Here is a 144179-nt window from a genome sequence, read left to right on the forward strand (position 1 = left end):
GTCCCAATAAAAAGTCTTAACCTTTGTTGTCGCCTTCATGATTATAGCAGGATATACATTTTTAGTTGTAATAGTCATTCCTGCGCCTTTATTTAATAAACAGCTCAAATGAGTAAATAAGTTATATGATCAGAAAACAGCACAGCAAAGTTGTTTTTGTAATACAATTTATAAATTACAAGGCCGTAAGTAACAATTACTACTTTCTGTTTCTGATTACGGTTACATTGTATGCAAACCAGCTCAATCGTCAGGTGGGTTCCTTCTTCATTGGTCGTTTCGGCGCTTCCACGTCGGCCTCCGAAGGTGCGCCGGCTGAGGTTATCTGTCTCAACCTGGAACTGGTCAGCTTCGTCGACATGTTTGCGGGTGGTCTGCTGCAGTGAACACAGATTACACTGTCCATAACCTGCGATGTTAAAGTTCATTGTCACTGCTAAACACATCACTAACATGCCCTCTTCCACTCTCTCTCTTTAATCCTCCAAATCCACAGGGACGAGGTTTCTGCTTCCCTGCCTGCTTTTCCACATACCCGTCTTCTCTCCTTACCCGTTACACATTGCTCTCCACAACGAGTGCCCCGCAAACCCTCTGCAGCCAATTTCCACAGGCATGCACCATGTCCGCCAGCCCTTCTCGTGACAGGTCCTGACAAGATCTTCATATTTGTCAATCTAGTCTCACAAATTAACAATACACAATGAACGATGTATATCTCTTTTATTTATTATGTATGTCGCTAATTTCATCACCCATACAATTAATCAATTTTAGGTCAACAGATACAATGCACCGTTTAATAGTTAAAAAATGATCTGTTTACGAGTACATTCAATTCAAACTCATACACCACATGAACAATATAACAGGAATACTATATACCTTTTTAACCTTTTCAACATAAAACATTCTAGCTATCTGACAATACCGCTGTACATGTTATATGTATGAAAACTTAAGGATCCCTGTCCCATAGTACTTTTCGTATATACAGTACATATGTGTAATATCCTTTTAATTTTGTTATGGATATAATTGTAGAACAATTGGGCCAGAGCTATTCCGTTGAGGACACTTCAGACGGTTAGAGAAATAATACAACATTTTGAAGCTAAAGGTCACAATACCGATGTAGCCTTGCTTAATGTTTATACTCAGGACTCTGTTTCTGATTATTTCCTCTTTATTAATTGTTCATAAAAGTCCCAGAATGTATGGTTTTCTTTTCAGAAATGATTTATCAAACGTATAGTCCTGTCAGAAAAATGTGTCCGAAGCGTATAGTAAAAGTTGTTGGCATTGGTATGGGGATCCTTAAATATATCAGTTACTGAAAGCTCTCGTCTACTTCTCGTTTGAACAATGTTCAGGGCATATCTTACTTGTTCACATAGTTATATAACCAAGCACTACGAATCAATAAATTCTGGATACTAAAAATTAAAAGTTCAAGTTTCAAACTGTTTATTAGATGTCTTATACATATATATAAAACTTATTTTATGACATAGAAAAAACATTTGAAATAAAATATCACAAGTTAAAACAGTTTGGACATTTAATTATGTTGCAGCCACTATTTATGACGCTACAATATATAGACATTATTTCGTATATCTCGATTACATCAGAACCCCACCCATCCCTCTCCATAATAATGTATCGTAAAGTGGAGCCTAGGATGAAGTGTCAACCCCGTGTTGGCCATATACGACACCGATCCATGACTAACAAGCTTCCACTATGACGATCGTGACCTACAGCAACGGTGACCACACACGGAAAACATTTCTTCGTGTCGGGTCAGATCACATTCAGGGCAGTTTTAGGTCAAATCTGCAGATCACTTTGACATGAACCACCACAAAACATCGGTTGTAGGTGGAAATGTGCCCTGAATCTTGACATAATATTGACTTGAATTTGGCATGAAAAGTTACCTTAAATTAGAATGAACATCAGGTTAATTTTCATGAAATTGACCTAAACATATCTTCACGTAAATTTGACACGAATTTCAGGTCAATTTTAGGTCAGGAATTTTCAGGTCAAAACCTGAAGAAATGTTGCCTTTGTATACTTTGAATATACTAAACGGAAACCATGGAATATACCTTATCACTGTTTTATATAAATGATAATCCTGGTTTTAAAACAATGCCTATACACTTTGTTATAAACATTATACATCACTAACGTATGTTTTTACGAACAATAAAAATATTTTTGAAAAATGTTTAGTAAACAGGCACAATATTGATTTATTTTAATATGGAATGTGTCCAACCGACAATGGCTTTCTTCATACATAAAAGATCAGATGCACTGAGCTTTCTATGTAAACGTTATGATACTAATGACAAGACAAGCATACTTTGATGAGTATTTCATAAAAAAAACTTCTCAAAACCTTCCATATTTGCCAAGAATTTTGATATGGAATGTATATTCTGAAATTGAATGCATGACATTTATTATATGTTTGTTCTTCAAAGATTTATTAGCGAGTATTTGTATTCATAAAATGAATGATTTCGTCTCTTTATCTTTTGTAAAATGTGACTAAACAAAAACATTCACTGCCTATTCTTCAACCCTTCCTGTGGAATAACGGAAAAATAAAGTCATTTACGTTGTTATGCAGGGCGTTTCAATTACATTTCTGTTATATCACAATACTTAATATAAGTGTTTGATCTGGAAATGTTTCTTCGTGTAAATCTGCAACTCAAACATCAGGATTCCTCTTCTAGTTACAAATACGTACAGACATTCACTGCTCAAGTCGGATTAAAATAAACAGTGCATGTAAAAACACTCTCATGCCACTTAGCTTAATAATAACTGCTATTGTTTTGTATGGTCTGTTTAAACAGATTACAATACATTGGTCTAGTAAATAACTAGAATGAATTTTTGATAATTAATTGTAATGTAATTGTAACATTTGCGATGCCTATCATATTCTGGGTGTTTTTAATTTTTTTATTCCCCAACAGACAAAAGGTCATTTTTTGAATCCATCTCAAAGCAGTGTACCATGCCGTTTGTAATGTATGGAAAAACGTGATCATATCACGACAATGCCCTTTTATGGCAATAATTATAAATAGTATTCATTAAAAGAAATGTGTTGTTCCTAAAATGAAATGTTTTTACTGACCTCGGAGTGTACATAATTTCTCCTCAAAACAACTTAAAACGTGTAACCAATAAAGAAACCATGTCAGTTGCTTTACTATATGCTTCATAACTAAGCTTTGCGCCTTATTACTGACACTGTTACTTTCGCTGAAATTAAGATGTTCATCTATATCAGTCTTGCGAAATGTAATTGATTTATATTAACCTTTTTTGGTTTATAAGTCAGTTAGATTAACTTCAGCTGGTTTATCTGAGAGGTAATCGTGTCGAATGGTTATGTACGTAGGGCATGCTATGGCATAAACAATATGATATAATTACAACTTTATAAATAAACTTCCATGGAAATTAACTTAAGATGGATTCCTTCAGATTTTCTGCAATAATTTACTTTTATAGTTTTCAAAGAACTTCTGAATTTTCCTTGAGTACCAACAAATGAAAGAGAAATCTTAAAGCTATCGTGCCGCAATCTTTCGGAAAAAATGCGGTAAAAATTGAAATAATATAATTTTGTAAATATTATATGTATATTGGTATTAAAAGGTTTGAAATTACAATGGTATATTTTTGTCAAGTATTAGCTTGCAAGGTCTTCGCCGACTACTACTAATCTCACCAGGCGCATGGTTGAAGCAATGCTTACGTTATTACCATGTATAAGCGAATTCTACGGATGTAGTGTAAGTGTTAGACAGAGTCAGAGGTAATGTTTACACAATAAACGTATTTTCGTCTTCATTGATTAAGAACTATTACGTCACTTCGTTTTCTAAACGATTTTTCACAATTCAGTTAGTAAGAAGTATTAACAAAACATGATCGCAATAGCAGAAGAAGAGTGCCAAAATTTGACAAGAAATATCGTCATATAAATGGACATTGGGGCATGTGTGACATTATGTTTAACACCGAATTCTTTACGGCACGTAAGAAAATAATATTTAATTCATTTTTGTTTAATTTCTTTAACACATTTCATCCCTAAGTGTGGTATTAACGGAAAGTTGATAACATCTGCTTTGTTAGAAAAAGAAAAATGCCATTTTTTATCCTGAAGGTAACCAGCACGATATCTATAAAATAATGAAATTCAATTATGTAACTGCACAAAATCGAACCGCTTTTACATATCACGCCATTTATGTAGCGAATTCGATTGGCAGAAAAAGTAAGAGATATGATTGGGGATTTAAATATTGTCTGTTTTTGCCGAAGCAAGGTAAAAGCTGAGAATCCTTGGGTTTTAAAATAGAACCGTTCTTTACCACAAAGAGAAACCATATGCAACTGTTTATTACTTTACACCGACGGATAGGATTTGAAAGTTAGGAAAACCATCAAAATCAGATTATAATATCATACTGTTTGTGTGTCATAAATCTGTTATAGATATATAACCAAAAGGATGCATGCAAATAATGCTCAAAATACCGAAAATCGGAAGCAGGTCTCTTTGAAATCAAATAAACTCTCATGCGACTGAATAGGAATATTGGAACTTTGAATCCTTCATTTTGTTACGGTATACCGTGTCAAACTCCTCGCTCTGTGCCACAGTGAACCAGTTCTTCCAATCTCCAACTTTACCTGTTCAAAACCAACACAACATAGCGTTAAAAGCGGAAAGAGAGCATACAATAAAAGTGTCGGACATCAGCATGACACTTCCATAAGCGCACAGACTTTCGTGTCCTTGTTTCAGCAGTTTCACACTCTAACTGATGCCCGAAGTGTGCTAGTTTGTGATTACTCTGATAATGAATAAGTTTAAAGTAACGTATAGTTGATTAAACATTTACATGCCATATAGTCCGAATTATTCGGACGTTTTATCGACTTCTGTCGTCGATAAACGACGTTAATCGACGACAGACCGATATGAAAAAAGTCGATAAAACGTCAGAATAATTCGGACTACATGCCATAGTGATAAAAGGCAGCTAAACACTAAGTTTAATTTATACATCTTGAGTCGTGCACATAAGCACTTTATTTGAGTAAATAGCATAATTAGTATCGAAGAGTTGTCTCGCATGTATGCAAGCTAGGGATATGAAGAGTTACTCGCCTTGAATGGAAAGCAGAGGATTGTGGGTATTATGCATTGTATTGAGCGCGCCACTGAGAAAGTTTTGTAAACAAAAAGGTCAAACAGTACAAAGCATTTTTTTGTTAATCATTTAAAGTACAGACCTATTCTAGTATACCTTTTGAAGTTTTTAACCCACCCACGTCCTCCCTTTTTTGGAAGTAATGAAATGTAACACAAGATCTAAGTGGCGGAGTTTGGCAACCCCTACCCAGGCTTATGGCTACCAACTAATGTTTTTGTTTTACTTTATATATGATAATGCCATGATGTACTTGTCATATGTTTGCCATTTTCGTGTTTGTGTATTGTTTGTTTGACACTGTATTAAAAGTTACCATACGGTGACCTTTTTATGTTACAGGACGAAAAGTGCATAAAGATACGTAACTAACGTATAATCTACTTGGGAAAACAAATACAAATCTCTAAAATGTTATCAATAATATTTTTCTTTTGAAAAAGCATGTGCTACAAAAAAAAATGTGTTTTCGATAATACTAGCAGCCTCTTTAATCCGCGGACGCAAATCTCGGACGCTTATTTTCCGAATTGTAATAACATAAATGCGACAAATCAAAATCTCTTCCAAAAATAAAAAAGTGAGATTGGATTCACATAGTTGAACTCATACTCCCATAAACATATTACTTTATATTTATATCCCTTCTTCTAAGCGGGGATAAACGACGTATATGTATATATCTGGAAATGAATGACATAAGCATGCATTAACATATGATCTATAATTAATATACCTTTCCGAAACATGAGTCCTACGTCTATTTGTTGATTGTTACTGAAGGTATACTCCTTGGAAACGTTGGCAGTTTTTAGATTCTTAAAGCTGCATTTTTCAGCAATTGCAGCAACAAATTTATCGTCGAACTCAACATCCAGAAATGTTCCAATTTTCGCAATTTCACTCAAAGGATCCTGGTCATTGAAACAAAACAAAAAAAATATCTGATATCATATCAACACACTTACAAAACAACAGCATATCATTATACATTTTGGTACATTTGTGTGTATCTAAGATACATTGTATACAGCATTCACAATTGATGATGTGTATGTTTCCAAGTCATTAAACCAGCATTGTATACAGTACTCATTATTGATAAATACATTATACAATATGCTATTCATATCTTATTTTTTATGGGCATGGTGATGGAAAACCTACGAGCCTGACATAATTGTACACCGTTATCTTTCCGGGTACGTGTAATGTAATGTAAACAGATAATATTATGACTTTAAGAATGTATAAAGTGTAGGAATAGATAACGTTTAGGAATAGATAAAGTTTAAGAATAGATAAAGTTTAGGAATAGATAAAGTTTAAGAAAAAATGAAGTTTAAGAATAGATAAAGTTTAAGAATATATAAACTTTAGGAATAGACAAAGTGTAGGAATAGATAAAGTTTAGGAATAGATAAAGTTTAAGAATAGATAAATTTTAGGAATATGTAAAGTTTAACCTTGGTGAGGTCCTCGTAGTATAACTTGAGGAAGTCTATGTGAGAGTTATCAGTCATCACAGTCTCCCACTCCGACGTGTACTGGAACCAGCCTTGATAGAATACTGTAAATAGGTGATACGAGGGTTAAATACCTAGTAAAATACTGTAGCAGTACCTAACATAACAGTAGTGGATATAATAGGAATGCGGATCCCCGCTGACTGTTTTCATTAATAACGTTCAATAATATAAATTATAAATATTATCAATAATTTGAGTATCTTCACTCGGTATTCCTTTTCTTCAATAGAAATATAAAGGGGATATCCTTACTGTATTTTGAGATTGGCGGCGGCATATTGTTGTTATACCGTCGCAAATCATTTCGAATGACCAATCAAATGTTAAATTTCAAATGAAATAGAATAAAACATATCTAAGTTGAAAATAAGATCTTAGCGCTCCTATTTTACAATTGATTTTCAAATTATAATTCCAGATTTTTTCCCATTATTCAATATATCACAAAAAGAAGATGCATAGGATATAAGTCTCACTTTTTTCTGACAAAAACAGTTTAAGGTAATGGTCCCAATCGCCATTGTAGAAGAGGTAGTCGAAGTTTTTCGTGTGATTGTAGAAGGACACAGCTACATCTTTCGGATTTCTCTGTATGAATATCATTTTACACCTCTTCTTTACTATGCCTTTGGGTAAATGACGAAATGGCAAGTGTGTATTGAAAACTCTTGGTGATGGGATGGCTTCGAACTCCTCTGGTAGGTGAAATTCAGTTGTAACTGTTTCCTTTGATTCTTTTTCATATTCTGTGGTTCCTTTCACAAGCATACGAGTTATCTCCCATACCCAGTGCGTTCCTAGGAGTAGTATGAATTAAATCATAAAATTGGTTTGAAATTAATTGAAACGATCGAAAAAAATGGTATCCAAAAGATAGTTGAATATGAATCATTATTCGTTGTAAGAATAACTTTAAGATTGTTGTAAATGGAGATTTTTTCAGTATATTTCGCACTTTTGAATCCATAGCGAATGTTTCTAAATTTTTCATGATAAAAAGGTTTTGTATCAGTGCGGCTGACATCAATGATCACCGATACTGCAGGTTATACTGATACGATAATGTCACTGATGAAATATGTACTTTTTGTATTTATTTTTCATATTTATAATTTTGTACAAAATTGGTACTGTAGTACTGAAATTACATAAATCAAGCATATCTGACTCCCAATTGTGAGGATTTTTCGAAAGAAAAAATGACACACAGGTCATTCTTTCCTCAGAGTGTGCCATTCTTTCAAAAGAGCTTCCCATAAACCGGTTAATCATTCATAAAAGTATAGGTCAAAGTTTACATTACAGTATTATCAATTTTAATTACAATAGAAATAAATATGTACTGCGTTGCTCAATGTATAATATTCGAAATAACACCCGTATTACCTGCCTTCGGATATGCACATATAAACACATCACTTTCCCGACATGGCATTCCTTGTATCCTCTTGATGTTTGCGCGAAAGTCAGGAACAGCACCGATTTTTAACTCATAAAGGGGCTGATGTAAACCGTCATGTTCTACGTATTCTATTGTATTGCCTGCATCGTCAGTGTATCTTGTGACGTCACCGTCTTTTATTTCATCTACAACAATTTATAAAAAAAAAATGATTATATAAAAGAAACAAACCAAGAAGACAAAACGACTTATGCGTAAAACAATATCAACGAAATATTGATTTGTCAATATAAACTTAATTTATTATCTGGGCCTAGTTGTTCAAAAGGTCATTAGCTTAATCAGTGATTAGCGCAAATTTTCAGTTTTGTGTATCTTTAAAACACAACCATTGAATTAGTCAAAACTTTCCAGGTATCAAATATTAAGTAGAATTAATTTACATGCAAAATTATTAAAGGTTGAAATATGACGTTAAACAGTGATTAAGCTGGCCACCTTTTGAACAACTGGGCCCTGGTATAATGTCACCGAGATAAAGCTGAAGAAAGGACAAGATAACTGATGTATCTTCCTTCACGTCTAATAAGCTCTTATATAACATGCTAAAATAAATTACTTCGTTCCCATTTATACTCGATGTACGGACCTGACATTAATTGGATTTGTCTTATGCCACTTGCACCAATTCAAGGTTTTTCATGTGAAGCTTTCCTTTCATCATATTTTGCCCTAGTTTTATCGATTTTTGGTTCGGATTACGGTTTTGTTAAAACTTCTGTATTCTTTTGTTGTTCTATACAGCAAGGAATTCCTTTAAGTTTTTACTGGGCATATTAAAATTAGTATTTGTGGAGACAACACATGAAAATAAATGCATACACATCATCTGAAGTATCTTATTTTTTTCTATCTTCTTCGATGTACTCGATATATTGAGTATCTTGCACATACATAATACATAGAGTTGTTTATCACATCGCACTGGACGATGGGACATTTTCGTTGGACAAATTACAAAATATGGAACATACCTGCTTTGTACACATCGTCTTTGTCCGCCATCTTGTTTCATATACCGGTACACCTATGAAAAGAAGGACGATCCAATGTCAATATCACTGTAGTTCAACTGTGAATGCTCACGTGAAACGTTGGGGTTTGAGTTCTACTCCCTTAAAATTCGCCACTATATTGTTTGTTTATTGTTACCAAATTGCTTAACGCCGAGTTGAAAATATTAACATTTACATAGAATACTGATGTTTTAGCAATGATACTGTTTCAGTGCTTGTCGTCCCCACTGTATAACTTCATTTCAGATTATACATAAGTGTACTCCTGTGTAAATGAAACCTCCAGGTAAAAAATGACAAATCAAGATGTAAAATAATAACCAAAAATGTGGAATTACATCTCAGTAAATAACACTTGCCTACATACTGTAGAATCGGGGAAAAAATGGTGTGATTTTTGTTGGCATTTCTTATTATATTTACAATTGGCGTTGTGAACATTTCGCACTGGCAATGTTCCCATACTATATAGTTCGTGTTGTGATATTATGTTTACATGTGCATAACGTTAACGTGCTTATCTTAACGCTGAATTAATAGACACACAATTAGCGATAATACACAAACGACTGACAAAATAGTATCAGATCAGTTTTGTTCATCATGTTTGGCATGCTAAAAAAGTACTTTACTGGTTTTGATATTACATAAAAAGGATTTTGTAGACAGAATACATAAATATGGAAAGTTTTTAAATAAGTTTAAAATATAGACTACCATTGTAACTATATGTAGGCAAGTTGACAATGTTGGTTATAGCTTAAAATTTGTGAACATTTTGCATGTTTTTCTAATTAAAAGTATCACTACGCTTACTTCATGTATACCAATATGAAATATTTTTTATCAAAATAACGGTAATTTTATACACTGTACACTATCATAATTCATTTTCAAAATAACATTCGCCTTTAACATTTTTCTGTCATTTTGTTAGGATACCCCCGTCACTCAATCTGGTGTTATGCAAGGAGGTCCACTATCGTTATCAGGAGCAATTATGAATAAACATTTATGCAGTTATTGATCATTTTTATGTATCTACATATGACAAAAGAATAAAAGAAATCAAAGTCGGGGCAAAATGTTGACCCTTCCTTTACAGAAAATTATCTATCAGACCTGTTGCAGCAGTTTTTGTACTTTTTATAGCTATTTATTATATCCAGATTTTATTTAATCCATCCTATGAAGCTGAATGGCTTATGCTAAGCTGATTATATGGCAGGTATTCACCATAGTAATATCTGATTTAGCTGTCCGCCAGGCTACAGCTTAGTAGGCAATATCTGGTAAAACTCATTATGACGAATGAAACCGTGTTAGATAGTAGGGCAACGGAATTTACTGGGAAGAACTGAAGTTGATTACAGTTTTCCATACAATACAAAATATGAATGCACCATGGAAACGAATGTAATAAATGTTATTGCTGATGTAAACAGCGCCTGGTTCAGAACTCTAACACTTGCTGTTTCCTGGTTCCTTCCGTCACAAGGCTAGTAATGAATCACACTATTGTGTATTGATTCTATAATAAATTATACGCGAAACTGTTCCTAACACGTACGTCGGGGAGATTATTAAGTAATGACTGTTAAGGGACAGCAGACTTTCTTAAATTCCCTTAATTAATTGACGGACACTTAACTGTTTAGCAAGACGATCACAAATAATGTACTGTAACGCACAATAACGTCACATATTGAAACGAACAATAACGTCACATACTGAAACATACAATAACGTCACATACTGAAACGAACAATAACGTCACATACTGAAACGTACAATAACGTCACATAATGAAACGAACAATAACGTAACATATTGAAACGAACTATCACTTCACATATTGAAACGAACAATAACATCACGTACTGAAACGAACAATAACGTCACATACTGAAACGTACAATAACGTCACATACTGTAACGTTCAACAACGTCACATTCTGAAACGTAAAAAAAAGTCACATACTAAAACGAACAATAACGTCACATACTGAAACGTACAATAACGTCACATAATGAAACGAACAATAACGTAACATATTGAAACGAACTATCACGTCACATATTGAAACGAACAATAACATCACGTACTGAAACGAACAATAACGTCACATACTGAAACGAACAATAACGTCACATACTGTAACGTACAATAACGTCACATACTGTAACGTTCAACAACGTCACATTCTGAAACGTACAAAAAAGTCACATACTGAAACGAACAATAACGTCACATACTGAAACGTACAATAACGTCACATACTGGAACGAACAATAACGTCACATACTGTAACGTTCAACAACGTCACATTCTGAAACGCAAAAAAAAGTCACATACTAAAACGAACAATAACGTCACATACTTAAACGTACAATAACGTCACATACTGTAACGTTCAACAACGTCACATTCTGAAATGTAAAAAAAAGTCACATACTAAAACGAACAATAACGTCACATACTGAAACGCACAATAACGTCACATACTGGAACGAACAATCACGTCACATACTGTAACGTTCAACAACGTTACATTCTGAAACGTAAAAAAAAGTCACATACTAAAACGAACAATAACGTCACATACTGAAACGTACAATAACGTCACATACTGTAACATACAATAACGTCACATACTGAAACATACAATAACATCACATACTGTAACGTACAATAACGTCACATAATGTAACGTTCAACAACGTCACATTCTGAAATGTAAAAAAAAGTCACATACTAAAACGAACAATAACGTCACATACTGAAACGCACAATAACGTCACATACTGGAACGAACAATAACGTCACATACTGTAACGTACAATAACGTCACATACTGTAACGGTCAACAACGTCACATTCTGAAACGTAAAAAAAAGACACATACTAAAACGAACAATAACGTCACATACTGAAACGTAAAATAACGTCACATACTGTAACGTACAATAACGTCACTTAATGTAACGTTCAACAACGTCACATTCTGAAATGTAAAAAAAAGTCACATACTAAAACGAACAATAACGTCACATACTTAAACGTACAATAACGTCACATACTGTAACATACAATAACGTCACATACTGAAACATACAATAACATCACATACTGTAACGTACAATAACGTCACTTAATGTAACGTTCAACAACGTCACATTCTGAAACGAACAAAAAAGTCACATACTGAAACGAACAATAACGTCACATACTGGAACGTTCAATAACGTCACATACTGTAACGTACAATAACGTCAGATACTGTAACGTTCAACAACGTCACATTCTGAAACGTAAAAAAGTCACATACTAAAACGAACAATAACGTCACATACTGAAACGTACAATAACGTCACATAATGAAACGAACAATAACGTAGCATATTGAAACGAACTATCACGTCACATATTGAAACGAACAATGACGTCACATACTGAAACGAACAATAACGTCACATACTGGAACGTTCAATAACGTCACATACTGTAACGTACAATAACGTCACATACTGTAACGTTCAACAACGTCACATTCTGAAACGTAAAAAAAGTCACACACTAAAACGAACAATAACGTCACATACTGAAACGTACAATAACGTAAAATACTGTAGCGTCCAATAACATCACATACTGTAACGTACAATAACGTCACATAATGTAACGTTCAACAACGTCACATTCTGAAACGTAAAAAAAGTCACACACTAAAACGAACAATAACGTCACATACTGAAGCGAACGATAACGTCACATACTGTAACGTACAATAATGTCAAATACTGAAGCGTACAATAACGTCATATACTGTAACGTACAATAACGTCACATAATGTAACGTTCAACAACGTCACATTCTGAAACGTAAAAAAGTCACATACTAAAACGAACAATAACGTCACATACTGAAACAAACGATAACGTCACATACTGTAACGTACAATAAAGTCAAATACTGAAGCGTACAATAACGTCATATACTGTAACGTACAATAACGTCACATACTGTTACGTACGATAAAGTCACATACTGAAACGATCAATAACATCACATACTGAAACGAACAGTAACATCACATACTGACACGTACAGTAACGTAACATATTGAAATATAGTTATCCCAAACATTGAAATCGACAGTTACATCGTAAAATGAGATTAACACTCACATCACACATAGAGATTTACAGTGACACAATAATGTGTTTTGTAACATACATTTAAGAGTATAGATCTAGTCAACTTCTGATTGAAGGTTTGTTCAAAGCGTACAAAGGGCGATTTTCATTATGGCTTATCTGTATCATACTGTAACGTACGATAACGTCACATACTGTAACGTACAATAATGTCAAATACTGAAGCGTACAATAACGTCACATACTGGAACGTACAATAACGTCACATACTGTAACATACAATAACGTCACATACTGTAACTTACAATAACGTCAAATACTGTAACGTACAACAAAGTCACATACTGTAACGTACAATAACGTTACATACTGTTACGTACAATAACGTCATAATCTGTAACGTACAATAACGTCACATACTGTTACGTACAATTCACATATTGAAACGAACAATAACGTCACATACTAAAACGAACTATAACGTCACGTACTGAAACTGTACAATGACGTCACATACTGAAACGTACAATAACGTCATAATCTGTAACCTACAATAGTAACATATTGAAACGAACTATCACGTCACATACTGAAACGAACAATAACGCCACATACTGAAACGAACGATAACGTCACATACTGTAACGTACAATAATGTCAAATACTGAAGCGTACAATAACGTCATATACTGTAACGTACAATAACGTCACATACTGTAACGGTCAACAACGTCACATTCTGAAACGTAAAAAAAGTCACACACTAAAACGAACAATAACGTAACATACTGAAACGTACAATAACGTCACATCCTGTAACATACAATAACGTCACAGACTGTAACGTACAATAACGTCAAATACTGTAGCGTACAATAACGTCACATACTTTAACGTACAATAACGTCACATACTCTAACGTACAATAACGTCATATACTGAAACGTACAATAACGTCATAATCTGTCACCTACAATAACGTCAAATACTGAAACATACACTAACGTCACATACTGTTACGTACAATAACGTTATAATCCCTAACGTACAATATCGTCACATACTGAACGTACAATAACGTCAAATACTGAAGCGTGCAATAACGTCACATACTGTAACGTACAATAATGTCAAATACTGAAGCGTACAATAACGTCACATACTGGAACGTACAATAACGTCACATACTGTAACATACAATAACGTCACATACTGTAACGTAGATAACGTCCCATACTGAAACGTACAACAACGTCCCTGAAACTGTACAATGACGTCACATACTGAAACGTACAATAACGTCAAATACTGTAGCGTACAATAACGTCACATACTTTAACGTACAATAACGTCACATACTCTAACGTACAATAACGTCATATACTGAAACGTACAATAACGTCACATAATGAAACGAACAAAAACGTCACATACTGAAACGAACAATAATGTCACATACTGAAACGAACGATAACGTCGCATACTGTAGGGGACAATGGCGTCACTTAATGTAACGTTCAAGAACGTCACATTCTGAAACGTACAAAAACGTCACATACTGAAACGAACAATAACGCCACATACTGAAACGAACGATAACGTCAAATACTGTAACGTACAACAAAGTCACATACTGTAACGTACAATAACGTCACATAATGTAACGTTCAACAACGTCACATTCTGAAACGTAAAAAAAGTCACACACTAAAACGAACAATAACGTCACATACTGAAGCGAACGATAACGTCACATACTGTAACGTACAATAAAGTCACATACTGTAACATACAATAACGTCTCATACTGTAGCGTACAATAACGTCACATACTTTAACGTACAATAACGTCACATACTCTAACGTACAATAACGTCATATACTGAAACGTACAATAACGTCATAATCTGTCACCTACAATAACGTCAAATACTGAAACATACACTAACGTCACATACTGTTACGTACAATAACGTCATAATCTGTAACCTACAATAGTAACATATTGAAACGAACTATCACGTCACATATTGAAACGAACAATAACATCACGTACTGAAACGAACAATAACGTCACATACTGTAACGTACAATAACGTCACATACTGTAACGTACGATAAAGTCACATACTGAAACGAACAATAACATCACATACTGAAACGAACAATAACATCACATACTGAAACGTACAGTAACGTAACATATTGAAATATAGTTATCCCAAACATTGAAATCGACAGTTACATCGTAAAATGAGATTAACACTCACATCACACATAGAGATTTACAGTGACACAATAATGTGTTTTGTAACATACATTTAAGAGTATAGATCTAGTCAACTTCTGATTGAAGGTTTGTTCAAAGCGTACAAAGGGCGATTTTCATTATGGCTTATCTGTATCTGGCCAAGCGAAGTGACGTGGAGATTTTTTTTCCCCAAGTTTGACTATGTCAGAATTTTTTTATTTCAATCTTTGCAACGGAGCGAGGCAAATATGGTGTCTGAGATCACAGCACCACTTTCATCGCATGGCAGAGCAAACGAGAAGAGCTTTAATTGAGCGGAGAAAGGGAATAATGTGTTTTTCCTTGAAGACGTTTTACTTAGATATTTCAAGTTCTACTGAGTGGAGCAAAAAAAAGACTCTTTTGCAACCTGTTTCACTCTATCATTTCAACCGCCGAGTGGAGCTAGGCAAATATTGATGTTAAGTGTTCTCTGTGCCAAAAGTTAAGTCAATAGTCGAATTTCTACCCCCTCAACTCCGATCCACGTAAGAAAGTAGCACTTCATATTGAAACGTACTAATCAAGATACATAGTGCACATTGTACAGAAACAAACAGTATTTAGGATTTCAGAGGGACGGGAATACAACTTTAAAGCTTATATTACTTCCTATCACAAACACTGAAATGCACTGTAAATCGGACAGTTTTATATTAACTACCTCCTACTTAAAAGACACGGCACATTAGCTGTGTCACGATGAGAATCGTCAAACCTCCCTGTTAAAAGAAAGGTAAATGCTAGTAAATTGTGTGATTATAGATATAAGATAATAATGAAATATTTAATAATCCGAATAAGACATGGAACAATGTCATTTACCTAGTATACATTGAGAATAACATTGATGGTGTACAAAAATACTGAATGGATAACGCAAACGATGTCAAACATAAACAAAGTGATATAAATAGATATAACCTTGACCTTGCTCCAATATTAACTAAAAAAAGATCAAGCACCAACTTACTACAAGGCACAATTTTCAGTCATCAGGTTATAGAAGTATAAAAGCGTTTTAAACGTCAACTACGAGAAACTTACCCTGCTATCTCGAGGTCTGAATGCTTACACGGTATACATATGCCTCCGTCAGCTGTGTTTACGATCAATAGAGCTGATGAACCTTACAAGAGTCTAGTCTAAGGAAAAACACACATGTGATACATGTGTTTCTCACTACGTATACCTTAACAGGCCATGCCTACGTGGTTATTGGTAAGCCTCTCTTACTGCACCACTAACATAGATAGTACATCATCAGGTACTCGCACGTATCTCGTATATAGGTATTACAGTCTCTATAGTCTGAGTGTTCGAAGATTTGTTAGTTTAACGGTTCATTAAGTCATAAGACCGATCGTGTAACCCCGTGTAACATTAATTATGAATTTGTGAGATTTCGTTGATAATGATAGCTATTTTTTGAAAAAATAAATTTACCATTAAGGTGATCATGCTTTAAATAACGCGACCTCGTGATGTTTGTCATGTAGTACAGCCCGATGAACCCGATGACGGTGTGAAATTACTACGCAACACAGACAGATACTCGCATCTAACACAGAAAATGATATAACCAAACAGCTAGGTATACATTTAATCTGACACCAGTATAGACAGTAATGAAATAATTATCATATATATACAAATATAGAATAAAACCACACAGACACGAGCAATACTACGTAATACATACGGTATATATATAGATAAGAACTTATATATATATAATAATGAAACCACACAGGTATGTACTGCAATATTACTTAACTTAGATACAAACAATCAACACAGAAAACAATAGGACCACACAGGTATATATGTGTACATATTTTCCGACACAAGTAACTAGTAATACTATTAAATTAATTAGTATTGACAATAATAGAATAAAACCAGACAAACACAGACATATGGCTGTCAAACGTTGCAATATTCAATAATTTTATATGTATGCAACATGTGTGCAATCATTAAATACAACGCAGGTATATACCACGAAACTCCGATACAAACATGTAATAAGACGCAGGTATATACTACGAAACTCCGATACAAACAGTTTATACGACACAGTCAGGTATATACTACGAAACCCCGATACAAACAGTTAATACGACACAGGTATGTACTACGAAACTCCGATACAAACATTTAATACGACACAGGTATATACTACGAAACTCCGATACAAACAGTTAATACGACACAGGTATATACTACGAAATTCCGATACAAACAGTTAATACTTATTTAAGTAGGACTGCACTGGTATCTACTTGCATTAGGAAATATACTATGTAACATTAACAGGGGAAAATTTATTAACAAAGGAAAGACCTCATAAACAGGCACTATGGTAAATATCTAGAAAATGTCTGTAAGACATAAATGCCCCCGCTCATGGGACGGGACGCGATGGGACGGACTTGGGCAACACATCTTTCATCTTTTGACAAGCACAATTTCTATGCTGTCAAATATATATGAACGGCGGTTTTTTAATTGTCATGCCGGTATGAACGCAAATCGGTTACATTCATATTGCATGAAGCCCGCTAGGAAATTAAAAAAACGCTGATCAATCCGTATATTTACATTTTTACTATAGAACAATTGTTTAATTGTATTCATTGGTTGATTTGAAACAGGAAGAAAACGCAAGGACTTAGATCCGGTGAATAGGATGGTTGGTCAATCTGAACTATTTTCTCTTGCTTCAAAAACGCCTGTTCAATATTGCTTTTGTGGGATGAAGCATTATCGTGAATTTTCTTGATGACGTTCAATTCTTTATTTGGATGCTTTTTCATGTAGAATCTTTTGACAGGCTTTAGTACTTTATCCCTGTAACACCTGGCATTGGTAGTTTTCCCTTCCTCGCGCGGTATCTCTACCACACGCTCACTAGAATTGAACAACAAATGGCATACAAAACGTTCTTGGCGCTGTTTAAGGGTCTTGTAATCACTGGCCATTCTCCATTCTCGACAACCATTGCTTTCTATTTATGCGCTTCTGGCGTTCAAAGTAGTACGCCCAGGTCTCATCCGCACTGAGTGACTCGGATAGCTTTCTTGAGCCGCAATAACCATACTTTTTCAATATATTTTAGCACATATCATTTTTTTGTCCTTTTGTCTTTAATCTAAGCACTTGGTCAGAATATGATGCGTATTGACTTCTGAAATGCCACCCAAATGAGATTTCTCAGAAGCAGTATATCGACCATCACCCATCCTTAACTTCCTTGATGTCTGGCCGTGTGTTCTCTTTGATGTCAACTTTACCATCCTTGAATTTGTTCAACCAACTGCAAACACTGTGACGGCAGAGGTGCCTGTTATGCTGCCCAACTCTGCATATATCTGAGTTGGCGGTATCTGTAAAGCACACCTTGGTTTAGAATTGGAAAGTATTTCGGATGTGACCCAACCTTCATTTTAGCATTGAAAAGAAGCCTTTATTCACGAGTGCATACCATTTAACAACGAATAACGTGTTCACTTCTGTCGAATGATTTCAAAATTTTGCGCGTACATTGTCCTGTAAACACAGTAATACTGTAAGAGTAAAGACGCTTAACTATTCTATTGTCCGTTCGTACGGGAGCTGTGTGATGGCAGAATTTATTGAAAGGCCCTCGTACCTAAATAAAACACATTTCACAGAATAGCAAATACTGATGGATACAGTGTGTTTACTAGCAGTTTTAGGTGTGATTGTATTTTGAAAAGTGTTGAATAGGAAGTAAAACGGATATGGCGCGTGCCAGACGAATATTGTGCTTGTTGAGCGGATATAACGCGTGCCATTCGCACAGAATAAAGTCTATGCGCAGTAAGCAGCATCACACATGCAATACATCCCATATAACGGACAAGTATGTTATAAAATAAATTATATTATGGATATTTTGTTTGTATTTGTGTTTCCTTAAGGTTGTGTTTGCTATACACGACTCTTAACAAATGTTATAGTATATTGATAAATTACAGGGGTTACCTTCATGTACGTTCTCTACATCCCTGTTATATATATATACTCCTAACGAAATCAAACACACGTGGTTCTCTATTTAAAAGGTTTCAGATGTTAAACCCTGACCAATCGCAATGCTAACACATGACCGTTAAAGAATACAGGGGAGCGACACCCGATTTCACACCTAGTCAATGTTACCGTTACGGTGCCGCACGATTCTTTTTCAAACTAGTCTTTTTTATCATCCACAAGATTTGCGCGTACACAACCTTCGACTTAGTCATGACGCATTCCAGAGGTACGGAGAACGTAGGTGAGGGTAATCCTGTTGTATCAAGGATGTTTATCGTTTCAAATAATCATAACGTATTTTATATCAAAAAGTAACTTGTAGATTTGTTTGACATGTTTTAACTGGTTGTGTGATGATTTTGAATTTCCCGATCAAGTCCACTAAGGCTAAGCTTTAATTTAATAATGATGGAACATTCAATGAGTTAGACTCCATCGTAATTATCCTTGATTAAAAGCATGAACACCGTATAAATAATTTGTGGGTGTCCAAAAATATAATTAAGCCACTGTAGAACATATCATTCTGTGACAGTCATTGTCACTGACACTGCAGACATGGGGAAATTAAACACTCAAATAATAAAAACTTTACGGTTATTATATTTTTTTCGATGAAATTCTCTTGTTTTGATATGGAATTCGTTGGATTTCTATCGATTGTTATTCATGTTACTCCTTATACATAAACCAAAATGTTCCTGCTTTTTTAATGTCAAATAGTATTAACAATTTCCATGTCACTACTTTGTTTCTTTTGAATAGCTTTACTGGGTCTCTTCATTGTGGTCGTCTGGATGAAATATGTTATGATTATTAGGGGATAACCCTACTGTGTTTTGAAATTTGCGGCGGTATATCGTGATTATACTGTCGCAAATTGAGTCGCGTCGCCAGTAACACGGATTTTTGCCTAAGTATAATGACGATATAACGCCGCGAATTGCAAAATACAGTAGGGTTATCCCCATTCTAATTCATATAAACCAAAATCAGCGAAAGAAACAACGATTTTAAGATGTTTTTGAGTGTTTTCCTCAAATTCCGGGTGTCTCTGCTCTGGATTGGTGACGTCAGAAATATTCAAAGTGAGGCGAAATTACGTTGACCTTTAAGGGTCACGCTATTGTTCGTGACGTCATGAATAATCAATTTCATGACGTGTCAGGGTGATCCGGAGTCATTGACGTCAATAACAATCGTTGTAAAATATACATGTATATAGCCAGATGTTGTAATATTAATGTTCAATTATAATCAATATCATTATTATTATTAAAGAGAAGAATATTTAGCACTTAGTTTTCTTCACCATTCAACTCAAAATGACGTCATCTTTCATTTGTAATGTGTAAAGATTATTATACATTATACATCTCGTAATGTTGTAGCTTCTTGTAATCGGATGATAACATGGCATTATTATGACATGAAATTAGCATTTTTAAGTGGCGTCATCGCGTTTCCATCGAAAATGTCTGATTCGTTGTAAAATATACATGTATACAGCCAGATGTTGCAATATCAAAGCGAAGAATATTAAGCACTTATTTTTCTGAACCATTCAATACAAAGTGGCGTCATTTATGGTTTATAATATAAATATATTATACACTGAGTTATATAATAATTAAAATAATTCGTACGGAACAAGAGGATAGTAACGATAAGATGTCTATCCAGGGATACTGCGAAATCAAATAATAATGATATACAACATTTGATATAGCGCCCTATCTAGCTAACATAAGCCACTCTAATGCACTTTATAATACATAGATATACAATTAATACAAGTAGCATATACAGTTATCAATACAATTTTTGAGGAATTTGCAGAAGCTGCCTTAACAGAGGCTAACTAATAGTCTATGGCACCTGGCTGATATCTCCCTATGTGTGCATGCCTACGTGTGTGCTGGAGATGTAATGTATTCTGTTTGCCATTTATAGTCCCACCTCACTTGAATGCCACAGCACATATACCGAAACATCCATCCCAGACCAATGTATACTCCACATTGGTTGTTGGAGTTGTGTGGGCAGGAGAAAAACAGTTTCTCTGATTATCCATGCGTACGACGACTTCGGGGATCGAACCTCGGCCGGCAGCGTAGAAGGCCGGGGTGTTAACCACTCGACCAATCCGCCCAAAGAAACAATTATGATTATATCGTCAAATTAGTATATTCAACTTTATTTTTGTCGATGTCTTTGAGCACGTTATAATTGTATTGCACATACTAGAACTAAACCTTCTATTAACATTTGCTTGTCAAAATATCATGTTTCATTCAAGTTCAACATTCAATCATATACTCCAATTCAACTGAAAGTCAAATTGAAAACTTTTCGGAATATATTCAGAATTGTATATTTACATTTCTGCAAAAGGTTAATTGTTTTCTATATCATTTTTTCCTCTGAACGTTCAACAAAATATTAAAACATATGCTCCCTTGTTGTACTCAAAAGAAAAAAATCATAAGATGATAATTGGATAATTACAATCAAATGGCACATTAACATTAAGTAACAACAGACCTTAGGACTCTAAACGCACAGGGGATGTGAAACACAAATATGATATAATAGTATACAACTTATTCATGGTAATATATTCAAATTGCATACAGTATGGGATTAAAAATATAGTGAGTGTTGTTACATTTGTTATCATTCACTTTATTAAACGAGGGAGTAAATCAAGTGATGGTAATAAATATAGGCAAGCTTTGCATTTATCACTAAAACTTGATTTACTCACTTACCTAAGATTCCTTAATGATATTATCTAAATTCATTACAAAACAGTTTTGACAAATTGCACACGGAAGCTTTTCTTATAAAAAAAACACATTTTAAGTTGGTAACATGCAATAATGTCCTATTAATCAAATCAAATTTCAATGCAGGCGTTAACTTACCTTTAACACCAGTTGTTAATGAAATCCAAATAATGTTTTTCCCTGAGAAAAGCACATTGTAAGTGTACGGAGTCCAAATATTGTCTGTTGATAAAAAGAATGACTTTCTTTTTGGAAGCACGTTTGTTGCGTCGCTATAAAATAAAAAAATCCATATATTTTCCAGGAGTGATGGTCGAGTTTCTGTCTGTGGTTGTCAGCCTGAGTATCCCCAATCCATAGCCATGTTTCTCCAGTGTGAGGGAAAGTCGTCAATATTCAAATTGCCTTACTTAAAACCTTAGATTGTGTAAGCGGGAATCAAGAAACAACGTTGCTTGGCTCCAATCTAATGAATAAATTTGAATGTAAACAAGATGCTATGATGGCTGTAATTAGCCGGAGCGTCTTCGCCTGATGAAAGGACCCGTTCATATACCGTTCTTTATGGCAGATATCGGATGCTGTGTCTGCAGAGGAAATCGTTATATTTTATCTGTAAATCATATCATTGCTGCATAAACAGAACAGAACCATTTTACTGGCAGGCTGTTCGTTATCGCTACGGACGCTAACAAGATGACAATATTCCATAACCAAGACATGATTTTTGGACTTGCCAGCTTAGCTCGGTCAAGCAGTATGTCAAGTTATGTTATTGTTTGCAATACGATCGAAAATCATTATAGTTTGGATCGTCGTTTAAATATTGATAAATGACGTCAATTTATCTTAACGTGTCTATACTTTATCAGTAAATATTGAACGTACTGTCATAAACTATAAAACACAAAGCCAAGTTGGCAAGAGTATTTCCTCCGTAGCTGTTTAAATCTCGCTGCATCGACCCACCACACTGCAGAAGATGCAATGTCAATAGTTGAAACAAGAAACATGATAATCCTTTCATGCCTCTCAAATGAAATACGTTGGTATTTCAAAATTGGAACGCCAGAATATTGGACCTTTCAAGCGTTTATGTAATAAATTGAATAACACATAGAGAAGTTCTTTTCGTGAGAATGTCTAAATTGCATAACATAGCACGTTAATTGAAATAATTCCATGGATCAGTTTATATATAAATGCGAGTAATTTGATAACAAAGCAATTAACCGATGGCCAAATTATCTGTTACCAAGATTCAAGTTCCAAGATTTGTGTATTCACTTATGACGCACAAGGTGTATAACAAGAGATCAACATCTTACCAGAACGTAGATGTTGTTTGATTGTGTGTTGGTTTGTGACGTCTTCACAACACATGGCCTATATAAGTTCTGATGAGTCATCGTGACAAGGGAGGCATTAGAAAGTTACAGCATTGTCTCTTTTAAGTCCCGTAGAAACCCTACGAGTGAAATAATCCACCTGCTAGCATTGTGTCAATATTTACCTTCCACTTTTAAGGTACCTACGTCACATAAACTCTTGACAAAATAGTTAAGTCTAAAATTATGGTGCTACAATATGCAATACATGGGTAAATGATAAAATGCTCCACTCAAAAATACTTAAATCCAAGAACGTCGATATGTAATCAATATACAAATACACAAAAACAATATCCAAACTCAAGCTCGTCGATATGTATATCAATATACCACATCGTTAATAAACAAGAATAATATCCAAACTCAATAAAACCCAACAGAGAGAGAAACCAAGTGTGTAGTACCGGTCAATATGTCTCAATATTGGTATTTAGGTCCAACAATATCATCAGACAGTAAATAAGTCTCTCCCTATCATAGACACTATAGTATACATGTATTAAGTTGTTCATTTGACCAGTATTTGTGTTATGTAGACCAAAGTGCATTTCAATAAAAATATACCAAATATGATTGAATTCGTATATGTGCATGGTGAGTTGAGCGTGTTTAGCACCTTAACGTTTAATCTTCATTGATTGGTCTTTAACCCAGGGATCGTCATAAGGATGGCCTTGACCCACTAGGAGGTGTCAAAATAGGAGTTATCTGGCCCTACCACTAGACAATAGACAAATCATCCCACGTACATGTCTGGTAACGATTGATCAAAGCTGTGTTAACTCAGTTAGTTAAAATGTCATAACTTATGGTAATTTTATTTCTAAATGGCTTCATATGTATTGATAATATATCATTTACATCCCCATAAATTTTACATTTCAACAGCTTGAAATATCTACAAACACTGCGCAATCTCAATAAGTTCTATGTGGTTTTTTCTCCTGCATATGTACATGGTATGTCTGAAAAACAAATAATAACCCTCGATGTGCAAATTGTTTACGCAAATCTCTTTGAGAATTGTTTTAAATAGACAACTAGATTTATGTAAATTGTATCAGTATGGTTCTGGTATATTGATTATATTCTTTTGCTTGAATGTTTAGTATATACTATCAAACCGTACACTACAAAATTTTTAATAAAGTTGACTAGGCTCTGATAGCCGTCGTCTGTTGGTCAGCTACAAGTGTATATGACAATACACTAGAACAATACACCGGTCGATACATTTGTCTTTGTACAAGTGAGTGACTGTAGAATATCTCTCGTGTTTCCTCGGCAGACGACGTAGTATCCAGCCTGGTATAAAGTAATGATAGTATGTGTCATATCCCCGGTAGGTTTGCGGGAGAGATAAATGACGCCTTATGTATGCCATTGCATATTATTTTAATGGACATTAATGTAGAACCTCCTTTAAAATCGGTGGTTACCATTTTGTGTGTTGGGCATGACATATATTCGCCTCCTCTTTACAAATCCTTTCCTCATATCCCTTTAGACACCCACCGCTTACCTATTCGTAATGTATGATGCATGACTCCCATTAACAGATTTTGCAAAACACACCGCCTGTTTCACATGAAAATCTCCACATCTATGTCTTATAATTTTATCATTGTGTCATAGAGAATTACTGTGTTTTAAAAAGATACGTTCATTGTTGACAATCGATGACGACATATATCGAATTAGGTTTAAAAGAGAGTTATATGTATCGTATCAGTTATACTGAACGAAGGGTTGTGTTTGCGCCCTGAGCAGAAAGTGTAAGTCACACATTATACAGTTGACCGTATCAAGGGCGGGGCATAATACACGCAAGAAATTAAAATTTCGAAATTAAAACCGTCGAAAAATAACCAATTTACAGAATGTGATATAACAGTCTTGTTTTGTCGTAACCAGAGTTGGAGAATTTAAGGATCCCTGTCACGCTGCACTGTCTTAGTATATGTTGTCGATAGCATATAACTATAGCATAGTTAGACCAGGACTCTTGTTGACTAAGTATAGGTAATTCAGGGTTCGAATCCCGCTCGGGGATCGGGAAAAGAAAACACCTGCTGTTACCCACTGCATGTATCGTAGGAGGCGACTAACGTGTGAACTCCATTCCGAATTGGGGATTTGCGTTGGTGTCCTCTATTTGGGGACCAAAATTAATCTGCTGCACCCATTGCAATATTTGGGATCTTTATATTTCTTTCTATTTCTAACTACCCTTTATTTCCTAGCACCTTGTTTGGCAACACCTCACTTTTGGCTTGAATGTTGAGCGTTCGCCCAGATGAGGAAGGTAATACGTTCTGTCCCCAGGCCGGGACATACCAAAGTCCTTAAAAATGGTAGTTGTTAGGGAAATGGCAACAACTGGTTCACCCGTTGTCTGTATGATGTGACCGGGCGGAATGTTGTGCTGGGCGCCTTCGGCATGGCATTTAAGTGAGATAGCACTATAAAGTCGGTATCATATCCGGGCTATCACAAGGAGGCAAGCATACCAACATACCCTGTCTCCTGCATACACACACACAAGCAAGCATACACTCGCACATGGAGGCATGTCCTTAAATGACCTTAGCTGTTAATAGGACGTTAAACAAAACTAAACCAAACCAAAATATCATTTTTTTATGGTGTCACACAAAGTATGATTTTCTTTTCAGAAATTATTTTTCAAAGCTGCATCCATGCCTGAAAAAAAGGTTTCCAGTGAGTAATAACAGTTTTTGGCAATTGTACAAGGATATTCGTATTGTGTGCCTTTTCCTCCTGACCTGATCCTGTGGTAGCCCCATACGTCCGAAGTATCGTTGGTTGTTTTCTATCAGATCACGGAAAATATCTTATATTTGCTAATAGTACAGCTGGCTTCACAATCATTAATTTAAAAACAAACCAGAAAATCATTGATCCATTTGTCTTGTTGTCTGTTGTTTTGTTGACACCGGCATATGCATGCACGTGTCATGTACTAGGAACGTGCTAGTTTGTATGTACACGTTCACAGGATATATAACAGCTTAGCATGTTCAGCTGTTTAGTTGACACTCGACCTTAAAACAATTCTCCAGTCGAGCAGTAAAAATGATGCTATAACATATCGCAAGGATTATTCTAATCATCGATGCCCTCAAGATATTATCAACAAGGAACTCAATCATTTTCATAATTTCAATTACAGTATATTTCTTTTTTGCTTTTGTTGTGCCCCTCACAAAATATGGTACAAAATAATAAAACACAACATATTAACATATCTTTTCATCTCTCTTTAAAACCAAAACTCTCATAATGAGAGATCATCGGCGTTCCTCAGTTTGGTATGGAGTATATTAAATATTTGAAAAGTCAACAGTTTTTATATAAGAAATAGTCTATGTTTAACCATTTATACGCATTTATGATCATAATAAAAACGCGTCGACCTTCATACACTAACATCTACGAAATAGCGTATTTGTCTAAAAACTTCCGTGTGCTGTAAGTTTATTTTGTCGGTCGGTCAGTCAGCGTTCGACAGTTATCCCGGAAATCATAATATTCGAAGAAAGCTCTTGAATACGGAATCAGCGTCAACGGGAAAACACTGTAGATAGGGGGACAGGGATGTAACTATCAGGAAAGAGAAAGTTAACGATCGGAAAATCTAAATCGTTATGCTTTTTTATACATTTAGTAGTCACCCGTACCTGTTGGTTATGTTGTTGATAAAATAATCACTAAATAAAACACACTGTTAGGAAATGTTGATTGTAGATTGAGAAAGCCAATCAAAGTAAACCTGTTTACAGTACTATATGGCCATTTTGTCAAAAGAATGGAAAACAGCACTTCTAAAGTTTTCTGAAACCGGACCAGACCTCTACAGAAAGTCAAGAACACTCATACGATTCAAAGCAATACAGAGCTGGTAGGCATCGCAGTTCACATACACCACGAGCGGACAACAAGCGTAGGCCTAGTATAGAATCACGATGTCAAAGAGTGCCTTCATCAATCATTATGAATACTTCTTGTACATCTTAACATAAATGAAAGCCTTATTTAGATTTCAATACATGCATTAATATCAAGGTTTTACTTTATACACAAACAATGCACGTATTAAAGTGTCGTAACGTTTCCAGACCGACAGGTCCATTTGTTAAGCTATTACTGCCATAGCATGATAATACGTACATTGTTTATGTATAAAGTAAACTTCGATATTACACATTTCCAACTGATGAAACTCTTATTAAAAATACATGCATTGGTTAAGGCGAGGCAATCCTTGTTCATTATGCACCATTTCTTTTACAAAACCCATACATGAATGTGGAATGTCTTTGCTTTAATCTTTTTTTGTGTGTATATGGTGTAGAAATAATGCTGTAGAAACGTTTATGTACCGATATTTGTCTTTTTACCAAGAGTTGAATTGAAGCCCTATACTGTCTAAAATTTCTCTTTAAACATCAAGATAATTCCAACCTTACCTTCCAACTGTAACAAAATATTGGGTCACTTTGGGCAAAAGCTCTCCATCGACTCTAAATAGACAATATTTAAATTATAGTAACACAGTAAATCTCCTCTAGGTAGACCTATATCATATATTAATTGTATATTGATCTCCCTATCCATACTGCAACACCCTCTTGCGAGTATTATGTGCAGCGTGCGCGTCTGTGCATGTTAGAAGGTAGAATAATGCGCATGAAAAAAGTTTCATATTTAAGTTGGATGAAATAAAAAGCTATGAGAAATAGAGATATAGAAGTGTATTATTAGGAAACTGCTACCATCCCATGTAAATATAATGGAGCATTTGATACCATCTTTAAAAAGAAAATTCAGAAAAAAAAATGCATCGGAGTGTTGAGGCAAATGTCTTGCCAAATACGTTAATAAAAGAAACACCCATTATACAGGCATGTATTATCGTTGAACAAAAGTTTAAAATATCTTGGTATATTGACTAAATGTGTCTTATATCGTATATAAATCCGCCGACATATTTGTGGTTTTTCCGTCATTGCCGTAGAGATTTTTTGTTTAGAGCTTGCACGATAAAGCTGGTGTATAAAGTTGTTGAACAATGAATACTGAGTGCATGAGCTTAATGCTGACATAAAAAAGTTTCGTTTACCAGATACGTTGCGTGGGCCATTCAATAAATTATTTCACACTAAAGTGTCAGAAATCTTAATCCCCTTTATATTTCTGCCATTCTACGAAATTAGATTACTATATCTGCTGTCAGTATCGTATATCTAACCACGGAATTAGAATAAGTTATCTAAGTCCGTGATCTAACGTAACGAAACGGACATTGCATAAGTATTTAGTACTTGTTTCCGAATCGTTGTTAATTATATATTGTAAATATAATGTATTGTATATTACCAGAAATAAATACAGTTTAAACTAAATCATAAGTCTGCTGTATATAGCTTAATCTGTCTAAGTATCTTCCTTAGCAGAATCGCGCTATCCATGACGTAAACGCTGTGCGATTGTCTCCCCTTGGTCAGACTAGATTGCATTACCAACTTGAGCATTCCTAGAGGTAATTCTTAAAGTTTCCCAATGAGCATTTTCTTAAGTAACGGAAACATGAAGTTGTCACAGTACTTAGATAGATCTTGTGAATAAGGTGGGAGGTCAATTTGTACTTCCTTATACTTGCTTCAAATACACAACAATATCATTTTTGTGGTAGGAAGCATTGTCGTGAAGTAGCTTTGTGATGCCATTCAAGTCTTTACTTGTACTTTTTTTCATGTAGAATCTTCTGACAGGCTTCAGTAAAAATTGGAAGTGATAGTTTACTCTTCATTGCACGATACTAGTATCTGAACCACATGCCAACTAGAATCGAGAAAGTGGCGTAGATCTACACAACTTTCAATCCTTGTCGCTTTTCTTGCATCTTCCAACCACCATTGCTTTTCACGAATGCGTCTCTGGGGTTCAAAGTACTAGTAATACACCAAGGTCTCGTCCCCTTTAATTAAGTAACCCAGATAGCATTCTTGAGTCACAATAAACGTTACCATGCTTTATATATACATATATATATATCGTTAGCACATTTCAGCCATTTGGCCGTTTTTTCTTATTGTCAGCAATTTAAGGGGGTACATCGGGCACAAATTACAGCTTCTTTAATTTCAAGCACTTGGTCAAAGTGTGATGTGTAGTTGCATTCTGAAATGTCAGCCATATTCATGAGCAGAAACACGATGGAATCGGCATAAATATGACGTCATAAAGCATGCAATGTAAGATTTCCCCGCCAATTTTACGACTTTCTATGTGTTGCATGGATTTTCGGAAACTCTCCGGTTTCAATGGCTATTTCAAAAAATTGATTATTCGTTTATAACAGCATTACGAAAGTCGATGCTATAGGCTTATTGTATGTATACAATCATGTGAAGTTGACATTATGTAATACGTATGACATTTATAAATAAGTAGCCATTCAGATTACAGAAAGTTTGCAATACTACTGTTAGAAAGTGATGGGTTTTTTTCTACGCTCGAAAAAAAAGTAAATTTCTCCCTTTTATTAAAACTATTGAGTTTTCCTTGTCATTTTTTCGTGTGAGTGCCCCGCACAGCCAACTGAACTGCCAAAATACTCAAGTTGTGAATATTTGCTCAAGACTTAAAATATCAAGGGTGCCCGTGATTAAGCCATGCTAGCTGGTAGTCGATCCCCCATAAAGTGCGTATCCACACTTACAAAAAAAATTGTATACAGAATAAAACCAGAACATTTGTCTTTCGTTCCCATTGATACTGTTGATGTCTTCAAACATCACACCTGTATCTGTATATTTACTGGAATTTAGCTCACTCACTACTGAGCAAAGTGTATCCAGGGTGAGTGAGTGCGCTGTATCAATCTTAGTCAGTTTTGGTCACAATACTATAGTGGCCTTAGATTGTTCCGTTGTTTTACAGTTGATTATTATGTGCGATGGTAGTGCATTCCAGTCTTTTATGGTAGATGGTACAAATGAGTTCTTATATATGTCGGTGTTACAACTAAGCACTTTGATGGATTTACTGTGCTGTGTTCTAGATGGTCTGGTATTTACTGGAATAGCGAGTCAGCGGGTATGGCCACGAGGCCGTGAACTATTTTGTAGAGTAACACTAAACGTTGCTCTCTCAATTCTATTTAAAAAGCATCCCCTTTATTAATGTTTCAGTTATCATATAATAATATAACAAAACATTCGTGTTATCTTTTAAAACACGCTTAGTGAAAAATCATCAGAAATGACGGCATATTATAGTTTCCATAAGAAAAAGAATTATTTAGAATGACAGTTTGAATTTCTGATGAAACTATGTTGTTCTGGGCATGTTTCATGTCTGTAATTATATCTAGGCCTACATGTACTTAAACTAGAGACGTACTGTATAATAAGTTATATGATATAAGTTACGTCTCTGCTGAAACGTTAGTCAGCCCCGGCATAGTTCTATAAATACTGGTGTTTTTTGAAGACACGGCCTTCGCTCTTTCCAGACCATGCCTGTGTATTATATGGATCTAGCTAGCTGTTTGTATAATGAAGTGAAACTTGATCTATTTATGATGGGGAAGGTTGATAAAACTCCTATCAAATCTTGAGCCTTGAATGTTCAGTATCACAAAACTATTTTGATTGGCTAAGTGCAGCATATGTGAGCTAATCAAAACTTTCGTTACAAAAAGACTGCTCGAAGGGTGAGATTACTTCCGGTTTCTTACTTTGTTAATGAAGCAAGATAACCCGTACATTTAAGGAAAATGTCCGAGGAAAGAGGTCTTCAATGGGCTATACAAAATGGTGACATCAATTCTGTCAAAGAACAATTGAGCAAGGTAGGCCTGTGTACAGTTAAGTTCTCAATTATTCGCCAGTCGATGACAGAACCAATGAAGTCACGATGAATCATCACTGACTGCAGTCCACACCGCCACCGTTTTATAAGTTCTGATCACGATAGTTTTGCCAACTCATGAAAAAAGAAGCTAGATGGAAATCTAGGTTGTGATTTAAAATGAGTGTCATGAGACGTTAAGTAATTCCATAAGCTGAATGGAGGGGTGGGCATAATGATAAAAAGTTTGAGGCTCTATATTACAATACATAGTTATATCGTACTGTACTATCTAACATTTCAAAAGGATAAAAAAAAAATCATACAAAAATACCAACCAAACAATTGTGTTTATGTACATGACCAGTGTCTTCGAAATGTTATTTTATCTTCCAGAATAGGCCTCATCATAGCCCGAGTTTCCTCTTGACGCAAACTTTTTAAGTTTGTGTCAAGGTCTCGATGCTAGAAGAAACTCGGGCTAGACTCATTAGTCATTGAGAAAGTCACTAGCACACTAAATGTAACTTGTACACTTAAAAACGCTACAAAATTTTGAATCTGGCAAATGGGCTTTACTTACACCCTTATCACACTCATTCCCATTCCCAGTATGTCCTTAAAACACTGAGTGGATCAATGCTCTAAAGGTTTGTACAATGTGCTTTAGTAGGAGCACATTAAAAGCTATTCCAAAAATGTGAGATGGAATATGGTGAGATACTTTTGACAAGTGCCATTGCAATCAGCATAATCATAATTATCCAATAAAATATGTCTGACCAGCAGCTTCTTATGTTATAGTTATAGGAGTAAGCAGAAACCAATAAGGGTGTGACATGGTCTGTATTGGATGTGGATTGGAGGATGTGGTCAAACTTCTGACATGTTAAAAAGAAGTTAGTGTTCATGAGGATATAGTTGAATTAAATTCAACTACGTTCGTCTTCATGAATAGGTCTAGGATCCAGTAATAATTCAATTTATACTTGGTAACAACATTATTAATGCAATAGTGATGTAACTTACTTAACTGGCACTGATGGGAAATATTGCATGGGTTAACAGTGTCACTGTGTTGTTGCTACTTCAATGGAGTTCTCACTAAAATCTATCCACACTTATACTATATGACCATGATATGTCCATGTCAGCTATGTACTGTATACTACTGTGTATTCAGTTAGCAATTTCAGGTTTAAGAAAAACATGGATATTGGATACACAGTTTCAGTTTGAATAAGCGTCCAGTGTTAACAAGCAGGTGTTATTTTTTAATTTTCAGCCCAAATATCCAAATGAAAGTCATGTATATAAAAAAAAGCTTAGTTTCATGAAACATAAAAGTCACTCTTTAAATCTAACAGTGCAAGTTAAGAACCACCAACATACCATACAAGAAACATCAAACAGTTCTTGTCTAGGCATTCCCCTACAAATAGGAAGCATAAGTTTAGGTGTAGTGCAGTAATATCCAAGCTTTGACTTCTACTATAAAGAATTTTGGGATTTGAGATACAATTCATGTATGACAGAATGAAAATATTAATCGTGGCAATTTGCATTTTTTGTTCCTAGGGTGCCAGTGTAAACGAAATTGTAAAGAACAGAGCTCCCCTGCATTTTGCTGCAGACTATGGACAGGTGGAGGTTCTAAAATTATTACTGGAAAAGGGTGCAGATGTAAATGTAAGTAGTGTAGTAAGTCTAAAAAGAAAGAAAATGCTCCTCATAGTTGACTGTTATCCAGTTTTAAGCTTTATTCGAGTACAAAGAAAAAAAACATTCTGAAAAATTAAATGAAGATATAAAAGTATAATAAAACAAATTTAATGCTGTCAAAAACAAGAACAGCCGAAATTAGAAATCAAAATTGACACCAAAGAAATGCAAATCAACAAAAAAAAGGAACTGAGACAACAGGGATTAAGGAAACACTGAAGCGAAAGGGAAGACACCATATGAACCCTACAAAAAAAAGCAAGTAAAACCAGGTGTTTAGGAACGGTAAGAAGCGTACCACCAGTAGCTGCCATCCTATAAATGTTCCCTGTGAAATCCATGTAAAATTACCAACAAGGGAAAACGGGACATGTTAACATTGCTTTAAGCCTCAGTTCTGTGATGCCAACAATAAGAAATTAGTGGACATTTCATAAAGATAAGCACACACATTTATGGTATTATGTCACAAATCTGCTGCAACTAATGTTACATTCATTAATATCATACATCCAAACATTTGGTGTGTTGGCAACAACTGAAGTGATGCTTGGGTTTCTTTTTAGGTTAAAGATAAATACGATATAACTCCAATATTGGCAGCAATATATGAGGACCATGTGGAGTGTGTAAAAATTCTGTTAGAGAAGGTAAGTTGACATACAGAACCTGCAAAGGTAAGTTTATAAACAGAACCTGCAGAGATCATCTATATATATGTTGTTCATTTTATCAAGTGGAAAAATAATTTTACCACAGATAAAAGTATGATTTTATGAATACATGTATTTCCTTTTTTTAATTACGGGTATGTATATTCATCTTTTTAAATAACTGAAAATGACATTTTTAAAAAAAACAGCCTTCCTCGTAATTCTTATCAAAAACAAGACAGTAATAAAAAAAATGTAGTGTTAAACAGTATCATATTTAAATATTCATTAAAAAAATTACTTGTTATTGATAAATTTCTAAACACCAATTGTAACTACACTTAACTTTATTTCCAGGGCGCATCTCCAGATGGCAAAACTCTAGAAGGACAATCATACGATGAAGTTGCATCAGATTCTGTGAAGAAGTTATTGAAAGAGTTCAAGTGAAAATGCTAAATAATTTTCATTGGAAGTGAAACTGTGACAGATTGATAGTGCTATACAATTCAATAGAGTCTGGATGGAATTTCTTTAGAATATTTGATAGAATTGAGTTACTTTCACCAGCACCATAAAGGATGGTCATCATGCAGAGCTTCAGTTGACTTACAATCAGTTTATACACGTTTTTTTTTTCATTTTGTTATTTATATATACACATTATAATCTTTGATTGTTAAATAGTTTTAATCTAGTTCTATAATTGGTGTAACCATCTAGTTTAAATATTGTTGTCAAGAAGCATTTTTTTTCATATATTTATTGGAATTGGCTTATTTTATAAATCTTAGGCTTTACAAACATGCACATTCTTTCAACAAGTGAATGCATGAAAACCATTGTTCCTAATACACACAAAATGAATACACTGTGGCAACTCCTTAGTCGGAGATCAGCTAATGAAACAGTGTAAGGGAGATTATGTCCCAGCTGCTATGCCGTGTTTGGACACAAGCACAGGCCTGTGGCAACTGAAACTTCTACAGGTCGACTGCAATTGGCTAAAATTTGTATACATACTTGGTATCCAAAAAATATCTGTTGGTTAATGCCAATTCTTAGATTTTCAAAAGATCACAGTTTTGATGCCCACATGCTGATATTCTGCGAAGTTCAATTTCCTTGTGTATCTGAAAAATTTGCTCTCCTGACACTTCATGGTACATTCAGCTATGAACGAATCACATTTAACAAATGATAAATCATATTAAAACAGAGAATTAATTTTTGTGTTTCCATGTCCTAAAAATTCATGTGGTGCATTTTTTCAATTCAACAACAGATTTGTATTAAATGGCTATAGTCCTGTTGAAGTCAAATGTGTAATAAGTGCAAAGTCAAAGAAATGTCATACTTCGATGAAAGAATACAAAAATATATCACTACAGTATTCAAAGTATTATTTGATTGATTCTCGGTGCATATTTGCTGAGGTCAATATTGTGTATACTGGCATCAGTGTTTATCGCACCAGAGCATATTCTACTAGGGATCAGTATTGTTGGCTTTCATATTTATATGAAAATAGCACTTAATTCAGTTTTACCTACAAATTTTTTCCTCAATTGTAATTTGTGAGATCTACAAGGTAAGAACTAAAGGGATAGCTTTTGATAACAGAATCGATATTCAACAGCATTTCACGCAAACAATCCTGGTTGGGTTTTTTTACGTTGTTCATTTAGACATCACAAAAGAATTACATCAACAATGGAAATAAAAAGTTTATTGAAAAATAGTCAGATATCTACAGCTGGTTACAATATGCGTACAGTGCCTACACCTTTAATAGTTGTATAAACCACCTAGAGGTTATTAACTGCAAATTTTATTGGATGTATATTGACTAAATTCCAGTATTAGCTGTTGCATGAGAAAGTGGAATATACATTTGTAATTACTGTAGAAATGTCTATTCTGAGAAAAATATGAATTGACAGTTCTAAACCTTGATGTTAAACGATATCTGTATGGGTATCTATGATATGAAAAATTAAAGTGTTTAATTTTCAGTTCAGTGTGCAGTGCAATTTTCTTGATAGAAAATTTACTTTTACTTACCTATTCAACATGTACTGTGTGGAATTCAAAACTGAATTGACATTTGTTTGTTTTGTATTAAGGTACATGTATTATATAAAAAAAAATAACAGAATTCTGAACCGATAGTATCATTTCAGTTTTTTGGCATTTATGGTGTACTGTTCAATAATTTAAGAAAATAAACACCTTTAATTGTTTTTCCCAATCCCTAGTGCACATACAATGGTGTACATGTACATAATAAAAATCAGGGTGTAAGCCAAGGGACCAAATCTACGATGATTGAAAATATTATGGAATCTGAAATGTATCAACAAGGAAAGAAAATTAACATAATTGACCAGGAAATAGTTCTTACCAGGAATCAAGTGACCTTATGTACACCTAGAGACCAAGGTTGTATAATAAAACTTGGTTTCAAAACTTGACATTTAAAACCTTTAAAAATAGTGCAATGCAGATTAGAAAGATGCAAATCATAGCATAAATTTGAATCAGAATTTAATACTGAAACTAACAAAATAAATGAAATATATTGATTACTTTTCAGTCTTATTGTAATAAACGTGCTTAGGGGGTAGGCAGTTTAAATGCAGAAGAATGTGTTACTGTATGCGAGATGTAACCAGAGTGATGTATATTATTCTTAATGAAAATATTTATGTTGGACAAACTTTGGTGCTATGATGCATGTACAGTGGAACTTTGTTTGTCCAGACTTTGATCATATGGAAATATTTCTTGGATGCGTAAACCTAGAAGATGAAACTTAACATTCCTTGACACTTATTCTGAGTGCAAAAAGTAAGAACTGAGTTCCATAAAGTCCCATGTAATATGCATATTACAGAGTAGTCCACAGTAGTGGACAATAACTAACTAATGTCTTCTTAATAAGGTAGGTAGAACAACAATGCAAAACATCACAAACAAGACAGTGTCTCCTTAATATTACATAAAAGTTGAAGGTAGCACACCAGTGTTAGGTAAAACAAAAAACTTGCTCTAGCTTGTTGCACAACAGTAAAAAAAATATGAGTTTACCAGTGTCTCCCTTAATTAATTTAGTTGCATACTAGTAAGATATAAAACAATCTTAATGATGTGTTATTTAGATTTCATTCAACACCTGTATTACATTAAGTAAAGCATCTGTAAGGTTTTGTAAACACTATAAACTGGTGTGCAGTCTGTAAGATTTTTATACACACTATAAACTGGTGTGCAGTCTGTAAGATTGTATACACTATAAACTGGTGTGCAGTCTGTAAGATTTTTATACACTATAAACTGGTGTGCAGTCTGTAAGATTGTATACACTATAAACTGGGGTGCAGTCCGAAAGATTTAATACACACTAAACTGGTGTGCAGGCTGTAAGATTGTATACACACTATAAACTGGTGTGCAGTCTTTAAGATTTAATACACACTATAAACTGGTGTGCAGTCTGTAAGATTGTATACACTATAAACTGGTGTGCAGTCCGAAAGATTTAATACACACTAAACTGGTGTGCAGGCTGTAAGATTTTATACACTATAAACTGGTGTGCAGTCTGTAAGATTTAATACACACTATAAACTGATGTGCAGGCTGTAAGATTGTATACACACTATAAACTGGTGTGCAGGCTGTAAGATTTAATACACACTATAAACTGGTGTGCAGGCTGTAAGATTGTATACACACTATAAACTGGTGTGCAGGCTGTAAGATTGTATACACACTATAAACTGGTGTGCAGGCTGTAAGATTTAATACACACTATAAACTGGTGTGCAGGCTGTAAGATTTTATACACACTATAAACTGGTGTGCAGGCTGTAAGATTGTATACACACTATAAACTGGTGTGCAGGCTGTAAGATTTAATACACACTATAAACTGGTGTGCAGGCTGTAAGATTTTATACACACTATAATTTGGTGTGCAGGCTGTAAGATTTTATACACTATAAACTGGTGTGCAGGCTGTAAGATTGTATACACACTATAAACTGGTGTGCAGTCTGTTAGGTATAACCTCTTTTAAAGTAGATAGCACACCCCAAAGACATATCCACTAGTTAATGTGTGGATTGGAAAATCTGTCTACTTTTTACTTTATATTTCACCCAAACACAGGGGGTGTGACATGAACTTTTACATGTCATACAAGTAATATTGGCAAAAGTTAATTTACCCTAGGTTTGCTTTTTGGAAACTACAATGTCTGGACTAACTAAGTACCTCTGTGCAGCCTTGTGTAATATAGAGCCTCAAATTTACAAATCCTGTAGGAGGATTCTAGTAGTTATAACATCCATATATTTTATAAGTTAATTCTCCGTCATACATGTACTAGTTTGACTTGATGCATTGCTTTTATTGTTTTGTACCTGGAAGTTAGCTGGCAGCTTCACAGGCAAACATCAGAAAATGTCTCTTCGAAGACTTGTAGATGGAAGTGAATTGATCCCTCATTCTGAACAAGTTCAAGAGAAATGCATGTGTGTGGAATAGTTGATTGATGCAAATGTCTGCTATATATTTTTAGTTAGCTAGTTTCATCGGGATGAAATTGTTTGCTCAATCTTACTATCAATATCTGAAACAATAACAGATGTTTGTAATATGTACTTAAGATGTGAACTGTGACGGTGCAATTTTGATAATTTTTGTTGCATCCAAGATTTCTAATTTGATTATGGCCCTTTGTTGATTTCCACTGTTACATTAGGTACAACCCAATTTGACCAACTTTGCATTGTTTTATCACAATATGCCCAGTATTGACATCGAAAGAAATAAAATTTGATGGCTACTTTCTGTAATTTTTCACGAAATCTATGTTACAATGTAAATAATCATAGTTTCCCCGTTTCATACAAGATGGATGAACCTTGTTCCATTGCATTAATTTATTTTGCCAAAATGATCTATTTCAAGAATGTTGGTCATTTTAAGAAAGGCCGAGCCTTAGGTACCATATATATAGCTACAACAGCAGAGTGTAGATGGTTAGTTAGAAGGCTCAAGTTTTCTGCTTCATACCATACATTAGGTTACTTGTCAACTAGCTATTCCCCAAGGGTTTGTCTCCTCGAGTAAAAGTTATTGTTCAGATGAAACACGTACAACGCTTGATACATTGTATTAAAATGTCAACATTTACAATAAATGTTATTTATAAGATTTGAGAATTTTGTTGGTTTTTTCCAATAGACATTGATTTTAATCAATTTCTTCATTTTGGAAATTTTTCAGTTAATTTAATTGCAAGAGATGGTAGTGATATGGCCATCTTTTGGCTCATTGATTTCGAAATTCTATCTTTCCTTATGGGTGCAACAATGTCCGATATTCTGTGCGATAGAGCTAGTGCAAATGCATGATTGAAAATGGAGTCTGAGGCTCCATATGGAGTAGGGACTTTAGTTTTAGCCAACCATCAGATGATGGTGGGCTATTCAAATCACCCCAAGTCTGTGGTCTGTCCGTCATCCCGTCCTTAAACAATTCTTGTTATCGGTAATTCTCAAGAAGTACCAGAGGCATCTTTCTCAAATTTTATACGTAGGTTCCCCTTGGTCCTTAGCTGTGCAGGGCAACTTTTGAGACTGGTCGGATAAACAACATGGCCGACAGGCAGCCATCTTTGATTTTGATAGTGAAAGTTTGTTATCACTATTTCTCAAGAAGTACCAGAGGGATCTTTCTCAAATTTTATATGTAGGTTCCCCTTGGTCCTTAGCTGTGCAGGGCATTTTTTGAGACTGATTGGATAAACAACATGACCGAAAGGCAGCCATCTTTGATTTTGATATTTAGTTTTGATAGTGAAAGATTGTTATCGCTATTTCTGAAGAAGTACCAGAGGGATCTTTCTCAAATTTTATATGTAGGTTCCCCTTGATCTCTCGTTGCGCATGTTATATTTTGAGACTGATCATAATAACAAAATGGATTAAAAGATGAACTAAACAGATTTTTCTCATATTTCAATGATCGTTTCTATTTCTTTCACATCAAGTACTGTGCTAGTAAATATGTGAAATGACAAACTTACTTTGAAGGTTGGCTTTCATACACATCAGTATTAAGTTTAGATCGAAAGCTACCTCAAGGTGCATTTACTGTTAACATGACTCGATCAAACAGATCAGAGGTAAGAAGAGAAAGATCGAACTGACAAAGAACTAATGAAGATGGTACAAAGGTGGGCGCAAAGATCCCTCTGGGATCTCTTGTTAAAAACATGAAACTAAGGGTGAAGGTAATTAATTAAGAAGCCTTTTCCAAGAGCAATTAATCAGATTTAAATTTCCAGATTTCAGTATTACTTTTCAGTGTAAAAGCAATGATTCATTCCTTTAGTAACCTCGCATCCTTGTAAACATATGTATCAAACTAAATTTCACAGATCACTGGTCGATACAGAATTAATTGCCATGATTTCTTATGGTGTCATGTCGCTTCAATAAATTCTATTGGATAAATTGGAGGCTATTTTCTATCCCATGTGGGGTTTTTTTAGCCCAAGTACCATCAATAGGTGGTAGTTTCTGCTGTTGCTATTTCGGAAGAAAAACTGGACAGATCTCCAAGTTTCTCTTTGTCCTTAAATACGCATATTTAATTTTCAAACTAATCGGAAATAAACAAGCTGGCGGTCTACTTGGATTTTGACAGTTAAACTGCTTACCGATATATTTCTCTTAGTCCCAAGGGTTTCACAAATTCAATACATAGGTTTCCCTTGGCCCCCAGTTGTGCATGTTTCAATTTTGCATCAGACCGAAGGGAAAAGATAAAGCCATCTGACACTTGTCTTGGATTTTGCACCATTTCTAGAAGAAAATAATAGATAGTATTTTCTCATGTTAGGCTTACCTACATGGGAAGAAACTTGCCACCAGCTAGAAAAAAGATTCATGTCGAGTTGATTGACCAAAACATTTTTTATGGCACAATTTAACATGAATCAAAGTGTGATTGTTCAATGAAACTAAAAAATGTCAAAGTGCAAGACATGAATGCCCCGCTGCCATGTGAAATTAGTTTGTGTTCTTTAAAAAGTGACAACCACTTTGATCTCGATACCCTGAAACATGCACACACACAAGGTACTACACTTAAAGTTGATTTTAATATTCATGTTATTACTGTCTCCATAACATATTGAATGAAGTTGCCAAGTGTTTAAATTGAATCAGTTGATGATTTCCTATATATATAGCAACAGTGACCTTGACATTGGAACCCTGAAACACAACAATGTCCTAAGTATGCTCATACTGGACCTTTGCATAAAGTTTGACCAAAATCTATGAAAGAATGAAGTTTCTATATATAGCAAGTGACATTTTATGGCGGGTGCATAAAAAAGCCACATGTAATCTTATCAATATTTACAAAGAACCATTGGATAATTCCCGAACAGTAAATTAACATGGAATCTAATTGGAAAATAATGTAATGTGAAAGACTTGTGGTACATCACTTAGATAATAGATATCCAACGAGGACAATGTCTATATACTTGTTCTTTTTAGCATAACTTGCAAGGTTTAGCTACTTATAATCCAAAATAAACTTCCCAATTGAATATTTCGTTTCTCGCATTAGTTAACAGTTAAGACGATGTGATGTCACACTTCTGTGCTATTCCAAATTGAAATTATCCAAAAAGTAAATCATGTGCTCAAAGTAGCCAAACATACAGCATATAAGGGATGAACACATGGTTACCAGCTCATGTCAAAAGATAAAGATGGTGAAATTGTATTTAAAAGATGACAGGAGACAATAATGGTCGCTACATTTATTGGCCAATAATGTACAAAAAATTTAACGGTAAGACTTCTGGTAACGTGCACGTGCACCAGGTCCTCCAAACTTTTTGGGCTCGCATCGTCTTGGATCGGCGACCAGTAGCGTTCGATCATAGCTGATGAGGATGTCCTTAATCTCCTTCTTTGATGCTTCATCTACATCTGTAAAATACAGTTAACCAACAACATTAGAACACAAATTATTTAAGCTGTGTATTCAGTAATTAAACCATTATTCAGCCACATACATATATAACTCCTCATTTGGGAGTAATAGTAATTAAAGAAATGCAGTTAACCTTCCATATTGTTTTAGTTTCTTATATATCACTTTTATAGAATGAATAATTCTCAATATTTCGCTGGTAAAAATGGAATAAATACGCTATAGCTACCTGTCCACAAATCAGGAAAACACATGTTACCAATCATTCTGTATGTCAGAATTACGTCCCATTGTGATTCATCATAGGTATGGACAGTGACAAATCTATATATCCCAAGTCCTATTCATGTTTTTAAAATTAGATTTTATTTATTTAATAACAATTGTGAAACAATTTCTATCAACTTATACTAATCAAGAGGGGGTTCTACTGTCGAAGGAAACCAGAGTACCTGCAGAAGAGGGGGTTCTACTGTCGAAGGAAACCAGAGTACCTGCAGAAAACCAATGTAGTTGGGCAGGTCACCCCATAACATTTCACATCTGATCAGGGAATCAAGCCCACTAGCTTTTTGATGGACTTTCAATTGTAAACATTTTTGGAAATACTGGAATTTAACTTTTTGATGTCGATAGTTTTCTACTTTCAACAATATAACTGAGAAGGACCAATAAAATCTAACTGTAGATTGATAACTGTGTGGACACTTACCCATTGTGATTTATCATTTGCGACATTTAGAGATCTATACAGCAATTGATTTTAATAATAATGTTACTCTAGGATCTTTGTTTTTACAATAATACTGCAGCAGATTTTGTTGTTGTTGCAAAATTCTACTTGAAATATTTATCACAAATACAAAGTTCACAGTGTGCGAAATAAGAAACTAATTTTCTTTATTATACTACAGAAGCAATTCAAAATGGATTGATTAATCAGAGTGACACGGGGTTACTGGTCTGCTTATTTCACACACCGACTATCCAAGTGAAGACATGGAGGACATGTGGGAGTTTGAATAAGAACCATACATCAGCGAGTTACATTTGAGCAATCATTCTTTTGGTCAGAATTACGTCCCAAAGTGATTCATCATCTGTATGTGACAAGAGTCAGCCCGACCATAAACCCAAAAGGCTTAGTTTATCAAAAAGCAAAATGCAATCTTATGCCAAGGCCAAAACAATATACATGTTTTTACAAAGATACTGCAGCAGATTATGTACAAAATTTCACTTGAAATGTGTATGACGAATATAAAGCTCACAAATCCTATATTCCTGAAGCAATTTAAAATGTATTGATTTCATAGTGCTAGGACAACATTAATCAGAGTGACACAGGGCTACTGGTCTGCTTATTTCACACACCGACTATCCAAGTGAAGACATGGAGGACATGTGGGAGTTTGAATAAGAACCATACATCAGCGAGTTACATTTGAGCAATCATTCTTTTGGTCAGAATTACGTCCCAAAGTGATTCATCATCTGTATGTGACAAGAGTCGGCCTGACCATAAACCCAAAAGGCTTAGTTTATCAAAAAGTAAAATGCAATCTTATACCGAGGCCATGAAAATATACATGTTTCCGGTTTCCCTACCAATCGCTAGATTTTCGTGCTTACACTAAAGTGTGGTGTATTTTGCCTAATCACTTGTTTGCCCAGATGGTAGCTTGAAGGGGGCTTTAATGAGGGAGGAACCCAGTGTACCTGCATAAAAACATGTGGTTTATCCAATCAGGGAATCAAGCCCTGCTGTCTTGGTGAAAGGCAAGTGTGCTATCCACTGCACCACCCGACCACTAGCTTTTTGACCGACTCGTAAAATTTGGAAAATACTGGAATTTAACTGTGTGAAATCTATAGTTTTCAACAATATTATTTCCTTTGAAATATGTATGACGAATACAAAGCTCACAGTGTGAGAAATCCTATACTACTGAAGCAATTCAAAATGTATTGATTTCATAGAGCTAGGACAACATTAATCACAGTGACACGGGGCTACTGGTCTGCTTATTTCACACACCGACTATCCAAGTGAAGACATGGAGGACATGTGGGAGTTTGAATAAGACCATACATCAGCGAGTTACATTTGAGCAATCATTCTTTTGGTCAGAATTACGTCCCAAAGTGATTCATCATTTGTATGCGACAAGAGTCAGCCCGACTATAAACCAAAAAGGCTAAAAATAAAATACACAACTACATATGCATGCACAAGATGAAGTTATTTAATGTTTCCAAGACCAAGTTTGAATGAGAATGTGTAAATGGAGACGGATGAGCAAAATTAAAGCATTCCTTTGTGAAAATCCACTTTGAACTTTAAACCGTTTAGCTAATATTTGATATACATGGATAAGATTAATTCTTATTCCTGTTTTTCTTATATTTAAGAATTTACAGTGGTCATAAATATAGCTTAAAAGAACAAAGTAAACAGGAAATAAATCATAAAATCTAAAAAGATTCAACTACATACAATTTTCCCCATGTTTTCAGAATCACTATTTTGTTTCGCCTTCAATCTGTGCTGTTGCAAGTAACAAGTAAGCAGGAATATTTTATTTAACCATACATCAGGTAAAATACATGTAAGCAGTCATTCTGTTTGTCAGAATTACGTCCCATTGTGATTCATCATATGTATGGCATTCAATTTTAATTTGCAAATGAACTTGAGCACAGGTCAACACTTTGTCATATAGGTCAAACAATACACAGATCTTGATAGATTTCATTCTTACTAGATGGATAATACCTCGGTTTTCAATTTTATTTCTGAAAACAAACATCGAACTCTGCGAGTGTGTTTCATAACTTAACTTAACTTAGGGGGAGGGGATAAAATGTCTTTTTAACCGCTATTACTTGTAGATAGGGCTCATTATTAAAGGATAAAATGTTGTATCATATCACACTCATACTAGAGCCCCACCAACTCTCCTTCAATATATTAACGTTCTGAAATAGCCTTTCAGTTTCACAAGCCGTCAAAACTAATCTTAATAATTTCATTTCTATTGCTATCCGACACTTCCTTCATAACCAGAATAGTGAATAGTTAAGTATTTGTTAACAGAGACCATGATCCAACGGCCCAATAGGCTGGTTTACCACGTTACTTACATTTCTGGTAGTAGGCAACAAGAGACTTCGAGATGGACTGGCGGATGGCTGGGAACAAAATAAATAGCATTGTGAAACACAAGCAACTCTACTTATTGTGTGTATAATAAAAAGTTTCCCTACATCTGTCAAGATTTCGTATTAAATCAGAATTTTTACATCAAAGTGATTTAATTCTTCATGTAAGCATCTAGAATTGAGCAAGTAATGCATATATATTTTGACACTCAGAGCGCTGTGATGTCCATTTCATTAGTATCATATTTGATAAGCAGAACATTTTCACAAGTCATCATGTAGTCTTTATATCTGCAATCAAATGTACACAGTAGTTCAGAAGGATGCTATGTATAAGAAAGCAAAAATGAAATGTAGTGTTTTCTGTTGCCTGCTTGATAAAATTGGCTTGGTGTGTTAAGATCAGCTTGCCTGACCCACAGGGTTACCAAATTTCAGCAAGGGCAAACATTTTAACACCATTATATATTTATTTAACAACCCAAATCTTATTATGTCGGTTTCAATTCATGAAAAAAAACCCAGGAAGTAGAATTTCAGTTAGGACAAGAGCTTTTAAGTTATTTTTAAGCTCCTGTATTTTTTTTAAACAACTTAGATACTGACTTTCCTCACATGTGCAAAATAAAATGCACAATAAATTTTGGTTTAAAACATTCTGTTGATTCTCCACAGAACTCCAGGAGACAATTTTTAATGCAACTTATGAATAAAGAACATTTTAGAGCCAGGACATCCTACCGCTGAAACATATATATGTCAACCCTAAAAATACTCACCATAGATTTGTGCCACATGACCACCTCCACGACACCTCACCCTGATGTCAACACCAGCAAATTTCTCCTTTCCCAAAAGTAACAAGGGTTCCTGGAGCTAAAAGTAACAATACGATAAATTAGCGTATATTACAATGTAGTGCACGTGGGTGTCTACATTTACAGCTGTGACCTCAGAGCGCTGTGATATTGATTTCATTACTATCATATTTGATAAGCAGAACATTTTCACAAGTCATCATCTTGTCACATTTTCAGAAATTGAGAAGCAAAATTGACTGATAAATCTGAACCTAATGCTTCAAATTCAATAACATTTTCCCTTGAAAAAAATGCTACCCTACAAAACATTATCATCATTCACAGAGGTAACTATCCTTTATTTTTATCAAATAATAAATGTTCAAAATAATGTAACATTAAATTAAAATGTACTTCTTTTATACAGAAAAAATAGAGCTGCATTAATAATATCATACAAGAAAACATTTTTGTGACCTCAGAGCGCTGTGATATTGATTTCATTAATATCATATTTGATAAGCAGAACATTTTCACAAGTCATCATGTAGTCACATTTTCTGATAATATTAATTTAGGTTATAAATATCTCTAGTGCTTCAAATCCAAAAATTAATTCTTCTTGAAAAAATACTTGGTCTGTCAAAATTAACCTATATCCAACAACAGGTTAATAATGTAAAAAGTCAGTCGCCAACAACAGGTCAATAATGTAAAAAGTCAGTCTCCAACAACAGGTCAATAATGTAAAAAGTCAGTCGCCAACAACAGGTTAATAATGTAAAAAGTCAGTCTCCAACAACAGGTCAATAATGTAAAAAGTCAGTCTCCAACAACAGGTCAATAATGTAAAAAGTCAGTCTCCAACAACAGGTTAATAATGTAAAAAGTCAGTCTCCAACAACAGGTCAATAATGTAAAAAGTCAGTCTCCAACAACAGGTTAATAATGTAAAAAGTCAGTCTCCAACAACAGGTCAATAATGTAAAAAGTCAGTCTCCAACAACAGGTTAATAATGTAAAAAGTCAGTCTCCAACAACAGGTCAATAATGTAAAAAGTCAGTCTCCAACAACAGGTCAATAATGTAAAAAGTCAGTCTCCAACAACAGATTAATAATGTAAAAAGTCAAGTCTCCAACAACAGGTCAATAATGAAGTATATCATTGAATAATTTACAGCATTTATCGTTTATTTTTCTTTAATACAGGGTTTCTTACTAAACCACTATTATCTGTTGTAACTTATATGTATACTTGGGAAAATAATCTTCCGTTTTCAGGGTTCGAAATTTACTCTTATTTACACACAATTTGCGTCAGGATTTTGAGATTTGCGTTTTGATATGGGTTCCAAAACGAAAATGCTTGCGTCTGGTATTTTACTGCAACATGTGTGTATAAATTGTGTCAATATTTCCGGATCATCGATCTATTTGTAACAAGTGCCGGTCTATGGTCAGGACCCGTCGATGTGCCGATCAAAACATAATCTGTAAGTTGTACACATGTGTGCGTGTCTAAATATAGCACAAGTACCAAGTCTCGTTTAGTCTCGGCAATAATGAGAGTGTCGTTCGGAACATATATATCAGACAGCGTCAAATCACTCGGAACTTCTCGGCTGATACAGTCATCTAACATTAGCCGTGAACATACATTCCAGACTGTCAGATCAACAAAATGTTCTCTTTACACATTTCACATCCAGTATTTGTTGTTGTTAAAGATACATGATATCTACGTTGGAAGGAACTGGAATTGGGGCGAGGTGTTCCGAATGAGTGTCAAATGTCAAAGCTCAAACGATGATTACGGGTTTTTTTAAAAGAAAATTGGAACCTGACGGCACTGAAGGCACTAAAAAAGTGCATACACTAACAGAACCACCGGCGAAGACTGAAGCTCAGCCTCTCGTACAAATAAAAACAGTACAGAAATGGCAGCATGACCTACATGACATAGGCTACATTGCCGACAAGGATAACAACACTGTCAAAATATGGTGTGAGGTGTGCCGGGATTTCCCCAAACAGTCGGACAAAACTGTCCAAATATTTTGCTTCTTGATTTGTCAATCTGCTTCTAACTTTTGAAACCACATGCAACAGTTTGCTTGTGGATTTAAAAATTAAATTCAATCCTTGGTTTTGCCATCAGTATTCATGGCAATTGTGCAGGCCTGTTGTATTTCTAAGTTTTTTTTTTAGATAAAATATTGCCGCTATGGCAGAAAAAGGCACAAAAAACCTGTGATTGATGGTTATTATGTTGCTCTAACACTCATTAGTTAAAAAACCTCATATCTTCAGTCTGAAAATTAGGCCAAATAAAATTAATTACTTGGTTCTCAGGCCAATTCTTTTCAAAAGAGATGCGGCAGGGCAGTATTCTTGTTTTTTATTTTACATGGCAAAAAACGAGACGAGGGCAATTTTCTTTTTATTGTGTAATTTGTAAAATGTTCATTGTGGGCATTACCTAGTCTTTTTATAGTTGTGTAGAGACCCGTCATAGAGCAAGTCTCCGAAAATCACCCCACGATGTTCCGGACAAGAATCACGAACCCCCCATTCCTTATTTGTACCGAAATGAGCGCCATTTGTACACAAGACTAATAAGTCATAATCATTTTAACGCTTGCCTGTATATCAATCCTTATCTTTATTCAAACATTTTCCGGACTTGGTTGACTAACGAGTAAAAACGACATGCTGACTAATTTTTCCGGATTTTTTTTAAAGACGGCGGCTGGCACATTCACATTTTTTTTTTATTACTTCCACGATAAAATTGGCAATGTGGTGCCCTTAAATGAAATGCGCACGGGCCTAAGAACTAAGTAATCAATTTGTTTTGGCCTTACTTACTCGAGATAAACATGATCCCATACCATCACTCTATATTTTGAACCATGACAGTTCTGTAACCTCAGAGCGCTGTGATATCCATTTCATTACTATCATATTTGATAAGCAGAACATTTTCACAAGTCATCATCTAATCACAGAATGTCTTTGAGCATATCATTTATATATGCTTCAAACATGAAATATTTTTTGTCTTTAACATTTTACAGAACATATTTTAATTTAATCAATTTTGTAGCAAACATCCTGTTTTTATTTGTTATTTCAAAAAAAAAGAAACTCAAAAAATGTCCTACTCAAATGTATCGTCAAACTGTGAATAGGGACGAAGTCTAATTTCATGCTGATGCTTTCCCAAAGTTTAATTTGTAGGAGATTCGACAAGTTTGATATGTTTTATATTAAGTTTTTACCTTATATTAAATAAGTTCTTTTAAATATATAAACTTTGTACTAACTACTTTTCAATGTTTTAAATCAAGGAAAATTTTATGCATTTTTGAATTAGTGCAAATCTCCAAATTAACCTGTTTTAGTTGTGACCTCAGAGCGCTGTGATATCCATTTCATTACTATCATATTTGATAAGCAGAACATTTTCACAAGTCATCATCTTGTCATCATACTTACAGAAATTGAGAAATGAAACTGACAGTATTGATTATGTACCAAGTGCTTCAAATTCAATGACATGATTCCTTGAAAAAATTATGTCTTACAAAAAACTTTGTTTCACTACAATATTTATCAATTTTACTTTTCTTCAATAAACCTTCAAAATAATATGACATTAAATGAAAATTTACTTGTTGTATACCTAAAAGAAGAGCTGCATTAATAATACCCTAGATGGAAACAGTTCTGTGACCTCAGAGCGCTGTGATATCCATTTCATTACTATCATATTTGATAAGCAGAACATTTTCACAAGTCATCATCAAATCACAGAATGTCTTTGAGCATACCATTTAAATATGCTTCAAACATGAAATATATTTTGTCTTCACATTTTACAGAACACATTTTAATTTAATCAATTTTGTAGCAAACATCCTGTTTTTATTTATTATTCCAAAAAAAGTCCTACTGACATGCATCATCAAACTGAATAGGGACGAAGTCTAATTTCATGCTGATGCTTTCCCGAAAGTTTAATTTGTAGGAGAATCGACAAGTTTGATATATTTTATATTTCTATATTAAGTTTTTACCTAATATATTAAATAAGCTACTTTAAATATACAAACTTTGTATCAACTACTTTTCGATGTTTAAAATCATGGAAAAATGTATGCATTTTTGAATTGGTGCAAATCTCCAAATTAATCTGTTTTCGTTGTGACCTCAGAGCGCTGTGATATCCATTTCATTACTATCATATTTGATAAGCAGAACATTTTCACAAGTCATCATCTTGTCGTCATAGTTACAGAAATTGAGAAATGAAAATGACAGTCTTGATTATGTACCAAGTGCTTCAAATGCAATGACATGATTCCTTGAAAAAATTATGTCTAACAAAAAACTTTGTTTCACTTCAATATTTATCAATTTTACTTTTCTTCAATAAACATTCAAATAATATGACATTAAATGAAAATTCACTTGCTGTATACCGAAGAAAAAGAGCTGCATTAATAATACCCTAGATGGAAACAGTTCTGTGACCTCAGAGCGCTGTGATATTTATTTCATTACTATCATATTTGATAAGCAGAACATTTTCACAAGTCATCATCTTATCACAGAATGTCTTTGAGCATATCATTTATATATGCTTCAAACATGAAATAGATTTTGTCTTCATATATTTTACAGAACATTTTAATCAATTTTGTAGCAAACATCCTTTGTTTTTATTTGTAATTTCAAAAAAAAATAGAAACTCAAAAAATGTCCTACTCAAATGTATCTTCAAACTGTGAATAGGGACGAAGTCTAATTTCATGCTGATGCTTTCCCAAAGTTTAATTTGTAGGAGAATCGACAAGTTTGATATGGTTTATATTTCTATATTAAGTTTTTACCTTATATTAAATAAGCCATTTTACATATATATATAAACACTTTGTATCAAGGAAAATTTTATGCATTTTTGAATTGGTGCAAAATCTCCAAATTAATCTGTTTTAGTTGTGACCTCAGAGCGCTGTGATATCCATTTCATTACTATCATATTTGATAAGCAGAACATTTTCACAAGTCATCATCTAATCACAGAATGTCTTTCAGCATATCATTTACAAATGTATATGCTTCAAACATGAAATATATTTTGTCTTTACATTTTACAGAACATATTTTAATCAATTTTTGTAGCAAACATCCTGTTTTTATTTGTAATTTAAAAAAATAAATAACTCAAAACATGTCCTTGTATATATATATTTTAAGTTTTTACCTAATATATTAAATATTAAATAAGCTACTTAAAATATATAAACTTTGTATTAACTATTTTCAATGTTTTAAATCAAGGCAAATTTAATGCATTTTTGAATTAGTGCAAATCTCCAAATTAATCTGTATTAGTTGTGACCTCAGAGCGCTGTGATATCCATTTCATTACTATCATATTTGATAAGCAGAACATTTTCACAAGTCATCATCTAGTCACAGTGCTTTCAAATTTGCTGTTTGAATTCATATCAAATGCCAAGAAAAAGTTCCAACATGATTTATTGGTGCTACATTGATCCCACTTTTGTCAAACAGTAATGACAATGCATCATTATACCTTAGCCCTAAGGAGCTGGGGCTCAATGTTCTCCAGTGGGCGACCATTCACTTTGATCAGACCATTTCCTCTTTTGCAATGGGCTACAGCTGTGGCTGTTTTCTGAAAATTAAATGTCACATCATATAACACATTTGACACAAGGAGATCAATCGACTTGATATTAGAAATCAACAGAATTCAGTTATTCAATAATGTCCTTTTAAAGAAATTAAATGGCGATTCATCTATCTAGATGTTATCAGGTTGGGGAAAACCACCAACTTGCGTATAATATGCAAACTTGCCTATTATACGCCAGTTGGAGTATGGATTTGTTACTAAAAATAACCCAAACAGCTTTAACAGTAACTTTTGCAAGATATTATTAAAATCGCTTTAAGATGTTTACAGAAAGCGTTGGCTACTTAGAAACTTGATGCAACTTTACCGGAAGTATTGCATCTATTTTTGGTACTTTCCCACATGCAAATAAAGTTTATTTTTTGCATTTGTATCATGTTTCATGACTGAATAAATCGATTTGAACAAACAATTTGAAAAAGTTAAATTAAAATGATTTTTGGCCATTTTTAGTAACAAATCCTATTGGCGTATAGACAATTTGCATATTATACGCAAGTTAGTGGTTTTCCCCGATCTGGTTATACTCCAGAGACCAAAATGGCTGTAATGCGGAGGCAAGGAGAATTTCACATAATTTAGAAGTTTCCGATATCCAACTGAGATCACCTTGATACTGGATAGCTGCTGGACTTGTGAATATCACCAGGCAATAATGGTCAAGTCCAGTTATGCCTATTGAGTTATATAGCTGTAAAGACCTATAACAGCTGTATTGGCCCATCCGAAATAGGTATTTTGAGCTATTTTCATGGGTGTTTTTTTTAAAGGAAAATAAAACAAAGTCGCTGTTAAAATAAGATTTATCATTAGGTTTGATAACATAAGACATTAAATGTAAATATTCTTTTTAAAAAATAAATATGTAAAATAATCGGATTTTTTTTTACAATTTATGATATGCTTTGTAGTCAACATTATCATAACCTTATTTTTTATGCGACTTTGCTTTAATTTAGTGAAAATTGAAAGGCGAGAAAACAAAGCTCAATACATATAGGTCCAAACATCTATAAAACTCAATCGTCAGGGTGTACTTGACCTGGCGGTTCCTATGCAAGACTATAGCAACAGAATCATAACCAGGGATGAGGTATTACTATGCCTCGACATTTTTGGACACCTCCGGCTATCAATACTTCCCGAAGAATGAAAATAATTTGTGAAAGTTCATTATTTTTCGTCGACTTTGCGACCCCCCCCCCCCCCCCCCCCCCCCNGCAATTGGACAGTTCTCAACCGGTGATGTAACCAATTAACACATATACATGACATTTTATGTTTTTGAAATCCAATTCTTCATAACAATTTGTGTAGAGATATATATTATATGTGAATGTATATTACGTCTCTTCACAAATTTGTATACATAACATTTCAGTGATGACTATGAAGACATGTGCATGTTTTTACCTTGCGCCCGTAAACCTGCACTGATTGCAAAGGCCCTCCTTTCACTGGTGCCCTTTGAAAACAAACAGAATAGTTTTCATTAGACGTGAAAATTCTGGGTTTTATTCAAGACAATGTATGTGTGTATAATTCATATATAAACTATTGTTTTTTAAACGAAAACGGGAAAAATGTGTCAAGCAATGCCGTACTTTTCCATGGTTGGTTTCAAAAAGGAAGTAGAAAGGGTTCCCACGTGTTATGGCAGAGAGGAACTCTACTCTCTAACCAAAACTTTTACATTTGAAATACACATTAAATACTGTTAAAAACATATTTTATTTTAAATATGTAAAGAGTGATTGCATTTAAATAATAAAATCTGTTAAAAGCGATTAGTTGCTTAAAATATAAAAGAGTTTCTATTACAGTGGTGTGGAGAGTAAACGGACATTCTAATAGACAAAGCGTATGCCTTCTAGGGTTTAAATTATCCGGACAAATTTAATTACGGCAGGGGAAGGACACGGGGAAATAATAATTTTGGAAGATTCTTTCATTTCAAGGGAACATAATATTATTTGCATGTTAACACAGTATCACTCTGCCATCGATATGCATACGGTCACGGAATTAGATTAGATACGGGGAGGAAGAACAGCTGTCGGCGTATTTCATATATAACCGTGACTGATTATATCATTAGCAGTCAAAATTAATAAGTAACTCTACAAGATACAAGAAACTTGATTTAAAGTCGCATACATATAAATAAGAAACATCAGCTTTTGGGAGCTATTATTGCGACAAACATTAGGTGAAATAACAATATAACACATTATATTACAATAAAAGGGAGATAATCACATATATTAATAAAAAGCAGTAATAATTATCACAGAAAAAGAAAGTATCATATCCCAGGTTTTTAAGTGATTGGGAGTCACAATCAATATATTGAAATAGTGTTAATAATATGAAAAGCAATACATGTGATCACAGATAGATAGTATTCATAATAAGTTAATAAAGACATAGGTAATAGTAAAAATAATAGTGAATAAATACTTGTATATCACACAAGAATTACTTAGGACTTACGATTAAAACTCTGTGATCAAGTGGAATAAGTACAAATTGAGACATGCACTAATATAATGTGATATTAAAAACTGATACCGAAATAAATTAACAAATTTGTTATATTACTAGTAAAACCACAGACTTAGATAGCAAGTGATAAAAGCGTTAACATTTAGTTTCAATGTCGATGATGTGTTTTCACATAATTCTATATATAGAAACTTAGTGTGTCGATATTAATTGCGTTTATCGGTTTTGGTTTGTTTGTGTTTTACGTCCTATTAACAGCTACGGTCATTTAGGTCATGCCAGGTTTTGGTGGTGTAGGAAAGCCGGAGTTCCCGAAGAAAAACCACCGATCTACGGCCAGTACCTGGCGACTGCCCCACGTACGTTGTAGGTCTCGAACTAGTTCGAATTATTCTGACGTTTTATCGACTTTTTTCATATCGGTCTGTCGTCGATTAACGACAGACCGATATGAAAGACTAGTCTCGAACCCGCGACCCAGTGGTGGAGGTCTAGTGGTAGCAGAATGTCAGACGCCTTAACCTTTTGGCCACCGAGGCCCCTTCGTTTATAGGACGGTACCAGGGACTTACATAGTAGGAACTGGCAGCATGACTGTTGTGATTTTGCATGTGTATTGTCTACCTCTTATAATTGTACACCAAAGAGCGACGGGCTTATACAACATTCCGTGATATAATCCATGATATCTGATATATTATGTAATGTATAGTAAATTGTATTACAAAATCACAAAATGAGTATTGATATTATACAATATGATGTACTATATTATCCATCCTAGGTCCCAGTTGAGACCGATGCTCAATCAATGATAGTATCTTTCCAATATAAGATTTATCAGGTGTTACTTGGCAGTCCGAAAAAGACTATCTCCTTTTAATCAACCCCATCAAAGGAATTTTTTTTACATGGAGACATTTATTCCAGACTAGCATCCACGGACATAAATGTAATCTTATTCCGCTGTGTGTCGAAGAAATAGAATTTCAAAATTAGAATGATGTTCACTTTAGAAGGAGAATAAGTGGCTGGACGCCCAGCCTACAATATCTTTGTGGAAATAATTAATGTGACAGAGAAACAACAAGGGTCTTAGCACTGTACCCTGAGGTACATTGTGGGAGATTATTTATGTGACAGAAATAACAGGTCCTAGCACGGTGTCCTGAGGTACACTGTGAGAGATCATTAATGTGACAGAGAAACAACAGGGGTCTATAATTAGCACTGTGTCCTGAGGTACACTGTGGGAGATCATTAATTTGACAGAGAAACAACAGGGGTCTATAATTAGCACTGTGTCCTGAGGTACACTGTGAGAGATCATTACTGTGACAGAGCAACAACAGGGGTCTATAATTAGCACTGTGTCCTGAGGTACACTGTGAGAGATCATTAATGTGATAGAGCAACAACAGGGGTCTATAATTAACACTGTTTCCTGAGGTACACTGTGGGAGATCATTAATGTGACGGAGAAACGACAGGGTCTATAATTAGCACTGTGTCCTTAGGTACACTGTGAGAGATCATTAATATGACAGAGAAATAACAGGAGTCTATCATTAGCACTGTGTCCTGAGGTACACTGTGAGAGATCGTTAATATGACAGAGAAATAACAGGAGCCTATAATTAGCACTGTGTCCTGAGGCACACTGTGAGAGATCATTAATGTGATAGAGCAACAACAGGGGTCTATAATTAGCACTGTGTCCTGAGGTACACTGTGAGAGATCATTAATATGACAGAGAAATAACAGGAGTCTATAATTAGCACTGTGTCCTGAGGTACACTGTGAGAGATCATTAGTGTGACAGAAATAACGGGTCCTAGCACTGTGTCCTGGGGGACACTGTGAGAGATCATTAATGTGACAGAAATGATGGGTCCTAGCACTGTACGTTGAGGTACACTGTGAGAGATCATTTATGTGACAGAGCAACAACAGGGTTCTATAATTAGCACTGTGTCCTTAGGTACACTGTGAGAGATCATTTATGTGACAGAAATAATGGGGCCTAGCTAGCACTGTGGGAGACAATTAATGTGATAGAAATAACAAGGGTCTTAGCACTGTACCCTGAGGTACATTGTGGGAGATTATTTATGTGACAGAAATAACAGGTCCTAGCACGGGGTCCTGAGGTACACTGTGAGAGACCATTAATGTGACAGAGCAACAATAGGGGTCTATAATTAGCACTGTGTCCTTAGGTACACTGTGAGAGATCATTTATGTGACAGAGCAACAACAGGGGACTATAATTAGCACTGTGTCCTGAGGTACACTGTGAGAGATCATTAATGTGACAGAAATGATGGGTCCTAGCACTGTACCTTGAGGTACACTGTGAGAGATCATTAATGTGACAGAAATAACGGGTCCTAGCACTGTGTCCTGGGGTACATTGTGAGAGATCATTTATGTGACAGAAATAATGGGTCGTAGCTAGCACTGTGGGAGACAATTAATGTGATAGAAATAACAAGGGTCTTAGCACTGTACCCTGGGATACACTGTGAGAGATCATTAATGTGACAGAAATAAAGGGTCCTAGCACTGTGTCCTGGGGTACACTGTGAGAGATCATTAATGTGATAGAGAAACAACAGGGGTCTATAATTAGCACCGTGTCCTGGGGTACACTGTGGGAGATCATTAATGTGACAGAAATAACAAGGGTCTTAGCACTGTACCCTGGGAGACACTGTGAGAGATCATTAATGTGATAGAGAAACAACAGGGGTCTATAATTAGCACCGTGTCCTGGGGTACACTGTGAGAGATCATTAATGTGACAGAAATAATGGGTCCTAGTTAGCACTGTGGGAGACAATTAATGTGACAGAAATAACGGGTCCTAGCACTGTGTCCTGGGGTACACTGTGGGAGATCATTAATGTAACAGAAATAACAGGGGTCCTAGTACTGTGTCCGGGGGTACACTGTGAGAGATCATTAATGTGACAGAGAAACAACAGGGGCTATAATTAGCACTATTTCCTGAGGTACACTGTGAGAGATCATTAATGTGACAGAAATAACGGGTCCTAGCACTGTGTCCTGGGGTACACTGTGAGAGATCATTAATGTGACAGAGAAACAACAGGGTCTATAATTAGCACTATTTCCTGAGGTACACTGTGAGAGATCATTAATGTGACAGAAATAACAGGGGTCCTAGCACTGTGCCCTGGGGCACTCTGGAATCGACTTTACATGATGATGAGACTCTCCATTGACAACGGCTATCTTCTCCGTGTATGTGTGCTACCAGATTTTTCTTAATCAACATTGTTTATAATAATAGCAACTATACGGTACATCAAACACTTTACTGAAATCTTTAATGACCACGTACACGTTAGTTTAAATTTTCTGGTCATAAGATCTAGTGATATCGTTCATAGTGATGGTAAGTTGACTTTCGCGTGAATGACAACTTCTAAAATTTGTTGTAAAGTTGAGAGCATGTTGGAAAGTTCAAGTCAATCTGAATTTTTACGGACTGGTGCACAGCCACTTGACTTACAAGACTTGTCCATATTTTATTTATGTACACAGATGATATGGTTTTCAGAAAGTATACTTGCTTTACAGTCAGAGTTTGACTGAAAATTGGTTTTTGACGGTTAATGTACCGAAAACCAACATCATGACTTTAAAACAGATATAACAACACAAGATGAAAAATGTTAGTTTAATGGCACATTTTTTGAAAATAAAGATCTTGGCTTGTTAATTGTTTTACTATAATGGGAACTTTAACTTATCTTTAAAACAGTAAGCATCTCAGCGTAGAAAAGGATTTATTATTTCCCTTAAAAAGATTTGTGTAAACCCATGTTTCAAATACCCCCAAATTATATATATGTAATATATATCTTATCGAGTTTCTTTGACACGTAAGTTGGAAGTAACGTGTGGCGGGTTATGACAGTGAAATATCGGCTTCCATTCAGCCCCTGACATTGAGTTGGTGCAATTAGATTTCAAGTTGTAAACAATATTACGGTCGACCAAATGCCGTGGTGGTGTAGTTTGAGCTTGGGAGGTTCCAATTGTCCTTCTTACGTAAAATAAGGATATTTAAATACTGTAAGTTAACATCTACCAACTATTGCGTTTTAAGGGTGTTATAAGTATATATATGACAATGTACAATGTGTTGGCATTCCTCTAGTCTGTTGGTAGAGTACCGGTGATATGGTTTAACTTTTCTAAAGAATGTTACCGGTCAACTTGCAAATTACCAAGCAATATTTGTTAGTAGATTTGAAACCAGTTTTTAAGTTAATACTGAAATTTATATGTTTTCTGGCTAGTTTCGTACGGTAACTTCATAAACATATTGAGATCATCTAAAGATATTTTCAAAACTCTATTTAAACTTGACAGAGACGTAACTTGCTCTACGTCTCTGCTTTAACACTTGATTAATAAACCCAATATTAGCCTGAAGCTTTTAAATTTCTGTTTCTTTCTGAGGCTACACCACAAAACACATTTTAAAGGTATAAATAATCTAGTTGATGAAATCAACTTTTTCCGAATCATTCCTTGCTTAAAAATGTTCCGGCAAGGTTCCTGTCGGACTTCGTTTTCTTTATTAGATTCTCCTCAATGCGCGGGAATAAAAAAAACGCGCCAAAATATTGTAAACAACGAAAAAACTCAGGTAAGTTGCTGAAGTTTGTAAGCAGGGTTTAAGGTTTAAGGATTTATATATGAAAACAAATAAGATGAGTAACAATATGTTTAAAATTCAACTTTTCAGTGATTTTTCGTTTTGTAATACACCACGGAATTTGTTTAGATTCTAACGTGATGATTATTATAGTTGTGGTTTTATTACCGACATCAGCGTTATTACTGATACCCTAGCTGCGATAACGTAGCTTCTGACGACGAGTCAATTTATATATATTGCTTCGTCAGGGCAGAGGAGGCCGGGTATTTAATATTAGCAGCACTGAGATCACAAGCAACTTTTTTTTGGTAGAAGCTTATAACAAGGAAACCACGGAATTAGATTATCCAAGTCCGTGAGGAAACGCAGTGACATTAAATATTTTTATTCGTATATGTTCACAAAATGATTTAAGGAGTAGGCTAAACTGATAATTTGAGAAATAACACGTTTTATACTCTCAAAAAAAAAAGGCAATTGCATGATAATTAAGGTGGCTCGACACATCGTCATCAGCGTCCATTTTCGTGACATACTTCCGGAAAAAGTACAGCTAGGACTCAATTATCTTAATCGAAATGTGCATGTACACCGTGTCGTTATTTCCGTATTGCGTATCGGGCATTCAATATCGTAGCGCAAATTATAGTAACACCTGCTGGGCCGTTTTCGATTAAACGGTCAAACCGATCGGACCACTGTTGTTCGTTTATTAAATAAGGTCGGACCTAGTAATCTGATGCTGCTTTCAGGTGAGTCTTGAGAAAGCCTTGCAAGGCCTGCATACACATTTGCAGGTCCGCCTGGATTTACACCCGAAATTGTTACATTTATAAACGGTCAAACCGGTTGTTCCGCATAAACGAACAGGCCCATGGTAAACAATAGTACACGTGCGTGCCGATGATATGTCAACACCCGATATCAAGATTTTACTGGGAAATGTATACTCGCACGTACTTCAGGAATAAAGCTTTCCAATTCATAGACATAAACAGACTCACGGGAAGACAGTGACATGAGACCAGACGACCTCAAGAAGGTCATATAGGAAACACATGGAATGCGGACGTACCAACCTCACATGTGCATATCGCGTGTTTACACGAGTTCATAAGCTCGAGGTCGTTACGATTTTCGCTGTTGAGGGAGTTTCGCTCTGTCGATTAAATCGTGTTTACAAATGTAGTCTACTAGCTTACTCTGTGAAAATAATGTTTTGTAAAATATCAAGATACCTATGAAATGCATGTGTGAGTGCACGTGAGAACGGTATACCATGCGATAGCCTCTGGTCTGACATGTAATTATAAATATACCGTGAGTTAGCGGACTGTGGAATGATGTCCAAAGTGTACATGACTGAGGGTAATTTGGTTCCATTAAAGAACAATAAATTGATAATTTTGATATCATATTTTTGATTTATTTCCATCATTTTTGTTATATGTAAACAGAGACAACTGTCATTGTGTAAATGTCACCCCTCTGCAAAAAGTTCCGATTTTTTTCAAGGAAGATAACTCTCACCCGGATCAAAGTGATTGTAAAATGTAAAATAAATTAATTATAAAGCCATTGTGTATATTTTGTTCAATTTCCCACTCTATATGTATAGAACTTTGTGTCCTGGGTGCTTTTAGCTTGTAGATAATCACTTTTATCCGTACAAATTCAATAAAAAACACTTTGTGTAACATGTGTTACATATTTTGCGATAAATAAAATATTTGTAGGGTTAATTAGAAATGCTTCTTTTCATTTTATTATTGTTGTTATTGTTCCGAACAATGCCACACACAAAAAAAACCGGAAAATATTAGAATTGACGAAAATTCAATTTTTTGGTATTTTTTCCAAAAAATTCCCCAAACTATCGGAATGTTTAGATTTTCATAAAATCAACTCGACATAGTTGCATAACAATTATATGAAAGTTTCAACGAATTTTGCTGGTTAATTGCGAAAGTGTGGAGCCACCTTAAGTGATTATATTGTGGCGAATTTTGGGGAGAGTTTTCTCCCCTAGACCGCTAACCGCGCCGACAACATCGATGTGACATCTTGGCGCGGTCTCTTTATAATTACGCCCTGATCGACATTCTACTGATTACACGTGAGTGATTTTCTTCTGCATATTCTTATAGATTTTGGGACATGAGATCAGTTCTCAACTACATGTTGTGACGGTGTGTGACAACACACCAAATTCACGACACTAAAAAAACCGGGCTCAAAAACAGGTGCTCGGACCACGACAGACAATACAGTTTGAAAGTTGGTGGGTGTTTGATTTTCATCATCTTTATAATCTCAAAAGCGACAAAACAAAAGGGGAGTTTTCCCAACTTGTTTGTAGATTTTTTTTCTTTCTGTTTTCAATGTGAAAATAATCAATTTTGTTCAATGCTTCAGTTCTTGATCATTGTGGCATTTACTTTTTAAAGTCATAACGTAGGTACAGTAAAAACCCTTTATGCTGCCACATTTGGCCAGAGGAACTTTGATGTTGAAAGGGGTTTGGTTTATAAAGGAATTCTAAGAAAAAGCATAAAGGGGACCTCAAACTATGTTTGCATTAAGTGAGGTGGCAAATGGAATGAGGAGCATTAAACATACTGTATTAATTTATAAGTGTAACAGGAAAGAGAATAGTGTGCTTCCAGCCTTCCATCGGTTATTGAACCCTCAATCTCCAGGTTCCTAGTCCCTGTACCCTCTACCTCTGACCTAAAGGGAAATTCCCTTTAGCTCGAAGCTAGAAGGCGACCATAAACCTATGTACAATTATAACCTGCCACACTACTCCCCCCTTTTTAAATGTGTTCGCCCTCGAACACCACAACCAAGGTTCTAACTCCCTGTCATCACAGGGAGGGCAACGGACACCATTTGTAACAGGAAAGAGAAAAGTGTGCTTCCACCCGGATTGAACCCTCGATCTCCAGGTTCCTAGTCTGACGCTCTACCACTGAGCTAAAGGGAAATTCCTTCTAGCTAGAAGATGACCTTTATCCTATGTACAATTAAAATCTGCCACATAAGTAATAGTTAAATTTTCAAAGTAATCATTAAAATTGAAATTCTAATTCTAGCTGATGATTTTCACATGACCGCACAATGGCAGCTACAATGAGCGAAAACGGGACAAATCACAACACAAACGGCTGTAAAGGAGATGAGTGCAGTGGTGATGCACGAAAGAAAAGGTGAATACTTCAATAGTGTCCAAATAATACTGCTGCTTCAGTTTTAGATTGCTGGTGAGGAAGCTATTGACTTGAAGTTTTCTGGTAAATATCAAAAAGAAATATTTTAGATGAAGATGCAACAAATCAAGCAGAATCACAGAAGATCTTTAGAGCGATCACTTAGTTCCACTTGCGTGCATTTAATCTTGTACGTACAGTATAAAGTTTCGATGTCTCTGGCAACTGGCAAATGTATGTAAGGCAGATTGCGAATACAATTAATTATGTTTTGCATTTGCAAAACTTTCCCGTGATCAGGCCTTTTTCCCTGGCCTGTTTTGTGTAGCATGTTGTGTGAGTTGATGGGCTGTCAAGTTTGTTCAAATGAATCTGACCTTGATTTAAACATATATCCTTAAGCTGTAATGATATCTAGCCTTTAGTTTAGTGTAAACTGGTTTGAACCTTGACCCACTTTGAAGGTCACAGATGTGGAATGTATTTTGTAACATCATTGAATAATAGCTTGGTAAGTGGGCCTCCTTTTTTTCTGTCTTTTCTGATGTGCGTTATAGATTAACTATGAACATGTACTGTCCCTTTGGTAGGGCCCCTCAAAGAATGTTGGACATTTTAAGGTGATCATTTGATAATCCAGTCAATTTGCATTTTATCAATGTTCGAAATATTCTAACTTTCCTAGTTTGCGAAAGATTTTTCTCAACTTGGATCTTTTAGTGTCAGTTTCCCAAGATGTCAAATTTAAACATCCATTTAATTTACTTTTATAGACACGATGAGGAACATTACCTTGATGCCATTCAACAGATTTTTGACCATGGTACTCGTAAATCCAACAGAACCGGCATCGACACCCTCTCTATCTTTGGTATGCAGATGAGATACAATCTAAGAGAAGGTAAACATCCCATTCTTTGCTCAAACTACAAACACAGAATACTTTTTGTGCAAATCTGTTGTCAAGAGATCCTTGTGAATATATCTGGTATCGAACAGGTTGATATAATCTTTTACATGTTAATGATCAAAACTGATGTGAATTATTGAGGTCAAGAGGTTATATTTGCTACTAGGCCTGCATATCATTCACCAATAAAAATGTTGTAAAATAAATGATGTGACAGAATATGTATAAGAAAACTTTTATGAGCATCAGAAACATCAGCTGTTAAATTACTGTATTTAACCTAACAAAGGTGCATGCCCTAAAAAGTGGGCCCCTACCTTTTTGTGAAAAAAAGCAGGGTACTAGGGGTCCAGTTGCGACCTGTCATTTAAAATATTTTCAGGGATGCTTGGAAATATTTTGGAAAAAACATGTAGCATTAAGCTTAAAATTAATATCATAATTCTCAAATGCATAATCTATGTTTATAGTATTCAATCTGTAGAAGAAAAGTCCGACTCCCCTTAATTCTCTCAATTACCCGTGCCCTTATTAGGACAAATACAATATTATCTGCACCTCCATAATTAGATTAAAATAACAACTATTTAATATGAGCATAGTATCTTGTGCACTGTTGACATTAATTTAATTTAATATGATCAAATGCAGGAATAAATTATTTTCTTTGTGTGTTATAAAGATTTCCCCCTGCTGACTACCAAGCGTGTATTCTGGCGTGGCGTTGCGGAGGAGCTGATCTGGTTTATTCAAGGTTGTACCAATGGAAACAAACTGAAGGAGAAAAACATTCATATCTGGGATGCCAACGGTTCCAAAGAGTTTCTCAGTGGCCTTGGCCTTGGCGACCGTGAGGACGGTATGGTTATATTATGATACATTAAATTTAAGATATACCATCCATGTTTATCATAATAATAGAAATAGCTAGTTTTAAAGTTTGCGTTATATATGAATACGTAAATCTTTTTGTCAACCACAACCTTTCTGTTTTAGTCGACCTCAGCCTTACCGTATTACTTTCATAAATCTAGTGCTCTGTGTTGTATCTTAATGAAAAATATTTCCGATTTGTTTTGCATTTTGCTGTCTTGAAAGTTGCGTGCCCATTAATTACTATATCAAGGAAATTAAAATATGTTTCTTCCATATGTCTCATAAGGAAGAAACATATTTTAATTTTCTTTTTCACAAAAACATCTCCATCGGAGGATCTTGATCCCTGGACCTCTTAACCAGCCATGATACCTATTATTATTCTCTAAAACATAACTGAAAATAATTTTAAAATATTGCATCTCCCTATAAAGGTCTGTGCTGATATAGAGGAAATGACAAATTTAACAAAGGAAAAAATGATATTGTATGCAGTAGACCAAAATCAGCATTCTTTAGGTTAATTAAGAATCTTTATGATACTGGCTTGCAATATACTTTTACAATTGCAAATATGGGATTATGTCTTGAAATTAAGTATTTAAAGGTTTCAATTTCACTACACAGCAAGAAGAGTAAACTGACGTAAAACCTGTAAAGATTGGTTTGATGGCATCTTTAAACTCAGGTCTGAGAAAAAAACAAAGAATCAAGTGTTGTAGATTGAAATTTACCTGATCAAAGTTATCACTTCCAACTGTTAAATAAGATTGACATAGATTTTGATTCTTTTACTTTTGTTTACTAATACTGTTATCCTTAGGTGATCTTGGTCCTGTGTATGGTTTCCAATGGCGACACTTTGGAGCTGAATACAAGGACATGCACGCAGACTACACCGGAAAGGGCATAGACCAACTGAGAGATGTCATTGATAAAATAAAGAACAAACCTGATGATAGGCGCATTATCATGTCCGCCTGGAATCCTCCAGGTACCACAAATCTGTCATGTTACTGAGTGCTGCTGTGCTTAAGGTCAAGGTCACTATCTTCATGTCCCCAGTGGATGTCGCATTTTGTTTTTTGCTTAAGTCACCCACCTATTTCAAAACATAGTGACAACACTATACTTCAACCATAGTTTGTTAACATCAAATTCTACACCTTATTAGCTTTTGTCAAGCATCAGCCACGGTTAAGTCATCAAATTTTACCACTTTTGAAATAAAGAAGTTGTGTATCCTCTACAAATTAGTTTGTATTTACACCATCACACGGTAACACATGAACAAGTTCTACTCCTAATTAGATATTGGTGTTAATTGGTAAAGGGTCAAGGGTCACTTGACCAATGTTGGGAAGTTGAGGGTATTTATAAGCAGGACGTCACTTTATTTATAAATGCGTATATCATGGTTTCGATGTTTCAGATTTACCCAAAATGGCTCTTCCTCCCTGTCATGCCTTTGTCCAGTTCTATGTTGCCAACGGTGAGCTGTCGTGTCAGCTGTACCAGCGATCAGCAGATATGGTGAGCATTGGATTACAACGATTCTTATCCATTCAGTATGGTAATGGAAAATTGCTGAATTATTTGTCCTTTGCTGTGTTTTCATTTTCATGTTACTGCTATCCATCACACTTCAGGGTCATTGCTCTACCACTTTCCATTTTATTGCAAAATCTTCTGATTAGTAGGAAACTTTATTCAAGTATTTGCAACACAAATATCTCCAATGAGCTGACATTACAGGTGTCCAGACACCCATATTTGATGGGCAGAAGTTAATCAGCTGGTGTGGCTTTCTCTTTCTTGAAATATTTTGAAAATCCCAGTATCATATGAGATGTTTGAATCAACAAACATTGTTTTCATGAATTATGATTGGATGAAATCCTGGAAATTTTAATGTCAAATCAAATAATATCTTTTTTCATAAACCAAGCAACGTTTCATTTGTATATGATAGTACAGAAACATCCTTAGGAAATCACCTCATAGTTTTTGTTTCTGTTTGAGGGACTTGGTGTACAATTCAACACTGCCAGTAACTGATAAGTATGTGATTATATATTTTGGTCTTGTTTTAGGGACTTGGTGTACCATTCAACATTGCCAGTTACGCTCTGTTAACCTGCATGATCGCCCATGTGACAGATCTCAAGGTTTGTTATGTACTTGTTGATCACAGAGGATTCTATCCCATACACAATAAAGGCCCAGGGTATGGTCACTTTCCACCAATGACCCAATAATGATTTAACAAAAAAATTGAATGCACCTGAAACAAGATACCTGTATCCTTATCTCAGTGTCCATTGATCATGACTGAACTGTTTCTTTTAACAACTTTTTATCCCCCGCTGAAACTATTAAACGGGATATTAATTTGGGTTTGTCCATCTGTCTGTCTGTCACGCCTCGTTTCCCGTGCAATTACTACAACAAATGTTAACCCATTTTCTTCAAACTTGGTCACAGGGTTAAATGCCTTACGGGCTCTGCCAAGTTCGATGACCAGTTTCAGTGGCCCCCATTTGGCGGAGTTATGACCCCTTGAATAACAAAAAACGTCATTATCTGCTGCGTTTCGTTTCCGTGCAATAACTAAAACAAATGTTAACCCATTTTTTTCAAACTTTGTACCAGGGTTAAATGGTTAAAGGGCTCAACCAAGTTTGATGACCAAATAGTATCCAGGTGTCTTCAAACTTAGTAACAGGGTTCAACGCATTAAGGGCTCGGCCAAGTTTGACAACCACTTTCATCGGACTCCATTTGGCAGAGTCATTATCTGCAGTTTCCGCTTAATAACTCGAGCAAATATTAGATGAGGCTTTTTTTTCTTCGAGTTTCAAGCTATACATTATGTCTCAACATCACGATACTCATTTGTTTTAAGCTAACCTCAATAATGTTAACCTACAATATGTCTGCAATATCATTAAATATGGAGAGAAAGAATTTGATCATTAGACAAAGTATTTGAAATGTAATAGGATATAAAACTTAAATTAGAATTAAAGTCTTGGGGAACTTGACCTGGGTTGTTATAATAAAAGACATAATTTGACTGTTATTTTGTTTAACAGCCTGGTGACTTTGTACATACCTTGGGAGATGCTCATGTATATGTGAACCATGTTGAACCCTTGAAAATACAGGTATTATATTTTCACTCTCTTTCAAATATTGCATAAATAACTGCAAACAAAAGGTCTAAATAATAACATTTAATATAAACTTGACTATTATAGATTTAAAACAGGAAAATATTCCTTGGCAAAGCAATTATTCAAAATATTCATATTTGTGACATTTTCAAAGAGCTTGAAAAAACAGCTATGTGTTCTCGATTTTCAGATATTTGTTTTAGTTGAATATTAAGTAAGCATTATTGTATGACTAAGAAAAATTATATTGATAGAAAAATGAGAAGAATAGAAATTTCATTTAAATACATATCGCTAAATCCATGCGGAACAATGGAAAACTTGACACAACAAATGCTTTTCTTTCCAGCTTGCTAGAGAACCCAAGCCATTCCCGAAACTTCTGATCAAAAGGAAAGTGGAAGACATTGATGATTTCAAATTTGAAGACTTTGAAATTGTGGGCTATCAACCTCACCCCAAAATCGCTATGGAAATGGCAGTGTGATGGGGACAAAGTCTAGTGTGTGGAGGATGTGCAATTAGATCTGACAGTGATTCTGTTTTGAAAGTCTTTTTTCAACAAATCATGCAAATAACAAATTCTCACAAGAAACTGCACCTTATATGGTTCAAAATATAACCACTTATACTTATATATATTTTTACAAGATTTGTCTATATCTCAAAAAATTGAAGTTACACAAACCTTGTTCTACAATTTCCAGTGAGGAAGCTGAAGGAACAGATTTTTTTTGCTGCAATATCTGGGGACTGGATACATAATACAGATTACTGGAGTTGTGATTTCATGCATTTGCATTAATATTTTGCAATTGAGATTGTTGTAAAGCTGTGGAAAGTTTGTCTCTGAGTTAGGTGAGTTAGGTACAAAACCTGTTTTGGGAGGGTACTGTTGCTGTATACCTGTATGTGTAAGTTTTTGATGTTTTATTTGTGTTTATTTTTGTACTTGATATTGGTGCCATGTCTGCCTTATTGGACTTCACATTAAATACATTTTCTTGAAAACAGACATTTTTTGGAGTGATGTTTTATTTCAAAAACGAGCAAAATTGTCTTCATGAGGACAGCATGTTTCATGATATTTTTGTGACCATCATCTTTGACCTTGAATAAATGGGAGATTGTTCACTAAATGTGTATTAGATTGAAACATGGGAGAATGTTTACCAGAGACTTGTACATAAAAATATGCATTGAAGGACTCAAGTTTACTAAAATTAATTACCATAATTCTTTTTCAAGGTCAAATGTGATCTTTTAACTGTTTCTCCTGAGTAAACCAAGAGTCCAAAACTTCCGGTCTGTTGCATGCTAGAATGAAGGGTTATCAAGTTCATTCAAATGAATGACCTTGACCAGATTGAAAGGTCACCGAGTCAAATGTGTCAAACATTTCAACCAACTTTGCTGGGATAATGGACTTTGTTCAAATACCAGGTAGATCTTTGACCTGCTTTCAGTGTCATAGACTGTAGACCTACTGTATTTATTCAGCCTTAAGCTTTCTAGATTCAATTCTCTTGACTAACTTAGATGGCACATCAGTTAAGTAAGACAAAATCTTCCAATAATGTGGAGGATAATGATATTTAGCTTGCTTGTCATCAAGTTTGTTTAAATAGCTGAATTTAGATGACCTAAGAATATCTCCTCCTTCAGTCTTGCTAAGACTGACTTTTATAATAGGTATCTGACACTATTGTTGCAACCTATGCTACTGTAACCTTGACCTTTAAATAGGTACATTATATGCCATCTTGTCATAGGGGTCTTAGCACTGTGCCCTGAGGTACACTGGGAGATTATTAATGTGACAGAAATAACAGGTCCTAGCACGGTGTCCTGAGGTCCACTGTGGGAGATCATTAATGTGACAGAAATAACGGGTCCTAGCACTGTGTCCTGAGGTACACTGTGGGAGATTATTAATGTGACAGAAATAACAGGTCCTAGCACGGTGTCCTGAGGTACACTGTGGGAGATTATTAATGTGACAGAAATAACAGGTCCTGGCACGGTGTCCTGAGGTGCACTGTGGGAGATCATTAATGTGACAGAAATAACGGGTCCTAGCACGGTGTCCTGAGGTACACTATGGGAGATTATTAATGTGACAGAAATAACAGGTCCTAGCACTGTGCCCTGAGGTACACTGGGAGATTATTAATGTGACAGAAATAACAGGGCCTAGCACGGTGTCCTGAGGTACACTGTGGGAGATTATTAGTGTGACAGAAATAACAGGTCCTGGCACGGTGTCCTGAGGGGCACTGTGGGAGATCATTAATGTGACAGAAATAACGGGTCCTAGCACGGTGTCCTGAGGCACACTGTGAGAGATTATTAATGTGACAGAAATAACGGGTCCTAGCACGGTGTCCTGAGGTGCACTGTGGGAGATCATTAATGTGACAGAAATAACAGGTCCTAGCACGATGTCCTGAGGTACACTGGGAGATTATTAATGTGACAGAAATAACAGGGCCTAGCACGGTGTCCTGAGGTACACTGTGGGAGATCATTAATGTGACAGAAATAACAGGTCCTAGCACGGTGTCCTGAGGGACACTGTGGGAGATTATTAATGTGACAGAAATAACGGGTCCTAGCACGGTGTCCTGAGGTGCACTGTGAGAGATCATTAATGTGACAGAAATAACGGGTCCTAGCACGGTGTCCTGAGGCACACTGTGAGAGATTATTAATGTGACAGAAATAACGGGTCCTAGCACTGTGTCCTGGGGTACACTGTGAGATCATTAATGTGACAGAGAAACAATAGGGTCTATAATTAGCACTATTTCCTGAGGTACACAGTGAGAGATCATTAATGTGACGGAAATAACAGGGGTCTATAATTAGCACTATTTCCTGAGGTACACTGTGGGAGATCATTAATGTGACAGAGAAACAACAGGGTCTATAATTAGCACTATTTCCTGAGGTACACAGTGAGAGATCATTAATGTAACAGAAATAACAGGGGTCCTAGCACTGTGCCCTGAGAATTTGAGCTCTGGAATCGACTTTACATGATGATGAGACTCTTCATTGACAACGGCTACCTTATCCATGTATGTGTGCTACCGGATATTTCTTAATCAACGTAGTTATAATAATAGCAACTATACGGTACATCGAACACTTTACTAAAATCTTTAATGACCACGTGCACGTTATTTTAAATTTTCTGGTCATAAGATCTAGTGATATCATTCATAGTGATGGTAAGTTGACTTTCGCATGAATAACAACTTCTAAAATATGTTGTAAAGTTGAGAGTTTGTTGGAAAGTTCAAGTCAATCTGAATTTTTTTCCGACTGGTGCGAAGCCACTTGACTTACAAGACTTGTCCATATTTTATTTATGTACACAGATGATATGGTTTTGTTTTCCAAAGTATACTTGCTTTACAGTCAGAGTTTGACTGAAAATTGTTTTTTGACGGTTAATGTACCGAAGACCAACACCATGACTTTAAAACAGATATAATAACACAAGATGAAAAATGTTAGTTTAATGGCACATTTCTTGAAAATAAAGATCTTGGCTTGTTAATTGTTTTGCTATAATGGGACCTTTAACTTATCTTTAAAACAGTAAGCATCTCAGCGTAGAAAAGGATTTATTATTTCCCTTAAAAAGATTTGTGTAAACCCGTGTTTCAAATACCCCCAAATTATATATATGTAATATATATCTTATCGAGTTTCTTTGACACGTAAGTTGGAAGTAACGTGTGGCGGGTTATGACAGTGAAATATCGGCTTCCATTCAGCCCCTGACATTGAGTTGGTGCAATTAGATTTTCGTAAACAATATTAGGTCGACCAAATGTTGTGGTGGTGTATTTTGAGCTGGGGAGGTTCCCATTGTCCTTCTAACGTAAATTAAGGATATTTAAATACTGTAAGTTAACATCTACCAACTATTGCGTTTTAAGGGTGTTATAAGTATATATATGACAATGTACAATGTGTTGTCGTTCCGCTAGTCTGTTGGTAGAGTACCGGTAATATGGTGTTCTAAAGAATGTTATCCGGCCAACTTGCAATTACCAAGCAATATTTGTGAGTAGATTTAAAACCAGTTTTTAAGTTAATACTGATGTTTATATGTTTCTGGCTAGTTTTGTAGGGTAACTTAATAAACAAATTGAAATCATTTAAAGATATTTTCAAAACTCACTTTAAACTTGACAGAGACTTACTGGCTCTACATCACTGCTTTAAGGTGGGTGCATCCTTTTGGAAAAACTCATGTCATTTTTTTCTCATAAGACTTATTTTCTTGCATTTTTTACGTAGATTCCATATAAGAAAAGAAAAAAGGGGGTTATCGACTTACTTTTTGAGACATTTCAGCTCTAAGGTAGACACTTTTCTGCAATTTCCCCCCTTAAATATGAAAATTGTTTTCTACAATATTTACAAAATTTGAGTTACCACCAAGTTGAATATTTTCTTAACATTACGTGATATACTATCAAAAGCAAAAATAAAACAAAAATGATTATATTTGCTATATTTATGTATTTTTCGTGGCCATCTATTCTCTTCAAAATGCAATTTTTAACAAATTTACATCGAACAAATGCATTAAAAACAAGCAAAAATGCTATCAACACCCATGTCAATTTCATAAAACTTTCACAGAAGACCACCAAGTATATATATGCTTTTCGGTGATCATAAAAATATGGGGGGGGTTCTCGGTGAAAATTTTGCAATTTCGCTCACTTGAAGTTGGAACTTACGTACGTTCTCCAACCCCATTTTGCCTATTCTTATTTTAATACGTAAATTCACAAGAGACAAATTATGTCATATTATTATCCATACCGTCAAAAATATAATTCTTTCTGGTGTTCCGACACTTATATTTGATATACATTAAAAGCAAGTAGCATTAATGCTCGGGACTTAAATAAAAATCAATATTTCAAAGTTCCGATCCGTATTCCGGATCTTTGGACCGCCTCCGGGTCCGGTATTATAAACGAAATTATATTTCCGTACACATCGTCTGCTGGATAACCGATGGATAACCGAGCTAGGTACTCGGTAGCAAGGGAAGCGGACGTAAAACCTATCAAGCAATCGAGCAATCAATCCGTACACAATGCTAGCGCACCATTCCAAACGTGTGGGCTTGATTTATGCAGGTATATAAAGTCCATATTTAACAAATATTTTACCATTACCTAGTCTACAGTACATCTAATGTAACATTGTTATATTTATCGTAAGATACAATCGAGTTCAAAACCCGGTACAGTGTTACAGACTACGAGCGGAATATGTCGTTTCCACGATACAAGTTTCCGGAACTAAAAATTAGTTTCGCGAATTATTTTGGTCATATGTCTTACACTTTTTGTATACACTGAGCAATTTAATTTAAATACTTCTGTCATCAAAAATGTTTTAATAGCTGATTTTTAGACATGACAATTCAATGTACCATACTGTAAACAATTACACATGCTAGACATAAATGTTACATACTCCCTAGTCAACAGGTTGTACATATCATTAGAAGAAGGATGCCTTGGACATTCTACCAATTAAGTGTCTCTGCTCCAAATGCAGCGACTGGTTGGAAGTGCTCAAGGGAGTTCCTCAGGGCTCAATTTATTTAATGGGGCCCGTACTTTTTAACATATTTATTAATGATATGTTCTTTTAAATAATTTCAAATCATCCAAACTCTATATAAGTATACGGATGACAACACAGTGAGCTCATCCAACAAGGACCCTCTTGTTGAAACAGACTGTTCATTGAACTTGGTAAACTGATTTAACAAAAACCACATGAGGGCAAATCCTGATAAATTTAGGCCATATGTCTAGGTAGGAAATCTATTGAGACTTTTAATTCTTTTGAAATAGAAAATGTAACCATTAATCCTGAAAAAAACGAAGTTACTTGGTGTTAATTTTAACTCGTCCTTAAATTTTGATACGCATGTTTCAGAAATTTGCTCAAAGGCTTCTAGACAGCCTAATGTTCCTAAAAGAATTGGAGGTTTTTCAACAAAACAAGGTAGGAGAATCATATACAAATCTTTTATTATATCCAGTTTTCATTTCTGCCCACTGGTTTGGCACTTTACTAGCTTGAGAAGTGTGAGAAAGATTGAAAAGATTCAGGAGCGTGCACCGAGATTTGTGGAGAGTGATTATGTCTCATCTTTTAAAATCTACTAATCCTACTCTTTTACATGTTAAGAGGTTAAAAGATATGGGCTGTGAAGTTTTTAAAATACTACAAAAGATTTCTCCTGATTATATACTTGACTTGGTAAAACTTAAGGAATCTGCATATGATTTCAGAAGGGACTTCACAGTCAGCATCCGATCTGTAAAAACTACAAGGTATGGGCAGAAATCTTTCTCGTTTGAGGCAGCCCGGGTGTGGAACAGTCTTCCAAACGAAATTGTGGAGATGTGAATATTTCCCAGAATTCCGGAGGCTGGTCCACACCTGGGATGGTCCCATCTGTACAAAGATTAAAGATTGATTTTTGCGTTTGCCTTTTGTCCGGCATCATGCGTCCGTAAACAATTTACATTTTATGGTCCCAAGCCCCCAGGGGCCTGAGGGGCGGGGCCAAAAAGGGTCAAATTGATTAAAATTTCAAAAATCTTCTTCTCAAGACACAGATATTGTAGAATCAAATACTCTACATAGATGGAAGGGTCTTAAGGTGCTTTAGGCAAAATTTATTATGGTTTATATTGGCATGTTACATGTTGATAACTTGATTGGAATGATAACCCTGAGTTGACAGTTTGATACTTTGAACATTTTGAGCCAGCCCTACCTCCAAGGGCTGTAGGGCGGGGCCCAAAGGAGTCAGTGTTCTAAAAAAAATCCATTTTCCATGTTTAGAATCAGAGGTGCTAGTTTCAAATACTTTTCAGTTATAAATCTGTATGCTAGATATTATGTAAGGTGGTTTTATTAGCTCACCTGGCCCAAAGGTGGGACCCAATGTGGAAAATAAAGGTAAAACCTTTAAAAAAAAATCTTCTACTTTAGGAATTAAGGGATTTTTCATAATTTGGTCTGGAGCACCATTGGGCCAAGGGACTCAATATTGTATAAATGTTACCTTCATTCATTTTCAAGGTCACAGGGGTCAAATATGTTTAAAACCTTCAAGCAACTTCTTCTGAATACCCAATAGGCCTAGGGTGATGATATTTGGCCAGTAACATGCTGGAATAAAGGGCTACCAAGTTTGTTCAAATGAATGACCTTTGTCCATTTTCAAGGTCACATGGGGTCAAATATAATAAATGATTTCAACAACTTCTTCTGAATAACCAGAAGGCCCAGGGTGATGATATTTGGCCAGGGACATGCTGGGATAAAAGGCTACCAAGTTTGTTCAATTGAATGACCTTGACTTATATTCAAGGTCACAGGGGGTAAAATATGTTTATAACCTTCAAACAACTTCTTCTGAATAACCAAGAAGCCTGGGGTGATGATGTTTGGCCAGTAACATGCTGTGATAAAGGGCTACCAAGTTTGTTCAAATTAATTACCTTGACTTATATTCAAGACCACAGGGGGTCAAATATGTTTAAACCAACTTCTTCTGAATAACCTAGAGGTCTAGGGGGATGATATTTGGCGAGTTACATGCTGGGATGAAGGGCTACCAAGTTTGTTCAAATGAATCACCTTTACCCATTTACAAGGTCACAAGTGTTAAATATTTTGAAATCTTTAAACAATAATGGCAAGGTCCAGGGTAATGATATTTGGCCAGAAGCATGCTGGTATGAAAGGCTATAAAGTCTGTTCAACTTAATGTCCTTGTTTGACTTTCAAGGTCACATGTGTCACATGTTCAAATCTTTTAATAGATTATTTTGAATCAAACACTGGTATTTTGCCTGTAGCTTTATTTTAGTCCACTTTTAAGATAGCAAGTCTAAGATTAATACCAGGTGAGCGATTCAGGCCCATTGGGCCTCTTGTTCTGTATAACCAAAAGGTCCAGGGTAATGATATTTTGCCAAAAGCATGCTAGGTTGGAAGACTATAAACTCTGTTCAACCTAATGTCCTTGTTCGACGTTCAAGATCGCAGGCGTCATATGTTTAAATCTTTTAATAGGTTCTTATGAATCAAACACTGATATTCTGCCTGTAGCTGTATTTTAGTCCACTTTTAAGATAACAAGTGTGAGATTAGATCCAGGTGACACCGTGAGCGATTCAGGCCCATTGGGCCTCTAGTTGTTTATTGTCACTTTGAATAATATTTCTGTTCATGTTTTAAAAACAAAAATCATTTCTCTGTATAAATTCATCTGAACTCAGGTGACCATTAATTAAGGCCCGTAGGCCTCTTGTTTGGCTCTTATTTTTCGTTTTATTGCTCCAGAAATAGTTGTCATATATAAGTTTTAGTGTGTAATTTTTAGCTCACCTGCCCGAAGTGCAAGTGAGCTTATGCCATGGCGCAGCATCCGTCGTTCGTAGTCCATCCGTCTTGTCAACTTTTCCTTTAAAACACTACTTGTCCTGACCAGCCCAGTAGATTTGGACTAAATTTGGTCTGGAGCATCCTTGGTATTTTGTATTAACGGTTGGTGTGGCCCCCCTGGGGGCACAGGGGTGGGGCCGAAGAGGGGAAATAGGGGTAAAACCTTTGAAATCCTTCTCCTACTGTAGGGATGAAGGGATTTTATCCTAATTTGGTCTGGAGCATTGTTTGGTCAAGGGGACTCAATGTTGTATAAACGGTGGGTTTGGACCCCCTGGGGGCAGATATGTGGGGTCCAATAGGGGAAATAGAGGTAAAACCTTTAAAATCCCTCTTCTACCATAGGGATTAAGGGATTTTAACCTAATTTAGCCTGGAGCATCCTTGAGCCAAGGGGACTAAATTTTGTATAAACGGTGGGTGTGGCCCCCATGGGGGCAGAGAGGTGGGGCCCAATAGGGGAAATAGAGGTAAAAACTTTAAAATCCCTCTTCTACCATAGAGATCAAGGGATTTTATTCCAATTTAACCTGGAGCATTCTTGGGCCAATGGGACTACATTTTGTGTAAACCGTGGGTGTGGACCCCCTGGGGGCAGAGTTGCGGGGCCCAATAGGGAAAATATGCTGTAAATTCCTCATTATTGTTTTATAAAATTTATGTTTGTATTGTTGTTTTAGATTATGCTATATTAACATGTATTCTGTCAATTTTAGTTTTTGACATATTGGCATATATGTACATTAGACTGAAATGTCTCTTAAATTAATTTATATGCTGCATGAGCTTTATGTTTGCATGACCTTTAATCTTTCCGTGCTATTTTACTTTTTATTCAACTATCTGTGAAGCATGCTATACCTTTGTGATATTTTGGTGTTTCATTTAATTCTGTTTGTTATATATAGTCGTAAGAATAGCTCTTCTGAGTTAAAGTTGCACTGTTACAAACACGACTCTAAATAAAAATTCTTGCATCTCGGCAAGATATTTTTGACCGGCGCCGTGTAGTCGGCAAAATCATATCCGATAGAAAAAAGGCCGACCAGCGGCCTCTTATGTTATAGTAGTAAACTGTTACACTGTATTTTTATACATTTGAGCACTTGTCTACCTTATTATTACTCTTTTGGTCACACCTCAGGCACTTGTATCTGGTATTTAATACCTGAGCTAAAATCCAAGATCCACTACTTGCATACTATGATTTGAGCTCAGGTATTAAATACCAGATACAAGCGCCTGTGGATTGACCCATCTTAACACTTTATTAATAAACCCTCGAAGCTTTTAAATTTCTGAGTCAAATTTTTCCAAATCATTCTTGGCTCGAAATTGCTTAAAAAATTTCCGGTAAGGTTTGTGTCAGACTTCAATTTCTTTATTAGATTCTCCTCAATGTGTGTACATCATAAAAAAATGCGCCAAAATATTGTAAACAACAAAAAATCAGGTAAGTTGCTGAAGTGTGTAAGCAGGGTTTAAGAATGAGTGTGTTAAAATATTGCGATGGATTTATGTATGAAAACAAATAAGATGAGTAACAATATGTTTAAAATTCTCATTTTTTTTTCATTGATTTTTCGTTTTGTAATAGCGTAATTACTGATACCCTAGCTGTGATAACGTAGCTTCGGACGACTAGTCAATTTATATATATTGCTTCGTCAGGGCAGAGGAGGCCAGGTATTTAATATTGGCACTGCTGAAATAACAGAAGCAATTTTTTTTTGTAGAAGCTGAACAATGAAACATAGTGACATTTATCTATTTTTTCATATATGTTCACAAAATGATTTAAGGAGTAACAGAAGTTAGTAATTGTGGAACTGATAATTTGAGAAGAAAGTTATCTATAACCTCAAAAAAGGCACTTGCATGATATCTAATCCAATAAAACAATAAAAGTAGAAAAGCTGATTTTTTTAAATAGGTTTAAAAGTTAATTTACTTGTTTTTGCTTCATTTTCTTCAACATCCTTGCAAACGTTACAACTTAGTCTTTAATTTCATTCACCTCAAAAAGTGATGATATTGTGGTGAATTTTGGGGAAAGTTATCTCCCTTAGACCGCTAACCGCATCAATGTAACCGGTCTCTTATCAACATGACAATCAACCTGATAACACGTGAAATTCTAATTTCAGCTCATTATTTTCACATGACCACACCGGCCATGGCAGCTACAATGAGCGAAAACGGGACAAGGCACAACACAAACGGCTGTAAAGGAGATGAGTGCAGTGGTGACGCACGAAAGAAAAGGTGAATACTTCAATAGTGTCCAAATAATACTGCTGCTTCAGTTTTAGATTGCTGGTGAGGAAGCCATTGACTTGAAGTTTTCTGGTAAGTATAGATTTTTATTTTTTTTAGATGAAGATGCAAAAATCAAGCAGAATCACAGAATATCTTTAGAGCGATCACTTAATTCCACTTGCATGCATTTAATCTCGTACGTACAGTATAAAGTTTTGATGTCTCTGGCAATTGACAAATGTATGTAAGGCCAGTTCAAAGTCACATGTGTTAAATGTGTTAAACTTTTTTAACAACATCTTCTAAATAAGCAAGAGGCCCGTAGTAATGATATTGGGCCTGTTATGTGTAGCATGTTGTGTTGATGGGCTGTTGAGTTTGTTCAAATGAATCTGACCTTGATTTACTTTGAAGGTTGCATGCATGAGTGAAATAAGTTAAAGTCTTAAATTTCAACATAAAACCTTAATTATAATATAAGCTGTAATGATATCTAGCCTTTAGTGTAAACTGGCTTGTTATCAAGTTTGTTTCAATACTTCAACCTTGACCCACTTTGAAGGTCACAGATGTTGGATGTATTATGTAACAACATTGAATAATAGCTTTAATAGCAATACAAGCTTGATAAGTGGGCCTCCTTTTTTTGTCTTTTCTGATGTGAGTTATAGATTAACTATGTACATGATCTATCCCTTTGGTAGGGCCCCTCAAAGAATATTGAACGTTTAAGGTGATCATTTGATAATCCAGTCAATTTGCATTTCATCAATGTTTGAAAATTTAAACATTCCATTTAATTTACTTTTATAGACACGATGAGGAACATTACCTTGATGCCGTTCAACAGATTTTGGACCATGGTACTCAAAAGCCCAACAGAACAGTCAAAGAAGCCATCTCCATCTTTGGTATGCAGATGAGATACAATCTAAGAGAAGGTAAACATCCCATTCTTCGCTCTACAATCTAAGAGAAGGTAAACATCCCATTCTTCGCTCTACAATCTAAGAGAAGGTAAACATCCCATTCTTCGCTCTACAATCTTAGAGAAGGTAAACATCCCATTCTACGATCAAATTACAAACACATAATTACTTTTTGTGCAAATCTGTTGTGAGATCCTTGTGAATATATTTATGAACAGGTATGAAACAGGTTGATATAATTTTTTACATGTTAATGATCAAAACTGATGAGAATCATTGAGATCAAGAGGTTATATTTGCCACTAGGCCTGCCTATCATTCACCAATAAAAATGATGTTAAATCAATGATGTGACAGAATATGTATAAGAAAACTTTTATAAGCATCAGAAACATCAGCTGTAAAATGACTGTATTTGACCTAACAAAGGTGCATGTCCTAAAAAGTGGGCTCCTACCCTTTTTCTGAGAAAAAAAACAGGGTACTAGGGGTCCAGTCGCGACCTGTCATTTTAAATATTTTCAGGGATGCTTGGAAATATTTTGAAAGGAACATGTAGCATTAAACTGAAAATTGATATCATAATTCTTAAATTTAAATGCATTATCTATGTTTATAGTATACAATCTGTAGCAGAAACGTCCACAAAATGTTACTTAATAAGGGCTCCCCTTAATTCTCTCAATTACCCACGCCCTTATTAGGTCAAATACAGTATTATCTGCACCTCTATAATTAGAGTAAAGTAACAACTTTTTAATATGAGCATAGTATCTTGTGCACTGTTGACATCAATTTAATTTTATATGATCAAATGCAGGGATAAATGTAATATTTTCTTTGTGTGTTATAAAGATTTCCCCCTGCTGACTACCAGGAAGTTATTCTGGCGTGGAATTGCGGAGGAGCTGCTCTGGTTTATTCAAGGTTGTACCAATGGAAACAAACTAAAGGAGAAAGGAATTAAAATCTGGGATAAACACGGGTCCAAAGAGTTTCTCAGTAAACGTGGCCTTGGCGACCGCGAGGAAGGTATAGTTATATTATAATACATTAAATTCAAGATATACTATCCATGTTTATCATAATAAAAGAAATAGCTAGTAAGCTCACCTGGCCCGAAGGACCATGGTAAACTTATGTCATACCGCAGCGTCCGTCGTTCGTCAACTTTTTCTTTAAAAAGCTACTTGTCCTGAACGGCCGAGTAGTTTTTGACTAAATATGGGCTGGAGCATCCTTTGGCTAAGGGGTCTCAATTTTGTATAAACGGTGGGTGTGGCCCCTCTGTGGGCAGAGAAGCAGTGCCCAAAAGGGAAAATAGAGGTAAAACGTTTAGAATCCTTCTTCTACCATAGGGAATGACAGGATTTTGTCCAAATTTGGTATGAAGCATCCTTGGGTGAAGGGGAAGCAATTTTGTACAAACGGTGGGTCTGACCCCCTTTTGGCAGAGAGGATGGCCCAATAAGGGATACAGAGGAATAGCTTTAATTTCCTTCCTCTTCTGTGGGGATAAAGATACTTTTATCGAATTTGAACAGAAGCATCATATTTGGCAGGGAAATCAATTTTGTATAAATGGTGGGTGTGGCCCCCCTTGGGGCAGAGGGGCGGGGCCATATAGGGAAAATAGAGATAAAACGTTAAAAATCCTTCTTCTACCATAGGGATTAAAGGATTTTATCCTTAGTTAGTCTGGAGCATCCTTGGGCCAAGGGGACTTAATTTTGTATGAACGGTGAGTGTGGCTCTCCTGGGGGCAGAGGGGCGGGGCCCAATAGAGGAAATAGAGGTAAAACATCCTTCTTCTAAAAATTTTAAAATCCTTCTTCTACCGTAGGGATTTATGGATTTTATTCTTATTTATTTTGAAGCATCATTGGAATCAATTTTGTATAAATTAACCATCCATGATACCTATTATTCTTCTCTGAAACATTACAGAAAATAATTTTAAAATATTGCATCTCCCAATAAAGGTCTGTGCTTTATTGGGGGAAATAACAAATTTAACAAAGGAGAAAATAATACTGTATGTAGCAGACCAAAATCCGCATTCTTTAGGTTAATTAAGAGTTTTTATGATACTGGCTTGCAATATACTTTTACAATTGCAAATATGGGATTATGTCTTGAAATTAAGTATTTAAAGGTTTCAATTTCACTACACAGCAAGGAGAGTAAACTGACATAAAACCTGTGAAGATTGGTTTGATGGCATGTTCAAACTCATGTCTGAGAAAAAAACAAAAAATCAAGTGTTGTAGATTGAAATTTACCTGATCAAAGTTATCACTTCCAACTGGTAAATAAGATTAACATAGATTTTGATTCTTTTACTTTTGTTTACCAATTCTGTTATCCTTAGGTGATCTTGGTCCTGTGTACGGTTTCCAATGGCGACACTTCGGAGCTGAATACAAGGACATGCACGCAGACTACACCGGAAAGGGCATAGACCAACTGAGAGATGTCATTGCTAAAATAAAGAACAACCCAAATGATAGGCGCATTATCATGTCCGCCTGGAATCCTCCAGGTACCACAATGTCATATTACTGAGTGCTGCTGTGCTTAAGGTCAAGGTCACTATCTTCATGTCCCCAGTGGATGTCGCATTTTGTTTTTAGCTCACCTGGTCCGAAGGAACATAGTGAGCTTATGTCATACCGCAGCATCCGTCGTCTGTCCGTCGAGCGTTGTCCATCTGGCAACTTTTCCATTAAAACGCTACTTTTCCTAACGGCCAGATAGATTTTATCCTAATTTAGTCTGGAGCATCCTTAGGCCAAGGAAACTTAATTTTGTATAAATGGGTGGTATGGCCCCCCCTGGTGGTAGAGGGGCGGGGCCCAAAAGGGAAAATAGAGGTGAATCTTTAAAATCCTCCTTCTACCATAGGGATTAAAGGATTTTATGCGAATTAAGTCTGGAACATCCTTGGGCCAAGGGGACTCAATTTTGTATAAGGAGTGGGTGTGGCTCCAAGAGGGCAGAAAGACGGGGCCCAATACAGGAAATAGAGGTAAACCTTTAAAATCTTTGGGCAAAAGGGACTCAATGTTGGTATAAACGGTGGGTTTGTCCCTGCTGGGGGCAGAGGGGCAGGGCCCAATAGGTGGAACATAGCAAATTCTTTAAAATCCTTCTTCTTCTGTAGGAATGCTAGGATTTTGTCACAGTTTGGTATGAAGCATCCTTGGGTGAAGGGAAACCAATTTTGTATAAACGATGGGTCTACCCCCCCTGGGGTAAGAGAAGTGGGGCCCAATAAAGAATATAGAGGAATAGCATTAATCTGTTAGGATGAAGTCATTTTGACCAAATTTGAACAGTTGCATCCTATTTGAACGGGCAATGAATTTTGTACAATTGGTGGGTTTGAACCCCCCCCCCCCCCCCCCGGGGCAGAGGGTCAAAGGGGCAGGACCAAATAGGGAAAATAGAAATAGCTTTAAAATCATTCTTTTCTGTAAGAATGACAGGATAATGTCCATATTTGGTCTAAAGCATCATTAGGTGAAGGCAACTTGATTTTGTATCGACGGTGGATCTGACCCCCGTGGGAGCAGAAGGGCGGGACCCAATAGGAGAAACATAGCAAATTCTTCAAAATCCTCTGTTTCCTGTAGAAATGACAGGATGTTTGTCCAATTGCATATAAATATAACCCCTGACTAACTATGCAATTCATGTACACTACCAGCAACATCTAGCTATTCCAACTTCATTTTTGCTAACATTTCCAGGTGAGCGATACAGTCCCTCTGGGCCTCTTGTTTGCTTAAGTCACCCACCTATTTCAAAATATAGTGACAACACTATACATCAACCATAGTTTGTTAACATCAAATTCTACACCTTATTAGCTTTTGTCAAGCATTAGCAAAGGTTAAGTTGTCAAATTTTACCACTTTTAAAATTAAAAAGTTGTGTTCAAGATATCTCATGAACCCTCTACAAATTAGTTTGTATCAACACCATCGCACGGTAACACATGAACAAGTTCTACTCCTAATTAGATATTGGTGTTAATTGGTAAAGGGTCAAAGGTCACTTGACCAATGTTGGGAAGATGAGGGTATTTATAAGTAGGACGTCACTTTATTTATAAATGCGTATATCATGGTTTCGATGTTTCAGATTTACCAAAAATGGCTCTTCCTCCCTGTCATGCCTTTGTCCAGTTCTATGTTGCCAACGGTGAGCTGTCGTGTCAGCTGTACCAGCGATCAGCAGATATGGTGAGCATTGGATTACAACGATTCTTATCCATTCAGTATGGTAATGGAAAATTGCTGAATTATTTGTCCTTTGCGGTGTTTTCATTTTCATGTTACTGCTATCTATCACACTTCGGGGTCATTGCTCTACCACCTTCCATTTTATTCCAAAATCTTCTGATTAGTAAAAAACTTTATTCAAGTATTTGGAACACAAATACCTCAAATGAGTTGACATTACAGGTGTCCGGACACCCGTATTTGATGGGCAGAAGTTAATCAGCTGGTGTGGCTTTCTCTTTCTTGAAATGTTTTGAAAATCCCAGTATCATACGAGATGTTTGAATCAATAAACATTGTTTTCATGAATTATTATTGTGTTCAATTCAACACTGCCAGTAACTGATAAGTATGTGATTATATATTTTGGTCTTGTTTTAGGGACTTGGTGTACCATTCAACATTGCCAGTTACGCTCTGTTAACCTGCATGATCGCCCATGTGACAGATCTCAAGGTTTGTTATGTACTTGTTGATCACAGAGGATTTTAACAACTTCTTCAGAATCTAAGATTGATGATGCCTTGAGCATTTATACCTAGCCTCTAAATGGATCAAATAAATTACCTTGACCTTATCTGAAGGGCAAATAGTTCACTGGGCGCTAGTTTCCCAGTAGACAGTTTACTACAAACACATCCAAGATCTTGTATTAATTGTCAGTTTGTCAAAGTTAAATGTTGATATTCTAACTTTGCAATATCATTAAATATGGAGAGAAAGAATTTGATCATTAGACAAAGTATTTGAAATGTAATAGGATATAAAACTTTTAAAATTAAAGTCTTGGTAAAATTGACTTGGGTTGTTATAAAAGACACCGTTTTACTGTTATTTTGTTTAACAGCCTGGTGACTTTGTACATACCTTGGGAGATGCTCATGTATATGTGAACCATGTTGACGACTTGAAAGGACAGGTATTATATTTTTACTCTCTTTCAAATATTGCATAAATAACTGCAAACGAAAGGTGTTCATAATAACTTTTAATATAAACTTGACTATTATAGATTTGATAGAGGAAAACATTACTTGGCAAAACGATATTCAAAATATTCATATTTGCGACATTTTCAAAGAGCTTAATAAACAAGAGGCCCAAGGGCCTTAGCGGTCACCTGAATTATATCATAGGTACTGGTAGCTTTATTTTACTCTTTAGATGTGATGTGGAAATCAGCATGCAAACTAAGTGAAATACAATACTTGTCATGTCATCAAAGGATAAGAGTTTTAAAATATTGGTAAATGCTCCCTTTGGGGCCCAACCCTAGCCCCTGGGGATGGGGCAGGAATCCCAATTTTACAATGTAGTACCCTCTACACCAAGATGATTCTGACTAAGATTGTGTAATTTTCTGCTGAAAATGGATAAAATATACCCAAAAGTGTTATTTCCCAATATAAACTATAGTAAACTTTACCCCCACCCCAAGGGTGAACGGATGGCTCGGGGGTCCTGAAATTTACAATTTAAATAATGCCCCTGATGATCTTTCTTTCCATGCAGAGAAAATGACTGACTGTAGTACCTTCGAGTCTGGAGAAGAAGATATTTGAAATATTGGTTGATTTTCCCTTTAGGGCCCCGCCCTGGCCCCAGGGGTTGGGGTAGGAATACCAATTTTACAATTTAAAACCATCTTCCTCCAAGGATAATTCTCACCAAGTAAACATAATTTCCTACCGAAAATTATCTAAATATACCCAAAAGTGTTATTTCTCTATATAAACTATAGTGAACTTTACCCCCTCCCCAAGGGAGAACGGATAGCTTGGGGGTTCTGAAATTTACAATTTAAATAATGCCCCTGTTCTCTTTCTGTCCATGCAGAGAAAATGACCGTAGTACCTTCAAGTCTGGAGGAGAAGATTTTTGAAATATTGGTTAATTTTCCCTTTGGGGCCCCGCCCTGGCCCCAGGGGTTGGGGTAGGAATACTTATTTTACAATTTAAAACCATCTTCCTCCAAGGATAATTCTCACCAAGTAAAAATAATTTCCTACAGAAAATTGTCAAAATATATCCAAAAGTGTTATTTCCCTATATAAACTATAGTAAACTTTACCCCCTCCCCAAGGGAGAATGGATAGCTTGGGGCTCCTGAAATTTACAATTTAAATAAAGCCCCTGATGATCTTTCTTTCCATGCTGAGAAAATGACTGTAGTCTTTCTTCCCATGCTGAGAAAATGACTGTAGTACCTTCGAGTCTGGAGAGGAAGGTTTTTGAAATATTGGTTAATTTTCCCTTTGCAGGCCGGCCCCGCCCTGGCCCGCCCTGGCCCCAGGGGTTGGGGTAGGAATTTCAATTTTACAATTTGAAACCATTTTCCTCCAAGGATAATTCTCACCATGTATAATTTCCTATCAAAAATTGTCAAAATATATCCAAAAGTGTTATTTCCCTATATAAACTATAGTAAACTTTACCCCCTCCCCAAGGGAGAACAGATAGCTTGGGGCTCCTGAAATTTACAATTTAAATAAAGCCCTTGATGATCTTTCTTTCCATGCAGTACTGCAGTACCTTCGAGTCTGGAGAAGAAGATTTTTGAAATATTGGTTAATTTTCCCTTTGGTAGGAATCCCAATTTTACAATTTTGTAGCCTCATCTACCAAGGATGATTCTGACCAAGTTTGAAAAAATTCCATCCACTCGTTCTTGAGAGGAAGTTGAAAATGTAAAAAAAATATGCACGACGGACGATGCACAACAACTGATGGAAAGCGATTAGAATAGGTCACTTGAGCGAATCAGATATTTGTTTTAGTTGAATATTAAGTAAGCATTATTGTAAGACTAAGAAAAGTTATATTGATATAAAAATGAGAAGAATAAAAATTTCATAGAAATACATATCACTTAATCAATGCGGAACAATGGAAAACTTGAACACAACAAATGCTTTTCTTTCCAGCTTGCTAGAGAACCCAAGCCATTCCCGAAACTTCTGATCAAAAGAACAGTGGAAGACATTGATGATTTCAAATATGAAGACTTTAAAATTGTGGGCTATCAATATCACCCAAAAATCGATTTTGAAATGGCAGTGTGATGGGGACAAAGTCTTGTGTGTGGAGGATGTGGAATTAGATCTGACAGTGATTCTGTTTGGAAAGTCTTTTTTCAACAAATCATGCAAATAACAAATTCTCACACGAATAATTAGATAAGATTAACGTTACACAAACCTTGTTCTACAATTTCCAGTGAGGAAGCTGAAGGAACAGAATTTTTTGCTGCAATATCTGGGGACTGGATACATAATACAGATTACTGGAGGTGTTATTTAATTTCATGCATGTGAATTAATATTTCGCAATTGAGATTGTTTACAGACTTACATATATTTCATCATGTAAAGCTGTGGAATGTTTGTCTCTGTGTTAGGTACAAAACCTGTTTTGGGAGGGTTCTGTCGCTGTATACCTGTATGTGTAAGTTTTTGATGTTTTATTTGTGTATATTTTCATACTTGATATTGGTGCCATGTCTGCTTTATTTGACTTGTATACATCACATTAAATACATTTTCTTAAAACAGACATTTTTTGGAGTGATGTTTTATTTCAAAAACGAGCAAAATTATCTTAATGGAAGAATTCCATTATGATTACGTCTTTTTACTTTACATGCCTTCATGAGGACAGCATTTTCATGATATTTTTGAGACCATCATCTTTGATCTTGAAAAAATTGGGAGAATCAGATTGTTCACTAAACGAGTATAAATTGAAACATGGACGAATGTTAACCAGAGACATGTAAAGAAAAATATGCATTGAAGGACTCAAGTTTACTAAAATTAATAACCATAATTCTTTTTCAAGGTCAAATGTGTGACGAACTGTGATCTTTTAATAAAACTGTTTCTCCTGAGTGACCAAGAGTCCAAAACTTCTGGTCTGTTGCATGCTAGAATGAAGGGCTATCAAATTCATTCAAATGAATGACCTTGACCAGTTTGAAAGGTCACAGGGTCAAATGTGTCAAACATTTCAACCAACTTCAAAAAAAATCCACAAGCTTTTATAATCCAATGTTTAGCTCACTGCCACCCAAAGCCTTTAAACAACTTCTGAATAACCACAAGGCCTAGGGTTATGATATTTGGCAAATAACATGCTGGCATGAAGGCTACCAAGTTTGTTTAAATGAATGACCTTGACAAATATTCAAGGTTACAATGTCGAAATATGTTTAAAACCTATAAACAACTTCTTCTCAATAACTGAAAGTCCTAGGATGGTGATACTTAAGTAGTAGCATGTTAGAATAAAGGGCTACCAAGTTTGTTCAATTGAATGACATTGACTCATATTCAAGGTCAAATATGTTTAAACCCTTTATACAACTTCTTCTGAATAACTAAGAGGCCTAGGGTTATGATATTTGGGCCAGTAGCATGTTTGGATGAAGGGCTACCAAGTTTGTTCAAATGAAAGGCCTTTACTAATATTCAAGGTCACAGGGGTCAAATATGTTGAAAACCTTTAAACAACTTCTTCTCAATAATCGAAAACCCTAGGATGATGCTATTTGGCCAGAAGCATGCAGCTGTAGCGTGCAACCCCTGGTAGCGTGTTTGCACCGTGTGAATCTCAATTATGACCGAGCTACCTGCTCTAGAAGCGATTGGGATCCTCGGCTACCTGGCCGAGCAGTTGAACAATAACACTTAACAATATCAACAATATTTATAAATGAATACACATGTGGGCCAGAACAGTACCTCTGTCCTATCAACCCGTGCTGTCGAACCACGACACACGTCGCCTGGACGTACACAATCTCTCCAACCAGCAGATCAGAATGCTGACACTCCCAGCTCCAGGTATGGCCTTGCTACCCGAGCTGATCACTGACAGTCCCCAGGTACCCTGTCACCGAGCTGATCACTGGCAGCTCCGAGGCAACCTGTCACTGTCCACACTACAGCACACAAGTACCAGATCAGCTGCGTTCACTTACCGTACTGGCCACAACGTACAATATAGCCACCAGAGTAGCCTTTGCAGGCGACCCCTTATGCAGGAGCTTCTGGTATAGTATATTGCAGAGGTGTTCTTACCTTGTTCTGCTGTCTAGAATGCCTCTTGATATCCTCTGTAGTTTTAACACAGCCAACCCTCAACCACTGGCATAAGCCTGCTTATATGTGGAAGCCATTTTCAGGAACTCAAGGTACCAGGTCATTCGCATAAAAATCACATTTATTCATTTATCAATAAGTATCCTACAACATACATGTATACAGAAATATGTCATATCCATTCCAAGTAATTAATGAAAGATTCTGGTAATATTGATTTTGATCAAACTTCGCTAATCGTCAGTAATAAAGAGAAATCAATACAAATTTAGATTCCAAGAACGTTTACTTAACGTTTGTTCAAAGGGGAATCACTCTACCGAAAATCACATAATCATCACACAGCGATGAAGGGCTACCAAGTTTGTTAAAAAAAATACCTTCACTTATATTCAAGGTCACAGGGGTCAAATATGTTAAAACTTTAAACAACTTCTTCTGAATAACAAAAATGCCCAGGGTGATGATATTTGACCAGTATCCTGTTGGGGTGAAGGGCTACCAAGTTTGTTCAAATGAACGAATTTCACTTATATTCAAGGTCACAGGGGTCAATTGTTTAAAAAAAAACAACCTTTAAACAAATTCTTCTGGATAACCAAAAGTCGCAGGATGATGATATTTGGCCTGGAACATGATGGGGTGAAGGGTTACCAAGTTTGTGTAAATGAATGACCTTGAATTATATTCAAAGTCACAGGGGTCAAATATGTTAAAATCTTTAAACAACTTCTTCTGCATAATCATAAGGCCTAGAATGTTGATATCTGTCAGTAGCATGCTGGGATTTAGAACTACCAAGTTTATGCAAGTGAATGACCCTGATTATATTCAAGGTCACAGGTGTCAAATTTGTTTAAAATCTTTAAATGACTTCTTCTGAATAACCATGAGGCCCAGAATGTTGATATTTAGCCAGTAGCATGCTTCAATAAAGGGCTATCAAGCTTTTTCATTTGAATGACCTTAACCCACTTTCGAGGTCACATTTACTCAAATATGTTTAAACATTTAAATGACCTAAATTTCAATAAACAAAAGGATAGGTAGGTGATGTTTTGCAAGTTGCATCGTGAGATAAAGGGCTATAAGATGTGTTCAACATAATGACCTTGTTCGACTCTCAAGGTCACAGGAGTGAAATGTTTTTAAATCTTTCAACAGGTTCTTATGAATTACTTTTAATCATAAATACTGATATTTTGCCTTTAGCTTTATTTAAGATAACTTTTAAGGTTACAAATGTATAGATGTATACCAGGTGAGCGATGCAGGCCCATTGGGCCTCTTGTTACAGTTTTATTATTGAGCTTATTTGCTGGGATAATGGACTTTGTTCAAATACCAGGTAGATGACCTTTGACCTGCTTTCAATGTCTTAGACCGTAAACCTACTGTATTATTATTCAGGCTTTAGCTTTCTAGATTCAATTCTCTTGACTAACTTAGATAGCACATCAGTAAAGTAAGATACAATCTTCCAACAAAGATCCAATAATGTGGAGGATAATGATATTTAGCTTGCTTGTAATCAAGTTTGTTTAAATAGCTGAATTTAGATGACCTAAGAATATCTCCTCCTTCAGTCTTGCTTAGACTTTGACTTTTATAATAGGTACCTGACACTTTATTGTTGCAACTTATGCTACTGTAACCTTGACCTTAAAATAGGTACATTATATATCATCTTGTCATATACAATTGTATTAAACAAATACAAAATGTAAATCAAACAAGCGTTTACAGTGATGTGACCTTTTTAACCTTTGTGCCAATGACCTTTGGTGTATGTGTGTGACACTTGTCACAACATTTGTATCCATATAAAGTTCCAGTTATTTAGCAGAGTAGTTATATCTGGAAAAGCTTGCCTTACATATAAGACTTCTTGACCCTGAAGGTTCGGACCTGTATATGGTACCTCACGCCATGTTGTAATACTGCTATGAGACAATGGACCTGTGTGCATCTGATGTAGTCGAGATCCATACAAGCATTGCAGTGATTGACCTTTGACCCCTGCTTTGACTTTGAACTTGAGGGTATAAACCTGTGATTGGCAGTAATAAACCATCTTGTTACACATATTTTTGATGTTTATCAATTGTGGAGGAGCTAGGGTGTTGATGATCATCAGAGTTAACACAATCAGTGGCATGGTATTGTGAAGTTATGATCCAACTTCCAATTAACACTATTACTTCTTGCATCTCAGAAATGGTCTTAACTTGCATAGCATGGTTATAATGACCAGGTTCCTGTTCTTATATGAGCACGTCATGACAAGCTACCTAAAACTTCACGGCAATATTTCAAAATCTGACTGATGCATAAAAATAACGTAAATCATTTGCTGTCCTTATGGTTTATTTTTCATTCTATATTTCTTGTCATTCATTCAGCATGCCACATTTCATCCGTCATAAATAAAGCTTCATGGCCAATATAAACTGTACAACAAAAGGCCATACAAATCATTAATTACTGCATGCCTCCTACATTGAAACTCTTATCTCAACATCAAATATACTGTACAATGCAAGGCTTAACAAATCTAACCTGCATTTTCTACTACACGCATGATATGTTGCAAGTCTTAACTTAACAATAGACTGTACAACTAGGGCTGAAACGATATATATCGTGTTGTATCGGGATACTTTCTAGTGTGTCTTATCAAATTGTTTAGTTTGCCTGTATCGCAATACACTAACAGTACTGAAATTATCATTTAAGTTTTATCTAATTCCAAAAATGTGCACTGATTGTTTTAGGCTGTCAGTAAAGATGTGGTTCACTGTACAGTCACACCGAAAAGTACTAGAAATTATACAAAAATATATTTCAATAGTATTTACTATTGAAGTCTGTGACAAAACTCAATAAAATCCTGCGCTCAATTGTTATGATGTTGACCTTTTAAGCAGACATTTGTATTGTGATATGTACCATATTGTACCGTGATATGTATTGTATCGTGAGTAAGGTGTATCGTTGCAGCCCTATGTACAACACATGGCCATAAAAACCCAACCTGCTGAACTATTCTCCATGTGTTGTCTGATATATTGTAAGTCTTTGTTATCAACAAACTGCACAACACATGGCCATAAAAACCCAACCTGCTGAACTATTCTCCATGTGTTACCTGATACATTGTAAGTCTTTGTTATCAACAAACTGTACAACACATGGCCGTACAAACCCAACCTGCTGAACTATTCTCCATGTGTTACCTGATACATTGTAAGTCTTTGTTATCAACAAACTGTACAACACATGGCCGTACAAATCCAACCTGCTGAACTATTCTCCATGTGTTACCTGATACATTGTAAGTCTTTGTTATCAACAAACTGTACAACACATGGCCGTACAAATCCAACCTGCTGAACTATTCTCCATGTGTTACCTGATACATTGTAAGTCTTTGTTATCAACAAACTGTACAACACATGGCCGTACAAATCCAACCTGCTGAACTATTCTCCATGTGTTACCTGATACATTGTAAGTCTTTGTTATCAACAAACTGTACAACACATGGCCGTACAAATCCAACCTGCTGAACTATTCTCCATGTGTTACCTGATACATTGTAAGTCTTTGTTATCAACAAACTGTACAACACATGGCCGTACAAATCCAACCTGCTGAACTATTCTCCATGTGTTACCTGATACATTGTAAGTCTTTGTTATCAACAAACTGTACAACACATGGCCGTACAAATCCAACCTGCTGAACTATTCTCCATGTGTTACCTGATACATTGTAAGTCTTTGTTATCAACAAACTGTACAACACATGGCCGTACAAATCCAACCTGCTGAACTATTCTCCATGTGTTACCTGATACATTGTAAGTCTTTGTTATCAACAAACTGTACAACACATGGCCGTACAAATCCAACCTGCTGAACTATTCTCCATGTGTTACCTGATACATTGTAAGTCTTTGTTATCAACAAACTGTACAACACATGGCCGTACAAATCCAACCTGCTGAACTATTCTCCATGTGTTACCTGATACATTGTAAGTCTTTGTTATCAACAAACTGTACAACACATGGCCGTACAAATCCAACCTGCTGAACTATTCTCCATGTGTTACCTGATACATTGTAAGTCTTTGTTATCAACAAACTGTACAACACATGGCCGTACAAATCCAACCTGCTGAACTATTCTCCATGTGTTACCTGATACATTGTAAGTCTTTGTTATCAACAAACTGTACAACACATGGCCATACAAATCCAACCTGCTGAATTATTCTTCATGTGTAACCTGATACATTGTAAGTATTTGTTATCATCAAACTGTACAACACCTGGCTATACAAGTCCAACCTGCTGAACTATTCTCCATGTGTTACCTGATACATTGCAAGTCTTTGTTATCAACAAACTGTACAACACATGGCCATACAAATCAAACCTGCTGAACTATTCTCCATGTGGTGTCTGATAGATTGTAAGTCTTTGTTATCAACAAACTTTACAACACATGGCCATACAAACCCAACCTGCTGAAATATTCTCCATGTGTTACCCGATACATTGTAAGTCTTTGTTATCAACAAACTGTATAACACATGGCCGTACAAATCCAACCTGCAGAACTATTCTACATGTGTTACCTGATACAGGGTAAGTCTTTGTTATCAACAAACTGTATAACACATGGCCGTACAAATCCAACCTGCTGAATTATTCTCCATGTGTTGTCTGATACATTGCAAGTCTTTGTTATCAACAAACTGTATAACACATGGCCGTACAAATCCAACCTGCAGAACTATTCTACATGTGTTACCTGATACATTGTAAGTCTCTGTTATCAACAAACTGTACAACACATGGGCGCACAAATCCAACCTGCTGAACTATTCTACATTTTTACCTGATACATTGTAAGTCTTTGTTATCAACAACCTGTACAACACATGGGCGTACAAATCCAACCTGCTGAACTATTCTACATGTGGTACCTGATACATTGTAAGTCTTTGTCATCAACAAACTGTAAAACACATGGCCGTACAAATCCAACCTGCAGAACTATTCTACATGTGTTACCTGATACAGTGTAAGTCTTTGTTATCAACAAACTGTAAAACACATGGCCGTACAAATCCAACCTGCTGAACTATTCTCCATCTGTTACCTGATACATTGCAAGTCTTTGTTATCAACAAACTGTACAACGCATGGGCGTACAAATCCAACCTGCTGAACTATTATCCATGTGTTGTCTAATACATTGTAAGTCTTTGTTATCAACAAACTGTACAACACATTGTAAGTCTTTGTTATCAACAACCTGTACAACACATGGGCGTACAAATCCAACCTGCTGAACTATTCTCCCTGTGTTGTCCGATACATTGTAAGTCTTTGTTATCAACAAACTTTACAACACATGGCCATACAAACCCAACCTGCTGAACTATTCTCCATGGGTTACCCGATACATTGTAAGTCTTTGTTATCAACAAACTGTAAAACACATGGCCATACAAACCCAACCTGCTGAACTATTCTCCATGGGTTACCCGATACATTGTAAGTCTTTGTTATCAACAACCTGTACAACACATGGGCGTACAAATCCAACCTGCTGAACTATTCTCCATCTGTTACCTGATACATTGCAAGTCTTTGTTATCAACAAACTGTACAACCCATGGGCGTACAAATCCAACCTGCTGAACTATTCTACATTTTTACCTGATACATTGTAAGTCTTTGTTATCAACAAACTTTACAACACATGGCCATACAAACCCAACCTGCTGAAATATTCTCCATGTGTTACCCGATACATTGTAAGTCTTTGTTATCAACAACCTGTACAACACATGGGCGTACAAATCCAACCTGCTGAACTATTCTACATGTGTTACCTGATACAGTGTAAGTCTTTGTTATCAACAAACTTTACAACACATGGCCATACAAACCCAACCTGCTGAAATATTCTCCATGTGTTACCCGATACATTGCAAGTCTTTGTTATCAACAAACTGTATAACACATGGCCGTACAAATCCAACCTGCAGAACTATTCTACATGTGTTACCTGATACAGTGTAAGTCTTTGTTATCAACAAACTTTACAACACATGGCCATACAAACCCAACCTGCTGAAATATTCTCCATGTGTTACCCGATACATTGTAAGTCTTTGTTATCAACAAACTGTACAACACATTGTAAGTCTTTGTTATCAACAAACTGTACAACCCATGGGCGTACAAATCCAACCTGCTGAACTATTATCCATGTGTTGTCTAATACATTGTAAGTCTTTGTTATCATACATTGTAAGTATTTGTTATCATCAAACTGTACAACACATGGCCGTACAAAACCAACCTGCTGAACTATTCTCCATGTGTTACCCGATACATTGTAAGTCTTTGTTATCAACAACCTGTACAACACATGGGCGTACAAATCCAACCTGCTGAACTATTCTCCCTGTGTTGTCCGATACATTGTAAGTCTTTGTTATCAACAACCTGTACAACACATGGGCGTACAAATCCAACCTGCTGAACTATTATCCATGTGTTGTCTAATACATTGTAAGTCTTTGTTATCATACATTGTAAGTATTTGTTATCATCAAACTGTACAACACATGGCCGTACAAAACCAACCTGCTGAACTATTCTCCATGGGTTACCCGATACATTGTAAGTCTTTGTTATCAACAACCTGTACAACACATGGGCGTACAAATCCAACCTGCTGAACTATTATCCATGTGTTGTCTAATACATTGTAAGTCTTTGTTATCAACAAACTTTACAACACATGGCCATACAAACCCAACCTGCTGAAATATTCTCCATGTGTTACCCGATACATTGCAAGTCTTTGTTATCAACAAACTGTACAACACCTGGCTATACGAGTCCAACCTGCTGAACTATTCTCCATGTGTCACCTGATACATTGCAAGTCTTTGTTATCAACAAACTGTACAACGCATGGGCGTACAAATCCAACCTGCTGAACTATTCTACATGTGGTACCTGATACATTGTAAGTCTTTGTTGAACTATTCTCCATGTGTTACCTGATACATTGTAAGTATTTGTTATCATCAAACTGTACAACACATGGCCATACAAACCCAACCTGCTGAACTATTCTCCATGTGTTACCCGATACATTGTAAGTCTTTGTTATCAACAAACTGTACAACACATGGCAATACAAATCCAACCTGCTGAACTATTCTCCATATGTTACCTGATACATTGTAAGTCTTTGTTATCAACAACCTGTACAACACATGGCCATACAAATCCAACCTGCTGAACTACTCTCCATGTGTTGTCTAATACATTGTAAGTCTTTGTTATCATACATTGTAAGTATTTGTTATCATCAAACTGTACAACACATGGCCATACAAATCCAACCTGCTGAACTACTCTCCATGTGTTGTCTAATACATTGTAAGTCTTTGTTATCATACATTGTAAGTATTTGTTATCATCAAACTGTACAACACATGGCCATACAAATCCAACCTGCTGACCTATTCTCCATGTGTTGTCTGATTCATTGTAAGTCTTTGTTATCAACAAACTGTAAAACACATGGCCGTACAAATCCAACCTGCTGAATTACTCTCCATGTGTTGTCTGATACATTGTAAGTCTTTGTTTTCAACAAACTGTACAACACATGGCTGTACAAATCCAACCTGCTGAACTATTCTCCATATGTTACCTGATACATTGTAAGTCTTTGTTATCAACAACCTGTACAACACATGGCCATACAAATCCAACCTGCTGAACTATTGTCCATGTGTTGTCTAATACATTGTAAGTCTTTGTTATCAACAAACTGTACGACACATGGCCATACAAATCCAACCTGCTGAACTACTCTCCATGTGTTGTCTAATACATTGTAAGTCTTTGTTATTAACAAACTGTACAACACATGGCCGTACAAATCCAACCTGCCGAACTATTCTCCATGTGTTACCTGATACATTGTAAGACTTTGTTATCAACAAACTGTACAACACATGGCAATACAAATCCAACCTGCTGAACTATTCTCCATGTGTTACCCGATACATTGTAAGTCTTTGTTATCAACAAACTGAACAACACATGGCCATACAAATCCAACCTGCTGAACTACTCTCCATGTGTTGTCTAATACATTGTAAGTCTTTGTTATTAACAAACTGTACAACACATGGCCGTACAAATCCAACCTGCTGAACTATTCTCCATGTTTTGTCTAATACATTGTAAGTCTTTGTTATCATACATTGTAAGTATTTGTTATCATCAAACTGTACAACACATGGCCATACAAACCCAACCTGCTGAAATATTCTCCATGTGTTACCCGATACATTGTAAGTCTTTGTTATCAACAACCTGTACAACACATGGCCATACAAATCCAACCTGCTGACCTATTCTCCATGTGTTGTCTGATTCATTGTAAGTCTTTGTTATCAACAAACTGTAAAACACATGGCCGTACAAATCCAACCTGCTGAACTATTCTCCATATGTTACCTGATACATTGTAAGTCTTTGTTATCAACAAACTGTACAACATATGGCCGTACAAATCCAACCTGCTGAACTATTCTCCATGTTTTGTCTAATACATTGTAAGTCTTTGTTATCATACATTGTAAGTATTTGTTATCATCAAACTGTACAACACATGGCCATACAAATCCAACCTGCTGAACTATTCTCCATGTGTTGTCTGATTCATTGTAAGTCTTTGTTAACATCAAACAGTACAACACAGGAACATTCAAATCCAACCTGCATCAACAGCAAACACATTCCTGATAGGTCCCATGTAACTTAAAGACTACAACAATCTGCATAATTACTACATGGCTGATAAATTGTAAGTCTGGTATTAACATTATAAAACTGTACAACACAAGATCATGCTTATCCAACTTACATTAACGAGAACTCATTAAGATTTACAATAAGGCCTACTGTACAAATAGTGTCTTTATATAAAAGATGGTATTACTATACAAATTTGGTGTATTTGAGCATCACATGCAAATCATCAAATTTGTACATTCATTTGAAATAATCGGGATCATCACGCCACTCAGAGTATCTGATATACAAAGGAATAATTAAACTGGTGATTTAGTCTTAAAATTTGGGATCTACACACCATAAAAAATAGGTATTTGAGATACAGATTTATTATTGACCTACTGAAATTTTGAAAGACCAGACCTTGACAAATAAAATTCAACTTAAATTTCATGAAATAAAGAAATTATGTGTAATAAGAAAGGCAGACAATTAATTTCACTTAGGACTTTTTCACTTGTTACGATTTTATCATTTAATTAAATTCATAAAAGGAAAAAAACTTAACCCTTTAACTACTGTAGACCATTATGGACTCATTCAGATGAATGTATGGTAGAGTCTTCTCCAGTTACCTAGGGGTGAAAGGGTTAAAAGACAAATTGATGTATGAAGTAATGATTCCCATAGACCTATAATATTTTTCATGGTGATTGTCTATGGGTCTACCATTAAGTTCCAACACTGCTGATATAGTAATTATTTTAAAAGTATGATATGCACAAACTGGGTTTTAAAGAAAATCTTTCTAGAAATACAATGAACGATTAAGTGAATATTTGTTTAAACCGGTTACACTCCAGAGCTAATATATCGGCCATAGGTTTGAAACCAGATGTATCTGGAATATTAATATAGCAATGTAGGCCAGGCATACATATGAATAGTCTTCTAGCCCTGACATACACAATCCAATGTGTTATTCCTGTTAAACTACCATTGTACATGTTGTATATAACAGTGATACCACACATGTTCATCTGATGTCTTGGATTACAAGAGTACATAATGTTTATCTTGCTTCCCAAAATCTTGAACTAGACAACATTGGTGGTGAAAATGAGGTTGAGGAGGAGGAGGTAATGACATGTTAACCTTACTGAAAAATGGTGTTCAAATGTTTGGAACTCATCCTTGTTTTAATTTGTCAATTTAATCAGTGATTATAACTTATGAGTACCAGCCGAAATGGAGTTCCGCTACTAGGGTCATCCAACATATCCTGCATTATCAGTGTGAAATACAGGACCTTGAATTGCAAGGTCAGAGAACTAGCTGGTAATGATGTAATAATTTGTTTACAGTATATTATTCAGGGTACTAGATGTCCTCTCACCTACAACATATGATAGATTCGGCGGGGGTGAATTGGAGTTGGAGCACCTACAATAGTGAATATTGTAACTTAAACAGCACATCAGGATCAACAATAGATTCACATGAAAATATACATGTACACAAGTTGGAGGCAAGTAATATAAATAAAGTGGCCTAGCACAAATAGAATCTACCACTTCCACTGTGGCCTTTTATATAAGCATGCCATCTAGGACATATTTTTTACCAGCTGATTTATTTGTTCTTTATATTTGTGTCACCAATTAAGATAACAAGTAATTGCTTTGCAAATAATTCCAAAATGTTCAGCAAAGTGAAGAGAAGGAACATGCTGTAATAGAAAGGAAACTTAATGTAACAAAATTTGATTCAAAAGTTCATAAATTATAATGCTTCATAGAAAAACAGTACAATGAATAACAAAATGTAGGGACACTGGATAGTTTTATATGTACTTTAGAAAGATGAATTCAGACTACAGAAATAAGAAATGTCCTGTTTTTGACTAATATAAATACAGTAAAACTGCAAACATCCTATCTGGTTTACATTTACAATAAAGCCGTTCAAAACCCAACACTGTAAGGATCAGTACTTCAATTCATATTCTAAAATAAAAACAAGATTCAATTTACACTTCACAGACATATATAGGCAGGATTAAATTTAATCAAATTGGCTAAACAGAATTAGTATTAGGTTTTAGGTTTTATTATGTCATTATCGACAAGTTTTTGCCAAGTACAGAGGGATGGTTTAGAAACGTTTCCTATTGTTTCATGGAGGATTCAATCAAGACTGGCCTTTTTTTAAAAATAGTAAGGATTTATTTTAGTAAGGTTTCAATCTTCAGAATAGGAATTTTAATGATGTATTCAGGAAAAGTTTGTTATACTAGTGTTTTTGTAGGAAGTTCGGGACTAATACCTAGGTTACAAGCTCCATATACATCTAAAATAACCACACTATATATCAGCTGATTTAATTGATGCTCCATTATAAACAACCAATTTACAAAGCGTTCGCTACGTTGACATTGGACACCATATATTGTTTATAAATTCATTAAGAGTGATAAAAATTTAATACGGTAATTCATCAACATTTTGGGATTTTGGTAACTTAGTCTTACAATATATAAAAAAGAAAATTCTCTGTCATGTAACCTAATGAAACACAACCTTAAACGTAATGATCTGGTATAGTATCGTGAAGCAATATGGACTTAATGAAATATACTACCTTATTTTTTAAGGTATCTCTGCACAAAAGAGTTTTACACAAAGAAAAAACAGTACAATATTTTCAGTGGATAGAAAATTGGACTTGTTGACCTATCATTAAATGAGGACACTTCTGATACATAAGAAAGCATGCAATAACTCTTGAGCACATTCAAAACAGGTAAAGGGAGATAACTTCAACACAAATAAACAGTAAAACATGTAAGGTAGCATTGCTCATTAAGTCCAAACAATGTTACTTGATTTTTCACTGTCATTTCAAAAATATTCACCTACATGTAAAGATGTACTAGTTCCATCAACTTTTTATTTTTACAGTGAAATATCCATTTCCCAACATTTATAATTGAGATTTCAGCCAGTGAGCATGGCCTGGATCAACTTGTGTAACTCTAACTGTACATCACTACAACCATCCCTTTATTACTCATATATTTATTAACTACACAAACCTTTATCAAACTTCCATAGAACTACATATGTAGAAAGTTACCCCAGGAGCATTAACCCCAGAAGTAGAGTTCACTGAAATTTCATACATGAATTTTTCTTACTAATTCTTTTTTCTAGCCTAACAGTAGCAGAAATAAATTGGTAAAAAATATTCGTAACTTCAGATCAGTTTGAATCTTACATGTCTCCATAACGTTATAATTCTTATTTTATGCAGCATTATCATTAAGCCATTTAGCAAACAAAGCGTGATACAACATAGTCTTGGTAAAAAGAATGCTATAATTCTTCAGTGCGGGCAGCTACCCACATACACAGGTTTCATTAGGGCTGGGACAATTCAGTTGCTGCATATTAAAATACATTTCTTATCATACAATTCCTATCCTGCTCCAATTTCTTTCTAAAGAAATTCTTTTCATGGTTTCTAACTCAGTTTTGTCATCGCCCTAGACAAATGTCTTTCTTGATGTAATTTCTAGTAACATACAGTGTATATTTATGGATGGAATGTCAATTAAGTCCACCGCTTATCAGAATATTTTAGCAGTCTCATGAAAAAAAATCATTTCATTAACAATAACAACAGCAGACATGTGATATTTTGCACTGCATATCAACACATGTATAATACTTGGGAGTATCACAATATACAATGATTAGATGTCCCAGCCCTAGTGTTTATACAGCTCATCAGATAGCAAAGTGATCAACATTTAATAGACTCGCACGTGTGCAGTTATATGCACTAATATAAGTGAAAAGTTTCTAAGAGATAGAGAAGAAAAAAGACCACTTTCTGAACCTGTTTATAAGTTTGTAAAAGTGGATTATTTTGTGCCGGGAATATTTCATATAACGTTTTTGGTCTCGGGGAAATCATTGGTTTCTTCCATTATACATTACACTGTTTACAAACCTTTGACATTGAAAGATTAATTAAGAAGATCAACTAATGAATTATTTACTGGTAGCTGAATTAGCTCACTATACATAAACGACAATGAGTCGTGATTATCTACTGTCAATCACATAATTCTGGAGCTTGTGGAAGTGATCTACTATAAACTTGTATCTACTCAAACGTACATACGTATCAGTCAAACAATTTAATGAACTTGAATTGACATATACAACGTCAACAAAACAATACCACAATACAGCGATCAGTTTGATGATAAAGAATACTAATGATGGCTGTACTGTATTTTTGATAGAAAGTGTATGTACCTCAGTGGCATTGTTACATAAATAAGTCAATTATTAAAACAACTTTCCTGATAGGAAATACCCATATCAAAAACAGGCTTGTTTGTCTTATTTATTTACTACTACGAGGTCTCAAATATGACATGGGTCAAAAATATCCAAGGCACAAAAAAGTCCACTGTTTCAGCTTGAGTCTCCTACATTATGACACTATAATTGACAGGATGATAAGTATGTATATCCTGTATAATTTATGATTTACACTGTACACGGTCACCCACACAGCCTTGCACCATCGCACTCCAAGTCTCTGGAACAGCCACTCTCTCACCCTCCCTGTGTTAGGACATATCATCCCCCATGTCTAACGAATCGCCGCCCTGCTCACCCTGCGTCTGAAACAATCACATTGCATAGGTATAAGCTGCATCAGTGAGATATCAGAGGAAAAGCAAACACAAACAGAATTCACAGTTACGTCAAACAATTAGTATATCAAAAATTACAAAAATACAAGATAAAAGTTTATGCAAACGCAATTCATGACCGAAAACTATGTGCCAGGATTTTTCATAATTCGACAGGTATATGTAATGTTGTTTTTTCACAGAAGATAAAGAGGAAGGGGTGCTTATTAATGGGTTCTAATTATTGTATATAGAGACGTTTGAAAATACAAAAACCCTTTGCCACCTTCAATGAAAACCTTACTTGGGAATGATGTCAGTGAAACATATAACAATTTCGAACATTTACAAACTAGTCAATGCCATGTTCGCTGTTGAAATAAGAAAGCATTTATAAAAAATTTTGACACTTAAACTTTAGGTTTTGAGGTATGGGAGGGAAGACGGTGGAGGCATTTATAATGGATAATAAAAATATGATATATAGGTGTTTGAGTCTAAAATACTGGTGACTGTTAACAGTTGTATACCAAGCCCAAGAAAAAAACATTGTTGGTTGAAGGGAGTCACAGATATGTGTCTCCCTTTTGGGTCTGCGGAAAGAGCCCCAAGTCTTTGGGCTAAGCGTAGTGACTTACCTGGAAAAGAGATCGAGCCATAGGGCTAGGTACCGGCCCCATGACTGGTCCAGACCATGTCCGGCCTGGAATTGGACTGGGACTAAACTGAGCCATGTCTGGGCTTCCCTGCTGTGCAATTATGGAGGAATTAGGAGAAGCCAAGGGGATGGGTGAACTTTCTGGTTTTTGTGGCGAAGCAAATGGGTTTTGTAGACAATCTTTCGCTGGACTTTGGGCAAATGCGCCATTACCAAAACTTGACAGCTGCTGAGTGACGGCAAGGACACCTCCTTTCTCTACTGTTATAATCACCCATATCATGTCTGGAAGGGGAGGTAAGCCATTTCAACAACATGATTACATTATAATTCAATATTGGTTTGTTTTGTTTTTTGCAGTACAAATACAGGAAAATTGACAAGACGCATCACTTTATTTCCCACATTTTGCTGTCTTGTTGTGTTGTCCATGAACTATTGCCTACATGCATATGAACCTGTGTAAACGACACTATAAAAACGCAAATTTATGAAACTCTTGAAAGTAATTATAATTTGAGTATCTCTGTGGCTCGCAAATCAAACTGTAATTTGGTTGTAACCATTGAAGTGTCATCATGTATGTACGTTACAATGAGCTACAAGCATCGATAGGAATATGCATGTCTTCCTAGGATATATAAACATGCAAGGAGTTGGTAAACATTTCATTTGACCAATTCCCACATGTAGGCAACAATCTGGAAGTGATTTTAATTGTGACAATGTACGAAACAATTCCAAGAAAAGCATATGGTTTCAGATACAATATGAATGTTAGAGGTTGCAATAGGTGTTTTTGTGTGTGAGTAGTCACACAAAGTTGAATCACTTCATCATGATTCTTTAGACTGTGTATCATGTCTTCCCAAAATGGTTTACAAAGCTGCAATCCACTATACCAGTTTTGGGGCAATTGACCAGTCCATAAACTCGCATCAGCCCTATGCAATTTGTTATATATTGTACTGTACTAATATTGGTCTCACCTCCAAAATACATGCCCGTAGGTGTTGACATTCTCCACTGACTAGGGAAGGTACCAGTTTCAGTAGGACTGTACATATGTATGCTAACATCAGCCACTTGTCCTGACTGTAGAGCCTCCACCATCACGCGGTCAGCTTTACTAAGGTTTTCCCCCGAACAGTGCATCAAGTTACAGCCAGGTGGCCACTGTTCATCTCCTATCACAGAAACGCACTCAGTCGTAAGTAAATCTCAAAATATCACCTGTTAGGAACATTTTACTGATCATGAATGGTCCATATAAAATATTTTGCAGTCTTTTGGATTTTTTTATACCTTGTATACACGGAATATAAATTTTGTATTGTAGATACATCGTGTAATATATACACAACTTCTATGTACACATACACCACTTAAATAATTGAAGGCGATCAACATGGAAAGGTCATATGTTCAGCCATGGAATTTGTACCTTCTTTGAAAAAAATATCATGGACTAGTGGAATTTCAAGATACCAGCTGGTAACAAAACTGGATTTGGCCATTCGAAAGTTTGTTTCCCTTGTCAAAACATCAGGAAAATGAGTTTCTGGATCAAAAGGGTCTGGATTAACTTCAGTTAATATAAGGTGTAAGTGTCTTACCTGTGTTTTGTATCCTCCAGGTTTTAATGAAGGTAGTGTCTGGTGGAACAGCCTCACCCTCACCAACAGTTACATCCATAATGAACGTCATTGAGGGAAGTTTAACATTGGGTTGATCATACTCAAAATAGGAACCAATGGCACCTTGAAGGTTCCTGTAAATATATGAATTAAAGATGCTTTTTTTATTGGAAACAATATGTGTATCTGTACTTACACCCAAAGAAGTTCATGGACTAAATTTAACAGTTCATTTCATTGAAATTTGGAGTTAGCAAATCCAAAGCATACAGGTATAAGTTAATTGTTTTCTTTTTTAATTCATAAATATGTGTTCTTTTATTCAGAATGGATGATTTTTCATTTAGATGCCAACTTTTTGTACAAAACTGAAATTCTGAATTTTTGTTCCTTACTATTATAAAATTATTATAAAACAATCAATTAACTCACTAAATCAGGAAAATGTATATTAAAGGGATTGGTTGTGAACTAGAAGGCTTGAAGTTAGCTATATCTACTAGGGCTGTCGCAATATATTGGAAAACAGGTATATCGCAATGCAGGGGTATACATCGTATCATACTACAATACAGAGATGAAATATTGCAGTATCGCAGTCTTTTTCAAAAGCATATTTTTATGTATCTGCTTGGTTAACTTGGGTAACTTTACAAATTACTACAAATTCTAACAGATATGCCAATAAGCATAAAGCAGGCTTTTAATAGTTCAAATTTTGTAATCGATGGTTTGTTTGACAAAAATCTTAAATCTATGTAATCCATATTATATATGATTAAGTTTGATAACATTCTGACGCCAACTTATAATAAAATTGAGCACATCCTTCCTATGACAAAATATCGGGATACGTATCGCAATATATTCATTCTGTAATGCACTATATCGTGATACACTCTTGGCGTATTGCGACACCACTAATATCTACCCATATCCCATATAGTTCAATTCACACATGTGCAAAAGTCTCGCAGGCAGATTGGGAAAAGTGAAGCTCATTTTTGAAAAACAAATAACACAAGTTAACCGAAACTACCTGCCATAAAAATTAGAAAAGATTACGTGAAGATCAATTTCATAGATATAGTGCTGTTGATTGAAAGATTATCCGAGTAATATGTGAGAAAAGTGATAACTTTCTGTCAGTTCTGCTTTTGTCCGACAATATTTCCGATGTTTTGCAACAACAAATTTGTAGTTTAAACAGTTAATACAAAAATAATGCAAGTTAACTAAATAAACCATCACACATTATGTGAAAATAACTTGTTTTTTTATGTTATGCCATTGCATTTCAAATGATTGGTTAACTACTTGGGGAGAAAGATGGTTAACACGACATCATGGATTTATTACGAGTTTTTTCATGTTTATGTGAAATACTGTCTTCAGAAAATAACAAAAAATACAACACTAAATTTTCACATTTAACCATGAGATAATAAAGCCATCAATGTAGCATGGTTTCCACTGAGCTAAAGGGAAATTGTCTAGACAAAGCCAGTAATTATACATGGGGACTTTGACACTAGTATAGCATGTAGTACACAATATCACAAAGTCAGTAGAAGAAAGACCAATAGCCCAAGTTTCCTCTGGCCGGGCCCCCCCCTAACACCAGACCTAGACATTTGTACATATAGGTGTCTGGTGGAATCTAGGTCAAAACGGCCTCACTGTAAAAACGGCCCTAGTGAAAACGGCCCTAGTTGAAACCGCCCTACTTATAAAATCTTGTTATACAATTTGATTTGATTTTTAATGAAGTTAGCAACCTGTAACAGATAAAGTTAAGAATAATGTAAGTACGTGTGACATGTACGTGTAGTTATTATTTACATAAGTTTAAATAAATTGCTAAGTATAACGGGACGTATATGTATATATGAACATTGATGTATATTTAAATATTTCAATACAGCCAATTTATTCAAATATACATCAATGTTCATATATATACATAAATACGTCCCGTTACACTTTGCTTTTTGATATGTATTCGATCGCAACATGTGGTTTTAAGTGTACCCATATCTCTGAAATTGTAGTATATTTATGTATATATATATATGGACATTGATGTTTATTTAAATAAATTGCTGAATATAATGGGACGTGTATATATATATGAACATTGATGTATATTTAAATAAATTGCTAAGTACAAGTGGGACGTATATACATGTATATAAACATTGATGTATATTTAGATAAGTTGCTAAATACAACGGGACGTATATATATATGAACATTGATGTATATTTGAATAAATTAGCTGTATTGAACTAAGAAGTCCAAAATAAAACACAAACATTCTGATTTTTGTTTGTTTTTTTGTCTTTTCGTCATTCTGTTTCTTATTTATTTCGTTTCATGGTATTTATCGTTGTTTCGTCTTTTCGTTATAGAATGTATCGTTTTTTCGTCTTTTCGTTATTTAGCTATGGCGTTATTTCGCTTTGGCGGGTTTTCGTCGTTACGTTTTTTCGCTTGGGGTTATTTCACGGGCGACAAAGCGAATAGACAAAAAGCCACCATAGATAACACTGCCGCACACTAACATGTCGTCGATGCTGGTCTCATGGTTGAAAGTCTCATTCAAATTCAAATGATATGTGAAGATTTGCTATACATCCGTCCAATTTATTACACCCTCTGACCAATCCCGTTAATTGTAGTTTTAATTGAGTCACTCCGAGGTACTCTTTTAAAACAACAAAGACCCTCATCCCATATTTAAATTATTATTAGTTATTATCATAACTTTTTTAAATATTTTTTTTCTCTAAATAATTAAATTGAATTAAATACTGAGGTAGAAAACACTGCCATTGCAAAGGTATATGAGACTGAGGAGGGTTAACGATCAAACATAATTATAATATTTTTATCTGTACATGTACATATCTTTATTTCTTGAAAGCGCATGTAACTTTATTAACATAATATCAAGTTATGTATTTGTATTATGCACTTGTAGTACTTGCAGTACTTTACAGTATATACTATATATAGGGTGGGTCCGTTTTCACTGGGGCCATTAATGCAGTGAGGCCGTTTTAACCGGATACGATCTGGTGTGGGCCCAGAGCGTACTGCTATATGAAAACGTGGGAGGAAACTCGGGCTAAAAGACCAAGGGACCAGTCATCCTATATACATTTCTGACTAAACATTGAAAGCATTTGTGCTTTTGAAAAGTTCAGTTTGGATTAAAATCTTATATATAAAAATTGCTGGCAGCCAAAGAAAAGTATTATCCTCTTGTTGTGGACACAGGACAGCTTTGCTTTGAACCACAAATTCAGGAATTCTTACAGGCAAAAGGAGAGTGACGTATGCATTATCTCAGTTTGTGTGAAAACAGCGTTTCGTGGGAAAGAACACTTTTTTTTCCTTTTCAACGACTTAGTAGTGGGCTGAACGTTTGGTATTTGATATAAAGACATGAGGGAGATTTTAAACCCATTTCAATATGTAATGCAGTCATCTTGTTTGAGACAAGAGCCTATAGCTAGGTCATATGGGAAATAGATTAACTACATGTATGCTCTACTTCTATATACTTCTGCATTAAATGAGTACGTGTCCCAAGTACAATATACCTATCAATGTAATTGTTGGTTGAAGTATTGGTACAATTTAGTAATGTAGTAGTGAAGACTCAGGGTTGGTAAGTTTTTGAATGAATATGCTATTTTCTTAAATCGATATTATGTTTTCGTTCATTTTTACTTTTAAAACCACTACTGTTCAATAAAAAACGTACCAATTATTCATATCTAAGAAAAAAGCACATCCTGCTGGTGTCAGCTGATTTGGACCCAGCAGCTTCTGAAAATCCGAAATCAACACTTCTCTGTCCGTTGTTCCCATGGAACTAAACTGCTGAAGCAGTTTTCCATCAATGTCATTATCTACATCCATTTTTGTTTCACACTAAATAAATCGTATTCTCTTGTCTTGAAAGCAAGACGTAAAAAATCTTATTTCATCATCACAACACCGAAAATTTTCAGACTCTTGCGTGTTGAGCTGCGTCAATGTTGAGCTTGTATCTTACTTTTACTATAATGATAAAAAGCCCGTAGCATGCAAACGCTCGTAAAACCCCACACGAAACGTCAACGTTAAATTGTAATAAAAAAGTGGAGAAGAATCCGGAAATTTTACGATTTATTATAAAAAATAGATATTGAACTATTTTATATGCAAAATAATCCAGTTCATTTTCCTCCTTTATTTTTTTTTAATATAATAATCATATAGTTCTCCTCCCCTTCGTTTTTTCGAATTACTTCAGACATTTCTGGTGGTTTGCAACATAGGTGCTGGACACACATATCTAAAATATGATGCGTATATACTATATAATAGTATAACACATCATATATTGTAGCACCTGTGATTTGCAACTTTGCCATGACAGCATGTACCACTGCCAGAAACTGGAACTATGTATGATTTTTTTTTTGCCGGGACTGTCTATATAGCTTTGATATATTTAAAGAAACGATAACTTGCAGCAATTAATATAAGCTCTACGGTTGTTTTCCCATATCCCTCTAAAATCACACAGAATCTACTGCAACAACTATACTTTTTATATGTGAAAAGTAATACTACATACTCAAATCAAATTTTGCAAACACGAAATAGTATTGGGTTTCGAAAAAATATTTTTGATATGCAATATTATTTCATAAAGTCATTTTTTTGGGGTATGCAAAATTCAGTTTTGGACTATGCGATTCAATTTTTACAAAGTAAAGAAAAACATTTTAATACTAATAGAAATAATTGTGATGCACTTCAAGAGCAACATGTTTTCACACCTGTGTTCATAAATTTTGTAATGACTCGTACGAACCAGTAAAGATGGATATATTTCATTAAATGGTGGAAGGGGAGAATTGTTCTTGACCCCATGACCTAGATATCGGGTAGAAAGCAGGAATTAAGTGCTATACAATACGTCATATATAACCATGATTCGATACTCACATCTTAGAAAATTCCTTACGAAATATTAACACCTCGGTGCTTATTATAAACATCACGTACATTCCTTCATCATGAATTGACCTTTGACCGATGCGGACGCGGGAGTTTTACATGACACATAATTAGGTTATTACATGCACAACTATGACGTTTCCTTCCGAAGTCATAAAGCAATCAGATGTTATAATGATACCGGTCAATATTCAACCTGTGGCCCTTGCCATGACCTTGACCTTTAGGACAGGAATCTGTATGAGAGCAAAACACCATGTATATCCTGACGCATACACATCTATGATGTTACGTTACAAAATCTTTGCCGATTGAAAGTTTACGGCGCTAATGTATAGCCGCTCACACCGCTTCTATGACTCTTAGTTGAGGGTTCAATATCGATGCTTTCTTTAGGTGCCTTCTCGGTGTACGTGCTTAAATTGCTATTTAAAACATATCTAATGGTTGACCTCCTGCTTCACACGTTACGTATGTGTGTCTGGGGTGAATACACATTTCTTGAGATCTTTATATTATTCACTTTGATTTTCAATAAAAAGGCAAGTCTAAAGACCAAAATTCTATTGGCAGAATTCGGCAAGTCTAGAGACCAAAATTCTATTGGCAGAATTCGGCAAGTCTAAAGACCGAGATTCTATTGGAAGAACTCGGCAAGTCTAAAGATCAAAATTCTATTGGCAGAACTCAGCAAGTCTAAAGACCAAGAGTCCATTGGGAGAATTCGGCAAGTCTAAAGACCAAAATTCTATTGACAGAATTCGACAAGTCTAAAGACCAAAATTCTATTGGCAGAACTCGACAAGTCTAAAAACCAAGAGTCCATTGGCAGAATTTGGCAAGTCTAGAAACCAAAATTCTATTGGCAGAATTCGACAAGTCTAAAGACCAAAATTCTATTGGCAGAACTCGACAAGTCTAAAGACCAAGAGTCCATTGTCAGAATTCGGCAAGTCTAGAAACCAAAATTCTATTGGCAGAATTCGGCAAGGCTAGAGACCAAAATTCTATTGGCAGAATTCGGCAAGGCTAGAGACCAAAATTCTATTGGCAGAATTCGGCAAGGCTAGAGACCAAAATTCTATTGGCAGAATTCGGCAAGGCTAGAGACCAAAATTCTATTGGCAGAATTCGGCAAGGCTAGAGACCAAAATTCTATTGGCAGAATTCGGCAAGGCTAGAGACCAAAATTCTATTGGCAGAATTCGGCAAGTCTAACGACCGAGATTCTATTGGCAGAATTCGGCAAGGCTAGAGACCAAAATTCTATTGGCAGAATTCGGCAAGTCTAGAGACCAAAATTATATTGACAGAATTCGGCAAGTCTAAAGACCAAAATTCTATTGGCAGAACTTGGCAAGTCTAAAGACCAAGAGTCCATTGGCAGAATTCGGCAAGTTTAGAAACCAAAATTCTATTGGCAGAATTCGGCAAGTCTAGAGACCAAAATTATATTGGCAGAATTCGGCAAGTCTAAAGACCGAGATTCTATTGGCAGAATTCGGCAAGTCTAAAGACCAAAATTCTATTGGCAGAACTCGGCAAGTCTAGAGACCAAAATTATATTGACAGAATTCGGCAAGTCTAAAGACCAAAATTCTATTGGCAGACCTCGGCAAGTCTAAAGATCAAGAGTCCATTGGCAGAATTCGGCAAGTTTAGAAACCAAAATTCTATTGGCAGAATTCGGCAAGTCTAGAGACCAAAGTTCTATTGGCAGAATTCGGCAAGTCTAAAGACCGATATTCTATTGGCAGAATTAGGCAAGTCTGACCAAAATTCTATTAGCAGAACTCGGCAAGTCTAAAGACCAAGAGCTAGTCCATTGGCAGAATTCGGCAAGTCTAGAGACCAAAATTCTATGGGCAGAATTCGGCAAGTCTAAAGACCGAGATTCTATTGGCAGAATTCGGCAAGTCTAAAGACCAAAATTCTATTGGCAGAACTCGGCAAGTCTGAAGACCAAGAGTCCATTGACAGAACTCGGCAAGTCTAAAGACCAAATTTCTATTGGCAGAACTCGGCAAGTCTAAAGACCAAGAGTCCATTGGCAGAATTCGGCAAGTCTAAAGACCGATATTCTATTGGCAGAATTAGGCAAGTCTGACCAAAATTCTATTGGCAGAACTCGGCAAGTCTAAAGACCAAGAGCTAGTCCATTGGCAGAATTCGGCAAGTCTAGAGACCAAAATTCTATTGGCAGAATTCGGCAAGTCTAAAGACCGAGATCCTATTGGCAGAATTCGGCAAGTCTAAAAACCAAGAGTCCATTGGCAGAATTCGGCAAGTCTAAAGACCAAAATTCTATTGGCAGAACTCGGCAAGTCCAAAGACCGAGATTGTTTTGGCAGAATTCGGCAAGTCAAGAGACCAACATTCTTTCGCAGAATTCGGCAAGTCTAGACCAAAATTCCATTGGCAGAATTCGGCAGGTCTAAGGACCAAGATTTTATTTATCTTGTTATTCCATTCTGTAACCAGAGCCGTATAAAACGTAGTGTGATTCACGTATCTTGCCACTCTCTCCTGTAAAAAGAGCCGTACAAAACGTAGTGTGGTTCACATATCTTGTCACTCCCTCCTGTAACAAGAGACGTATAAAACGTAGTGTGTTTCACATATCTTGTTACTCCCTCCTGTAACCAAAGCCGTAAAACGTAGTGTGCTTTACGTATCTTGTCACTTCTTCCCGTTACCAGAGACGTATGAAACGTGGTGTGGTTCACGTATCTTGTCACTCCCTCCTGTAACCAGAGACGTATAAAATGTAGTGTGCTTCACGTATCTTGTCACTCCCTCCTGTAACCAGAGACGTATAAAACGTAGTGTGATTCACGTATCTTGTCACTCCCTCCTGTAACCAGAGCCGTAGAAACATAGTGCGCTTCACGTATCTTGTCACTCCCTCCTGTAACCAGAGACGTATAAAACGTAGTGTGCTTTACGTATCTTGTCATGATCACTCCCTCCTGTAACCAGAGACGTATAAAACGTAGTGGGATTCACGTATCTTGTCACTCCCTCCTGTTACCAGAGCCGTAGAAACATAGTGTGCTTTACGTATCTTGTCACTCCCTCCTGTAACCAGAGCCGTAGAAAACGTAGTGCGCTTTACGTATCTTGTCACTCCCTCCTGTAACCAGAGACGTATAAAACGTAGTCTTAATATCATGTCACTCTTCTCAGTAACTGGCAACATATCTTTTCACTCTTGGTTACAGTAAATCTATTATGTCAGTCTGCTGTTGTAGGTAATATAGCCCTGTCATTTTACTAATATCAAAGAGTTATAGCCTCATTGTAGTCATCAAGGTGTCTGTTTGTAAGAAAAAGAGGTTCGAAAGCTTGCATTTAAGACAAGGTGCTAAGTACAAAGAGAGTATCATATGCCATTTCAAAAATCAACAAAAGGTCATGTCATTTTAAAGACCCCCTCAGATAAAAACACAAAACAAAATACCAAAAGTTAATGAGAGCAGACAACAGTTTTTGAAGCAATTCAAATTTATTGTTTACATCAAACTGATACTCAGGATGGTAATGGAATATCATTAGTAAAAACATTCAATAATTCAAAAACCATTTCATTTTATACATAATAAAAAATAATTTTGTCTTGTCTTTTTATTAGCAATTTCATGTCCTGAGCATATAGCTTTTTAAACAAAAGCAATGTTTTGATTGTACACAAATACAAACCATGATCATGAAGTAGATACCAAACCAAGGGCAAATATTAAAAGATTTCTTGTCCTCACTGAGTAGAACTTCTTTATAAAAAAATATTTGTATACAAAGGTCATTCCATGATACATTCTGTCTATTTTTTTACTGTGTTTTAAACAACTCTAAAATACATGGTAGATACGTAATGAAATGTATATTAACACTTTAATAAAACATAATGTATCAAATACTCAAGAGTGATTCTTAATCATTCAGAAAGATCAGCATTAAATATCACAAATCATGTTTCGAGTTTTCCCAGATTCAGCATTAAGCACCAACACATCTAGTTGTTATATGTCAAGCTGACCAAAAGTAGACCAGTAATTTCTGACGAATATCAAACACACACACACACACACACACACACACGCGCACACAGATTTTATTAGAGTGTTAATTATTCTAATTTGAAAAAAAACTGAAATAGTTACAATTAACTTGTAGACAGCACATTCTGTAACATTATTTCTTAAATGTCATCATAAAAATAGGTAAAATTTTGGATGTCAAAAACACTGCAATGTTTGCTGGGAGGTATAAATAGACCCACTAGAGACTTACACAAGTTCTGTGCAAAATATCACTGATAAATAGATAAATCATCTATAGATAAAATTCATTTAGATATTATAATTCATAATGGATTAAAATCCTAAACAGAAATATGATCGCTATGTATCACTCCACTCATATATGAATTAATATTTTGGAACTAAAACTTCATTGATATTTAATTCATGAGAAGTTCAAATAAACAAACAAATTATCAGAATATATCCCTCATAAATAAATGAATAACTAATAAACAAAATTCATAGCTATTGATATTACCCTGGTTACATTTCACAACGAGGTTAAAGTTATAGACTAAAAGACTACACATGTAGGTACCGGTACATACCAAAAAATTCAGTGAAGCCTGTATTAATTGACTCTCATTGAGATTCAATGCACTGCTTGATTAGACAAGGTGTATCAACATAGGTTTTCTGGGGATGTCCATACAAATTATAGCAGTATGTGGTGTGTACGTCGGAATATAGTAGGGTCAGATTACACAGGTTTCACTGTACACAAACAGTTTAAGAATTTTATTTGTAAACAATAATAAAGAAAATAATAAATTAAATCACAACTGAAATTAGATACATGTGTAACAGGTAAGAGAATAGTGTGCTTCCACCGGGGATTGAACCATCAATCTCCAGGTCCTAGTCCCACCCTCTACCTCTGAGCTAAAGGGAAATTCCCTCTAGCTTGAAGCTAGTAGGGGACCTTAATCCTATGTACAATTAAAACCTGCCACACTACTCCCCCAGTTTTAAATGTGTTCGCCCTCGAACACCACAACCCAGGTTCTAACTCCCTATCACCACAGAGAGGCCACAGACACCATTTGTAACAGGAAAGAGAATAGTGTGCTTCCACCGGGGATCAAACCCTCGATCTCCAGGTTCCTAGTCGGACACTCTAACACTGAGCTAAAGGGAAATTCCCTCTAGCTCGAAGCTAGAAGGCGACTGTAATCCTTTGTACAAACCTACCACACATGTAACAGGGAAACAGAACAAAGAGTTACCAGCACTTTTACATCATAAACCATTGTAAAAATATTAGTTGCAATAGTTAGTATAACTGTTGATATATACATTTTATCATCATAAACAATGTATGGTTAATTAGGATTAAAAGTGACAGCAAGGGGATGTTTAACAAAGGGTAACATTGACACCACTTAACACTAGTAAAAAACATTAACATGTAACATTCACTATTGAATATTCTTGGTAAATTTAAATTGGGGATAATTTAAAACATGCACACAAATGATTGTTATAATACAATTGTACCAGGTTACATTATATTTCCTCGACAAACCAGTTGTAAATTATTGCATGCAATTTGAAAAATTATCATATACAACAGTCTATCAACTGTGATTAATAACACCAAAACCAAAAATACTTATTACAACAAAACCTAACAAAGTACATGTACAGGTAAATAATCAATACCATACATGTAGTGTTGGTTAAAAAAGAGTCACTTTCCAAACTTGTGTATACATTTATAGAATGAATTAAAAAAATCATTAACGATTCATTAAACCAGATTATTTATCACTGAATGATAAACAAACGCTTTTCTGTAACTAGTCGACAAAAGTTTCTAAAGTGAAACAACTCCTTTTGGAAAAGATTTTTAACTTTTGCTTTTTTAAATGTTCACATCTTGTCATATATAAATTGACTATCCGCTACATCAGTATCTGCCAATGAATGGGAGAGGATGGAGTTCGTTGCCCAAGGTCTTCTCTATGAATTGCTCCCACTTGTACTGCCATCGGTAAATGGCACTCATCTTCTCCGAAGGTGACAAGGCGCTGTATCTGGAAAAGTGCAAAGGAATTCACAGTTAGATGAGGCTAATGAATAATTCTATTGAGAATAGACATGTCTTTCTCAGTTACTTACTGGAGTGTGAAATCAAAGTTTTCCTTTTTACACAAACAATGTACATGTACAAAACAAACAAATAAAAACTACATATTAACATACATTGTAATACGTACATTGTTTGTGTAGTAAGTAAAACTTTGATATCACAAACACATGTATTTCAAAACTGATGAATCTTATAGAAGATTTTACTGGAGTGTGATTCAGCTCATTTAAGGTAGAGCTATATGAACTAGCAATAGTTCCAGATTTCACTTAAATTGGATCAGTGTGTTAGTGACCTCTAATTTGTATGAGATGCTACCTCGATGCAAGCATCTGGAGGTCAGTCTTACCATATTACCATATTACTATATATCTTAATGTACTGTGTTATCCAGTGAATATACCCATGTCATATTTTTATGCGTATTAACCCATGTTATATGACCTGTCAGCCCTGTGATTGGTTGTAAGCTTCAATTGTTTCAATTGTGCCGTCACGCCTAGGACAATTAAGTTAAAACATGACGTCACAGACTTACGCACTGGAGTCAAAAAGGTGGCTTTTTACATTTCAAGGTTACATGAAAATTGTCGTTTTACACAAATAAATGCCACAAATCTTGATTATGTGATAAAAAGGATCTTACACTCGTTTCCATTTCATATGAAATTTATGAAACTCGTCAAAAAATTTTCATTTTAGCTCGTCAGAGGCTTGCTCAATTGAAAAGTTCTTAGACTCGTCTCATAAATCTCATATGAAATGGAAACTCATGTAAGATCCTATATATATAAGCCCAGGGGAGCCAACATATAATCTGTAACTCATGATCAAAGAAAGGGGTGGGCTTACTATCAGACAATTAGGTTTGTTGCATTTCTATTGAACTGTAAAATATGTGGGTGGGCTTATTACAGGTATGGGCTTATTGCTGGTTAAATTCTATAACACATAAACTTTTATCAGGATCTTACTCCTGTATTCTTTGCTAAAGGGGTTGTTAAGGTACCACAACTGACCTGCTGCCTCCATTAAAATACATATCATATTTTATCTTTCTCTCTCTCTCTGCTTTACTTTTATTCTTTTGATAATATTTCTATCGACCATCGAAATATCAAAAGGCCAAAGGGCCTTATTAGCTCACCTGAAAACAGGCAAATATTTTGTGATGAGAGTCTTTATATATATTTCCCTACTCGACAGGGCTCATTTTCTAAATATTTGTCATATCTTTTTATCTACCAGATATATACGTTTCCCTTGGTCTAGGAATCTTCTTTCAACCAAGTTCTGCAGTCACAAATCTCCATTTATACATGGTTGAGTCCCATGGGTCCAAGGATGCTCCAGACTAATCTTAGATAAAATCCCTTTTTCCGAACCCAAGAAGTAGGATTTTTAAAGATTTACACTATATCCCTATTGGGCCCCACTCCAGATCAGAGTTAGTCAAAAACCCTTTTATTTAGCTGTTCTGGACTAGTAGCATTTTAGAGGAAAGTTTACAAAGGATGGACAGTGAAAAGATGATGCGCTTCGTCATGACCTCACTTCAGACCAAGTGAGCTAACAATTCACACCATTTACAATGTCCATTAGACTACTAGACTCTTCCTTACCTTTGGGTTGAGACAGAAATAAATCTACCTAAGGGATAAGATTTTCAAGGTCTACCCCAAGGCTCTGCAGATAGCTGGATATTTAAAACTCTTACTGAGAGATGAGATTTGTGTTCAATCCAAAACCACGAAAAACTAATTTCTCCCACCCACTTTTCCTAGCGGTATTGCTGTCCCTGTTGACTCTACTACATGTACCATTGAATATCTGTGTTTACTTTCTCATCCTGTTCAGCATGTGTAGCTGATGTCTGCACCTTAGGACATGGACAGACAAATTCTGTCATGGGAAAACTGAAAGTAAATCTCTTTTAGGTAGGAGAAAAACAAATCCTCCTATGTACTCTGTCACTTACTCTAGTGAATTGATGGCTAGTTTTTTCAGCATTGCCAAATCAGCATCAGCACCAGCCAGACCCATAAACGCCATGTAGAAGTCGTACGACAGTCCACGGGCTCCCCACACTGAAGGATCATCAGCACTGATTACCACTGGAAAACCCTGGGCGATGAGGCTGGCTGCAGGGTGATTCCTTAGGTCATCCACTAGTTTTAAAACCTGGAGAAAAATGAAAGTTCATACGTTAAAGAGATACAGGTCAGAAATAAGCTTTTTTCAGATATGTTCTTCACAAACATATCTTAGCGATTTGCTGCCTTAATTCACTTCCATCTTTGTCAGATATTTGTTGTCTTATAACATGCTATGCTTTTTGAAATCTATTGAACTTGTTCTTTATTTTTTAACTATAATAATGCAATTTAGATGTTTTAAAACTACAAACTTGGTTATATATTTGTTGACTACTTACCTGGTTATAGACATATGTTAACTTTTAACCTGGTGATATGTCAATGTTAACCTCTTGCCTGGTTATATGTTTAACTACATGTATAACATACAGTACTAACCTGGTTAGATATGGGATTAACCTCTACAGCTATTCCTTTATTCTTGACAAGCCTCATCGTCTCGGGGTGTTTAGTTAATGCGTAGCCGTGGCCGATACGACTTGTGTTAAGGAGGACAGCATCTATGAGGTTGTTGTCAGTGGGTGTCCCCTCCCAGTCTGTAAAATATAAAGGTCAAGCAAAGGTCAATGCAATACAATACTGTTTCCCGGGAAATATTCGCTGCAGTTTGATTTTCGCCTTTTTCGCCCTCCTTAATAAATGGTAAATTTATGATAACAGCGAACATAGTAATATCGCATGCATTTGAAGGGCAAAATTCCCACTGGGTATATACATTTTTCTGGCAATGGGCGAAAGTTTGGCTGGGCGAAAATTCCTGGTATACAGAATGAAATGTTAAAACCACATCAAGGTCACATAGAGGTCATAGTAAAATGAGGTCATCGAAATGTTGTAAAACAAAAAAAAGGTCATCAAAAGTCATAGCGAAAGTATCTTGTAAAGTTCAGACATTAAACAAGGGTATGTAAAGAAGGATGCAATATAAAAAATAACAAAACAAATAGCACATAGATAAGCAACAAATCAAACTTTCCACAATTTATTAAGGGTACTTGATAAACACGTTCACACTGAAATAGGAATTCATTTCAACAGGGACAGTATATACGTCCCTGATTTCAATTATTGTCAATTCATAATGCACAGACTTAGGATCCTTGTCCCACTACAGTGGTTTTTGTATATACAGTAATCTCCCCTTAATATTGTCTTGGACAGACATAGCACAACTCGGCCAAAAAGTTTCCCTTGACTAGGTAGCTTTAAAGTCTTTTAGAGCGATAAGATAACAACCTGAAGTTCAGGGTTGGAATCCCGGTCTAACACTGCTTAACTTTTTACACTTACAAAAGTTCACTATAGCTGATTATATTTTGTTCATTTTGTCTTAGTTATTTTTCATAAAAGTCCTGCACCATGTGGTTTTCTTTTAAGAAATGATTTATAAATAGGTTAAGTCGTGCTAGAAAACAGTTGTACGAGGATCCTTATATAATTGGTTAATTTGATAGCATACTTGTCTCCCCTGCATGGAAGAAATAAGGTAATTTGATGTTTTGCTGTGACGGATAGAGTAGGGCACCGAGGTAGTCAATAAGAGGGGTCCCAGGGTCCTCCTGTCCCACCAGGTCATAGCCAGCAAAGACTTGTGGGTACTGTTGTAACATGGCTATAGACTCCTTAACCTGCTGTAGCACATCACTCGTTTTCACAAATCTGAAGGACAAAGTATTGGAAGTTATACAAATATGGGGCCAAAAATATCAGTTATTTGTATTGCAAGTCTGTGGGACAAAATATTACTTATATGTACCACAAATCCGTGGGACAAAATATTAGTTATTTGTATTGCAAGTATGTGGGACAAACTAGTGGATTAAGTACAGTTCAGACAGAGATGTAATATATACATCTCTGGTTGGATACATAAGTACTTCATCCAAAGTTCAACATCTGAAAATCTGCCTGAAATGGAGCAATATAATATTTTCAAATAAGGTTCATGTACATTTAATACTAGCCTAATTTATACTTCACTTACCATTTCTAGTGGTCTGAGCATAAAATATGGTGACATGGATGGAGCTAGTGGATTTTATACTCTTGGTCATAATCATCCTCGATATCCAGGGGTAAAGTTACGCTCACTTTCGCTCTCTACACCCCAGGAATATGTCCTAGCAAAATTGAAGGGTCGTTGTGCGCCACCTTGTTGATGAGACAAGAAGACTAGTTTGATCCTTTGATATACATCAAAAGAATCTTGTGGTAACATTACCAGAAAATTTGACAGGCTTTGAAGTCAGGCGTCTCTCCTTTGTAATCTTCAAAGGACAGGTATAAGCCTAGCGATTGGTCAGTGTTTTTTTACCTGAGATCAATCAAACAGCTATCTTCGTGCCTCAATTTTGCTATGACATATTCCAGGGGTGTAGAGAGTGTAAGTGAGCGTAACCCATGGATATCGAGGATGCAGATATCGAGGGGTCATACATACGGTAATGAGATTGTCAAATATAAATCAAGAGGCCTAGTGGGTTGTTATTGCTCATCTGGCATTCATTTCACATCTATGACCTTCAAGGTTAGTTATGTTCTATTGTATCCTTATAGGCTAGATATCATTGCTCAGCTTCACTAGACAACTTGTTCAGATCCCAAACGTATCACTTTACACCACTATCTGAAAACTGTTGGTCTGTTAAAACAAATTGTCACCATAGCCACTTTTAATATCCAACTTGATGCTTATATTTTCCCTTTCTCTTTGTTTAATGCCATTTTACCTTTTTTTTCATCTACCATTTAAAATTAGCACAAATGACCTCTCCTGTGTTGTTGGGTCTTTAAGCATGTAATATCAATAATAATACACCATTACCCTTCATGCCAAACATCATGATCTTAGGCTGGCGATTTTTTTCATTGAAAAATCATTAAAATTTCAAATTGCTCCTCTGTGACCTTGAAAGTAGGTCAAAGTCATTTAATTGAACGAAAACCCATCTCATCATGATAATGGTTAAATTTAGAAGGAGTCATTCATTTGAAATACCTCTTGGTATTAACAAATCATTTAGTTTTATCCTTCTGACCTTGAACGTGGGTCAAGGCAATTTATTTGAACAAACTTGATTGCCCTTCATCCCTCACAGCTTTTCGTCCCCAACTTGAGACCAGGCCCGATGATGTGACTCCCCATCAAGACAATGGACCTTACCTGTGACCAGACCTGATGATGCGTCTCCCTTTAGAGACAATTGACCTTACCTGTGACCAGATCTGATGATGTGACTCCTCATAAAGACAATGGACCTTACCTGTGACCAGACCTGATGATGCGTCTCCCTTTAGAGACAATGGACCTGACCTGTGACCAGACCTGATGATGCGTCTCCCTTTAGAGACAATTGACCTTACCTGTCACCAGATCTGATGATGTGACTCCTCATAAAGACAATGGACCTTACCTGTTACCAGACCTGATGATGCGTCTCCCTTTAGAGACAATGGACCTTACCTGTGACCAGATCTGATGATGTGACTCCTCATAAGGACAATGGACCTTACCTGTGACCAGACCTGATGATGCGACTCCCCATAAAGACAATGGACCTTACCTGTGACCAGATCTGATGATGTGACTCCCGATAAATACAATGGACCTTACCTGTGACCAGACCTGATGATGCGACTCCCCATAAAGACAATGGACCTTACCTGTGACCAGATCTGATGATGTGACTCACCATAAAGACAAAAGCCATTACCTGAGACCAGATCTGATGATGTGACTCCCCATAAAGACAAAAGACATTACCTGAGACCAGATCTGATGATGTGACTCCCCATAAAGACAATGGACCTTACCTGTGACCAGATCTGATGATGTGACTCACCATAAAGACAAAAGCCATTACCTGAGACCAGATCTGATGATGTGACTCCCCATAAAGACAAAAGACATTACCTGAGACCAGATCTGATGATGTGACTCCCCATAAAGCCAAAAGACATTACCTGAGACCAGATCTGATGATGTGACTCCCCATAAAGACAATGGACCTTACCTGAGACATGACCTGATTGTGACTCCCGATAAATACAATGGACCTTACCTGTGACCAGACCTGATGATGCGACTCCTCATAAAGACAATGGACATAACCCGAGACGACAACTGATGATGCGACTCCCTATAGAGACAATGAACCTTACCTGAGGCCAGACCTGATGATGTGACTCCCCATACAGACAATGGACCTTACCTGTGACCAGATCTGATGATGTGACTCCCCATAAAGACAAAAGACATTACCTGAGACCAGATCTGATGATGTGACTCCCCATAAAGACAATGGACCTTACCTGTGACCAGACCTGATGATGTGACTCCCTATTAAGACAATGGACCATTCCTGAGGCCAGACCTGATGATGTGACTCCCCATAAAGACAATTGACCTTACCTGAGGCCAGATCTGATGATGTGACTCCCCATAAAGACAATTTACCTTACCTGAGGCCAGATCTGATGATGTGACTCCCTATAAGACAATGGACCTTACCTGTGACCAGATCTGATGATGTGACTCCCCATAAAGACAACGGACCTTTCCTGTGACCACACCTGATGATGCAACTCCCTATTAAGACACTGGACCATTCCTGAGGCCAGACCTGATGATGTGACTCCCCATAAAGACAACGGACCTTTCCTGTGACCACACCTGATGATGCAACTCCCTATAAAGACAATGGACCATTCCTGAGGCCAGACCTGATGATGTGGCTCCCCATAAAGACAATGGACCTTACCTGTGACCGGACCTGATGATGTGACTCCCCATAAAGACTCTGGACCTTACCTGAGCCCACAACTGATGATGTAACTCCCTATAAAGAAAATGGACCTTACCTGTGACCAGACCTGATGATATGACTCCCTATAAGACAATGGACCTTACCTGTGACCAGAGCTGATGATGAAACTCCCTACAAAGACAATTGACCTTACCTGTGACCAGATCTGATGATGTGACTCCTCATAAAGACAATTGACCTTACCTGAGGCCAGACCTGATGATGTGACTCCCCATACAGACAATGGACCTTACCTGTGACCAGATCTGATGATGTGACTCCTCATAAAGACATTTGACCTTCCCTGTGACCAGACCTGATGATGTGACTCCACATAAAGACAATGGACATAACCCGAGACGACAACTGATGATGTAACTCCCTATAAAGAAAATGGACCTTACCTGTGACCAGACCTGATGATGCGTCTCCCTTTAGAGACAATGGCCCTTACCTGTGACCAGACCTGATGATATGACACCCCATAAAGACAATGGACCTTACCTGAGACATGACCTGATGATGTGACTCCCTATAAAGACAATGGACCTTACCTGGGACCACACCTGATGATGCAACTCCCTATAAAGACAATGGACCATTCCTGAGGCCAGACCTGATGATGTGACTCCCCATAAAGACAATGGACCTTACCTGTGACCAGAGCTGATGATGTAACTCCCTACAAAGACAATTGACCTTACCTGTGACCAGACCTGATGATGTGACTCCTCAAAATGACAATGGACCTTACCTGTGACCAGACCTGATGATGTGACTCCTCAAAATGACAATGGACCTTACCTGTGACCAGACCTGATGATATGACTCCCTATAAGACAATGGACCTTACCTGTGACCAGACCTGATGATGTGACTCCCCATAAAGACAATGGACCTTACCTGAGACATGACCTGATGATGTGACTCCCTATAAAGACAATGGACCTTACCTGTGACCAGACCTGATGATATGACTCCCTATAAGACAATTGACCTTACCTGTGACCAGATCTGATGATGTGACTCCTCATAAAGACAATTGACCTTACCTGAGGCCAGACCTGATGATGTGACTCTCTATAAAGACAATTGACCTTACCTGAGGCCAGACCTGATGATTCGAGCACCTGTAAAATCTGGGTAGTCTTTCAAAAACTGGTCCAGATTCTGTTTGTAAGTCTCCATCACCCATGTTCTGTTGTCAATAGTACTGCCATCTAAATTGTAGACCTAGTATGGGATACAAGGAGCATTGTGATTAGTCAATAATTGTTACATGTGTATATTTATACTTGTAAACAGTTGTTAAATTTAACACAGATGCATATCTATGATCATATTGTTGGTACAAAGTTATCCATGATCAAAGCAGTGCTATATATTAACGATAAGAAAGTTCTTACTTTTATGTTGATAAGATCGGCCTATTGTAATTGTCATAATAATTCAGTGCAACATGTTACATTCATAAAATTGTTATATAGATTTTATCAAACAAACTTACCACAGGAAGCAATGCCCTTGTTTCTAGATATTGAACATTATCCTCATGAAATTCTTTCAGGGACTCGTAAAAATATTTTCCAAACACGGGTGCATAGTTGATGAGTCCATTAGCCACATCCAAGATTCTAAGGAACTCCTTCCAAACAACGTCTATGGTGGGGTAAGTCTTTACAGGGTCAGGCACGATCAGGGACATACTGTTGTACAACCTACAAATACATTACAGAGTTTCAACGCAATATCTCGAATTACCTGAGCTTTGAATAAATTTAGACCTTAGAAGAAGATCTTTAAAATGATACATGATGACTTCATAATGATGATACATGTACCTATTGGAAGTTTAAGTTTTGTTGAAATATATATAACGTACTTAACATAATGGTCTTGAGAATTACACTATCTTGAGGTAACGGCCATGTTTTGTAATGTATTTACTATGGTAATTAAGTCAGAAGTTGGGAGCCTGATATGGTAATTCAAATAATTTGAATGTTTATCTGTATAATGACCTTCAGCATATAAAACGAAGATACACAACAGATGTTCTGGGAATGATAAATATCTTCTGAATGTGAACTGTACTTACATTTGGTCAAATTGCTCTGTATTTGGAGCGGTTTGTCTCTCTGTGGCAATCAATTTCCATGGGCAACCTGGTACAAAAAGGAAAAATTTGAAAGAATGCTCTTTTGAGTACATCCACCTGTGTATTTTCATACACAATTTGCAAAGAATTTTGTAAAATAGAAATCAATTGTTCTGATACATAAATTGTATGCATGAAATGTCATTTTCATCAGGAAGAAGCACTCACTTCAAGAATTGAATTTATAAAAAGTACAAAAAAAATGCAAAATAAAAGCTTTAATTGTTTTAGCTAAACCTGGAAAGTTTCCACTGTTTATAAATTTCTCAAAAAAACATTCGATTCACAAGTACATTTAGTTTCAATATTGAATTTTAAACTGATAAAATTAATGTTATTTGATGATTTTCACCTACCTAGATTTAAATTTTCACCTACCTGGATTTAAATTTTCACCTACCTAGATTTAAATTTTCACCTACCTAGATTTAAGTTTTCATCTACCTAGATTTAAATTTTCACCTACCTGGATTTAAATTTTCACCTACCTGGATTTGAAGGAGGAGTTTGAAAGAAGTGGAACTGAATATGATTGTTTTGATCTGTACACATGTAGCAATGATCCATGTAGGTGACTGTCTTCACAAGCCAGGTGATATCAGCCATGGAACAGTCATGTAGATGGAGGGCGCCACCTACAACACAGACAAAGTGTTAATGTAATTAACAACCAATGCATTAATGACTGGCAATAGCCAGGCTGTCAATAAACATGAACAACCATATTGTAGAATATTGACAATAGTCGTGACCTGCTATAGCATCATGGCCATTTGTGTGGGGCACACTCTGTTCCTTCAGTGGACATGAAAAAGGTGCATATTTTTGTAGGTCACCTGCCCGAACGGCTGAGTATTTAAACTGTAATTAAGTCATATTAACAAGTATCAGCTGGTTGTATATTAATCATTAGCATCATCAGCAAATGTCAAATACTGGTAATTTATACACAATAGTATTGTGATGTCCATTTTTTCTGCTCTTTTCAAAATATGTTCTTGGTTCATTTACATGTTACATAGAAAATCTTCTGTAATTTCAACATGGCATTCACTATGTCAAGGTCGTTATGTTTTCATTAAAATTGAACGTAAGAAGTGATAGATAAAGCAATTCTTTTCATCAGTGTTTTTGTTACCTAAATTTTACAACAGCCTGTTCCTTTATAAATTTGGAAAATATAACATTATTTGTATTGAAATTTGGAATATATTCCTCAGTTTGCCCGCTCTCTCTACTTTTGAGGGAGACTCACAAGTTTGGAACCTAAAAATGAACATTTTCAGCCAGTACATTTCCTTGCTATTCCTACATACAGAACAACTCGAAAGACGCTATTTAAAGTGTTATTTTTTAAAGGGTATATACAAACATTATATTTGTGTTATAGTTTTGAGAAGGGAAAATCTCCCCCATGGAAATATCTAGTGGTATAACAGCTGGACTACTATTAAGGTCAGAGGAGTGTATTGCTAAGCGCAAATAGGAAGTACATCCCTAGTTGAAAACCCAATGTAGGGAGACAGTATCACAATTTCCGCATATTCTAATGAATATTGTATGTTGTTTATTGACAGAACAGTGTGTTCTTTCAATATTAAAGTATTTCAAAGCAATCCAGGCATTAATTCAGTTGTTTTTTAATCAATGAGTTACATATGCATGTGTCCATTTTTCTGTACTTCAGGAAACCGGCTACCTATTTCACTACTGTGAAGTTTTTCAAGTACGATAACACTTACATGCAATTACTATGTGTATATGGTTTTATTATAAAATGTCAATTTTTTATCTTTTATAGATAATTAATTTTACACAATTTCAGAATTTATGAAATTGATATACATTAATGCAATACTAGTCTATGTCAGTATCATTTTTATTGACATTATTTTTCAAAAAATTGTGGTTCATTTTTTTTTCAAAATTAACTCTTTTTTACATAAATTTCTAATTAAAATCCTTAAAATTCTGACAACCTATATTTTTTTTGTGTGGCAGAACATTTTCTTTACTTCAAAGCAATATAACTACAAAATTTGAAGAAATTCTACTGAGAAATGGTGACACAATCCTATTACCTTAATATATATATCAAGACTACTAAGACTACGGATTAAGTCAGAATGTAAGTGCCTGTGTGATGAATTATCAAATGTACCAGGATGTGTTGATGAATAAAAGTACCTTCAAACATGTGTGTTAGAAACCACCTATGGAAAGTCCAAAAAATGGTCTCTTGATACAAGGTCAATTCACAATGAAACCACTTAAATAGGGAATTTTAAAGTGGTCTCTTAACACAGTTAGTCCCTTAACTCATTCACCCCTGAAGACACATTTGAACTCTTCTAATTCAAAGGTTGGAATAGTTCATTGTGAAATTTCAGGGGTGAATGAGTTAATGGAGGTGGTCTTATGAGCAAGTTTGACTTTATACAGATATGTACAATCGTCATGTTTGTACTCTGGCTGGCCTCTGTTACTTACACTAATTAAGTTACGCAAATCAATGGAGGTCAGTAATTTTATAACCAAAGATGAATGAAAGGACCTCGATAAGGCAATATTTGAGCAGGATGAACAAATGTGAAATATCAACACACGTCTACATATATCAACCCAACTGATTAGAACGTTCCTTCATGATGACTTTCCCGACACCAGATGGCAGGTTCCCACACTTTATGTCTACAGAGGTCATCTAGTGCTGACATAATGTAAGATAAGCAGATAACGATTTCCTGTATGCAAAGCAGGGGCGAAACAACAAACTTTGTTAAATTTTTAGGGTATGAACTTTAATGTAAATTCACCTGATGTTTCTTGTGGTATGTGATTAATATATACATGTCAGGCTTTGCCAGTTAATTTCTCTCATTTTTTTTTTTTTTTTTCTCTTTTACACTTTTTGTTTTACCTATGAATTGATGGGGTGGCATGACTCAACTCCTAGGACCAACCCCAAACCCTTGTTACTCCAAACTAGTCAACTAAGGCACACACTTAAAAAGCCTAATTCCGTGCCTAGGCACACACTTAGAAAGCCTAATTCCGTACCTATGTGCCATTATTTTCTGCTGTGTATATTCTTCCTTTGTCTTCTCTGCATCTAATATAGCTCTTATACCAACTTTTTAACAGAGATTGAAATTTAGCCACTGCCCAAGTTTCCTCTGGCCCTGACACAAGACTTAGACATCTATCTGTCAAAATATCAAAGTCTGGTATTAAGGCCAGAGGAAGCTTGGGCTAGGAGCCACTGTCATGACTCACAACAGGTATTGTGTGATATGACAACCTCATATTTGTATGGAAGCCTGTTTGATTTAAGAAAGTGGATGGCTCCTTTAAAACTGTCCCCCCCCCCCCCCCCCCTAATTCCTGGATTCATCACTAATATTACTAGGGCTATCACAATATGTTGGAAAACAGGTTTATCGCATAACGCAGGTATATCATATTGTACCACAATACAGAGATGAAATATTGCTGTATCACAATTTTTTCCAAAAGCATATTTTTATGTATCTGCTGACATAGTGTTTTAACTTTGTGAATTACTACAAATTCTAACAGATGTGCCAATAAGCATAAAACAGACTTTTTATCCATATTATATATGATTAAGTTTGATTACATTCTGACCTCAACTATAAAATTGAGCACATCCTTCCTATGACAATATATTGGGATACGTATCGCAATATATTCATTCTGTATTGCAATATATCATGATACACTCTTGGCGTATGACATCACTTTTATTTTTGTTTGCAGCTTTAATTAATTGTAGGAAGTTAGTTTATTTACTTCTTACATTTATATTATTTTGTTAAGTATAATTGTTGTTTATGATTTACAGACAGATCTGTTACTTTCTGTGTTATTCACCCTTGTTTAGGGTAAGGCTTTTCGTTCAGTGTAGGATTCCTGGCGATCAGCTGCTACGATACCGGTGCTGAAATCTGTGTGTTTACACTTTTGAGACGACCGGCTTAGGCATCGATACATTGTGGTTCGCTGTAGTTTGTAGTCTACTTGTAGTACTGTTAGGTAGGATAGGCCATTACTCTACATACGTAGGGATTAAGTTTCTTAACATTAGCTGTCATTGTTTGGCACTAATGCTATGCTTTGTATTTGTTTACTTGTACACATATTCATTCTGTCTTATTAATAAACAGTTACTTGTATTTTGAAACACTTTGTGGAGTTATTGAATCAATTGCTTGTATTACCACTACATCCAGTGTTTGAACTTGTAGTGAAAACAAGTCTGTAACCTGACGAAAGAGGTGAGGTCTAGAGAGGACTGCAGGGGAAGTTGTCGACCGACTCGTTAACATTACTAAAAACTATACGATCACGAAACAGATTTAACGGATTTAACGGAGTGACAACGAATGCAAACCCTCTCCGGACCTCCCCCTATTACATAATTAATAATTGTTAATTTCATGTGTAAACAAAAATAATATTAATTATCATAAAGAAGAAGAATTTACCTAAAACTACCTTTGAATAAAATGGATTTGCTGGATTTTTTTAAAAATTTAATTATATTTCTGTTTAGGCCTAGCGACATCCAATTTACAGTTTTGCAAGTCAATGCAACAGATAATCGATTATCTCCCCTACAACAACTCATTAAGACTGTAATTTAAGGTACCCGACCATATGGGCTGTGATCTACGATCCTATGAAAATTATCGATTTCTGATGTATACATGCGCAATATTGATTGCCAATCGACTTAATATGCCTTATATATATTGCTATATCACATGGTAGTAAATCACATATACGTACATGTATGTACTGTCACTTTTACTTGATAATTACCTTTTGGCATTGCCTTGATAATCCGGAAAACCTCGCTTTTTTCAATTAACCCTTTTCCATGGAAAAAGTGAATGGAAGGTAGAAATAATGGACCGTTTACTGTTCTAGAGCTGTTGATCTCTTTTGTTTTAGCAGCCATTAGTATTCGATTAACCTGTTGTTCTCGAGCAGATAATTGAATGCTCCCTCCCACTTTCATATTGGCTTCTCCGTTCACAATTTGAGCTCTTTGTTGTAAATAAGATGCAGTCGGCATTTCAACTGGAAGACAAAGCACATTTTCTATTGTAATCAAACAGATTGTGAATATTACAAGGAACTCCATTGCTGACGACTGACACAGCGACAATACCGAAACTAGAAATATTGACCTACTAAGATAGTCAATATATACAGTCTGTTTCAATTATCTTCACTATTTTATTTTGCGCTATTTAAATCTTTACCCGTGATACATTTTATTAGAACACGTGAAACAGATATGACACGTCCTGGACAGATATGGCGCGTGTCGGGCGGATATGACGCGTGCTTGGCAAATACGAGTCGGTCCATAACTGCAGTTACCCTTAGTGAAATGACATTGCTAGTACCATTTTGATATTTGTATAGGTATATATTAAAGCTTGAGTAATCCAACGAAACTACATATGTGCTATGTTTTAATTAATAACCAAGCACACCCCTTCGAATTGTTCTAGTTCTAAGTAGGGGAGAGGTGAGGTTTTTAGGTAGCATTATTTTTTATGCGTCCGTAAAGATTTCTAATCATTTTAAATCTTGTCCTAAAATCAATATTCAACATCGTCAGTGGTATAAACTTACACTGGTTTCCAGTTTTATTAATGAGATATCTAGCGAGCAACTTTTGTCCATTTGGTATCCATGTTGCAGAAAGCATTTCAATACTTATATTTACTATTTTGTCAATCTGTTTAATTAAGTTAAAATAACGTATTTATCGTATATACTTGTTCAATGAATAGATACCCCTGCAGATGGGGGATCGGGAAAAGAATACACCTGCTGGTATCGTAGGAGGCGACTAATGTGGAACCCTCTGTAGAATTGGGGATTTGCTTTGGTGTCCTCTAGTTGGGGACACAAAAGCGACAAAAATAAATCTGCTACACCCATTGCAATATTTGGGATCTTTATCTTTCTTTCTATTTCTAACTACCTTTTATTCTGTCCCCAGGCCGGGACATACCAAAGTCATTAAAAATGGTAGTTGTTATTACCTGCTTAACGTTCAGCATTTAGGGGAATGGCAACAAACGGTTCACCCGTTGCCAGTATAATGTGACCGGGCGGAATGCTGTGCTTGGAACCTTCGGCATGGTATTTCAGTGAGATAGCACTATAAAGTCGGCATCAGATCCACGCTATCACAAGGAGGCAAGCACACAAAAAGGCCATGTCTCCTGTATACATATGGTAGTTAGAAGTAGAGAGAAATATAAAGATTCCAAATATTGCAATTGGTGTAGCAGACTTATTTTGGTCACTTTTGTGTCCCCAAGTAGTGGACACAAAAGCAAACCTCCAATTATGCAGGGGTTCCCTCATTAGTCGCCTCCTACAATACATGCAAGTAACAGCGTGTGTATTCTTTTCTCGATCCCCAACATGCAGGGAATGAAAGTCATCTGAAAGTGGTATGGTTATATAGTAGCAATGACATACGATGGCAAATATAAAATATGGTTTGAAAAGGTTTACTAAATAACAGGCCTAGGTAATCATGTGATGAAGTTTGTCACCAATCAGTGGCCGTTTATGCTCCGCTACGTGGTACTCTTGTTGATGTTGTCAATGTGATGATATCTAACGCAGAAAATAACCCTTGAGACACGCTATTAACTGCAATTAAATGCAATACACCCTGATAATTGCTACATCCTGTTGACTCGGTTACGCCGGGGTAATATCTCAGACTCTTAATAGTTCACTCCATGAGTAAAACGTCCCTGGTAAACGAGAGGTCCCAGGTTCGAATCCGAACGCAGGTATTTTGCCTACTGATAATTGAGTCCACGTTAGAACCCGGAAATAGTGACAAAAATACGTATGTGAACTATCAGCGATACTTTCAAAATAATTACTATGCATAATTATGTGGTCCATTAATTGGAAAACTTGGGACGAGTTTGTTTCCTAGGCCTACCAACTCGGCGAGGTAGAACGTTCTCTAGAATATCCGGTATCTAGAGCGTTGGTAACTAGATAAGTGAACCAGAGGTCACGGGTTAGAACAATAGCGGCATTGATTTGAAAAATAATGACCTACGCAAACTGTAGACATTACCATGGGAACAAACTGCTTCTGTTTTCAGCTGATCAGGACTGGTAGCTGACAAAAGCCAAACAAAATGCTTTAATTTCGCATTCAGATATATCGACGATGTGCTGTCTTTAATACTTAGAAAATTATTGACCACATCTACGTACATGTATATATCCTAGCTCATACATGAAACCAAGGACATCACAGACACTTTCACTTAGCCACTTTCCTTATTTTTCTTCTTACAACATGACCAACAATTAAGGACCGCTTTAATTTTCTACTGAGCTGTACGATCAGCGGGACAACTTTGATTCTCCAATCGTGATCTTTCCCTTTCTTCATAGTAACACCCATGTTCCTCTACGCTTACAGTGTTAACATGTTGCAGTCGATCCTGTACTCAAATAAAATACCACGATTTCCTTGTTAGATGTAGACTGCTGGTGGACAAACTTATTACAACACATGGTTACCAAAGATGCAGATTAATTGATGACTGACGACTATGGACAAGTTTTATGGTCGCAATCAGGATCTCGCAGGGAATATGCTTTTTTCTGTGACATGAAGGTCGGTTTTTTTATTATGCTCGTGAGAGTGCCTTAAAGAGGGTTTGTTGTTTACATACGATATGATCTTACACTTCCGATACACCTTGACTAAACTGTTAATTATCCTAGTATTTGTTTCAATGGACTCTCCTTTGTTCATAGTTTGCCGTAGTCTTATCGATTTTGAGTTCGAATTATGGTTTTGTGGACACTTCGGTCTTGTAATTCAACATATGCATCACTAATTGTAAACGTAGTCATAGTAGTAATACGCGATCTGTCCGCATACCAAAAATATGTTTTTCGGAAATGGACTATAATTACACCATGACCAAAATCTATATTTAGAAATCGTACTGCAGTAGATGTAAGGCCAGAGCATAATTCCCTGAATATGGAATAAGCCAAGAACATCAACGGTAAACTAATAAAATGATTGTTAATGTATTAACAGAAGATAAATGCATTTTAACAAAAAGAAGAGTACATAAATTTCAAAAAGGAACCGTGTTGGATGCATTGCAGAATCGAAGGCAATCTTTGTTTTGCATACAGGTGAAGGTCATTCTCAATTTTGTTACGACTTAGACGATTGGTTTACAGAATCATCTGGAAGAGCTTTTGGCCAATCAAAATTTATTTTACATTTCATTTAAAATTAAAGGCTTTTGTGTCCAAAATAAACAACGTGGCACACTGCAGACGACGTAGTTGGCTTGAAATCTAACCTCTTCGACATTTGTACGAAATTGGCGATATTTAAATGAGTAATTATATCAGCGTGCTGAAAACGATTAATTCAAGTTGATGACAACCACAAATTGAGTCTGTGAAGTTGAAAGATTCGAAGTTTCCCGTCAAAATGGCGAGCATTTTGCAAACTGTCAAGAGTTGCGTTTGGAAGGTTTGTATCTAAGCTGTCGTTGACAGACGCTTACTGTACAGTACTCAACTTCAAATGTTTTAACGGAATAACTTATACACTAGCTAATCAATCAATCAATCAATCAACTGACCTGTCTTAGAATGCCTACAGTACTGCTAAAGGAACAATTAACAAGAAATAGTCCCACCGATAGACAAGGCAGATCACGACATCATATATACAGAAGCAGACATTAGACTACAAAAAACACGCAAACCACCTAGGAACATTAACCTATATAACAAAGCAAACTGGGACAACATCAGAAAAGACCTCACTAATCTAAATAACAACTTTCAGGACCTAGAACATCAAAACACACAAGACCTTTGGGTAAGTTTCAAAACCACACTTCATACATCTACAGAAAAAAAAAACATTCCAATAAAATCACTAACATACAAACACAGACTACCCTGGATGAACAACTCACTTCGCCGCCTCTCAAACAAGTCTAAACGCCTCCACCACAAATCAAAGACAAACCACAAACTTATCCACACATTCAAAACAGTAAAAGCTGAAGTACAAAAACAAACCTGCAATGCATACCTACAATACATTGAGAAGATGATTACAGATCTACCAATAGGCGAACCTGAAGACCCCAGCACAAGGAACAAATGCAACCCTAAAAAACTCTTCTCGTTCATCAAAACCACAAAAAAAGAAAACACAGACATCATAGCACTATGTAAAAACGGCACCTCACAACAGACCCAGAAACAAAGGCAAACATACTAAATGAACTGTTCCAAGGAGACTTCACACCAGAACAAAACACAACAATACCTGACAAAGAAATATCACCTCATCCACCCATGCGAGATTATATACACATAACATGCCAAGGAGTCGAAAAACTACTAAATAACATTAACCCACACAAATTAAGCAACATGAAGCTGCAGGCCCAGACCATATTCACGGCAGAATACTAAAAGAACCAAGGATATCACAGCACTAATACTAACAAAAATATTCCAAACATCACTCAATACAGGAACATTACCCAATGACTGGAAACATGCCAACGTAAACCCCATATACAAAAAAGGAGACAAATACAACCCAACAAACTACAGACCAATATCACTCACATGCATCGCATGCAAACTCCTAGAACACATCATCACAAGCGCAACCATGAAACACTTAGAAGACAACAAAATACTGCACGACCTACAACATGACTTCCGCACATCAAGATCTTGCGAAACACAACTCATTACATTCATGCAAGACCTCGCACAGAACCACAACAACAACAAACAAACAGACATTATCATAATGGACTTTGACAAAGTCCCACACAAACACATACAGTACAAACTCAATTATTACGGCATCACCGGAACCACACTAACATGGATAACAGACTTCCTATCACAACGCACCCGAACAGTAGTACTTGAGGGCAAACACTCCGACAAAATCCCAGTAACATCTGGAGTGCCTCAAGGAACCTGTTTGGGACCAGTCCTCTTCCTCATATACATCAACGACTTCCCCAAATACATATCACACAGTACACTAAGACTTTTTGCAGACGACAGCATACTGTACAAAACAATCAACAACAAAGACGACACGACAAAACTACAAGCAGATTTAGATGCAGCTTGTAAATGGGAAGAGAACTGGCTCATGAAATTCCACCCAGACAAATGCACCATACTCACTATATCACCAAAACGCACACAAATTAAACACCAATACACACTCCATGACCACACACTGGAATATGTATCTTCAAACAAATATCTAGGCATCACCATTCAGAACAACTTAAAATGGGACAAACACATTAACAACATCACATCAAATGCAAATAAATCACTACGCTTTCTGAAACGCAACCTAAAAATAAATTCACCACACATAAAAGAATATGCATACAAGGCCATTGTAGGACCAAAACTCGAATATTGCTCTTCAGTTTTGGACCCACATTATACAAATAACATAAACCAATTAGAAAAAGTACAACGAAGAGCAGCACGATATGTCCTAAACAAATACCATATCACAAGCTCAGTCACAGATATGATACACAACTTGCAATGGCCAACACTACACACATGCAGAACAAGAAAATACACCAACAAGTAGCAATAAATACTAACAATCTCATCCCCGCAGACACCAGAACACGTCAAGGACACGACCGTAGTTACAGACATATCTACACATCCAAACACGCATACAGACACTGATTATTTCCATACACCATAACACAGTGGAACCTCCTACCCAAAACAATGATCCAATCAGAAACACTAGCAGAATTCAGGACATGCACCACATATAACATAATCGAACATATACAAAACCTACACCATAACTAACACTCACTCACTGCTTTTAACCTGTTTTTATCCTATAGCAAATAACAAAAATATAATAAAAATCACTGTACGTAATAATTAATGCACAAACACAAGACTGACTTCTGAAATCGTCGGTATCGACGGAGGAAGATTACAAGATGAAAGATGCTAATTTAATAATTGCTGTCAAATGATAAATTAGTAACTACCCCAGAGGAACTAATTGGGGATTGAAAGACATATACATGCCGTAATACAAGCTGGCACGCAAAACATGTTTTTCTTTCAGTAACAAGATATACTATTTAATAATTACCAAAACCCATTCACAACAAGTTGCAGTGTCTGCATTTATCAACACAAGACTCTTCTCATATCTTATACAAGTGTAACATCATTTCTTTACACAAAACGTTTCTTTTCTTTCTCTCAGAAACCTGTATCTGAGCAAGTTGAGATTGTCACTGATGTCAATGATATGAAAGATGATGGAGATCAATCTAAACAGGAGGTAGTGCACAATGATGTCAAAGAAAATGAGTCCCCGAACTACGATGTAGACAAAAAGACAGATGAGATGTCGGGTAAATATACATGTACTAGGCCTAATGACTGGAAAATGGGGAAGAGTTCACAAAATTTGAAAAAGAAAGCAAAAGATTTTAATTCTTTTTGTTCGCACATTAAAAGGGGATGCATTTTGTTGTTAATTTTTATATTACCTTGTGACACTCAACTAGTCCCACTGTTTTTGTCCAAATTATTTTGTTCCTGATGAGAATAATATGGAGATGTGCAAAGCTTAAAGTTGGGATGCTGTATTTAAATTTACAATAGTAGAGACCATTTTAATCAACAAGTGCATTAACTTTGTGACTAAAACTAGTCCCTTAGTTTTTGAGCGAGTCTGGCATTTGTATGAATATGTGATGAAGATCAAATGAACATGTGCATATAGTAAGATGGGGATGCTGCATTTAATATTTAGCTCACCTGTACCCAAGTGACAGTTGAGTTTATGGTATGGTACGTGTGTTGTGTGTCGTCTGTCAACTTTTTCTTTGAACAACCTCTTCTGAGAACTTAAGGACCTAGGGCCATGATATTTGGCCAGTAGGTACCTGGGACAGAGTGATGTAAAGTTTCTTCAAATAAATAACCTTGACCTACTTTCAATGTCACAGGGTTTAAATTTGTAAAAACCAGGAGGCCCAGCATACTAATACTTGGCCAGTAGGTACCTGGGACAGAGTGATATAAAGTTTCTTCAAATAAATAACCTTGACCTACTTTCAATGTCACAGGGGTTAAATTTGTATAAACCAGGAGGCCCAGCATAATAATACTTGGCCAGTAGGTACCTGGCATGAAGTGCTTCAAATTTTCCTCAAACAAATGAACTTGACCTACTTTAAAGATCACAAAACTAAATGTGTTTAAAACATTTAAACATCTTTTGAATAACTGGGAGACCTAGAGTAATGATATTTGGCCAGCAGGTACCTGGTAAGTAGTGCTATAAAGTTTCCTCAACTAGATCACAAGAATCAAATGTGTTAAAAACATTTAAACATCTTCTGAATAACCAAGAAGCCTGGATCAATGATATTTGGCCAGTAGGTAACTGGGACAGATTGCTAAAAATTGCCTCAAATTCTTCAGAATAACCAGGAGGCCCAGAGTAATGATACTTGGCCAGTAGGTGCCTGACATGAAGCACTATAATGTTTCTTCAAATAAATGACCTTGGCCTACTTTCAAGATCACAAGGGTAAAATATGTTAAAAACTTTTAACAACTTCTACTGAATAACCAAGAGGACTAGAGCAATGATACTTTGCCAGTGGGTATCGGGGACAGAGTGATATAAGCTTTCCAAAAATAAATGACCTTGACCTACTTTAAAGGTCACAGGCATTAAATATATTAAAACTCTTTGAAAAAATTCTGAGGAATAACAAGAAGGCCCAAGTCGATAGTTTGCCAGTAGGTACCTGGCATGGAGTGCCAACAAGTTTCCTTAAATAAGTGACCTTGACCTACTTCCAAGGTCAAATATGTAAAACAAACTTAAAACAATGTCTTCTGCGTTATCAGGAGGCCCTGTGTGATTATAATTTGACCTGTAGCATGCTGGGAAAGAGTAGTTTCAGTTAGTCTGGGGCTCAATATATTTATTTGCATAATTTCTTTTATTGAAACTATATCCCAATAATTGCTCAAATATCCAGGTGAGCGATACAGGCCCTCTGGGCTTCTTATTGATTCCTAAATTTGTAGTTAGTGAAGTAGAGATTGTTTTTGCATTTCAACACATCCAAGAAGGAATAAGTTTCCCAGAGAAATAGAGTATTGAAGTAGCCTTTCTTGTTTCATTTCAATGTTTTGATACATTTTGTTTCAAGAAAGCACCAGGGGTCTAAGAAATTGGGCAATATATTGTTACACATCATGACATGGGTAGAGTCTTTAATGTATTTACAATTTACATCGCAATATTGGTAAAGCTGAATATCTTTTTCAGACCCAAAGGCTCAAGGAAATCTTATCTGGAGGATGTCCTCTGGTATTTACAGCACAGCTACAGGAGCAGTGGGCATGGGAATTGGGGGTGCCAAGTGGGTCGCTAACAAGAGTTACGACGTGGGATCCTCAGCAGCAGGCTACGTCAAAGTTCCCAAATTGGCAACGTTTAAGAAAAAAGATAAAAAGGAATGACAGGCAAGAGATCTACACTAGGTTGTGTTCAAACTTTACATACTGAACTTACAATACTAGGTTATTAATGTCATATTTTTCTTCAGGTTTTGTGATTGTCTCTATTTTGGACGCAAAATGATATTCAAATTTGTGTATTGTTGATTTCACCTAAAATATGCAATTAGTATTTGGATGCTTTTATGATTTGTTTGAGAAATCAATTACACTATTTTGAAAAATTTATGAAGTTGAGATAATGCCATCAGATTTCAACCATCAAAATGTATTGATAAAGATGACAGAAAGATTACCCCATGTTTTTATTATGGTCACTAGTTATTATGTAAATAATGTATGCAATAGAGTAGCTATCTTTGAGATTGTTTCATGAAATCAAACTTTATTCTTAAGTCATTAGATTATTTCTACAGGTACAGTTTGCTTTATGTTACATGTACTGGAAAATGTATCACCTTGGAAGTTGCACATTTAAATGTCCTCAAAGTTGACATTAGATTACTGTAACAACCTGTGTGATTTAATTTGCCTACCAATGTTATCTTTGCAGCAATGTCCAAAGGGCCTGAAAATTAACCTTAAAGCTTAAACATTCAAAATGTCATAATTCAATATGTCCTATCAAATGTTCATTGACACAAGTTGAAATTACGTGATTGGCATCTCCCACATACAGAGATTATTTGAAACACATACAGTGTTTTGTAAAATAAGACAGTGTTTTGTAAAATAAGAGGGAAAATGAACTTGTAGCAGCTGTCAAGTCTGAGGTCAAGGAAGGACTGTTATCAGGTTCCAAGGCAAATAAATAACAATGTGATAAATACTGTAGTTAAATTGCCTTAATTATTTATTATCACCATTGTTATTTATAACAATGCCTTAAAACAGTGTATAATAATTCTTTATTCTGCCAAGTTTGGAAAAAATAAATAATTTTCTTATGCCTAGTTTTTTATAGCTGAATACCAAAAATTGCTTGATTTTCCAAAAAATTAAGACATTACAATGAGTTCAATTCACTCAGAAAATAGTTCAGAATACATGGAACACATAAATGGAAAATCTCTTTCACATAATCTTAATCAGCCATCCAATTCATTTTAAGTCTGTTACTGTTGTTTTTTTTATCCAGAACTGGTTTGACTACTCCTTATGAGCAACAAAAAATGACACAGTGTTACTTTTAACATGTTTTGTTATATTTCTTCTAAATTTCAATATTTATCGATACTTGATAGAAATAATATTATATATCATTGACAAAAGATATTATGATGAAATCGGAGATTGTCGCGCACCACTAATATGTTGCATTTGGTTGCTACTATGCCAAAATAGTCTTCATTGTAGAAGGTTAACATTACCGGTATTGTTCATAGGGCAGTGCAATGAGTGCATTACCTAATGAAACCTGTCAAATTGCTTAACCTTGATTTATTGAATTTATTGGGCATTGTAGGTCTATTTTTATATGGCAAAAACTACTATAAAAGCAATGTTTATTTCTTACCTGTGTTGTGCCATATTATACTTTTTTGTTGGTATTCATTCTTTAATATAAAGCAATATGTTTAACAGGGAAAGTGAAATAAGGAATGTACTATATTACAATATACAGTCTCAGAGTGTGACCCATAAGATGTATCTTTACATAAGAAAATTGTATTTAAGGAAAAATTATTTCTATAATTTGATTATATTAATTATAGGATACGTTTTCCTACTGATTATTAACTTGCACCTTAGCACTCCTGCTAAATTAGAAAATGCCTGCAATTTAAAAAAAAACCACCATAAACATTTAAATCAATGCTACCTGTGTTTGCACACAATTTCTGTAAGGATGTTTGAATCGATTTTATCAAAAATTGATATGGAACAGTTTGGAAAAAAAGAATGTCCTTGTTATGTATACTTGTTGATAAAAATCACATTTGACAAATAAATTCAAAAATGTTTTATCTAACAGGGCAGGAAATATAAAATAATTCAATCAACTTCAGTTCTGTTGATATGACAATCGTTTGAAAATTGTTTCCTGTCACAGTTTAGTCCTTTCACCACTGTAGACTATCATGGACTCATCCAGATGAATGTATAGTAGAGTCTACTCAAGTTACCTAGGGGTGAAAGGTTTAGTTATGAATGTGAAGAAGACAGATGTTAATTTATGGGATTAACCACATGACTGGGAACAAGTACAGATGTGCTTTTAGATAGATTGCTACCACGATAGCTCACAATTTGTCATCATCAATGTTCTTAATCGTAAAGTTTTAGAAGTACCATATCGTAAAAATTCCCCATAGATGAGGATGTTTTATAGAGCAGACATATTTTTGTATTGCCACAATTGCCAAGCTTTCAAATTTTTCAGAAAATAGATGCCCAAATTATGTGGTAAATTCTATGTAAAAAATTACAAATAATGACACATATTTGACAAAATATTAGTGTTTAGGAATTTGTCAATAAACTTGTATATGGTAACCATTATTACAGTATTTTTTGTAAACATTCTAATTTCATTTCTCAAATAATTTATAAGACTTTATATAGCCATAACTACATTATTTACATCCATGAGCTATATTTTATATTAAAATTCAGAGCCTAAATGTACATATGCTGGGACCACAAATTGAAACACTGTATGTGGGCCAAAACATTCCTCATACATTTAGCAACATTGAAATTTCTTTAAATATTCATCAGACAATGCAAACAGCTCATTAGAATTTGGTTTGGGTACATAACATGCAATATATTATCTATACATATCCAAGACTTTCAAATTAAAAGAACCATATTTGTTCAAGTTAGAATTACATTTATTGTCGTTAATTGTAAATACAACTGTATAAGGATTTGTGGGGACATCACTGACCAGCTATTTTTATTGCATGATAATTAACTCAAAGTGAATGCATGTATACAAAATAAGATATCATAATTAAAAACTGTGTGAGTTTTTGAAGTATCAACTACATCATGCCAATTAATGTAACCACATTTTGTCAAACCATTTCCATCCAGAGCGACCTACACATTCATTACGATGACATGTAATTCAGTGTAAGACGGTGGATGTCTGTAGAAATTCATTACGATGACATGTAATTAAGTGTAAGACGGTGGATGTCTGTAGAAATTCATTACGATGACATGTAATTAAGTGTAAGACAGTGGATGTCTGTAGAAAATGTTTTGAACTTTTGCTTCCGGTGCTTTTTGTGTTTTAATAGAATTGTATTAAAGTTCACTTTGAATACTAGTACAGTAAGCGATGGATCAGTAACAGACATGTACAATGAAATAGTTTTATGAGAATTGACATATACAACATGTACACCAACAGATGTCTATTTAGTACCTTAAGTACACACAGTTCTATATTAACCTGCAATACATGTACCTGCATATGTATTGTACATGTGATTGTTTATCATGTCCTTGTAGATTTTGTAAATATTTCAAGATGGAATCAGGTGTCTCTGAGGATGGTCGTGTACAGGAACATGTGTATGTTAGTTCATGTTGGTTAGGCGCTGTATCTAATTCCATGCTGGCGTGTTTCTGTAATAGTATGGACATTATTGATATGTACTTGTGCACAGTGCTACGCAACTGATGAGATTAAACTGGGTTTAAGTAGTGCAACATATATACTTGTACCTGGTGTATATATGTAACTATAGGACGTTTTTTGGATGTTCTGCATAATTTCATGTATTTTTCTGATTTAAATGTCATTGTATATTGTTTTTGTGTAAATAACCATAACAAAGTACTGTACATGTATATTTTTTCAAATTTCATGTTGTGATACATGGCCTTACTATAAAGTGTATCTGTTTAACACGTGCATCTAGTCTTTGATTACTGCAAGCGCTAAGTTTTTTGAAATGTAACCTTTCATATTATCAGGTCAGCTATAAATAGCTTTAACTAACAGCTAGAACATTTGTTTTTTGAATTCACAATCCAACAAAAATTCTGTTTTATTATGTACAATTTGTATGAGTATCCATGCACATGAGTACTAGAGGTCTCTTAAGGTCATAGTACAACAAGCACTGACTACAGTCATTGACCTTATAAACACCCCATCCTTTATAAGGAACCCCTTATCTGTCGGAGGTTTATCTGGGTACTGTTTAGGTCCTGTGAAGGACCCATTCCTAATCAACAAGAGTTCTCATGGGCCTTAACGGTCACCTGAGTCCTACAGTATTTATTTTTGTTGTTGAAATATGAAGTGGAGATCATGATGTCAATCATCCCTACCAATTTGAGTAAAAAATAGTTAAGTATATTGTTAAGTTAAGTTTGTCAGGACCATGAGTTGATCATTCCTAGACAGAGTTTCAGTTAAATCGGCCTATTGAGGTAAAGCTCAGGTGACCTAAAAAAGTGTGATTTTTTTCTATTTATCCTTTTAAAAATTGCTCATTGGAAAATTTTAGGAAATAGATCCATTAATTTAAATCAATTCCTCACAATTGACTGATTTAGAAAGACATTGTGATCATGCTGTAATAAAGAAAGGCTGAAATAAAACTTGAACGCTTTAATTTCATGTACCAGGTATCTAGAGTATTATAATAATTGTTCAATTTCCCAAAATAGATTTATGTTGATGACTTTTTTCCCAGTTCCATCCGTCAGTTCGTTTCCCGGAACTCCATGATAAACCTGTCTTTTCTGGTCTGAACATCCCATCTTTTCATTATGATTTACTCGTTACTCGAAGACAAGTGTCTATACATAGCTAATCTTTGAGAATTTTGGAAGGTTCTACAATCATTCTCATTTTCCCAAATTTGTTAAGTGTCCCTGATGATAATTAGGTCAAATAGGGTCTGATAAGTGGATCCATATCAATAGTCTTGATGATAAGTTCATCTGCTACCTTTTACTTGGTTGTTTTATATAAGTTTGTTTAAATACTAATTTTACACCATGATGCAATATCTAAATATATTATGTCAGATATTTCTTGTGCAATTCTACTTAAAAAAGCTTGTATAGATATTTGCTTTTATTAAGGGAATGGTTCAATTTTAGTCTGTATGAGAGATTGCCATCAAAAGAGTATTTCCCCTGCAATAAGCCCAGGGACCAATACCAAAGTTGGAATTTCTACTAAGCTGATATAGATATATGGGTGGGCTTATTACCAGGCCAGAGTTTGTTGTCAGATAAATACTGTGATAAAATGATATCAATCCTTATAAGAGGCTACCATCGATAATAAATTCTACAGTCTGTATTAGAGCTAACAGTCATAATAAAATTCTACGCTCTGTATTAGAGCTAACAGTCATAATAAAATTCTACGCTCTGTATCAGATGGTTAAGCGCTTTAAGTTCTGCCTAGCCTTTAACTTTGGTGCTCAAATCTAAGCTTTTTGTCCATAAAACAAATTTGCAGAGTTAAAGTTTTGCACTACACTGTAATGGTCAATGGCCGTACTAACTATATCATATGGGCAATCATATTTATGACATAATTTTGCATGCCGCAAATCTACTGAAAATTTAATCTGCTTGAAATGTAGAAGAATCCGTCCATCTTAGCTTCCATAAGGTACAATGTGAAGATCCTGAATTATATCTGAGTATAATATTACCGGGGTAGCTTATAATTCTGGTGCTGAAGTTGATATGTAATGTGACACAATAAATAAATTTTTGAAAATAATGTTATCATATACATGTTATAACAATATTATAGTCAACTGTTTAAAAGAAAAGTTGTTAATTAGAAAAATATTAATATCAAATGTGTATTGTAAAATATGATGACTTTTCTGCTAATTGTATATATGTGGGTCTAATTAGGTAAGATGATTTGGGTGACAGCAGTAAGTCTTTCTGTATCAAGTGTATGTTTGTTAGTTTAGGTCACTAGTAGCTATATACTGAATGTTTTGTCTGATGCACATTCTCTGTCATCT

At 35.6% G+C, this 144179-nt stretch overlaps 8 protein-coding genes and 2 long non-coding RNA genes across 14 annotated transcripts; 4 read left to right on the plus strand and 6 right to left on the minus strand.

Moving 5' to 3' along the window:
* Positions 1-708: 708 nt before the first annotated feature.
* LOC110457662 (sulfotransferase family cytosolic 1B member 1-like) lies at positions 709-16940 on the minus strand. The gene is made up of 7 exons (XM_021509017.1): positions 16765-16940; positions 9227-9279; positions 8177-8377; positions 7267-7587; positions 6728-6831; positions 5998-6175; positions 709-4737 (listed from the first exon to the last, which is right to left on the minus strand). Exons 2-7 carry the CDS (start codon positions 9255-9257, stop codon positions 4622-4624), a joined length of 951 nt encoding a protein of 316 aa, XP_021364692.1. The 5' UTR covers positions 9258-9279; positions 16765-16940; the 3' UTR covers positions 709-4621.
* Positions 16941-31683: 14743 nt separating this feature from the next.
* Positions 31684-39435, plus strand: LOC110457645 (myotrophin-like). The gene is made up of 4 exons (XM_021508996.1): positions 31684-31838; positions 33416-33526; positions 34126-34209; positions 34570-39435. The coding sequence occupies exons 1-4, from the start codon at positions 31764-31766 to the stop codon at positions 34660-34662; spliced, it is 363 nt and encodes a 120-aa protein (XP_021364671.1). The 5' UTR covers positions 31684-31763; the 3' UTR covers positions 34663-39435.
* Positions 39436-42051: 2616 nt separating this feature from the next.
* On the minus strand, positions 42052-53582 carry LOC110457656 (40S ribosomal protein S16). The gene is made up of 6 exons (XM_021509010.1): positions 53536-53582; positions 53345-53396; positions 51809-51910; positions 46182-46278; positions 45385-45432; positions 42052-42236 (listed from the first exon to the last, which is right to left on the minus strand). The coding sequence occupies exons 1-6, from the start codon at positions 53541-53543 to the stop codon at positions 42091-42093; spliced, it is 453 nt and encodes a 150-aa protein (XP_021364685.1). The 5' UTR covers positions 53544-53582; the 3' UTR covers positions 42052-42090.
* Positions 49613-51357, minus strand: LOC110457657. Of its 2 annotated transcripts, XR_002463713.1 has the most exons (3): positions 51212-51357; positions 50415-50739; positions 49613-49939 (listed from the first exon to the last, which is right to left on the minus strand). It is a non-coding gene; the product is annotated as an uncharacterized LOC110457657 (long non-coding RNA). The 2 variants fall into 2 exon arrangements; XR_002463712.1 differs by having other exon boundaries at positions 50415-51357.
* Positions 53583-59043: 5461 nt separating the features above from the next.
* LOC110457650 (thymidylate synthase-like) lies at positions 59044-68321 on the plus strand. 3 transcript variants are annotated; one of them, XM_021509003.1, is made up of 9 exons: positions 59044-59121; positions 62229-62342; positions 63116-63243; positions 63935-64111; positions 64952-65122; positions 65561-65661; positions 66222-66296; positions 67224-67295; positions 67654-68321. In XM_021509003.1, exons 2-9 carry the CDS (start codon positions 62254-62256, stop codon positions 67789-67791), a joined length of 951 nt encoding a protein of 316 aa, XP_021364678.1. In that variant the 5' UTR covers positions 59044-59121; positions 62229-62253; the 3' UTR covers positions 67792-68321. The 3 variants fall into 3 exon arrangements, with proteins under 3 accessions (XP_021364678.1, XP_021364679.1, XP_021364680.1); XM_021509004.1 differs by lacking the exon at positions 59044-59121 and adding an exon at positions 61165-61249; XM_021509005.1 differs by lacking the exon at positions 59044-59121 and adding an exon at positions 61283-61414.
* A 389-nt stretch (positions 68322-68710) lies between these two features.
* LOC110457649 (thymidylate synthase-like) lies at positions 68711-86838 on the plus strand. Of its 2 annotated transcripts, none has more exons than XM_021509002.1 (10): positions 68711-68747; positions 73290-73358; positions 77966-78083; positions 78891-79018; positions 79862-80038; positions 81378-81548; positions 83153-83253; positions 83674-83748; positions 84140-84211; positions 86217-86838. In XM_021509002.1, exons 1-10 carry the CDS (start codon positions 68726-68728, stop codon positions 86352-86354), a joined length of 1071 nt encoding a protein of 356 aa, XP_021364677.1. In that variant the 5' UTR covers positions 68711-68725; the 3' UTR covers positions 86355-86838. The 2 variants fall into 2 exon arrangements, with proteins under 2 accessions (XP_021364677.1, XP_021364676.1); XM_021509001.1 differs by lacking the exon at positions 68711-68747 and adding an exon at positions 72293-72475.
* A 3902-nt stretch (positions 86839-90740) lies between these two features.
* LOC110457644 lies at positions 90741-93890 on the minus strand. Its single transcript, XR_002463711.1, has 2 exons — positions 93719-93890; positions 90741-92979 (listed from the first exon to the last, which is right to left on the minus strand). It is a non-coding gene; the product is annotated as an uncharacterized LOC110457644 (long non-coding RNA).
* A 4342-nt stretch (positions 93891-98232) lies between these two features.
* Positions 98233-108299, minus strand: LOC110457643 (uncharacterized protein C6orf106 homolog). The gene is made up of 5 exons (XM_021508995.1): positions 108018-108299; positions 104225-104379; positions 103598-103795; positions 102589-102893; positions 98233-101938 (listed from the first exon to the last, which is right to left on the minus strand). Exons 1-5 carry the CDS (start codon positions 108173-108175, stop codon positions 101885-101887), a joined length of 870 nt encoding a protein of 289 aa, XP_021364670.1. The 5' UTR covers positions 108176-108299; the 3' UTR covers positions 98233-101884.
* Positions 108300-114438: 6139 nt separating this feature from the next.
* On the minus strand, positions 114439-129887 carry LOC110457660 (adenosine deaminase CECR1-like). The gene is made up of 9 exons (XM_021509014.1): positions 129403-129887; positions 125046-125192; positions 124498-124564; positions 123907-124117; positions 123502-123632; positions 119054-119253; positions 117973-118130; positions 117417-117619; positions 114439-115382 (listed from the first exon to the last, which is right to left on the minus strand). Exons 1-9 carry the CDS (start codon positions 129725-129727, stop codon positions 115256-115258), a joined length of 1569 nt encoding a protein of 522 aa, XP_021364689.1. The 5' UTR covers positions 129728-129887; the 3' UTR covers positions 114439-115255.
* Positions 129888-132913: 3026 nt separating this feature from the next.
* On the plus strand, positions 132914-142492 carry LOC110457659. The gene is made up of 3 exons (XM_021509013.1): positions 132914-133147; positions 135932-136082; positions 138023-142492. Exons 1-3 carry the CDS (start codon positions 133106-133108, stop codon positions 138214-138216), a joined length of 387 nt encoding a protein of 128 aa, XP_021364688.1. The 5' UTR covers positions 132914-133105; the 3' UTR covers positions 138217-142492.
* The last annotated feature ends 1687 nt before the right edge of the window (positions 142493-144179 follow it).

Source organism: Mizuhopecten yessoensis, unplaced genomic scaffold (assembly GCF_002113885.1).
Source record: "Mizuhopecten yessoensis strain PY_sf001 unplaced genomic scaffold, ASM211388v2 scaffold9289, whole genome shotgun sequence".
NCBI classification, from domain to species: domain Eukaryota; kingdom Metazoa; phylum Mollusca; class Bivalvia; order Pectinida; family Pectinidae; genus Mizuhopecten; species Mizuhopecten yessoensis.

Bases quoted from the DNA above. Each gene is read 5' to 3' on its own strand.
- LOC110457645 (XM_021508996.1), top strand. From the start codon at position 31,764: ATGTCCGAGGAAAGAGGTCTTCAATGGGCTATACAAAATGGTGACATC. The intron at 33,527-34,125 runs GTAAGTAGTGTA...GTTTCTTTTTAG, and splicing joins AAAAGGGTGCAGATGTAAAT to GTTAAAGATAAATACGATAT. The intron at 34,210-34,569 runs GTAAGTTGACAT...CTTTATTTCCAG, and splicing joins TAAAAATTCTGTTAGAGAAG to GGCGCATCTCCAGATGGCAA.
- LOC110457656 (XM_021509010.1), bottom strand. The intron at 51,911-53,344 runs GTAAAAACATGC...TTTAATTTTCAG, and splicing joins TGCAGGTTTACGGGCGCAAG to AAAACAGCCACAGCTGTAGC. The intron at 46,279-51,808 runs GTATAATGATGC...TGTTACTTTTAG, and splicing joins CCCAGCTCCTTAGGGCTAAG to CTCCAGGAACCCTTGTTACT.
- LOC110457649 (XM_021509001.1), top strand. From the start codon at position 72,433: ATGCTAGCGCACCATTCCAAACGTGTGGGCTTGATTTATGCAG. The intron at 78,084-78,890 runs GTGAATACTTCA...TTACTTTTATAG, and splicing joins GGTGACGCACGAAAGAAAAG to ACACGATGAGGAACATTACC. The intron at 84,212-86,216 runs GTATTATATTTT...TTTTCTTTCCAG, and splicing joins TTGACGACTTGAAAGGACAG to CTTGCTAGAGAACCCAAGCC.
- LOC110457659 (XM_021509013.1), top strand. From the start codon at position 133,106: ATGGCGAGCATTTTGCAAACTGTCAAGAGTTGCGTTTGGAAG. The intron at 133,148-135,931 runs GTTTGTATCTAA...TCTTTCTCTCAG, and splicing joins TCAAGAGTTGCGTTTGGAAG to AAACCTGTATCTGAGCAAGT. The intron at 136,083-138,022 runs GTAAATATACAT...TATCTTTTTCAG, and splicing joins AAAGACAGATGAGATGTCGG to ACCCAAAGGCTCAAGGAAAT.
- LOC110457662 (XM_021509017.1), bottom strand. From the start codon at position 9,257: ATGGCGGACAAAGACGATGTGTACAAAGCAG. The intron at 8,378-9,226 runs GTATGTTCCATA...AAATTGTTGTAG, and splicing joins AGACGATGTGTACAAAGCAG to ATGAAATAAAAGACGGTGAC. The intron at 4,738-5,997 runs GTATATTAATTA...GGTTTTGAACAG, and splicing joins AGGACTCATGTTTCGGAAAG to GTAAAGTTGGAGATTGGAAG.
- LOC110457660 (XM_021509014.1), bottom strand. From the start codon at position 129,727: ATGGAGTTCCTTGTAATATTCACAATCTGTTTGATTACAATAGAAAAT. The intron at 123,633-123,906 runs GTAAGTTTGTTT...ATCCCATACTAG, and splicing joins CAAGGGCATTGCTTCCTGTG to GTCTACAATTTAGATGGCAG. The intron at 115,383-117,416 runs GTAAGTGACAGA...GCACTTTTCCAG, and splicing joins CTAGCCATCAATTCACTAGA to ATACAGCGCCTTGTCACCTT.
- LOC110457643 (XM_021508995.1), bottom strand. From the start codon at position 108,175: ATGGATGTAGATAATGACATTGATGGAAAACTGCTTCAGCAGTTTAGT. The intron at 103,796-104,224 runs GTAAGACACTTA...TTTCTGTGATAG, and splicing joins CTGGAGGATACAAAACACAG to GAGATGAACAGTGGCCACCT. The intron at 102,894-103,597 runs GTGAGACCAATA...CTCCCCTTCCAG, and splicing joins TACGGGCATGTATTTTGGAG to ACATGATATGGGTGATTATA.
- LOC110457650 (XM_021509003.1), top strand. From the start codon at position 62,254: ATGGCAGCTACAATGAGCGAAAACGGGACAAATCACAACACAAACGGC. The intron at 62,343-63,115 runs GTGAATACTTCA...TTACTTTTATAG, and splicing joins GGTGATGCACGAAAGAAAAG to ACACGATGAGGAACATTACC. The intron at 65,123-65,560 runs GTACCACAAATC...TCGATGTTTCAG, and splicing joins GTCCGCCTGGAATCCTCCAG to ATTTACCCAAAATGGCTCTT.